The sequence below is a fragment of the Myxocyprinus asiaticus genome, chromosome 36 (genome assembly GCF_019703515.2).
Source record: "Myxocyprinus asiaticus isolate MX2 ecotype Aquarium Trade chromosome 36, UBuf_Myxa_2, whole genome shotgun sequence".
Classification (NCBI taxonomy): domain Eukaryota; kingdom Metazoa; phylum Chordata; class Actinopteri; order Cypriniformes; family Catostomidae; genus Myxocyprinus; species Myxocyprinus asiaticus.
In genome coordinates this window covers 37,065,988-37,209,635 of record NC_059379.1, presented here as the reverse complement: position 1 = coordinate 37,209,635, position 143,648 = coordinate 37,065,988, and the positions used below count along the sequence as shown (strand labels likewise).

Genomic DNA, 143,648 nt, shown 5'->3' with positions numbered 1-143,648 from the left:
TCTTGGTATCATGTCTGGTATAGGCTGCGGGAAGAAAAGAAATTTTATTGCATTGCACAATGATTTGATGATACTTTCATTCTAGTTTTGCAGCAATCTGCTCAGAATCTACAGGATCTGGTTACCATGACAACGACTCATGTGCTTTGCACTCTCTGCTGCTCTGTCATCTTCCATCATCTGTCTGGGACTTCAATTATGACATTTTAACCTTTATTGAAGTGACTGTTCGTTGTGTTGCCAGTGTATGATGTTAAAACAAATAAAACAGAAACAATATAAAATCCAGTAATTTATTCCCTCTCTCTCTCTCTCTCTCTCACACACACACACACACACACACACACAGTATTTTCACTCATTCTGTCTTACACCATCAATCAGTGATTTGTTTTATATTTGGAATTGGTACAGACTCTATACAAGTTTTGTTTGATGTTCAGTTTTCAGAGTTGCAACAAGACTTTCTCATGTCAAATGCACTAAAGAATCAGAATCAGCTTTATTGCCAAGTATGCTTACACATACAAGGAATTTGTCTTGGTGACAGGAGCTTCCAGTGTACAATACAAAAAATAAAAAATAAACAAAATACAAAAACAGCAGCAAGACATAGATAATAATAAAAAATAAATTATACACATACGTACATACACACATACGCAGTGCAAATCTAATACAAATCTGTTATCTACAGTGCAAATACAATCTGTTAGTACATTGCAATTTTTTTATTCTTCTTCAGAGGAATGAAATGGCAGAAGAGGTTGAATGTGTTGGATAAATATAAAAAAGACTAAACTGTGTATTGCACATAGTTATTGCTCAATGGGGCAATTTAACTGTTCATGAGATGGATAGCATGAGGGAAAAAAACTGTTCCTGTGCTTGACGGTTCTGGTGCTCAGAGCTCTGAAGCGTCGGCCACAAGGCAACAGTTCAAAAAGGTAATGGGCAAGGTGAGTGCGGTCCAGAGTGATTTTACCAGCCTTTTTCCTCACTCTGGAAGTGTATGGTTCTTGAAGGGTGGGCAGGGGGCAACCAATAATCCTCTCAGCAGTCCGAACTGTCCTTTGTATTCTTCTGATGTCTGATTTCATAGCTGAACCAAACCAGACAGTTATTGAAGTGCAGAGGACAGATTCAATGACTGCTGAGTAGAACTGTATCAGCAGCGCCTGTGGCAGGTTGAACTTCCTCAGCTGGCGAAGGAAGTACAACCTCTGCTGGGCCTTTTTCACAATGGAGTCAATGTGTGTCTCCCACTTCAAGTCCTGTGAGATGGTAGTGCCCAGGAACCTGAATGACTCCACTGCTGCCACAGTGCAGTTTAGAATAGTGAGGGGGGTCAGTGTTGGGGTGTTTCTCCTAAAGTCCACAATCATCTCCACCATTGAGCGTGTTCAGCTCAAGGTTGTTTTGACTGCACCAGACAGCCAGCTGTTCAACCTCCCTTCTGTATGCAGACTCATCGTCATCTCGGATGAGGCCGATGACAGTGGTGTCATCTGCAAACTTCAGGAGCTTGACAGAAGGGTCCTTGGCAATGCAGTCATTGGTGTAGAGGGAGAAGAGTAGTGGGGAGAGCACACATCCCTGGGGGGCACCAGTGCTGACTGTACAGGTGCTGGAAGTGAATTTCCCCTATCTCACAAGCTGCTGCCTGTCCGTCAGAAAGCTGGTAATCCACTGACAGATAGACATGGGAACAGAGAGTTGGTGTAAATTATTCTGGAGTATAGCTGGGATGATGGTGTTGAAAGCCGAACTGAAGTCCACAAAAAGGATCTTTGCATATGTCCCTGGTCTGTCCAGATGTTGCAGGATATGATGCAATCCCATGTTGACTGCATCATCCACAGACCTGTTTGATCGATAAGCAAATTGAAGGGGATCTAGAAAGGGTCCAGTGATGTTCTTCAGATGGGCCAACACCAGTCTCTCAAATGATTTCATGACCACAGACATCAGGGTGACAGGTCTGTAGTCATTAAGTCCTGTGATTTTTGGTTTCTTTGGGACAGGAATAATGATTGAGCATTTGAAGTAGCATGGGACTTCATACTGCTCCAGTGATCTGTTGAAGATCTGTGTGATGATGGGGACCAGCTGGATAGCACAGGATCGAAGACACGCTGGTGAGATGCCATCTGGGCCTGAAGCTTTCCTCGTCTTTTGTTTCCGAAAGACCCGGCTCATATCATCTTCACATATCTTAAGTGCAGGTTTGAGTAGTAGGAGGGGGGGAGGAGGGGGGTTGCAGGAGGTGTTGGTGTTTGTGTGAAGTAAAGGTCAGAGAAGGTGTGGGGTGTGAGAGTGGGCCTTTCAAATCTAGAGTAGATCACATTCAGGTCATCAGCCAGTTTTTGGTCCACCACAGGGTTGGGGGTAGGAGTCCTGTAATTTGTGAGTTGTTTCATGCCACTCCACACTGATGCAGGGTTGTTAGCTGAAAACTTATTTTTCAGCTTCTCAGAGTATCTTCTTTCAGCCACTCTGATTTCCTTGTTCAGTGTGTTCCTGGCCTGATTGTACAAGACTTTATCCCCACCCCTGTAAGCATCCTCTTTGGCCTGATGAAGCTGCCTGAGCTCTGCTGTAAACCATGGTATGTCATTGTTGAACTTTAAATAAGTCCTAGTAGGAATGCAAATATCCTCACAGAAACTTATATATGATGTAACAGTATCTGTGAGCTCGTCCAGATTGGTGTCTGCAGCCTCAAAAACACTCCAATCCATGCAATTAAAGCAGGCTTGTAGTTCCACTCTGCTTCATTGGTCCATCTCTTTACAGTCCTTACTACTGGCTTGGTTGATTTTAATTTCAGCCTGTAGATTGGATGATGATGAACCAGACAGTGATCAGAGAGTCCCAAAGCTGCTCTAGGGACAGAGCGATATGCATCCTTTATTGTTGTGATGCAATGATCCAGTATGTTCCTGTCTCTGGTGGGGCATGTAATGTGCTGTTTGTATTTGGGCAGTTCACGTGTGAGATTTGCTTTGTTAAAATCCCCAAGAATAATAATAACTGAGTCTGGGTATTTTTGTTCTGTGTCTGTGATTTGATCAGTCAGCTGTTGCAGTGCTGTGTTCACACACACATTTGGCGCGATATACACACTCACCAGAATAAACGAGGAAAACTCCTGCGGCGAGTAGAACGGCTTACAGTTAATAAAGAGCACTTCCAAATTAGGACAGCACATCCTCTTTACCGTTGTTACATCTGTACACCAACTTTCATTGATGTAAAAGCATGTTCTACAAGCCTCTCGTTTTCCCCGTTAACTCTGCGATGCAATCTGCTCTGAACAGTTGAAAGCCCGGCAGATGTAACACGCTGTCCAGAATGGCTTCACTCAGCCAGGTTTCTGTGAAGCACGAGGCAGCAGAGTTTGAAAAGTCCTTGTTTGTGCGGCTGAGATGTAGTTCATCCGTTTTGTTAGGAAGAGAACGGATATTCGCTAGATGAATACTCGGCAGTGCTGTTCGAAAGCCACGCCGGAGCTTGACTAGCGCGCCTACTCGTCTCCCTCACTTGCGTCTCCTAGCGTGTTTAAACAACACAGCCGCGCCTCTGACTAAAATGTCCAGTAAAACGTCAGAATATTCAAAAACCGGGAAAAGGTTGTCTGGTATATGCTGCCGAATGTTCAGTAATTTGTCCCTGATAAAACTGACTGGAAAAATATTACTAAACACAGGACAAACAAACAAAAACAACAAAAGAACGGAAGAGCTACACACCGAGGCGGCCATCCACGCCGCCATCTTATTGTGTCAAAAAAACACTTTGTGGTTAAAGTTCAGTAAAAATGAAGCATTCTTTGTGTTTTCTTCTACTGTAATAGCAGTAATGAAATTCAGCTGGTCTTATAATAATTCAAACTAAGATTTTTAAAAGTATTTTTTTTACAAACTGTACATTTGGATGTCCAGTTTTTTTTTATAATGGCATCCAATCTTTTCTGTTTTTATTTTATGCTGTATTTTATTTTATGGCCATTATTAACTATTAATGTTACTATTCATTAAATGTATTAAATACATTTAGTGTATTTAAAAACATTAAATGAATTTAATTAATAAATGTTATTAGTGTAAATTTTGTTATTAATATTATTGGTTTGATAGTAACATTGTAAAAAAAATATTGCCTCATTAAGTAGCTTCAATGTAGCTAGTTACTTTTTGATGGTAACTTATGTAGCTAACTACTTTTTCAAAAGTGTAGCTTGTAAAACTACAGTTTCAAAGTAGCTTTCCCAACACTGATAAAAACTTGCTCTTTATACAAACAACATTACCATTAATACCACAATGAATGCCTGGTGGAAGACACGACTTATTACATTAAAAACTGGAAACACCAAACAACACACACCTTAAATGGCAAACCCCAATGTTCTTAATTAACAAGAAAACTATTAATTTTTCAACATTGAGTCAAAGAGGAGTAACCAGCCTGGGTCACCTACACCGTACTGGTTCATGTTCATGACCTTTGACCTTATTCAGTCAAAATACAACACACCCAATCATGCTCATTTTCAATACAATCAATTAAAAGAAGTTATAAAAAAATCTGTTGGCTCCAGTTCCTTGGAAAATTACAACACTACTCTTGTATTGTTGAAACTAAAGAAATATATAAAATTACAATATTCACAGATAAATACATAGCAGCTCCATCCTAACAACTGATAACTTACATTGGTACAGACCACAATATTAACTGGCAAACATTTTGTAATAACATATACTCTATGGCATGCAATACCAAAATTCAACTGATCCAATACAAAATTATCCATAGAATACATATCACAGTTTACCAACTTTACCAAATTGGTTACACACAAAGTAACACCAGTCCTCGCTGTCCAACTTCCACTGAAGACTATTTCCATGCACTCAGGCTTTGTCCACAAATACAGTACTTTTGGTCGAAGGTCATGGACAGGCTTTCCTAGGTTATTGGCCTTGGCGTCCCAGTGTGTCCCACAATAGCTCTACTTGGAGATCTGTCTGCAATGAACATTTTTAAGCATCTCGAACCATTCCTTTTAATTTCTTTTAGTGTAGCAAAAAAAAAAAAAAAAAAAAAAAACTATCGTTTAAACAAACCTGGATCCCACTTTCTCAACTCTATTACTCAACTATACATTCTATAATTATTACTGCACTGTGTTCCCTTATTTTAATTTAATAACAGTGTATTAAGTTTTTCCTTACATGATGTTTTCCTTGATTTCCTTTTATTTATTTATTGTTAAATTGTTTTTTCTTCTCTTACTCTCTCTTTCAGCTTTCGCTCATCTGACTGTCATCTTCATTTCATTAAGTTGATATGTATTATGCTTGCACTATAAAATAAAGGTAAAACATTTAAAAGTTTTAACATTTAAAACACCCGACTTGACTATGTAAAAAATGCCCTTGTTCTGAGAACAGTTCAAACTTTTAGTTAAATCTACCTTCATTTATTGTCATCACTTGCCTAAATGCATGCCAGTGTGGTATTATTGTGTTCGCTTGTTTAGTTATAGCAAAAGATATTGAAATTTCAGTTTGGATGACAGTACTTATAGTTTAAGAGTTGAACTAACCAAAATGGACATCCATTGAGCTCTGTTAAACAACCGTGTACAGCTACTTTGGTATAGGATAGCACTTATGACCACTAGCTGCACTCATTGCATAAAATCTTTTTCTTTTAACACTCTGCACCAGATGCTCTCTCACTGCTGTCAGGAATTTCACAGCAGAGTTCCAGATTTAAACCCAGAGCAGGAAATACACAATCTCAGTCTTCTGCATACAAGTGCACATACATGCATGTACAGTAAACTTATCCATTTTCTGGTATATATGCAGTGCACATCCAGTGAATAATTAATTACACTTTTCATAATTGCAATTCTCAGTGCATGTCTTAGCAATTCTTACATTAGCTTCTTTGTAAAAAGAAACCATCCACCATTGAGCTATCAAATTTATTTTTGTTGCTTTGGTATGAAGAAATCATGTTACTTCTGCTATTTGTAATTATTATTAGTCATTCCTCTGTGGCCAACATCACAAAGCAGGATTAAGCGGCTATCCAGGTAAGTTGAAAGTTAGTTTGAGAGAACTCTGAATTCGTGGTACCAATAAGGTGGAAAGTGTAATGAGTAATGATAGTAGTCATCTAGTCCAGTAGAGTGCAGTTTTGCATTGCATGAAAGGAAGTGTCTGCCCAGTGGAATGGTGAGAGTTTGTAGTTGAAAGTTCAACATGGAATAAAGAGACGTGAGCAACAACAACTGGAATCACTTGATTTAGTGTGCACAACTTAACATGGGACCAGGAATGGGGTATAAACAATAGATGCAATAAAATCACCAGGGCCATTGAAGTTGTCTGGAAATTTGACAAACTGGAAGAGTTTCAAACAGCAGTTTGAACTGTATGTTGCAGCTATTGGACAGGTGGATGCCACTGATGAAAGAAAGATTGCCATGCTACTTACCATTGCTGGAGCAGATGTGTTGGAGGTATACAACACTTACTTTTGCAGAGAAGGCAGATAAGAACAAACTGGACAAGGTATTAGAACAATTTGATGCACACTGCCTGTCAAAGAAGAATGAGACATATAAAAAGTTTGTTTTTCAGACACAAATGCAGCATGCCAGAGAAGCTTTTGATAGTTTTCTCACAGACTTAGATAAAAGCTTAGACTTGTAATTTCAACACACTGAGAGATTTAATGATTTGGGACCAGATTGTGTTTGTACTGTACATGTGATAAGAGAACCAGAACTTACATTATACAATGCTTTATACAATGCTGTTAAATCATGCCAATCCAGCAAATTAGCGAGGCATCAAGTGCTGAAGTTTGATGTTGCCAGCACTCCTGGGGTGGTGTCTAAGAGCACAGAAGTAGACGCCATCTCATTTATAGAAGAGGCACAGTGATCAAAGTAGTACAAGAGGCAAAGATAATGAAGCATTTTACTGCAGACACTGTGGAGACAAACATACACCCAGACAGTGCCCTGCCTTTAGTAAAAAAAAATTCCAAGTGTAAAGGCCAGAATCATTATGTGAAAATGTGCTTTTCAAAGGACTAAAGGATAGGGAAAAAAAGAGTGCATGTAGTGGATGACACAGACGACAGTGATTCATTTTATGTTCAGTTGGTTTCAAAGGCTGATTCAAAATGTGCATATGTTGATGATACTGTGGGGTTCAAAAAGTGGATTGCACCTCTAATAGTTAATGGGAGAATAGTGCCCATCAGTATGGACACTAGAGCAAAACTATTAGTATAAATTAATATCACTTCGAGAGAGACCCCAAATTCAAAGACGTGCAGTCCCGTTCAAATCTACAATGAACAACCTATTGAGACAAGGATTATGTTGGCTACGAGTAAAAGGAAAGAAAAAAAACATGATGTTATAGTTCCTAATGGTCGTGAGTCTCTGTTAGAAGACATGTGCATGTGAAGAACTTAAGCTGGTCAAGCGGGTCTAACAAATACCCAGTGACAAAGTAATTGACATTGTGAGTTAAGATATTTTCACAGTTCAAGGAACATTGCCATTCACATACAAAATACAGTTAAAAAGTGATGCTAAGCCAGTTGTGCATGCCCCTGGTGAATTCCAGCACCCCTGCGAGACAGCTTAAAGAAAGAACTGGACTAACTGACACAGCTGGGAGTGATCCAACAGATCGGGTGAACTCAATAACGTGTGTGAAAAACCTAATGGTGAATAAAGAGTGTGACTAGTCCCCAAAGATCTTAATGAGAACAACAAAAGAGAGCATTACCAGATCCTGACAATTGAGGAGATCACTAATGAAATGCCAAGTGCTAAGTTTTTTTTAGTAAATAAGATGCCTTTCATGGTTTCAAGATCAGTTTCTGGGAACAGTAAGTTCTGCGCATTTAATACACCAGGATTGGAAGATCCTGTATTCTTAGGCTTCCATTTGGTATTAAGTCAGCACCATAGATTTTTCCTCGAGCAATGGAAAATATTATTGAAGGTCTAGAGGGAGTCTGTGTATACACTGATGATCTTTAAGTGTGGGGTTCTACACTTCAACAACACAAACGGAGACTGTTGAAACTCATGGAAAGAATTTGATCGAATGGGTTGAAGCTGAACAAGAAAGTGTCAGTTTGGGCAGCAGAGATTACCTTCTTAGGTGACAAGATTTCCACTGAGGAAGTGGAACCAGATTGCTCCAAAGTACAGGCCCTCCTTGATATGCCTCTACCTACAGACAAGAAGGGAGTATTGCATGCCCTTGGCATGGTACATTTCCTTTGGTAAATGTATCCCCGATCTTTCTATCAAAACGGCACATACTGTGTAACAGAGTTATTTCAAAATGACAAAGCATTTGTGTGGACGGTCATAAATGACCAAGAATGGAAAATGCTAAAGGAGATACTTATTGCAGAAACTTTCCTTACTTTTTTTGATCCTGCACATAGAACAAAAATTTCCACGGGCACCTTTAAGGATGGATTAGGGGCTATGCTTCTCCAGGCCATTAGGGATGACTGGAAACCAGTGGTGTATGTTTCTCGATCCATGACAGAGACTATATTTGGTTGTCCGGCGATGTGAAGCTGTCGACCGGGGGTTGGAGGGGTGTCGAGGGTGTTGTGAGAATGTGTTTCACTGTCCCCTTCTGCATATCGCGACCCCCTTTGACATGTTGTGTTTACAGCAGAGACTGTTTACAGCACAGACTGATCACAAACCATTAAAATCAATTATTCATAAGAACCTGAATGACATGAAACCTCAAATCCAGAGCATTAAGATGAAGCTGCAAAGATATAACATGAATTTAGTTTATACACCTGGAAAATATACTGTATAATTGTGGCTGGCACGCTGTCTACAGCCCCAGTACCCTCAAAGGTCAGTTACATAGAAGAGGAAGTGGAAAGACATGAGTATGGTTACTGCATCTTTGCCATTCTCAAATGAGATGTTAAGATGGACAGCAGCAGAAACTGCTAAAGATGCTCTACTGCAGAAAGTTATGGCCAACCTTCATTAAGGGTGGACAAAAGGAAAGTGTCCACAGTATTTTCCCATTCAGTCAGAGTTGAGTGGTTTATGGCTTGATGTTGAGACAAAATAGAATTATAATTCCAGGGTCAATGCGCGAAGACATGCTTCACTGAATACATGAGGGGGCACCTAGGAATTGAAAAATGAATGAATGAATGAATGAATATCATTACTTCTGTAACACTTTTCTGACACTACACTACAAGCACTTTACATGGTGAACAGGGGACTCTCCTGAACCACCACCAGTGTACAACATCCACCTGGATAATGCGACGGCAGCCATAGTGCACAGAACACTCACCACACACACACACACCAGTTATTGGTGGAGAGGAGAGAGTGGAGTGATAGAGCCAATTCATTAGGGATTATTAGGAGGCCATGATCGATAAGAGCCATGGGTGGAATTTGGCCAGGACACCTGGGTTACACCCCTACACTTTACGAGAAGTGTCCTGGGAATTTTAGTAAACTCAGAGAGTCAGGACCTCGGTTTAACGTCTCATCCGAAAGACGGTACCTTTTTACAGTATAGTGTCCCCGTCACTATACTGGAGTGTTACGACCCACACAGACTGCAGGGTGAGTACCCACTGCTGGCCTCACTAACACCTCTTCCAGCAGCAAACTTAGTTTTCCCCGGGAGGTCTCTCATCCAGGTACTGACCAGGCTCAACCATGATTAGCTTCAGTGGGCAACTGGTCTAGAGCTATAGGGTAATATGACTGCTGAAAATGCAAGAGAAGAGCAAGGCAAGCTGTTTACTGACCAGGAATCAAAAGGGACATTGAGGAACTAGTCAGTAAGTGTGACGCCTGATTAAGACATCATTACAAGAAAACCAAAGAACCTATGTTGGTGTATTTGATGTACCTGCTCAACCATGGCAAAAAGTAGGAACCAATCTCTTTCATTTGAATGGTAAGGACTTTTTTATATTATTCAAATTATCCTTAAACTGCACAGCTGCATCATATGACAGCAAAGTATGTGATTAATCACATGAAAATGATCTAAATTATGTGAGGCATGGAATACCTCAAATTGTGCAAAGTGATATCAGCCCACAGTTTAGTTGTCAAAAGTTTCATCTGTTTACAGAACAGTATGGATTTAAACAAACCACTGATAGCCCTCTCTATGCAAAAGGCAAATGGGAAGCCAGAAAATGGGGTTTAAATTGTAAAAAGTAGTGGTGCACCGATCAGGAAATTTGAGGCCAATACCTATCTCCAATTTTTTTAACACTAAGATCGGCCGATACCGATGCCATTTTTATTTATTTATTTATTAAAGTGCCCTTTGCCCCACTTTTGAAAGTTATATGCTGCAGTTATATGTTTATGCCCCACACAGTAAAATCACAGTAACACTTTACAAAAAATTTCCATTTGTTAACATTATTTAACAACATTACTGTTGTTAACATGAACCAATAAACTTAATGTTAGTTACAACATATTCTATTACATTTTTAAAATCAAAAGTTGTATTAGTTAACATTAATGCACTATGAACTAACATGAACGAACAATGAACAATTTTATTTTTATTAACTAACATGATTAATAAATGCTGCAAACATTTATTTGTATTGAAAACAGTTATTAATAGTTCTGTTGCCAATATCAAAAGGCCATTGTGACATACTGGCAACCAAAAACCATGAGAGCATCACACACATAAGAGATATTTTCAAAAATAATTAAAATATCCATTACAAGCTCTAAAACTGCTCCAGTAAGAAATCATTAATATCTATGATTTGTTTACTGTCTTTGGCATCTTGCTTTAACACAAATCACTAATTATTAAGCAAATGCATGAAGACGCTGTGCTGTTATTGAAGGTTAAACATTTATATCTGTTATTAGTGGTATTGTGACCAACATTAATCTGATTTAAATTGGGATCCTCACAGAATAGCGCTAGGATGAGTGATTAATGGGATATTGAGAGAACCTGGAGAGCGCACATGTTTGATTGACACTGAGCGAGAGTGCTCATGTTAGAGAAAAAAGCTAAAAATGCTCATGAAGGCTCAAACAGTCTCTATCGCTCCACACAACGTCACGACTCACATTACATCAGGGATACTCAGATTTGTATTGGCATGTTTATTTGTTGTTTAATTCGTTTTTATACCCGTTAGCAGCCTCTTTATCCTCTTCCTGCTCACTGTGCTAGAAGTCAGAATAACTACCGTAATGCCTCTAGAAAATGGGCAACTTAATATACAAACATGTAATTCTTACACATTTTTAAAAACAAAACGGCATATTCATTTGAATTACATCATGTCTGAAAGTTTAAATTCATGACTGCTTAGAATTGCCAACAACTCACCCTCCAAAGGTCACACTGTCATGCTTCAAGGGCTGAGCAAGGGCTCATTTATTACAGGAGCAGTGTGTATGTGTGATTCCCTGCGTGCTGCAAAAAAGATTGGCCCTTATTCTAGGTGCGATCGGCGATGGATTTAAGATGAATATCGGCCAATTTCGATCGGTGGCTAATTGATTGGTGCACCCCTAGTAAAAAGACTCTTTAAACCTTTTTTATCTGAGAGTAATTCAGATCAGTACCTGACCCTGAGTTAACGTTTCTCTCCTCTTTTTGTGAATTATCTGCTGCCGAACTTATGAATTGAAACTTGTGTGACTTACTGCCAAAAAAATACCCCTTCAATGAAAACAAAAACAAAAGGCTGACATGGAAGTACATTAAGCATCAGAATTGGAAGCAGAAAGAATACCATGACATGGCAGCCCAGAGCCTGAAACTTCTTTCAGAATTGGATGTGGTTAGAATTAAAGAGCCTAATGCATGGAAGAATAAAGCAACAGTCCTAAAAGAGGTAAACCCTAGGTCTTACAATTTTTAGGCTGAGAATGGACAGATATTACTGTCCCCTGAACCAGAGTCACCTGCGCAATCCCCATGTTCTTCTTATCCATCTCCTTTAAATAATGAAATTCCAGTTTCATGCAGATATACTAGGGTTAGAAAAGTGTTATGTATAATATTTGGCAAGTTTTTTTTTTTTTTCTCTTTTCCAAACCTGTAAGGAAAGGGGATATAATGAGTAGTCATCTAGTCCAGTAGAGGGCAGTATTGCCAGAGGATGACCTACGGGACAGGCAAGCCAGGCAATTGCCTGGGGCCCCATGCTGGGATGGTAGGGTTGCCAACCATCCCATATAATCATCAAATCAAATTACTTTTGTCACACAACCATATACACAAGTGCAATAGTGTGTGAAATTCTTGGGTGCAGTTCCAAGCAACATAGCAGTCATGACAGTAATGAGACATATACCAAATCTACAATAAACATCAGATTTACACAACACAATTTAAAGTCTAATATACACAATTACACACAACACAATATACAAATAATAACATACAATGTACATTATACAATACACACAATATAGAATTCACATTATACAATAAAAAAAAATAGTATATATACACTATGTATAAAATGTACAGTAGGTTGTATTGTACTGTATTGACATTCAGGCTGTCGGTTGATAGCCAGTTGCCAGTGTGTTGTTAAGAGAATATAGTTTATGACAGTCCAGTGTGAGATAATTTACATTTATTAATTTGGCAGACGCTTTTATCCAAAGCGACTTACAAAAGAGGAAAACATAAGCGAATCATCTTAAGGAGACAGTGGTATGAAAAGTGCTGTATTACAAAGTTTCACTAGCATCATAATAGTATTCAAAACAGAATAAAGTGCAACAGGAAGTTTTTTTTTTTTAATGACTGGTTAAGTGCTCATAATAAGAATAAGATTAATAAAGTGCAGTGCTGATGTATATTGATCGTGAGAGATCAAGAGTTCAAAAGTCTGATTGCTTGGGGAAGAAGCTGTCATGAAGTCGGCTGGTGTGGGTCCTGATGCTGCGATCCCTGCCTGATGGTAGCAGTGAGAGCAGCCCATGGCTCGGGTGGCTGGAGTCTCTGATGATCCTCCGAGCTTTTTTCACACACCGCCTGGTGTATATGTCCTGGAGGGAGGAAAGCTCATCTCCGATGATGTGTCTGGCAAGTCGCACCACCCTTTGCAGGGCTTTGCGGTTGTGGGCGGTGCTATTGCCGTACCAGGCGGAGGTGCAGCCAGTCAGGATGCTCTCTACAGTGCAGGTGTAGAACCGTGTGAGGATGTGGCGGTTCATTCCAAACTTCCTCAGCCGTCTCAGGAAGAGGAGGCGCTGATGAGCCTTCTTCACAAAGGCCTCAGTGTGGACGGACCATGTGAGTTCCTCAGTGATGTGGACACCCAGGAACTTGAAGCTGCTGACTCTCTCCACTGGTGCTCCATTGATGGTGATGGGGCTTTGTTCTCTTTCTGTTCTCCTGAAGTCCACCACAAGCTCCTTTGTCTTACTGATGTTGAGGGAGAGGTTGTGCTCCTGCCACCAGCATGTCAGAGTGTGCACCTCCTCTCTGTAGGCTGTTTCATCATTGTCAGTGATCAGACCTACCACTGTCGTATCATCAGCAAACTTAATAATGGCATTGGAGCTATGTGTTGCCACACAGTCATGTGTGTACAGGGAATACAGGAGTGGGCTGAGAACACAGCCCTGCAGGGCTCCAGTGTTGAGGGTCAGTGATGAGATGTTACTGCCCATTCTAACCACCTGCCGTCTGCTTGACAGGAAGTCCAGGATCCAGCTGCACAGTGAGCTGTTTAAGCCCAGAGCCCGGAGTTTCTCATCAAGCTTGGAGGGCACTATGGTGTTGAATGCTGAGCTGTAGTCTACAAACAGCATTCTCACATAAGTGTTCCTTTTTTCCAGGTGGGAGAGAGCAGTGTGTATTGTAGATGCAATGGCATCATCAGTGGAGTGGTTGTTGCAGTAAGCAAACTGCAGTGGGTCCAGTGATGGAGGCAGCACAGAGCAGATGTAATCTCTGATTAGTCTCTCAAAGCATTTGCTGATAATGGGGGTCAGAGCAACAGGACACCAGTCATTTAAGCAAGTGATTTTGGATTGCTTTGGTACAGGCACAATGGTGGACGTTTTAAAGCATGTGGGGACTACAGAAAAAGACAGGGAAAGGTTGAAAATGTCCATAAAAACACCAGCCAGTTGGTTCGCGCACGCTCTGATGATGTGGCCCGGAATGCCATCTGGACCCGTGGCTTTACGGATATCGGAATACAGAATCGTCCCATATATTAGGGATCAGAATTGCGTTCCGTATCAAATCCATACAGAATGCGATTTGTCCCGTATTTTTTGCCTCTCGCACTCACAGCTAAGAACTCTAAAATTATTCGTTGTATTTGAATCAGCTTCACATATAAGTGATAAAAATTGCAGATTAGTCAAAACAATCGCAAAAGGCGGATGTGAAATGGAGCGCTCGCATGCGTGTGTGTACGTGACAGTGAAAGAGTTCTGTCATTGGGTGTTGCTAGTTACCTGGATGCTACACTTGACAGAAAGGGGAGGGTCAAGGCAAGGAACTATTACTGTTTGATTATACCTTGTAAATGAAGACGATAGCACAGATATAAAAATGAATGGGAGACAGAGAACCCATGGCTTAGCAAAGTCCAGGAAAATGATTACATGGCAAACTGTAAACTTTGCAAAATATATTTTTCTGTCAGCCATGGCAGAGTATGTGAGTTTTTTTTTTTTTTTTTACTTTTTTAAAAAAAAAATTTTGTCTTTGTTTGCATTGTAATCTGTTTGCACTCTAATCTGATGCACTTTTGTTTGTACTGTTCATATGAATTTGTGAAATATGAAGAACAGTATTTTCAATCAATTGCTGTGCATATCAAAGATAAGTTAAGCTTATCTACACTTGTGCATTTCACTGATGCACATTCACTGAATTTTTCCTGTTCATTAAAGTTAAAAAGTACTTTAAAATTGTAATTAATAAATCACCTAAAAGAAATGTAAGTCTGTTCCTCATTATGTGTGTACAGTCACAATGATTTAGTGTTAGAACTTGTCTAGGTAAAGCTATAGAAATTTGTCATGGTGTGTCACACTTTAGTATGACATTCAAATTATTTTTTAAAACAGATCAATTAAATTGTGCCTGTAAGCTAAAAGCAAAGTGATTGTCTTAAACTCATTTTAGCATTTAATTCAGTCAAGCAGAGACTTTTTTATATACACATATAGCTGCATATATACACATCAACATGACATGTGGTACAAAGAAATTGCCAGTGTCCCTTATACTGTCCCTTATATTCCCCATAAAGAACCCGAGAGTGTCACTTATTTTCCTCTGCTGAAGTTGGCCACCCTATGGGATGGGGCCCCCTGTGGGCAGCAATAACAGTAGTTCACTGCAGCAACACTTGAAACCACTGACTGGCAATGCTGGCATCATGAAGAGGATATCCAACGTACCAATCTGGGAGTCAGAAGAGGAAAAAAGAAAGAGGAGAAGGATGACAGTGCTGACTGGTACAGAATCTGCAATGTTTAGGCTACTGAATTATCCCTTCCCATGAAAAGACTGCAAACGGCCGCATGATTCACGATTTGTATTGTTTACATTCACTGCCATTATTTTCTATACAATTCTTATTTAATCGCAACAAACATTAGAAAGGCGTAATCTCCAGATTTGGTATTTCACCACTGATTTATGACATACAGTGGCGGCCAAAAGTTTGGAATAATGTACAAATTGGTACCTTAAAGGAAATAAAGGAAACTGGTACTTTATTTCACCAAAGTGGCATTCAACTGATCACAAAGTATAGTCAGGACATTACTGATGTAAAAAACAGCACCATCACTATTTGAAAAAAGTCATTTTTGATCAAATCTAGACAGGCCCCATTTCCAGCAGCCATCACTCAAACACCTTGAGTAATCATGCTAAATTGCTAATTTGGTAATAGAAAAATCACTTATTTCATTATATCAAACACTGCTGACAGCTATTTGGTTCGTTAAATGAAGCTTAACATTGGCAACTCAAAAACAAACACAAAGACGCAGTATGCAATTGACTGGCATGTCTTAAGGTCAATATTGGGTTAAAAATGGCAAAAAAGAAACAGCTTTCTCTAGAAAGTCATCAGTCAATCATTGTTTTGAGGAATGAAGGCTATACGATGCTTGAAATTGCCAAAAAACTGAAGATTTCATACAAAGGTGTTCACTACAGTCTTCAAAGACAAAGGACAACTGGCTCTAACAAGGACAGAAAGAGATGTGGAAGGCCAGATGTACAACTAAACAAGAGGATAAGTACATCAGAGACTCTAGTTTGAGAAACAGATGCCTCACATGTCCTCAGCTGACAGCTTCACTGAATTCTACACGCTCAACACCAGTTTCATGTACAACAGTAAAGAGAAGACTCAGGGGAGCAGGCCTTATGGGAAGAATTGCAAAGAAAAAGCCACTTTTGAAACAGAAAATCAAAAAGAAAAGATTAGAGTGGGCAAAGAAACACAGACATTGGACAACAGATAATTGGAAAAGAGTGTTATGGATCTTAACCCCATTGAGCTTTTGTGGGATCAGCTAGACTGTAAGGTGTGTGAGAAGTGCCCGACAAGACAGCCACATCTATAGCAAGTGTTACAGGAAGTGTGGGGTGAAATGTCACCTGAGTATCTGGACAAACTGACAGCTAGAATGCCAAGGATCTGAAAAGCTGTCATTGCTGCACATGGAGGATTTTTTGATGAGAACTCTTTGAAGTAGTTTAAGAAGTTCTGAACATTTTATTTATTTATTTTTTTAATTGTAATAGTAATTTTTCACGTTATTAATGTCCTGACTATACATTGTGATCAGATGAATGCCACTTTGGTGAATAAAAGTACTGATTTATTTCCATAAGAGCAAAATCTGTACATTATTCCAAACTTTTGGCAGCCAGTGTAAATGTTACAGTTAGAGTAATTCCTTAAGTTATAACAGGAGTACAAATCTGATATGCAAAATCAAAATGAACTACAGACATAAACATGTAATAAGACACATGTCCATTAAAGCAAGTAAGCTCTCGTCTTTTTGTCATTGCGAGGTTTCAGGAAACCATTAGATGCTGTAGTCCAAATATGCATGCATTTTATCGATTTTCAAATATTTACTTCACATTTCTTTAGATTTGAAAGATTTGATTGTCATTCAGTTTTCCCCTAAATTATGCGATCTGAGTTGCAAGAGCACTTGCAGTCACTTTAGTTTTTTCCCCAATCATTTTCCCTCACTGGCCATAAACTAAATATGAAAAAAATAAACCTAAAATAATTACAAGTAAGATGCATTAATGCAAGGCATATCAATACAGATCGATTTTAAAATATAAAAAAACGTAATTACTCTCCAATATACATATAACAGAAAAGTGTGAATGCCGTCCCTTCTTTAATGGATTTGCTGGTAGAGATGCCATGAACATAGAATATTCCACTTGAAGTTAAATAAAAGCATGCTGGCACAGCAAACATGTCTTTGTGTCATATTGCTAGACAGAAAGAAAAAATCCAAGTCTTATTGTTGCATACCATCTACTCATTTCCTAATTGCTCAGGTTATTATTATTTATAATGTACTAGTTTATAATAATATTAATTGATATTAAGCTTATAATTTTAATTAATACTAAAGCTATGAAGCCCGATTGGATTTGGTGAGTTGTCAAATTAAAACCAATCCTAGAATCCTGAATTTGTTCAGCTGTCTTTGTGATACATGGCACTTGTTTCAATGTAATGTAAATAACCATATAATATATAACCAATAATAGGCCTTTATCACAGTCCAGTCATCACATCCAGCTCCTAATATTAGCGTAACCAAACATCCGCCCATTGATCGGTCTATGGACAATTGCAGTTTTTCTAAATGTAGCCTACTTGGATGCACTTGGCAGTAAACATCAGATGTTTAATCGTTTCTTTGGATAAACAGCACTTCACCATGTGTTATCTGCCACTTTAATGTGTAAAAGTATCTGAGCGAGGCGATTATCAGCACAACGTTTTCCCAGTTCATGAGGATCTGCACGTGCTGTTCAGCTCACTCCCAGAGGATTTTAAGTGTTTAAGTGTTTTAATGTTGTTGTTTTACTTTTGTAAATATAATACACTGGGACAGTTTCATCTTTATGTTTTATTTACATTGCATTCGGTCACAACTCGCAAGTGTACGCTTCCCCAATCATCGTACTCAAACCACAAGGATATAACTCCACGTTTACAATGATTAAACCAGTTATTTTCTGTAATCGGACTCTGGGATGGAAATGTTTCTTTATTTGAACATTTTTAAATGGATCTTATGTCATACATGGAGATAAAAAAGTACATGAAAACAATGTGATCATCATTGCAAATACTGTATAATCTTTACTCAGAATGCACTTTTTTTGTGACATACTATATACCCTTGTCTTGTACTAATGCTCTTTAATGTGTAAAGGTACTCTTGTTTGCATAAATTCTTGCATTAATCTAATAAAAACTTATAAATTAAAATACTCTGTAAAGTATTCCCTGCTCACATACTGTACATCCTGTTTAAAGTCATAAAACATGACACTTTTTCACTTTATCCCTGAGTAATGATTGTATGGTGAGGCAGGTCTGTTTAGATTAAGTATTTGAGATAAACTGTACATAAAATAGTCCATAATAATTCCGTGCTGTGGGCACTGTGGTTGAAACAGACTGCAGCAGAAGTTGCTTTATGCTGTATTATTGTGTAGTTCTTAACACGCATTGAGGTTCTAAAGCAAAAGAAATCACAGAGGATTTGACACAGTAAGAGGCAAGAGCCAAGTTATGGCTGCTAGCGGAAGATTGCTGGATTCAAAGACCCCTTTGCCATCATCAATGTCAAAGATTTACAGCTGATGACATTGAATGTTTTTCACCTTATTCATTCTTAATATGAAAGTTTTTTATGCTGGATGTACATAATTTGACAAATGTACAAGGGCAGCTACCATTTCCAATATTTTGTTTTATACTTGGATGCTGCTATACGCATTTTATTTGTCCCGAAAGAAGGGGTTTAATGAAAAGGGGGGCACTAATAAATGGTACACTTACGTGCTACAGTTCTAATTGTAAAAGGGTATTGTTAAATGTTGAAATTTTGCATTTAACATCTCTCTCATTTAAAAGTTAGATATGTTAATTGTAATGACACACCAACACTGGAACTGGAGATGAACCCATGTGCGGGAGTTTATTAAACAGAGGAAACAGGCAAGTAGCGTGAGGCGAGTATTCAGGTAAGTATAAGGTCTTATCAATGGTCTTTTGTCAAACCGGAGAACCTAAGCAGAAGGCGATCAACGATCGCCACTAGGATCGATAGGTCTGTATTTAAAGTACAATCTTTGCCAAAACAGAAAACATTAACTTCAAAACCAGGTTTCAGACTCATAACATCAATAAACTGAGGAGCAGGTCAGTATTTAGAGGTATAATGCAAACTCAGAGTTCTCAAAGTCACTTATCTTGCACATCCAGAGCAGATCGTTGTTAAACAGTAAGTTAACACACGGGTAAGTTATTTTCTTCTGAAGCAGAGCAAAAGGTAGATCCTAGGAACCTTCAACAAGGCCAGACACTGACTGAGTGTGAGTGTGAGGTTTAAGTGCAAGTCCAAACAGGGTGATGATGAGCTGTAGGTGTGAGCGCTGTGTGGAGTGAGGGAGAGGGAGCAGAGTGTGGCATGAGAGAGGGAGTTCGGTGGATCCGTGACATTAATGTTCTCACTTACTTGTTTTTCAGTCAATGTACGGGTATTCATGACATTACTAAGAGAAAAGCCTTATTTTTATTTTGTCATTCTCAAAAAAAGGGATATTTACTTTCATCAAGAAACGCACTCATGTTAAAGGGATGAAATGTTTTTGCAAAATCATTGTAATAATCACTCTGGTGGCATGGCACTTACACTGGATAAACAGATTTTGCTCTTATGAAAAAAAAAACTGTACTTTTATTCACCAAAGTGGCATTCAATGGATCACAATGTATAGTCAGGACATTAATAATGTGAAAAATTACTATTACAATTTAAAAAAAAAAAGAAAATAATAATATTTCAGAACTTAATAAACTACTTCAAAGAGTTCTCATCAAAAAATCCTCCACATGCAGCAATGACAGCTTTGCAGATCCTTGGCATTCTAGCTGTCAGTTTGTCCAGATACTCAGGTGACATTTCACCCCACGCTTCCTGTAGCACTTGCCATAGATGTGACTGTCTTGTCGGGCACTTCTCATGCACCTTACAGTCTAGCTGATCCCACAAAAGCTCAATGGGGTTAAGATCCATAACACTCTTTTCCAATTATCTGTTGTCCAATGTCTGTGTTTCTTTTCCCACTCTAACCTTTTCTTTTTGTTTTTCTGTTTCAAATGTGGCTTTTTCTTTGCAATTCTGCCCATAAGGCCTGCACCCCTGAGTCTTCTCTTTACTATTGTACATGAAACTGGTGTTGAGCGGGTAGAATTCAATGAAGCTGTCAGCTGAGGACATGTGAGGCGTCTATTTCTCAAACTAGAGTCTCTGATGTATTTATCCTCTTGTTTAGTTGTACATCTGGCCTTCCACATCTCTTTCTGTTCTTGTTAGAGCCAGTTGTCCTTTGTCTTTGAAGACTGTAGTGTACACCTTTGTATGAAATCTTCAGTTTTTTGGCAGTTTCAAGCATTGTATAGCCTTCATTCCTCAAAACAATGATTGACTGACGAGTTTCTAGAGAAAGCTGTTTCTTTTTTGCCATTTTGGATCTAATATTGACTTTAAGACATGCCAGCCTATTGCATACTGTGGCAACTCAAAAACAAACACAAAGACAATGTTAAGCTTCACCAAATACCAAATACCTTTCAACTGTGTTTGATATAATGGCAAGTGATTTTCTAGTACCAAAAAAAAAAAAAAAAACATGGTTTGAACTATATACAAAGGTATAAATAGCAGTGTTGCCCTTGCAGGAGGAACTTCAAAACGTTTTGTACTTAGTAGGGGTATACGACAAGGTTGCCTGATTTCCCCTTTCTTATTTTTGATTGCGGCAGAATTAATGAATCTTTATACAGTGAACTGTATTAGTGCTAAGTGTATAAGGATTGGTGAAAATATTGTCTTAATCAGTCAGCTGCAGATGACACTTAAAGATGAAAACCAGGTTCTGAGTGTTATGGATGGATTGGAAATTTTTCAAAAGCTTCTGGCCTTCTAATTAATAGGGATAAGTATGAGATACTAACTGTTCATGAATCTAACAAATCTTCTATTTATGGAGTGAAAGTCAAACAATCAGTAAAATATTTTGGAATCACAATCAACAAATCCGCTCGTAAAAGACTGGATGACAACTTTTCTCCTAAGATGCAGAAAACAAAGACTATTCTCAGTGGATGGCTTCAGAGGGACCTAACCATACAGGGACGGATAAAGCTCTCGAAAGCTGAAGGTGTTTCAAGAATGGTTTATCCTACCTTATCTTTATATGTTGACTCTAAAACAGCTGCTTCATTTGAATGTCTTTTATTCAAATTAATTTGGAAAAATAAGACTGAATACATTAAGAGGAAAACAAAGATTAGAAACTACGCTGATGGGGGCTTTAACGCTATAGATTTCACAACCCTTAACCAGGTGTTTAAAGTCAACTGGGTTAAACAATGCCTGTTAGGTGGTAATGCTCCCTGGTTCTTTAATCCAAATATAATATTTGATGGTTGTGGTGGCTTAAAATTTTTGTTGGGTTGTAATTTTAATTGTAACAAATTGCCCATCAAACTAGCTAATTTATACAAGCAAGCATTGGATTCATGGAAGTTAGCTTCCAAGCATACCTTTTCACCTCATAGATGTATTGTATGGAACAATCAGTATGTTTTGCATAGAAACAGGACCATATTTAACAAAAGTTGTGCTGAGAAGAATATTATTTTTTATCTCAAACTTAATTGAGAATAGCGGGAATCCAATTAGTTACAAAAAATGTATCAAATATAACAATGTTAATGTCACTCATATTGAGTTTTCAAGGGTGATTAATGGCATATCAATTAAGCTTCTTCATCTTATTAAATCTCGCAACAATACTCAACGCTAAAAGAAGATCCACCTTGTTTGATGGTAGGAGGAGTAGATTTTTAGGGGTTCAAGCGCTTAGCGCTGAAACCCTATTGTAATTTTTAAAATTTTTAGGGGTTCAAGCCCAAAGGGCTGAAACCCTATTGTATTTGTTATGATTTTTAGGGGTTCATGCACTTAGCGCTGAAACCCTATTGTAATTGTTATGATTTTTAGGGGTTCAAGCGCTTAGCGCTGAAACCCTATTGTAATTGTTACGATTTTTTGTATTATTATTATTAGGGGTTCAAGCACTTAGCGCCGAAACCCTATTGTATTTGTTAAGATTTTTATTATTATTAGGGGTTCAAGCACTTAGCGCTGAAACCCTATTGTAATTGTTAAGATTTTTATTATTATTATTATTATTAGGGGTTCAACTGTTTAGCGCTGAAACCCTATTGTAATTGTTAAGATTTTTAATATTATTATTAGGGGTTCAAACGCTTAGCGCTGAAACCCTATTGTAATTGTTAAGATTTTTAGGGGTTCAAGCGCTTAGCGCTGAAACCCTATTGTAATTGTTAAGATTATTATTATTATTATTATTATTATTATTAATCCACCATAAAACTGATCGGGCAGAGCAAACCGTAAGGCCCAGAGACTTGAAACTTGGTCAGATGGTAGTAGTATTGCTCGCTAGTGATCAAAAACGCGAAACTGCTCATAACTCCTAGACCGTTTTTCGTAGACTCAGGTGCTTTATACCATTGGAATCCTGAAACCCTATTGTAATTGTTAAGATTTTTATTATTATTATTAGGGGTTCAAGCACTTAGCGCTGAAACCCTATTGTAATTGTTAAGATTTTTAGGGGTTCAAGCGCTTAGCGCTGAAACCCAGTTGTAATTGTTAAGATTATTATTATTATTATTATTATTATTATTATTAATCCGCCATATAACTGATCGGGCAGAGCAAACTGTAAGGCCTAGAGACTTGAAACTTGGTCAGATGGTAGTAGTATTGCTCGCTAGCGATCAAAAACACGAAACTGCTCATAACTCCTAGACCGTTTGTCATAGTCAAACCAGTGCCAAACGATTCTATGGAGTCTCAATATCAAAAATTATCAAAAAAAGTTTGAACTTTCGACTCGAGCTAGCTACGGTATGCGAAAATATAGGAGTGGCCAATTTTACGTAATTGGCTATAACTCTTGAAGGAAATGAGATATCTTCACCAAACTTGGCATGCTTCTGTAAGAGGTCAATCTTTGGTCGCCCAGAATAGTTGGCGCGGTTTTGCTACATGACATCAGCCTTCAACATGCTCCAAGTGATCAAGGTTTAAGGATGTTCCAGTTAAACCCATTCCACGTCTTCCGCCAGTAGTGGACACTCACGCAATGTAAGCAATGACGTACATCCGAGTCCATGAGACGGAGTGAAGTTTGCAAGGGAAGGGGATACAAATTTGAAATGGAATGCAGCCCTTACTCACACTTCGGGTTTTGGAACGTGGAAGTAAAAGTTTGAAGGGTAAACTCTGACAGCAGTGAATGGGAGATCACAGCAGATGTTATTTTCACTTACCCATTTGCTCCAAGACCAAAAGAAAAAAATCCACTTCTACGTTTGAATGACTTTCCAGAAGAGGAATAAAATAGAGAGCAGTGGATTACGACACTAAAATGGGAGAAGATGCCAAATTTACGGTCACTCTCTTAACAGCTGTATTAGAAACCCCCTCGTAGCTGTGGTTATTCTTTTTTTTTTAAACTAATTCCAGGGTAATATAACACAAAGAATAATGTTATAAATTTACTCTCAATACTTTAAAAATGTATAATATAAAAAAAATTGCAAGATTTACGCTGCTAAATAAGGCGGAAACGCGTCATCACAGTCTGTGAATAAAGGTCTATTGCCCTTCTGTTTTGCAGAAACATAGGCTGTGTCTCGTTTGGAAGGCTGCATCCTCCGGAGGTCACATTTGTCGGCCGCATACGTCACGAGGCTGTCTCATTTCAGAAAAGCGAATAGGACACTTCGAATGCAGCCTTCAAATGCGACCTTCTTTCACGGGAATTCGGAGGATGCATGAGGTGTATCCTTCGTGGGCACTCACTACCCACAATTCTTTGCTTCAACAGAAATGTCTAAAAAAATTACACCAATTTGCCCGTAAATATGATGTTCAAACGCAAGGAATGTTAATTCCCAAGCTGAAGTACCTCAGTAGATGGATACAGAGTATAATATGTATAATTATATTCAAATATAATTACAATAAAGTATTAGACTAAAATTACACCTGTAAAATCTATTTTCTTTTCTCTTTACATCATATATAACTCTCCTAAAATGTACCTCATACATTCCCTTCCGGAGGGACTTTATTCCCTTCTCACTCAAAACACTGGCGCTTGTTAAAGTGTGGCGTGCTGTCATAGCAACCATGTTACGTTCTGTTTCCGTTTGTCCTAATGAAGGCCGTCTCGTTTAAACAATGCTTGTTTAAAGGAGGACACTCGGTATACTGCAGCCTTCAAAGGACGCGTCCTACCTAGCACGCAGTCTTCCAAACGAGACACAGCCATAGGGAAAGTTGGTGTGAACTGTGAAAAGTGAAACTTACACTCCCTCTAGTGGCTGAGCGGAATAATTGCGTCACAGCAGTCTTCCTCCAGGGGGCGTCAATGCTCCACTAACCAAGTCAACAAAAGTATCAGTGAAACATGAGACAAGTGATGTTTGAAGAAAACAAAGAAAATTCAAGGTAAATATCACATGTCTCGAGACATTTGCACTTGAAAAAGTAGTTTAAATGACTAATTCAAGACATCTAGACATTTTAATTACATGATGCCTTAGGCCTTAAATGGACAGTTCACCCAAAAATGAAAATTCTCTCATCATTTACTGACCCTTATGATAACCTAGGTGCGTATGACTTTCTTTCTTTACCAGGACACATTTGAAGAAAATATAAAAATATTCCAGCTTAAAATGCAAATGGATGGTGATCTGCCTTTTGAAGCTCCAAAAATCACAGATAGTCAGCATAAATGTCATCACTACAACTCCAGTGGTTAATTAATTCTTGTAAAGTGATACAAACGCTTTTAGTGTGGAAAAAAGATTAATATTTAAGTATTTTTTTAAAAAAAAATAATAATCTGCATGTGAAATTATGTTCTGTAGCAGTTATACCTGTGCTAAAAAACAGGTATAATTATCAATAAATTGATAATTTAGCATTTTTAAGGTTTATATTATTGAATAAATGTATTTTTTTATTTGTACAAGCTTTGTTGATGTTGGGTGTGTTTGGTTAGGTGTACTTGAAGGTGTGTGTGTGTGTGTGGGGTGGGGGGGGGGTGGACTTGGAATATGATGAATGAGTGGCATGGATTACTGTTTGACACTTCTGAGTCCTTTTTTAAGCTTTGAGGAGAAGCACTATTCACTCGGGACATATGGGTGGAACTACATAAGGGTGAGTAAATAATGAATTTTAATTTTTGGGTGAAATATTCCTTTAAGAATACACTCCCTCTAGTGGCCGACTTCGCTAGCAGCGGTGGAGAGGTCTGTGCGTCCTTGATGCGCATTCATGCATACATACCATTCACTTGGAATAACATTCTTATTTAGCCAGATTGGTGCCCTAAATTTAAAAATTTAACTAAACTAAAGCTTAGTCCGACAACTGAAAGAAATGTGAATTATCATAAAAATCGTTTTACTGATTTGGTGAATGCTGATACCATGACGAGGTCAGAATAGAAGAGGGGTGCAGACGATCTTGCCATCAGTATCTCCATACCATTCCATACTTAATGAAACAAACATCTGTTCATCGGCACTTTAATAAGTGGACATTGGCGTTTTCAGAGCGTCTGTCTTTCATGCCTCATCTCTGAATGCGGTTGTGTGTATATTTATGGCGTAAAGGGAGGGGTCCAGTGGGATGGAGCAGAGTTTCATGCAGTCCGCGATGGCTATGGGTGCACAGTACAAGAAAGGCTTTTCTAGGAGCATTGCCGTGGAAAGAAAAAACCTCATCACGGTTTGTAGGTAAGTTTTTATAACAATTTTCAATTCTTTATTTATTCCATTTAAGAGATGTTACATGAATCAAAACCTCTATTTATAGAGAGAGGACTGCTGAAAACAAAACAGTGAACGTTTCACATATTTAAGATGCGACATGACATCAAGTTTTGGGTGTTAAGGTACACAGTACACAGTATGGAGGTCTACAAGGTCCGTAATTAAGTTGTTTAGGCCCTATATTTGTTGTATTTTTATTTATTTATTTATTTTTATTATTATTATGGAGATATTATTAAGATATATTATCAAATGAAACAAGGAGATTGAAGCCGGACATAACACGCGATATGTGGTTCCGTAACCCGGATGATGTCGTTGCTATGAGGACGCCCTTCCTCCAGCAAGGGCAGCAGGGGTGGTGGGTACCGCTGGGAATCCGCTGAACGTGAGGGAGGAAACGGCTCATAGAAATATGCCACTTTATAAGCGTTAATCATCAAAATTCTGACGAAAGCCCATATTAATTTAAAGGAATATTCTGGGTTCAGTATAAGTTAAGCTCAATCGACAGCATTTCTGGCATAATGTTGCTTACCACAAAAAATAATTTCGACTCGTCCCTCCTTTTCTTAAAAAAATAAAATAAAATAAAATAAATAAAAGCAAAAATCGAGGTTACAGTGAGGCACTTACAATAGAAGTGAATGTGGCCAATGAAAGTAAATATGGCCAATTTTTGTAGGGTTTGAAGGCAGAAATCTCAAGCTTATCATTTTATAAAAGCACTTACATGAACTCTTCTGTTAAAACTCGTGTATTATTTGAGCTGTAAAGTTGTTTAAATTGTAATTTGTACAGTAATTTTAGGGCTTGTTGACATTACATTGTCATGGCAACAAAGTTGTAAAATTGGTATAACTTTACACAGAAAAGGTTAGTAAGTGATTTTATCACTCAAAGTCATGGTTACACGCATATTGTTGATGTCTTGTGGCTATACATTTGAAAAAGTGAATATTTTAATGTTCAAAAATTGGCCCCCATTGTAACATATTTTTGCTTTTTTTAAAGAAAAGGAGGGGCAAACAAAATAAGTCTCTATGGTAATCAATATTATGCCACAAATGCTGTCAACTGAGCTTGACTTGTATTGGACCTGGAACATTCCTTTAACTTGTGTTGAACATGACATTTTCCTTTAAGGTTTATTATTCTTAGTCACTGGCTGTCAGGCCTTACTTGTCTGCCTATTGTAGCTACTGTTTTGGAGGACATTACTGAAAGAGTTATTGTTGTGGACAGAACAACTGGTTTCTTTGGCATAGACAGGAATATCTATCTATCTATCTATCTATCTATCTATCTATCTATCTATCTACAGTATCTATCTATCTATCTATCTATCTATCTATCTATCTACAGTTGAAGTCAGAAGTATACATACACTTAGGTTGAAGTCATTTAAACTCATTTATTAACCACTCACAGATTTCATATTAGCAAACTATAGTTTTGACAAGTCATTTAGGACATCTACTTTGTGCATGACACAAGCAATTTTTCCAACAATTGTTTACAGACAGATTGTTTAACTTTTAATTGACTATATCACAATTCCAGAGGGTTGGAAGTTTACATACACTAAGTTAACTGTGCCTTTAAGCAGCTAGGAAAATTCCATAAAATGATGTCAAGCCTTTAGGCAATTAGCCAATTTGCTTCTAGGCTGATTGGCTAATTGGAGTCAATTGGAGGTGTACCTGTGGATGTATTTTAAGGCCTACTTTCAAACTCAGTGCCCCTTTGCTTGACATCATAGGAAAATCAAAAGAAATCAGCCAAGACCTTAGACAAAAAATTGTGGACCTCCAAGAGTCTGGTTCATTCTTGGGAGCAATTTCCAAATGCCTGAAGGTACCATGCTCATCTGTACAAACAATAGTACGCAAGTATAAACACCATGGGACCACGCAGCCATCATACCACTCAGGAAGGAGACGCATTCTGTCTCCTAGAGATGAACGTAGTTTGGTGCGAAAAGTGGAAATCAATCCCAGAACAACAGCAAAGGATCTTGTGACGATGCTGGAGGAAACAGGTAGACAAGTATCTATATCCACAGTAAAACGAGTCCCATATCGACATAACCTGAAAGGCTGCTTGGCAAGGAAAAAGCCACTGCTCCAAAACTGCTATTAAAAAGTCAGACTACAGTTTGCAAGTGCACATGGGGATAAAGATCTTACTTTTTGGAGAAATGTCCTCTGGTCTGATTAAACAAAAATTGAACTGTTTAGCCATAATGACAATTGTTACGTTTGGAGGAAAAAGGGTGAGGCTTGCAACCCGAAGAACACCATACCAACCGAAGCATGGGGGTGGCAGCATCATGTTATGGGGGTGCTTTGCTGCAGGAGGGACTGGTGCACTTAACAAAATAGATGACATCATGAGGAAGGAAAATTATGTTGATATATTGAAGCAACATCTCAATACATCAGCCAGGAAGTTAAAGCTCGGTCGCAAATGGGTCTTCCAAATGGACAATGACCCCAAGCATACCTCCAAAGTTGTGGCAAAATGGCTTAAGGACAACAAAGTCAAAGTATTGGAGTGGCCATCACAAAGCCCTGACCTCAATCCGATAGAAAATTTGTGGACAGAACTGAAAAAGCGTTTATGAGCAAGGAGGCCTGAAAACCTGACTCAGTTTGACCAAATCTGTCTGGAGGAATGGGCCAAAATTCCAGCAACTTATTGTGAGAAGCTTGTGGAAAGCTACCCAAAACATTTGACCCAAGTTAAACAATCTATCTATGAAATCAGGCATTGCTAACAACATGACAAATAATACAACACAGTAATACATTATGTACACTGATGAGTGATTCTCACTAGGCCTTATGAAACCTGTCAAGAAATATTTAACCCCAAATCAATAATAATAATAATAATAATAATAAAACAAATCAAATAAATAACCTAGATTTTGCATAAAGAAAATTATTCTCATTACCCTAACCATAACAGTAATTTTTTACTGTATGCGGTAAAAAGAATAAAAACAATTGCTGTTTTACAGTGATTTTCTTTATTAAAATTAGAGAAAATGAATGGCATTAAAAATGGAGTACACATATATAAATAATTTACAGTTCGTTTTTTCTTTTTTTTCCACATTGCAGTACTCAGAATATCATAATGACCATCTTCTTTCGCATTGTGGTAACGAGAATTGGGGAGTAAAATGTGCATAACTCTCATGAAAATAATGTCACCATATAAAAAATCTTAATTACCCCCCCCCCCCCCAAAAAGGCTTAATTTTGTGTATGTAAAATATTATTTCTTATTCGTTTCTTTTTATTATGGAGTAAAAAAGGACCAGGACATTTTCTTGACAGGTTTCGTAAGAATCACCCTAATGCATTGTCATTACATCTGAGCCTCTGTTCATTTATACATTCAATACATAGCAGTTGTATTCATGACCTACGTATCTTTGGATTACCATAAGGAAGTAGTCATGTAGCAAAATGTTTTAGTGATTTTGCAGAAAGAGTCATTAAGTGGATTGATACATACAGTTCAAGGGCACTATGCAAAGGAACACACACACACACACACACACTTCCTCACTTTACCATCATTGACTATTACTATATCATTGCCGCAAACAGTCAGTTTTTGTAGTAATGACTCGACCTGAATTTTAAGAGGGTGTTGAAGATTTATAAGATGCTTGAGTGGTGACAAGTATCAAGATGTGTTTGTACCTCCAATAGATTAGATATAGATTTGCTTGTGAATGAAATAGATGATGTACCATGATTGTATGGCAGGTTTTCTGTGAAGACACTACTAGAGAAGTACACAGCAGAGCCTATTGATGACTCGTCTGAAGAGTTCATTAACTTTGCTGCTATTCTGGAACACATCCTTAGCCACCGCTTTAAAGGTAATGAAAGTGGACACAAAAGACATTTAGTATTTTATAATTATAGATAGAACTTCTTGGACATACTATTGTGACGCCAGTGAATTTCATGGATTCTTTCACCATGTCTTTTGCAGGCTCTGGCAGCTGGTTCGATGGTCAGCAGAGTTTTTGGGACTTCATCCGTCTGGCATGCAGTAAAGTGCCCAATAACTGCATTAGCAGCATTGAGAACATGGAGAACATCAACTCCTCTCGAGCAAAGGTTGGTTCAACTCAAGTTAAAGTCAAGGTTACCATAGTTTTGAATAATTTAATGTAGTTTATATTTCTATTTTACTTTTAGTTTGTCATTCCAATTTAGCTTAGTTTTCACACTTTGACTGTTAGTTTAGTTCAGTGTTTTCTAGTTTCTGTATATTTAGTTTTTATTTTAGTTTTAGTGTTTTATAACTAACTGCCAGAGCTAATGGATTAACTGATGTCATTTAAATATGTTTAACGATGTAAAATTTGTTAGGGCTGACCAGTGTTATCGCTATCTAGTGGCATTTTAATGTTTACTAAAGGCTATAAAGTTAGAACAGTGACGTTTAAACCGCTAAGTTCGATTATTATGATAACCTTTACTTTTCCCTGTGGAACATGGATACTTGTTCATTTGTTTATGATCTGAATTTCTGAGATATTAATTTGAGAGATTTGTAAGCCTTACAAATTTGTAAAAATTTGAATCTGTAATTTTATAATCTGAATATTTACAGCATTCTCCTCCTCTTAAAAAATGTAAACAGGAAAATCAACTGTTAAAAAATACAAATGTATAAAACACAGCAACATTTCTTTGTTAAATGTCATGTCTAGAATTTAAAAGAACAAATTTCAGATTCCAGTAATTTAGTCATTATTGTAGGAAGGTGGGTTGTAAAGGCTCCAAATGTAATCATAAAGGTCTACTGTCTATCAAAAACTAAATTAAATCGGCCTGGGTAGCTCAGCGAGTAAAGATGCTAACTACCACCCCTATAGTCCGCAAGTTCGAATCCAGGGTGTCCTGAGTGACTCCAGCCAGGTCTCCTAAGCAACCAAATTGGCCCGGTTGCTAGGGAGGGTAGAGTCACATGGGGTAACCTCCTCATGGTCGCTATAATGTGGTTCGCTCTCGGTGGAGCGCATGGTGAGTTGCGCGTGGATGCCGCGGTTGATGGCGTGAAGCCTCCACATGCGCTATGTCTCCACGGTAACATGCTCAACAAGCCACGTGATAAGCTGCGTGGGTTGACGGTCTCAGACGCAGAGGCAACTGAGATTCATCCTCTGACTTAGAGCGCATTGGGAATTGGGCATTCCAAATTGGGGAGAAAGAAAAAAAAAACTAAATTAAATTAAATACAATTTTATTTTAGTTTCATTCATGAATTTGGTAATCATTTAGTACCATGATAAACAGCAAAGTATTATGATCACCATCTGATACCATCACTGTGCTATTGTACCATCACAGTACTGTTTTGTAAGGGTGCTGTTTAATAAGTTACTGTTTTTCTCCCATGTTGGGCATAAGCTCACTATAAAAATCATCCAAAAAGTAAGACCACAAGTAAATCATAGAAATGAACATGTCACAGAATTGCAGAAATTCAGGAACACTCAAAACATGTTTTATGAATATTGCATTAATATGTGATTCTACTATGGCTGTAGGGCAGAGCGTGGCTGCGAGTTGCACTAATGGAGAAACGGTTGTCTGAATACATCTCCACAGCTTTGCGAGATTGCCGCACCACCAGGTCAGTTTTAAAGAGAAAAACGTAAAAAACTTTAACCTTGAACATATGTGCTTGAACATAAACTATGCAGTCCATATACAACAGAAAATGGTATATCTATAAATTGATTGTGTGTTTTTTTATGTGTGTGCTTGTCGATAGGAGGTTCTATGATGAGGGTGCCATCATGTTGAGAGAGGAAGCAACTGTTTTGACTGGAATGCTTATTGGACTTGGAGCGATCGACTTCAGGTTAGAGGAGAGATAAGGCAAGGAGTAGTAAAATGAGGAATACACAAAGACAGAAGCTTTGTTCCAAAACCTAGTGTGCTGCCTTGATGTCTACTGTTTAAATAGACAACAGCCTAGTAAGGCAGCTTCCTAACTGAAATGGAACCAAAAAAGTGACTGCTTTTTAACACTTTATGTAGGCAACAACTCAAGAGTGCTACACAAATAGCACTCCTCATGTGAAAGGTATAGAAAACTCGACTTTCAATTGATTCCAATAAAGTTTTATGTTAGCATGCTGCTAAGCTAATAACATAATCCTGTATAAGCTGAAAATTCATAGCACACACATCTATTAGGTGTTCAAAACCCCCTTACAAGTGGTAAAATCACTGTAATGCACAGACTCGTGTTGCGAGCATATGCGGCAAAGGCAATATGACATTTCTCTTGAATTTGCCCACCCGAGTTATCTTATAAAGCAGCATAATTTTGTTGCATACTTTGTGGAACTGCCTTTGCTGTCTAAATAGGTAGCTCACTAGTTTCTTTCATTTGTTCTTTTCTTTTTTCTTACAGAGCTAGAATGATATGCAGTGTAATCAATGTGATGACTGTTGAATAATTGTGTTGTGTACTTGTTGTCAGTTTCTGTCTGAAAGGGGAGGCTCTGGATGGGAAGTCTGAGGCGGTTATTGACTACACACCTTACCTGAAATTTACACAAAGGTGAAAATCATTTATTTCCTATATGCCAATTTCATTTAGGACAGGAAATTTCTTGGCCCAGGACCAAAATATGACATTTTGTGTTTACCTGGGACCCACACTTGCTATATTTGCTTTATCCGTTAATTTATTCGCCTTTTTATGACTAATATTTCTGATATAGAAAGACACTTACAGAAATCATTAATATTCACAAAAAACATGAAAAAACTGAAATTTGTGAACAAGCACACAAACATGAACATTCTCGAATTGCAGAAATAAAAACAAAGAAACAGATGGCAACTTATTAGTCAGCAAAAGATAGAAAGGTTCTGTAAGCTTTTTATACTGGTGAAGTAATATGAATTTTAAGTTTTATAGTAGGCCTGGTAACAATAATTGCTGTAATTATGGTATTTTATCACAAACTATCGTTACCATAGTGAAATGTTCATACTTTTGTGAATAATAGTTTCACAAGAACAAAGATTGTAAGCTCAAAAAATTTGTGTCAAGCAGACCATTATTTGTCATACTGATGTCTTTAATTTATTTAGGATTGAACTGTGAAAAATTAACTGCATGACACAACAGTACAGAGTGATTTTGTTGTTGTTGTTGTAAGCAACTCGCTTATCTCACTTTGATAATCAGTACTTGTATATTTCTACTTATCTTCACCGTTCATCAGGGTTCCCACCCGTACTAGAAAATCTGGAATTTTGCAATGAAGTTGAAAATTAGAAAAAAATATCTAAATGTACTCAAAAATAATTCGTTGATCTGGAAAAAATTTTTGTATAATAAAAATGTTTGACTGTAATAAACAAGGTTTTCATTACATGTACAAAAACATGTGCATATAAGGGACTCGGATTGGTATCAAATACAAAATTCTTATAGTTTTGTCACTGCTGGTGGCCACACATTGTGAAACAACATCAACGGTTGACTGTCATGAACAAAGCCCTGTCACGTACATATTCTGCTCATCTGCTGTAGTCTTCGCTTTGCTCAGCTAAATATTTTTAGTATTGATATATTTTAAAATGCTGTACAATTTTTCCAACATTGCTGTTGTGTTAACTACAAAAACATTTAAGTAGTAAACTTTAAACGGTGATGATGGTCGGGCCGCTGATTTTTTTATTTTTATGAATTCATTACCCAAGGTGGTAGCCTGGTGATGTGGCCTTTAAACCTTGGGATGTGAATACATTTTCTATAATTCAAAGATCAAAGTCCGCTTATCCCATTGTTATGCGATGCGGAAAACACAGACAGAATCATTGAATCCAGTCATAAAAATTGCATTAGCTATAAAAAATTAAATGTCATGGAATTTGTCATATTTTGTAAGGTTTTGTTAAGAGAAAGGACAAGGACTTAACTGCAGAGTTCAAAATATTTAATAAATAAAAGGAAAAACAAACACAAAGTTCCCCAAAGGGCAAAAACTCAGTCCCAGAACAGGAGGGTAGTTGACTGGCTGGGCTGGAGAGGGAAGCCTCAAAGGCCATGTGGCTGGTTTGGTGCCAAACCAAAACTTGAATCAGCAGTGAACAGAAATGAGGCTTCTAACAGGAATCGACAGGACACCTAGGCACGGAAACATTCCACAACAAACTGGTGGAGAACAGGGTTAGCACTTAAGACAGAACTGACAAGAGACAAATTTCAAATTCTGTTTGAAAAACAAATAGAAGCCTTGTGCTCATATCAAACAAAGGAACAGGAACAAGACCAAGAAAAGGACAAAAAGCACATAGCAAAGAACACAAACAGAACCATGTGCTCACAGACTACATGAGACAAATCATGGGTGTCAGGATCCAGCCACAAAAAAATTATAAACAAGACCAAAATAAGTGTCAGGATCCTGACACTACCCCCCTCTCAAACCTGGCATTCCAAAAAAGGAACCAGGACAGGCCAGACCAGACCAACAGAAAGATAACAAACACAGACAGGGACAGAACAGGAAATAGAGAACAGGAGCAAGGGAACACTAGGGGAGGGGAGGGAGGGAGGGAAACCATGGGTTGTGTATACTTGTTTCCTTTCCTTGCTATCTTGCCTCATTTCCATGCTCCACTTTCTTAGAAAATGAGGAAAGGCTAGAAGGAAAGAAAACAAGGATGGAGGAATCAAAGCAAAATATATTGTGAAATGGAATGTCCTGCTCACTTAAGCGTGACTTCAAAGCGCCGCCTCTGTAGAGCTGCATTACATTTGAGCATTTGACATTATGTTGTTGAAACTTGATTTTTTTATATGTTCATAAGAAAACCTTATAATTCAATATGCTCAGTTAAAGTATGTGTCAGTTATTGTTTTTTTAACCGCAGAGGTGAAACATGAATTAAAACTGTTGTGTCAGATGTGAAGGGGGAGGAGAATTCATGTGTGCGTCAGGTGCTTTGACCAAAAAGTATTACGCATAGGAAGCTCCTGTGTTTCCTCTTTCAAGCATCCTCTGTCCCCGATCCTTGCAGTGCATTTAGAGAATTGATACGTCCTTTATGATAGCGGACTTTGATTGGTTTCTGGGTCACGGGCACGAGGACAGAGGAGCGAGGAAATGAGGAAGCACAATTTAGGAAATGAGAAGCACCCCAGAGTGGGGCTGGAGGCACTGACCAAGGTGGGACTGGAGGCAGAGACCAGGAAGATACTGATGGATCCTGGGGTCGGACACCAGACAGAAGGATCACCGGTGGGGCAGAGAGGCTGGAGGTGACACATGGAGGCAATGGAGGACCAGAACCAGGGAGCACAGGCAAGACAGACCAGTGGTCAGGACAAGACAGGGTCAGGTTATGGGAAACCGCCTGACTGGACAAGGCAGAAGTGGGAAAAGGGTGTGACTGGGCAGGATGGGACCAGACAGACAGTGAGCTCAAAGTGGAGAGCACAGGGAACAGGGTAACGCCCAGCAGGACATGGCCAACCAATTGGGTGTGCAAATGTCAGTACTTGAGCATTCAGACAGGGTCAGGAAGGACAAAGGAGGGGGTCAGATTAGAAGAGGATGACTTGAGTGTAGGACCAGGACCAACATACTGGGAAACGTGAACAGCCCAGACACAAATGAGTGCGATGGCCATATAGAGATAAGTTCAACAGAAATGATGGCCTCCGTGTCTGGAAGGGCTGGCGGCAGGGAAATTACATCCATGTCCAAGAGTGGTGGGAACAGGATTGAGTTGGTGGCTGCTGGGGAGATGGATAGACCGTTGAGGGCTGTTGGGCAGATGGGTAGGTCGACGGTGGCCACATGGGAAAGGAATGGGTCGGCAATGGTCACAGAGAACTGGGAAAGGTCAGCGACGGTCACGGGGAACTGGGAAAGGTCAGTGATGGTCACAGGGAACTGGAAAAGGTGGGCAGTGGTCACAGGAAACTGGGAAAAGTCCGTGGTGGCCACAGGACAGATGGAATGGTCGTCGGTGGCCACAGGAGAGAGGGATGGATCTACGGCAGTCACAGGGAACTGGGAAAGGTTGGTGGCCTCGAAAGAGAGATGGGTCGAAGGCGGCTGCAGGGGAGAGGAATGGGTAGGCGGTGGCAGCAGGAGAGAGGGAATGGTCTGCTTCTGCCGTAGGAGAGAGGAACTGGTTGGTGGTGGCCACTGGGGAAGGGACTGACTAGACAGCTGCTGGGGTCTTGTACACCTCCAGGGGAGCTATGGTGGACTTAAGTGCCAGGACCCCTATCTTTCCACTTCAAGGTGGTGGGAAAAGCTTGGGCTGACTCAGATGCCTCCTGTCCGTCAATGGCAGCCTCGGGTGACTCCTGGCGGTCAGCAGCAGTCCAGTGGAGCTGCAGAGCACTCAGTCTCCTCCAGTGGAGCTGCAAACCACTTGGTCACCTCTAGAGGAGCTGCAGAGTACTCAGTCGCCTCCAGTGGAGCTGCAGAGCACTTGGTCGCCTCCAGAGGAGCTGTAGCGCACATGATTGCCTCCGGGGGAGCTGCATAGAGGAATGTGGCAGGACTGTTCTTCCTCGTAATTTTCCACTTAGGGGTCATTGGATGACTGGGGATTTGGCTAACTAAGGTTGGGATGGAGGGACAATCAACATGGGAGGGCAGCCTATGGAGTGAGGTCTCCCCCTTCCTGCAATGAAATATATAACCAATACATTCACAAAAGGATAGAATCCCCAGCTTTCCCATCTACCAGGGGCTGAGGGGCTCATTAAGGCAGATGTTGAAGAAGTCCTTTAGAGCAGCATCAATTAACTCCAACTCCACCACAATGAGCAAATCACAGGCAAAGTCCCTTATGTGAGCCTCCCCTTGTCAGAGGGAGTGAAGCCGATCAAGCTGGACGATGCAGCGCTCTGGTGTACAATTTATGACAAACTGCTGTATTAGTGTAGCTTCAGTGGCATGGGGTGTAATGACAGTGTGACTGTGCTTTTTCGTGCCAGCGACCCGGGTTCAAATCCAACTTTTGTCCTTATTATTTCCAATACTGCTTATAATTATACGTAAAAATGAATAAAAAGGTTGATTTCCTCACAGTGATTTGGTCACTGTGAAGATCGGGGTGTTGAGAGAAAGATATCCAGGTAAGAGTCTGTTGATCACACACGTTCATGTCCTCGTCCGGGGTGAGAGGGGTTGATGGTTTCTCCCGCGGATCGGCATTGGTGGTGTGTAGATTGTATTTCTCCTTTTGTGAAATTCTCGGAAGACTAACCCGTACAGGAAATTAACCATGGTTTTACTATAGTACTATTGTATCAATATTGTATTAATAATATGACCATACATCTTTTTTTGGACCTAAAAAAAGTGTCTGGGTGGGATTTCAAAATTGGCCAACAATGTCTAGGATTTGGCTTTGTCTTCATATTGACGTACTCTCTACATTTAGGACTATCATACATTCTGTGTATTTGATACTGCACATCAGTACTGTGCATGCCCCTATGCTGAATGTAATTATTTTAATAGGGGTGCAAATAATATCTTCCTCTATCAGAATCAGAATCAGCTTTATTGCCAAGTATGCTTACGCATACAAGGAATTTGTCTTGGTGACAGGAGCTTCCAGTGTACAACAATACAAAAACAATACAAAAACAGCAGCAAGACATAGATAATAATAAAAAATAAAAAATAGTTATATACATACGTACATACACACAGACACATACATACATACATACACACATACACATATGTAGTGCAATCTAATACAAATCTGTTATCTGTTATGCACAGTGCAAATACAAATCTGTTGTGTACAGTGCAAATGTTTTTGTTTTGTTTTTCCCAGAGGAATGAAATGGCAGAAGAGTTTGGATGTGTTGGATAAATATAAAAAAGACTAAGCTGTGTATTGCACATAGTTATTGCTCAATGGGGTAATTTAACCTGTTGATGCTCATTGGGGTCCAGAGTGATTTTTCCAGCCTTTTTTCTCACTCTGGAAGTGTATAGTTCTTGAAGGGGGGGCAGGGGGCAACCAATAATCCTCTCAGCAGTCCGAACTGTCCTTTGTAGTCTTCTGATGTCTGATTTCATAGCTGAACCAAACCAGACAGTTATTGAAGTGCAGAGGACAGACTCAATGACTGCTGAGTAGAACTGTGTCAGCAGCACCTGTGGCAGGTTGACTTCTCAACTGGCGAAGGAAGTACAACCTCTGCAGGGGCCTTTTTCACAATGGAAAATTTTCACTCTATTTGCAGTAGGGTGCAAATAGCATCTAAACTATTTGCACTAAGAGCAAAACAATATGCCTTTTGCAAATAGCATCTATCGTTATTTGCACTAAAATAGTATAAATAGCTTCTGCCTATATTTTTAAAGTTAAATCACAGCTTTTTGGAGTTTAATTATCACACTGGGCCAAGAAGTGCACTGCTTATCCAGAGGTGAGAAACTAGCAACAAACACACACATAAACGCCAAAATAAAAGCTCAATTTAAATGGACGCGTGGAATGGGGGAAAAAAGACAACCATATATTGCAACTGTATACATTTGTAATGTTTACTGTAATTAAATGATCATTATAATTATAATGTATTAAAGCAATATAACACAATTGTAATGTTCTGTTGTGCAGCACTTCATTTGACAAAAATATCTTTCAGATTGTGCTGTGAGGATTTTGTATAAAAGCACTTCGTGTAGCACAAAATAATGCAGTGTTATGTTGAAAAATTTAATTAATTAAATATTATATTCTTATTTGATTCAAGTTTTAATAAATATATTTGATTAGACAACATTTTGATAATAAGATTCAGTTAAACTGTCAAATTTCAGAAAAAAAAAATAACCATCCAATAATCACAATATACTTAATGACCTCTCGTGTGTTTTTGCCTAAATATTTCACCAGTTGAGCACATTAAATATCCTGGAAAACTGTGCCAAGAAAAGACTAAGAACCCTGTTTTTTTACTAACTTGAAGTACTTAACTGCTTTTAATCTTGTTCTGAATATTTGTGGCATTCTCTCTCAAGCTGCATGAGGAGATGTTGTCTTAATTTGTTATCAAAAGAGACTCATTAGTTGGAACTTGCCTACATAACGCATTTTAGATGCTCCTCACTCTTTCTGTCACATTTGTGTAAAGACTCAAATGCACAGTTCTTTATTGAAGAAAAGTCAATAAACAGGGAAGCAATCCAAATGTACACATCCAAAGGGTGCTAGACTAATGGCAAAATCGAGAAAACCAGGCTGTAACAGGTTCTACGTGTGTGGACAAGGAGGAAGCGGAGGATGAGAAACTTCAACTCAAATGGTATGTTTATTTCACACTCAGAACATAAATAGCTTTTCAGCATGGGGTAAACAACATAACCTCAGCGTGGGCATGTCTGGGTCTCTCTCCCAGTCTCTGCTGTGGTTCCTCCTTATATCGCTCTCCCCATTGCTCATTGCAATCAGAAACAGGTGTTAGACATATAGCGCTCAGGTGTGTGCACCCTTACCACTTTCTCTCTCTCTGAACCATGCACCCACCCCCACATACCCCCACCACCCGACTCAGGCCGGGGAGTCATCCGGTCTGCCCACCACTCCCCCCTTCACCAGTTGTGGAAAGGAAGTCAACAACAGCCATCTGCACCCCCAGCCTGTGGACTACCTCGAAACTAAACGGCTGAAGAGCCAGATACCACCAGGTGATCTGCGCGTTGGTATCTTTCATGCGGAGAGCCACTGGAGTGTGTGTGATCTGAACAGAGGGTGAAGGCCCGCCCCAACAGGTAGTTCCGGAGAGTGAGGACGGCCCATTTGATGGCAAGACACTCTTTTTCAATGGTGCTGTATTTAGTCTCCCTCAAAGAGAGTTTGTGACTAATGTACAGCACCAGCCGTTCCTCCCCCTCCACCACCTGCGAGAGCACCGCCCTGTCTGAAGCGACCGTCTGCAAAATGAAATGGAGAGAGAAATCAGATGAATGTAAAAGGGGTCCGCCACAAAGTGCAGATTTCACCTGCGTAAACGCCTGTTGATACCACTCCATCCACTGGGTCTGGAGCTCCCTTTCTAGTGAGATCAGTCAGCGGGCTGGTGATGTCCGACTAATTAGGCGCAAACCTTCTGTAGTAGCCAGCCAGCCCCAGGAACTGTCTCACCTCCTATTTGGTCTTGGGTCTTGAGCAGGTTGCAATCGCTGCATTCTTATCAATTTGGGGATGCACCTGCCCATGACCCAAGTGGAACCCCCAGATACCGTACCTCCACCCACCCAATTGCGCATTTCTTGGGGTTTGAAATGAGTCCTGCTCGTCGCAGCGACCTCAGAACAACCCTCAAATGCCGCATGTGCCACCACCAATCGTTACTGTATATAATTATGTCATCCAGATAGGCAGCGGCATAAGCAGAGTGCAGTCTGAGGACTCAGGCCATAAGGCGCTGAAACGTAGCCAGGGCCCCGAACAAACCGAATGGAAGTGTCACAAATTGGTGTAATCTAAGCGGTGTGGAGAAGGCCGTTTTTTCACGGGACATCGTGTTATGGTGATCTGCCAATAACCCTTTGTCAAATCCAGTGTCAAGTAAAAGCGAGCGATGCCCAACCGATTGAGCAACTCATCAATACGAGGCATTGGGTATGCGTCAAATTTAGACACCGCACTGACTTTTCTATAATCCACACAGAACCAAACTGACCCGTCACTCTTAGGGACTAGAACGACCGGGCTGGAACGATCACTGTGGGATTCTTCTATTACTTCCATTTCGAGCATTGCATCTAATTCTTCCCAAACTATTTTCTTCTTATGCTCGGGAAGTCGTTAGGGACGAGTACATACCACTACCCCAGGAGGAGTCTCGATGTGGTGTTCGATGAGGTTTGTCTGACCAGGCAGAGGCAACAACAAGTCTGCAAATTTTTTCTGCAACTTAGCAAACTCTGTAAGCTGACACGGTGAGAGGTGATCTCCACAAGTGATTAGATTGGCTTTTAGATTCACCTCCGGTCCTAGCTTCTCCCTCTCTGGCACCACCATCGCCAACGTTATAGGGACTGCCTCCCTCCTTAATTTCAGGAGGTTGAGATGGTATATCTGACGTGCATCGCCTCTATCTGAGCGTTTAACCTCATAATCGAGATCTTCCACTCATCGTGTGACCTCAAAGGGCCCTTGCCACTTGGCGAGTAGTTTGGAGCTTGATGTTGGGAGTAATACAAGCACTTTATCTCCTGGTGCAAATTCCCATAGCCGAGTGCCTCTGTCATACAGTCGGCTTTGATATTTTTGAGCTTGGAGCAAATTCTCCTGTGTTAGTTGACACAAAGTGTGGAGTTTTTCTCTAAGATCACGAACATACTGAATTTCATTTTTACTGTTTGAAGGCCCTCTTCCCAAGCTTCCCGCATGACATCGAGCACGCCGTTGATGCCCATACAGTATCTCGAACATGAAAAACCCTGATGAGGCTTGGGGAACCTCTCAAACTGCAAATAATAGGGGTTCGAGCCACTTATCCCAATTATTAACGTCGTTATGTATGAATTTACGAATCATATTTTTAAGGGTTTTATTAAATCGTTCCACCAGCCCATCTGTTTGTGGGTGGTAAACACTGGTGTATATCGATTTAATACCCAATAATTTGTATAGCTCGTGTAGTGTATGTGAAAATAGTGCCCTGATCCATGAGGATTTCTTTCAGAATCCCCAGTCGGGAGATTATTCTGCTGGCGGAGATGAAACTCATCGATGAGAGAGTGGTCCAGAATGTCCTGGGCCAGGACCCAGCATCTCTCCTCCAGACCATACCCCTCCCAGTACACCAGGTACTGGAACCCTCAACACCAGCGTCTGGCATCAAGCAGACACTTTGCGGTGTAGACTGGAGAACAACTACAAGAGGAGAGGGAGGAGAAGCAAGAGGAACAAGAGGACTACAACTGACAGGCTTTATATGGGAGACATGAAATTTGGGTGAACCCAACAGAGAAAAAGTGGTAGCCAGAGCCGCACCGCCGCTGGACTAAGGACCTTGACAACAGGGTATGGCCCAATGAACCTTAAGAGGCAGGTCCCTGGTGGAAAACCATACCCTTTGCCCACAAACATACTTAGGAGCCTGAGTCCGATGATGATCTGCCACTTTCTTAGTACGCCCCTCTGCCCGGAGCAGTGCCTCGCTGGCCCTCTTCCAGGTACGGTGACAGTGTTGAATAAAAGCCTGGGATGAGGTGAAAGCAACCTTGGGAAGGATCACAGTATTGCCACTGGACGGGGGAAGACCCATAACAAAGTCCAGGGCAATATGTGACCAGGGGCGGGAGGGAATGGGAAGGGGTTGAAGGAGACCAACATAAGGAGAATTACTGGATTTATTTTGAGCACAGATCGAGCAGGCTGCCATGAACCGAGCGACATCCTCCACCATGGACTGCGACCAAAAGCTGTCAGCATCCTCCTCAACCCCAGATTACAGAACAGCCTTGACGATTGACCCCACTGAGTGATGGCCACCCGGACTGACTCAGGAATGAACAACAGACCCTCCGGGCAAGCTCTGGGCACTTTGACTAAGGCAAAAGCCTTTCTGACCCATCTCTCAATGCCCCAGGTGACAGCCCCCACCATGCAGCCAGTAGGCAAGATGGTATCAGGGGGAGGACTGTCACCTGGAGATGTGAATTGAAGGGACAGGGTGTCCGGCTTAATATTTTTGGACCCCAGACAGTATGACAGAGTAAAGTTGAAGTGCCCAATGAACAAGCCCATTAAGCCTGTCAGGAGTTCAGTCTTTAGCAGACCAGATGTACTCCAGCTTCCTGTGGACAGTCCAGACCAGAAAAGGAACCCTACCAACCAGTGGCACTACTCATCAAGGGCCAACTTAATGGCCAGCAACTCCCTATTGCCAATGTTGTAGATTTGTACGGCCAGGACAGACAGTGGGAAAAGAAGGCACAAGGGTGTACCTTCTCATCTTTGGGGGATCATTGGGAGAGGACTGCCCCGACCCCCACCTCAGAAGCATCCACCTCCACGATGAACTGCCTCCCAGGGTCAACCATGACCAAAACAGGGGCAGAAGTAATACGCACCTTCAGGTTGTTAAAGGCAGCTTGTGCCACGGGGGACCACCAAAAGGGAGTCCTCGTGCAGGTGATTGATGTGAGTGAGGTAGCTACTTGACTGTAATTATGCATATATCTGCAGTAGAAATTAGAACATCCCAGAAATTGCTGTAGTGCTTTGCGGGAGTCAGGCACCGGCCAGTCAGATACAGTTCTCAACTTAGCAAGGTCCATACGGATCCCCCCACTGAAATGATGAACCCCAGGAATGGAAATGAACTGGTATGCAATGAGTGTTTCTCCACCTGGACAAACAGCTGATTCTCCAGCAGCCATCGCAGCACTTGCCGGACGTGCACCTGGAGAGAATTGGAAAAAATTTAAATGTTATCCAGGTACACAAAGACAAAGTTGTTGATCATGTCCCTGAAGATGTCATTGACCAGTGCCTGGAAGACGGCCAGAGCATTGGTCAACCCAAAGTGCATGACCAAGTACTCAAAGTGCCCAGTGGGCATGTTAAAAGCAGTCTTCCACTCATTCTCCACTTCTCCCTCACCTGCACAAGGTGATAAGCATTGCAGAGGTTCAACTTCATGAAGTACCTTTCCAACTGCAGGATCTCAAAGTCTGAAGAAATCAGAGGCAGGGGATAACTGTTCTTAATGGTGATGTCGTACAGCCCCCAATAAGTAATGCAGGGACACAAGGAGCATCTTTCTTCCTTATGAAGGGAGAACCCGCCTGGGATGAGGAGGGATGGATGAGGCCAGCTGCTAACAGAATCAGAGAGGTACTTATTCATAGCAGACAAGGCGTTCAGACGACCTCGAGGTAGAGAAGTGTCTGTGAGGACTTATTCAGATTTTCTCTTCGGAGCCAAGTGGTTGCATTCAGTGCACTGAATTCAATTCTCCCTACTGATCACCTCAAACTGCTGGATTTTACAGTGCATTTCAGCAGCTTCTCCCCCTCCGCACCCATGGAGTGCAGAGAACGCCCCCGGGTGCTTCGGCAGAACAAAAAAAGAGAGTATATTCTAAAAGAGTATATTTTCAATTCTAAAAGAGCGGCACACACGGAACGTCTTTTTAAAGATGCCTTTCTGCTTGTGTGTTATTCCTGGTCATTATCTCTCCGCTTCTGACAGCCACGATCGCTGTCTTACGTGTCTGGGCGCTGCCCACGTGGAGACTTCGTTCATGGATGGGTCTTGTCCTCATTGCGAGAACATGACCATGGCAACGTTGCGGTTGCGGCTTGCCTATGTAAGAAAACAAGCCACCCCAGTGGCTCCCCGCCTCGGTCCTTCTACCTACGGGTATGAGGCCGCATCGGTTAGCACTGGGGGCGATTTGGGGACTCCAATGGGACCACCGCCGCCGGGTAACCCCCCATGGACCTCCCATTCCTCAGCATGCTCGCTTTCCCTGGTCGGGCTCTCAGATGAGACCGCCGGCTCGTTTCAGGGCAAGTTCGACCTCTTATTCGGGGCCCAGGAAGATGATGAGCTATCGAGCGCAGCATCGGAGAGGGTGTGGTCACCCAGTCTCAGGCTGATGCGGAGATGACGGACATGCTTTCCCAGGCAGCCGCGACCATCGGGCTAGAGTGGAACCCTCCACTCTCCCCTGAACCCTCATGGCTCATTGATTGGTTCCTGGGCCCAGAGCGCTGCTCACGGCCGTGCCCTGCCCTGGTTCCTTTCTTCCCGGAAGTGCATGAGGAGTTGACAATATCGTGGGGGGCACCTTTTACTTCCTGGTCCCGATCTTTCAGCTCCCCCGCTCTCACTACCCTCGATGGTGGGGCAGCCAAGGGGTATTCGGTGATCCCCCAGGTGGATAATGCGCTCGCGGTGCACTTGTGCCCGCAGAGCGCCACCACCTGGCACGGGTGCCTGAAGCTCCCATCCAGGGCCTCTGGGTTTACATCGTCTCTGACGGCTAAGGCCTACAGTGCCGCTGGACAAGCCGCCTCCACCCTGCACGACATGGCTCTCCTGCAGGTACACCCAGCCAAGGTGCTAAAAGAGCTGCACGAGGGTAGTTCTGACCCAGGATTGATGCAGGAACTGCGCTCGGCGACCGACCTCACTCTCTGGGCAACGAAGGTCACGGCGCGGTCTCTCGGGCAGGCGATGTCCACCCTGGTGGTCCAGGAAAGCCACCTTTGGCTCAACATGGTCGACATGAGAGAGGCTGACCAGGCACGGTTCCTTGATGACCCCATCTCCTAGGTTGGCCTGTTCAGTGACACCGTTGAGGACCAGCAGTTCTCAGCAGTGAAGCAGCAGACGGAGGCCGTTCAACACATCCTTCCCCGGCGCGGCTCAAGACCCCGCACCCCATCTGCTCGTCGCCAAGGGTGTCCTCCTGCAGCAACAGCACCGGCTCTGCCGCAGCCCACCCCCGCGGCCCGGCCCCGGCGTGGAGCCCACCGCAGGAAGCAGACGCCACCCGTCTCACGGCCGGCTGCCAAGAATTCCATCCCCCGGTTGAGGGCCGGGAGGAGAATCTTTTGTTTCATTTTTCTCCGCATGCCCAAGAGGCTGCGGTACCCAAAACTTCAACAAAAGAGTGGTTTCCTTGTTCTCTGGGTCACATGACAGGTGCGCACGGCCATCATCACGACTGCCATCCACATCCCATTTTGGCAGGTTTGGCGCTCCAGCGGTGGACCACCCGCCCCTGCGCGCCCAGCTGTGGCACAAACATGTCCACACCGGGTTGGTTCCAACGGACTGCGGGGACGATGTTCCTCCTCCCCCTCCTCAACCAAACTTATGGTGGGCGTCAGGAGCCAGGTAAGTGCCTCGATGTCTCTGGACTCAGCACGGCCATGGGGTTCGAGCCCCCTCGATGTGGCGCCTCGGGCTCCGCCCCGCCGCAAGGCCCCACCCGCCGGTACATCCGACGTGATTATCCCCTTGGTCCCACTTGCCTGAAGTTTGGACGCGTGGCTCGCGCTTTCCAACCCGTCCCGATGGCTGATCTGGACTGTCCGACTCGGCTACGCGATTCAGTTCGCCAGGCGCCCGCCCAGGTTCAGTGGCGTCCGCTTCACCTCGGTGAAGGGCAAGAACGCCGCTACCATGCGTGCGGAGATCACTACCCTTCTATGGAAGGTAGACCTGAAGGAAGTGTACTTCCACGTCTCTGTCTTACCTCGACACGGACCCTTCCTGTGGCTTGCTTTTGAGGGCCGGGCGTACTAGTACAAGGTCCTCCCCTTTGGCCTGTCCTTGTTCCCTCGAGTCTTCACGAAGGTCACAGAGGCAGCCCTCAATTATCTGCATCCTCAATTATCTCGATGACTGGCTAATCCTAGCTCACTCTCAGGATGTGATGTGTGCACACAGGGACCTTGTGCTCATGCACCTCAGCCGACTGGGGCTTCGGGTCAACTGGGAAAAGAGCAAGCTCTCCCCGTTTCAGAGCATCTCGGCTTGGAGTTGGACTCAGTCTCGATGACGGCGCGCCTCACGAACGAGTGCGCACAGTCGGTTCTGAACTGTCTGAACATATGGCATCCTCAGTGGTTGCCTTACCGCTCAGGTTGATGCATATGGGACCACTTCAGCACTGGCTTCAGACTCGAGTCTCGAGATGAGCATGATGCCGCGGGACACATTGTGTGGTCATCACTGCGATCTGTCACCGCCTCTTCAGCCCTTGGACCGACCTTGCATTTCTACGGGCAGGGGTTCCCCTAGAGCAGGTCTCCAGGCGCGTCGTGGTTTACGACGGACGCCTCCAAGATGAGCTGGGGCACCGTATGCAATGGGCACACAGCCGCTGGCTCCTGGACTGGCCTGTGGCTGCGTTGGCACATCAACTGCTTCGAGTTGTTGGCAGTACTGCTCGCCCTGTGGAGGTTCTGGCCATTGATCCAGGGAAGCACGTGTTGGTCTGGACAGACAACACGGCGACAGTAGCGTACATCAACCGTCAAGGCGGTCTACACTCCCGTTGCATGTCACAACTCTCCTCCTCTGGAGTCACCAGCGCCTCAAGTCGCTACGAGCCACTCACATCCCGGGCGACCTCAACACCGCAATGTATGCGCTGTCATGACAGGTTACGCTCAGGAGAGAGTGGAGACTCCACCCCCAGGTGGTCCATCTGATTTGGAGTCGATTCGGTCGAGCACGGGTAGACCTGTTTGCTTATCGTGAATCCTCCCACTGCCCGCTTTGGTACACCTTGACCGAGGCACCCCTCGGTACAAAGGCACTGGCACACACCTGGACTACGCAAATACACTTTCCACCAGTGAGCCTACTTGCACAAACCCTGTGCAAGGTCAGGGAGGACGAGGAGCAAATCATCCTAGTAGCACCCTACTAGCCCACCCAAACGTGGTTCTCGGACCTCACGCTCCTTGCTCCTTGTTGGTAAACTGCGTCTTCCTTGGGCAGAGGCCCCTCTGCCCCGGTCACCATGTTTGTAGAAACTCCTCCCCCCTCGGGTAGGACCTACCATGGGACTTCTCCACATGACATACTTCCGACAAGATTCGGTAAGATCATGTGACGTATTTCCACTAAAAATACCCCCCCCGGGTGGGGTGTGGTCTCCGTGGTGTCTTCCCCTTGTGAGTGACACCCCCCCGACGTAGACATTTATGGCCCCCAGTCGGTTAAAAATGTCCACTCTTTTTGGGGAGGAAAAAGATGAAAAGAGGCCATGGCTGGGCTAGCCTGTCCCTATTTTTTGGGCAGTTGACTTGTTCCCAAAGGACCATTTGACGCTCATAAGAGTGTTGGGGGAGGTTACGTGACGGCCAGGTGTGCTGGCCACGTGGCACACAGCAGTCTTCCCGTCTCGCACCGCCAGTCCACGTAACACAGTTCAGCTAGTTGTGGTGTTTTGTATAGGGACCCCTAGTGTCACTACATCAACACAATGTCGAGTGAGTGACAGATAGGAATCATCCTGGTTACTTTCGTAACCTCCGTTCCCTGATGGAGGGAACGAGACGTTGTGTCCCTCTTGCCACAACACTGAACTACCCACTGAAATGGCAAAGCATGGTGGGGAGTTAACTCAGGGCTCTGTTTGTGAAGCAGAGGAGGCAGTGGTGACAGCAACAGCGGCAGGCAGAGATGCTTCTTGGTCAACTCAGAGCTGAAGTCTCTTAAGGTCTGTGACTTGAGCCATTAAAGCATCGACTGCTTGCTTAGCAATGACAAGCTCCTCTTGGTGTCTATGTCCCAACCAGGCACCCTGTTGTTCATAGGTAAATCTTTGGGGTCTCATCTGCTGAGTCCATCTTGGCCAGATTGTAATGTCATGTTTCTGTAAAGACTCAAATGCAGATGAGAGTAATGACAGTTTTTTATTGAAGAAAAGTCAATAAACAGAGAAGAAATATAAATATACACATCCAAAGGGGACTAAGCAAATGGCAAATTCGAGAAAACCAGGTGAAGGTCAAAACCAGGCAGGCAGGATAATAGAGCCGATCGGAACCAAGAAGGGCTGAGGCAGAAGACGTGGTCAGGGTGAATCAGGCAGAGAACTGGCACATTAGACTAGACTGACAAAAATATAAAGACAGAAAAACAAGAGCCATTAAAGCCATTATATATATGTGTATATATATATATATATATATATATATATATATATATATATATATATATATATATATATATAAAATAATAGATGCTTGCTTATAAATGTAATGACTCCTTTGCTCTTACTTGAGCCAGCACTAAAGAAAACATGTCCACCTCATATCTTCCCAAATTTTTCAGCTTCCTGCGGGAAAAGATGGGTTTCTTGAAAAAATACTATATCATATTTCTTACGTTTAAGAAAATAAATAATCTTCCTTCTTTTTATGGTGTGCCCCAACCCATTCACATTCCACTCTGGAGAGAAACAATCCACTCCTATTAACATTTGACATTTTGACATATTATAAAAAATAGATTGTGTGTCAAAACTAAAATTATAAAGACCACATTCCAACATTAGTGCAAGAGTGCGAAACTCCAAAAATGCAAGAGTGCGAAACTCCAAAAAGTCCACCACAGACTGCTTACCCTGGTGCAAAGCAGGTAACTGCCGAGATGCCTTCCAGCCATGCACAAAGCAAAAAATGAAGAACTTGCGCATTAACCCTGCGCACGACAGTGCCAACTGGCGTCCATCCCTCTAAACTCAAACCGTCCATGCAAGCCTACAAGAGTCCCTGCGACAATTTTGCCATCGGGTTGCTCAAGTCTGGTGTTTCTATACAAATGTTGTGAGACAGAAATACATAACAGAAAATAATCTAAAAAACAAACTCCAGCCAATAGGCGAAAAAGAAAACAAAAACCCCTTAATTGTCTTGAAGTTTTCCTCCACAAAACTAATTCCAGCCACTAGCGGAACCAGCACAAAAACAACAAAAACAAAAAACAGGCCGTTCAGTCCTTCAGGCAGTCAAACTCACTCCAATGTCCTGCAAGAAATATTAAACAAAACCAACTCCAGCCAACAGGAGGCATAAGCACCCAAAACGAGCAGATGTATCCACAAGCTGTCCCGAAGAAATTATTCTACACAAAACAAACTCCAGCCAAAAAGAAACGAAAAAGGCACCCAGTTTCTTTGAACAGTCGAGTGTATGTTTAATGAGACAGGTCCACTAGACGGCCACATGAAAATCACCAAATGGCTTACTCACTCCAATGTTTTTATGAAGGACATTGCTTGCTGTGGGCATGTAAATTCTCTACGTCCATCCTTAGTATCTATTCTCAATTTGGATACATCAGAGCAAATGCGACCTTCTGTTGATGTAAGAGTTTCTTGCGTTCCTTGAATCGTTCACGTTTCTTTCTTGTCGAATTGGCAAAGTCTGGGAACAAGAAAATGCTGTGATTCTTCCAAGAAACTTTCCTTTGATCCTCGCCTCGTGTAGCACGAGATCTTTATCAGATGATCTCAGAAATTTGGCCAGAATTGATCGGGGCCTGTCTCCCTGAGCGGATCTGCGAGCCGGGACTCTGTGACCTCGCTCGATTTCCAGCTTATGGCCTGTTATGTTGAGCAGACTCGGAAAGAGCACGTCTAGGAGTTTCACCATATCTCGGCCTTCCTCATGCTCGGGAATTCCAACAATTCGGACGTTGTTTCGCCAATTACAATTCTCCAAATCCTCCAGTTTTTCCCAATCGCGTTGCAAATCTGTCTTGGTCGCTAGCAGATTAGCAGCTAATTCCCTCTCCGATGACTCCAGATAATCGATCCATTGTTTGACGTCCGACAATCTTATAACCAACTCAGAGAATTTCGTCTCCATGGAAGTAATAGTTCGACATATTACAGCCAAATCCTCCAAGTCTGCAACAACCTTCGTCAGTATTGCTGACACGTTCATCAACTCACGCCGGATTTCTTTCAGTTCACCGTCCGAATTGAGTCCCGGTCTTCCGGCCTGCTGCTGCGGGGAATCAGCATGAGCGCGTAAGTGTCTTTTAATGTCTCCAGAGCCTGAGGATTTTGAATTTTTTGACATATTGTCTTCCTAGTACAGTTAAGAATCTGAGTCAAATCTCACCAGTTTATGACACAAATAGCATTAAAACTTGCAAAGTGCGCAGAGCTCGCCGCTCACACGTCCGCTCCTCACACGGCGCCACGCGACTGACAGATGATGTTTTCAATTTCTGAGTTTAAATTAATTTTTATATTTCTTATGGGGCTACTGTTCAGAGACAATTAACAATAAATATAAAAATAAAGATAAGTCTCATCAAAAGCTGAAATTCTTAAAAAATGTTGGCATGAGTAGATTGGAATAATCTTTTAGTATTGTTTGAAAAACGCTTGTCCACCAGATCAAAGTCAGGTGGTGTTACCAACGTGCAGGTAGCCATTTTGTTGTCATGTGACAAGAAAACAAAACAAAACAGAGAGGACCCTTTTAGACCATCATGACTGTGTGTGAACTTTTTTTTTTAAATGTTCGATATTTTGACATTTTTATGTAAAGGAACATTTTGTTTGTCAAGTGGAGTAACCCTAAAAAAAAACTTCTTAATATTCATGACTAAATAATTCATGATTTTATATTATACAGAGCTCAACCATAAGGATTTATCTGATGGCCTGATCAAAAATTATATTTTTTGACAGATATTTTCTTATGTTTCAGAAATAAATATATTTTATCTCCATATTTTTCATTAAAGCTGCACTACGTATGATTTTTTTGGTTAAAAATGAACAAATTGCCATTATTGATTAAGTACATAAACAGTCAGTGTTCAAAACAATGTTCTTACCTTACCCCTTACCTTTCACTTTGGTAAGCCTATAAAAATTATTTGTATTTTGAGTAGTCGGGTCAGATTTGGCGTGAAATCGCTGGCTTATGTCCTTCCTCTTTGCGTCATTACGTCATGTCCGTAAACACAGGAAAGAAGTACCGGCAGTCACAGGGGAAATTACTGTGCATGTTTACTAATATGTATGACTTCTGAAATTGATTTCTTGTCATTATTATATTGCACATTTAATCATAATATTTTCATGTTTAATAAAGTATATTTTATCCCCATCATTATTGCTCGTTTTTAGTTAGTGTTATTACTGTTTAATTTGCTTTATCAACTGAGGCTGTACAAGTGTAATTTTTTTTTTTTCATTTTAGTCAATTTGTCTTTTAACAAAAATGTCCTTTAAAAATAGTTAATCTTTGTCATATTCCTTCATTTTAGTCAGTTTTAATCTGACAAAAATGACAATTTTAGTCAACGAAAATAAAAGATTTTACTTGATGATGACTTGCAAAATGGACAAAATTGTGCATATTCTGACTAGCGCATCAATTTTTAAGTTTCATTCGTTTACTGTGCAGATTTAAGTTTTTCCATAAATGTTGTGGATATATTGATGAATCTCATATATAAATAGGATGTGTTTGAATGAAGTATTTGCCCTATTTTAAAGAGGTTCATTTTGCCGGTGTTAGCGCGTTCAACTCGTGCAGCTCTAGTGGGCAAATCCACAATATATTGGATTAATGGATTAGATGAATCCATATCTAATATCTTATTTATTCAGATTCTTTATATGTTTCTTCTTCTGTTTACATCTTGCAATGTTAATATCTTGCAGCATCATTTTTATCATCATATTTTTGTTAACAGTATGCTTTAATAAAATAATGTAATTATAGTCATAATGTGCCTTTTTCATCTCGTCTTCATTATTGTTGACAAAATCAAAAAACCCTTCATCAATGAATGTTTCCTCAGTGATTTCATTGTACACTGAGATGTACATAATGTAAAAACAATAAAGTCTTACATTGAACTCCTATCAACCATATCACAATAATTGATAAGTGTAGTAGGCTTCAATACAAACATTTATAGTAGATAAAACACTGTGTCATCAAACAGTAATTATATTAAAATATACTGGTAACTGGTGGTGGTTGAAGAGAGTCCCATGTTCTCTATGTAAAAGCGCTTTGAGTGTAGTGTCAGAAAAGAGCTATATATGTAAAATCCATTCATTCAAAATATGTAAATAAGAGAGTTGTTTATCTTCATCAAAGCAAGTAATATTTAATTTTTCAACTCATTGGATGAACTTAATTAAGGGCAGGATTTCCATCAAATACATATGTAGAGCCCCAACTCATACAAAGTACATGCATGCAATGAAATGTAACTGAGTTGGTCCAACTTAATTTGGTCAAATAAAGCTTAAATAAAATGGTTACATTAACAAACTGAAATTGAGTTATGCTTGTCCAACTCAAAACTAATACATTTAATTATAAACTAAATTATAAGGTAGAAATCCTTCTAATTTTGTCCCCCATACACACACAAAAAAAAAGTTCACTGAACTTAATTGAGGAAAACTTTTCCACGCAACTAAATTAATTGTATTAACCATTTGAATATGCCATGTGAGCAAGTGTAATGACAGTGAAACTGATGCACTCTCAGTTTGATAGCAAATGCTTATGGAGTTAAGCAGTACTTGAATCAAGACTCACTTGAAAGTGAAAGTCCATCCTCAACCTAAGCAAAAAATCTTCACCACAATGGTAACCCCCTAAATTCCAGCCTAACAGAAACTCTTTTTAAATATAATATAATAGAACATTAAACTAGGGATGCACCCGATACTGAAGCTTTTAGACGGATCGGGTATCGGTCCGACGAGCCTGATCCAAATCCGATACTGTGTGTTAGTCATGTTCGTTACTGTCAAGCTCCAAAAATGACATAAAAGAACCATTAAAACCATTAAAGCAGTTCATATGACTCGTGCATTTTATTCAAAGCCACTTGAAGACGTGCGATAGCTCTATGAATCACAAAAGGCTGTGTTTAATAAGTAAATATATAGTATGTGCAGCGCCAGCGCGTTAGTGAATGGTGCTGCTCTGTTGACACAAACTCACGCACAGGCTGGTGATGCACTCGGCTATTTTTAGCCTTCACAGCAGTGTGCAATATTTGAGCGCTACTCAGGAACAGTATCTCAGAAGTAGATGCTCAATAGTTCGGTTCACTTATAATATGCATTTAGAATGGCACTTTACCAGAATTTGAATAAGAAGATTAAACTACTGTGATCTTGCCTACAAACTGACACATACAGGACTTCCTGGAGAGTTCAGAATATCAAAATAAAAGTGTGAGGGTTTAAAAAGTGCACGATTTAAATATATTACATTTGTATTTAAAATTAAAAGTCAATAATAATAATATTAATAACAATTTATTATTATTATTATTATTGTCATCATTAGTATTTGTTTACAATTTATAACTATATTTAAGTTGAATGGGTTCCAAAAAATAACTGTATGAATGAAAAGTGGACTGATGTCCTACAACTAAATTGAACAAAAAAGAGATCTGAATCCTTTAATAAGCTATACATTTATATTGAAATAATGTGTAGTTAGAGGTTTGTGTTTCTTCACATATTAAAGAGTACTCCCAATTAGTTCCACACAATAATGTAAAGATATATATATATCAAAAAAACAACATTGGCATCGGCTTGGGATCGGTATCAGCCGATACTGAGATTTCCGTGGTACTGAGATTTTTATCCCTACATTAAACATGAACAAATCTCCTCCTTTTCTCATCTTGCTCAAATCATGCATAAAATAACACTTAATTTCAATATTTGTTCACCCCATCCATTCCCATGCAAAGTATGCTGGGAAATGGAAATCCCTTGCTCAGTTTCATTAATGCTACAAAAAGTATTCATGTAGTCCCAACTCAAATGGATTAAGTAAACTTAAATTTTTACAAATTTAATTGGATGTAATTCAGTGAATTCAAGTTGAGACAAAATGTTCTAGAATTGTGTTACTTTAGTTTATTTTAATAAAGTAAACTGAACAACCTGCAAAAATAAATGTTTTGAGTGTGTTTAATCATATAACTTAATAATATCAACATGAAAATATCATGTTATGACTCCGGCTCTGAATATCTTCCAGTCATGATCACACACAGGCGATGTCCAGGTAAAACTCTAATTATGAGATTCATCCGTCTGATGAGCAGTGTCGAAACACAACTGACTTAAAGTGTTCCCTATCTGTCACTCACTCGACATTGTGTCGATGTAGTGACACTAGGGGTCACTCTTGGGAGCCCGAGACACCTCTGGTCTTTGATAAAAGGCCAATGAAAATTGGCAAGTGGTATTTGCATACCACTCCCCCGGACATACGGGTATAAAAGGAGCTGGTATGCAACCATTCATTCAGATTTTCTCTTCGGAGCCGAACGGTCGATGTTTACTGAGCTGACTGTTCATTCACCTCTGCTGGATCTGACGGCGCATTTCAGCAGCTTCTCCCTCCTCTGCACTGGTGCACTGCAGGGAATGCCTGGGCGCTTCGACAGAAATAAGAGAGTATATTTTTCTAAAAGAGTATATTTCTCTAAAAAAGCGGCACACACGGAACGTCTTTTTAAAGACACGTCTTTTTAAAGATGACTTTCCATTTGTGTGTTATTCCTGTTTGCAGTCGTTATCTCTCAACTTCTGATGGTTACGATCGCTGTCTTTCGTGTCTGGGCACGACCCACACAGAGACAGCATTCATGAATGGATCATGTACTCATTGCGAGAACATGATCATGGCAACGTTGCCACCCCAGCGGCTCCCCGCCTCGGTCCTTCTACCTACGGGTATGAGGCCAGCACGGCTAGCACTGGGGCAATTTGGGGACCCCAATGGGACCACCTCTGCCGGGTATCCCCCCACGGACCACCCATTCCACAGCACGCTCGTCTGCCCCGATCGGGCTTCCGGATGAGTCCGCCGGCTCGTCTCACGCCGAGTTCAACCTCTTGTTCGGAGCCTGCGAAGCTGATGAGCTCTCGAGCACAGCATCGGAGAGCAGGCTCGTCCAGTCAGACGCAGAAGCCTCAGCTGGGCTCCCCCCCTCGGGTACGGTCTCCCAGTCACAGGCTGACATGGAAATGACGGACATGCTTTCCCAGGCAGCCAAATGGTTGGTTCCTGGGCTCGCGGCTCCGCTCACAGCCATGCCCCGCTCCAGTTCCTTTCTTCTCGGAAGTGCACGAATAGCTGACAAGGTCGTGGGAGGCACTTTTTACTGCCCGGTCCCAGTCTTTCAGCTCCCCCGCCCTCACTACCCTCGATGGTGGGGCGGCCAGGGGCTATTCGGCGATTCCCCCGGTGGATAAGGCACTCACGGTGCACCTATGCCACCTGGCGCAAGCGCCCAAAGCTCCCGTCCAAGGCCTGTAGGTTTACGTCGTCCCTGATGGCCAAAGCCTACAGTGCCGCTGGACAAGCAGCCTCTGCCCTGCACGCCATGGCTCTCCTGCAAGTCCACCAAGCCAAGGCGGTAAAGGAACTGCACGAGGGTAGTTCCGCCCCAGATTTGATGCAGGAGCTGCGCTCCGCGACCAACCTCGCTCTCCAGGTGGCAAAGGTCATGGCGCGGTCTCTCGGGCGGGCAGTGTCCACCTTGGTGGTCCAGGAGCGCCACCTTTGGCTCAACCTGGTCTAGATGGGAGAGGCACGGTTCCTTGCTGCCCCCATTTCCCAGATTGGCCTATTTGGCGACACTGTCGAGGACTTTACCCAGCAGTTCTCGACGGTGAAGCAGCAGACGGAGCTTTGGCCCGGCCCCGGCGTGGAGCTCACCGCAGGAAGCAGAAGCCACCCGTCTCACGGCCGGCCACCAAGAACCCACGAAAGTCCTCAAAGCGCCCCTGAGACGGGCGACCCAGGGACGACAAAACCCACTGCCTTGGAGCTGGTAAGCTCATACCCGGTGTGCACGGCCGTCATCATGACCACTGTCCATCATTCCATTTTGGGAGGTTTGGCGCTCCAGCGGCGGTCTCCCCGCCCCTGCGCGCCCAGCTGTGGCAAAAATCCGCCCCCGATGTGACAGTCTCCATGATTCATGAGGACAGGCCTCTTCCTCCCCTGTCCCAGGCTGTTCCGGGGGTGGTCACAAGGAGTCAGGTAAGTGCTTTGATGTCCCTGAACTCAGCACGGCCACAACATGGCATGGCACCTCAGGCTCCACACCGGACATAGCTGCACACCACGACACAGTGGACGGTAAGTCCTTAGGGAAGCATGACCTGATCATCAGGTTCCTGAGAGGCGCCAGGAGGTTGAATCCCTCCAGACCGCGCCTCGTTCCCTCATGGGACCTCTCTGTAGTTCTTCAGGGTCTACGGAGAGCCCCCTTTGAGCCCTTGCAGTCAGCTGAACTTAAGGCACTCTCTTTGAAGACTGCTCTCCTGACTGCGCTCACTTCCATCAAGAGGGTAGGAGACCTGCAAGCGTTCTCTGTCAACGAAACGTGCCTGGAGTTCGGTCCAAGCTACTCTCATGTGATCCTGAGACCCCGACCGGGCTATGTGCCCAAGGTTCCCACGACCCCTTTTAGAGATCAGGTGGTAAATCTGCAAGCACTGCCCCAGGAGGAGGCAGACCCAGCCCTGACGTTGCTGTGTCCGGTGCACGCTTTACGCATCTATTTGGATCGCACGCAGAGCTTTAGAGTCTCTGAGCAGCTCTTTGTCTGCTTTGGTGGACAGCGGAAAGGAAGCACTGTCTCGAAGCAGAGGATCGCCCACTGGCTCATTGACGCCATAACAGTGGCATATCACGCCCAGGACGTGCCGCCCCCAGTAGGGCTATGAGCCCATTCTACCAGGGGTTTAGCGGCCTCTTGGGCCTTGACCAGTGGCACCTCGCTAACAGACATTTGCAGAGTAGCGGGCTGGGCAACATCCAACAACTTTGCGAGGTTCTACAGTCTCCGGGTGGAACCGGTTTCATCCCATGTATTGGCATGCACAAGCAGGTAAGTCCGGGACAGCTGGCCAGGTGTATCACTTGTGCATAGCGCCTTTCACCTCCCCTGAGCTGAAGACGTGTGCTGTTTACTCCCAGTAGTGTTCACAAACTGTGTTCCCTGGATGATTTCCTCCGAGCCCTGGGGCAGACGAGTTTGTGGAGAAACTCACTGCCAGCTCAGTATACGTGCTAACTAAACCCTGTACAGGGATAGGTGCTCCGCATGTAGTGGTTCCCCGTAGGTAATCCTATGCGACGTATATCTTCCGCTAATTCGTTTCCCTGTTGGTAAACTGTGTCTTCCTTGGGCAGAGGCCCCTCTGCCCCAGTCACCATGCTTGTAGAAACTCCTCCCCCGCAGGGTAGGACCTACTATGGGACTTCTCCACATGACATACTTCCGACAAAGCTCGGCAAGATCATATTTCCACTCAAAATACCCGCCCCCTTTGGGCAGGGTGTGGTTTCCACGATGTCTTCCCCTTGGGAGTGACACCCCCCGACTAGACCTGGTGGCCCCAGTCGGTTAATTCCTTTTTTTGGGGGGAGAGAGAAAAAAAGAGGAAAAGAGGCCACGACTGGGCTAGTCTGTCTCTATCTTTTGGGCAGTCGACTTGTCCCCAAAGGTCCGTTCGACACTCATAACAGTGTTGGGAGAGGTTACGTGTCGGCCTGATGCGCTGGCTATGAGGCACACAGTGGTCTGCCCGTCACACACCACCAGTTCACGTAACACAGTTCAGCCAGTTGCGGCGTTTCATATAGGGACCCCTAGTGTCACTACATCGACACAACGTTGAGTGAGTGACAGATAGGGAATGTCCTGGTTACTTGCGTAACCTCCGTTCCCTGATGGAGGGAACAAGACGTTGTGTCCCTCCTGCCACAACGCTGAACTACCCGCTGAAATGGCCGGGACCTTGTCTCGGCTCCTCAGCACAAAACCTGAATGAGTGGTTGCATACCAGCTCCTTTTATACCCGTATGTCCGGGGGAGTGATATGCAAATACCACTCGCCAATTTTCATTGGCCTTTTATCAAAGACCAGAGGTGTCTCGGGCTCCCAAGAGTGACCCCTAGTGTCACTACATTGACACAACGTCTCGTTCCCTCCATCAGGGAACGGAGGTTACGCAAGTAACCAGGACGTTCTCCCGCAAATTGCTTGCAGTTTTACATTTCAACCACAGATGTCACTAGAGAGCACAAAGTTACATAGTGCAGCTTTAAAAAAAATTATTAGGTTTTTAACTCAAAATATTACCTGGAAAACAAACATCTTTATTAGAACATGATTTCTTCATCAATTTCAATCCCTTTTACAGTAACTGATGCTTCCAAGACTATCACAAATCATTCTTGCAATTTTATACCTCATCTAGGCATATATATGCTAGATAGACAACTTTATTGTGATTTATGAAGACATTGTGCTGTGTTGTGTGTATTTCAGTTATGATTATCTCAGTGATGATGAGGATGCTCAGAGTGTGGACAGCAGTAACAGTGATGACAGCGTTGAGCATCCATACATTCCTCTTGTCACAGATGAGGAAAGCTGGAGGAACAAATGCCGCAAGATGGAGCAGAGATTCAAGATCATCAATGCACAAAAGGTTGGTGTACAACAATACACAATACAATAAGACTTACCATCATAGGCAAGTAAGGTCCTGTTTACACCTGGTATTAAGATCCATCTAGAGTAATCCGATCACAAGTGTCAGGCGAGACACATTGCCATTTACACCTGTTCGCTCAGATGTGTAACCTGTGTTCAGATTCAAGGGGAGGGTATCTGATTTCACAACTGTATACATCAATCACTACATTACTGTGCTACCTCATGATGATTAGGGCTGGGTAAAAATATAAATTTTCCAATTAATCACAGTCATCATTTGATTGATCCTGATATCAACATGTAAGCCAATGCTTTATAAGTCTGCTCACAATCTATCACATTGCTGTTTCAGTGTGCTAACACAGCAACATCATTCTATAGCACTGTCTGACGTCGAGTCCATTTCGCTCTCCGACTAGCCAACATCCAGCTATGGGCACGGACTCATTCACTGCTCCTTACCTTTTATCCAGAATCAGCAGTCCTCGTGCAACACACGTCTGCAGATTTCCGGACTCTCAGTGGGATCACTCCCTCTTGGAATCATGATAGACATGTTCTGACCTCTCCAGGCCACAGGCGAACCAGTGCACAGAACATCTCTGGAAACCCGCCTGCCCTTCCCAATGATGCCGTCTCTTCATCTCAACTTCTGCCCGCATCAAACAATCAGCAAACCCGGATCTTCATCCATATCTCATTCACTTAGGAGATCTCCCTCACTCGAGCCACCTCATCCTCAATCGGAATGCACGACCCGGCGCGGAAGGAGTGCGCTCTTCGCCAAGTCTGTCACACTAATCGGCTCTGGCAGCAGCTGATTTCCATCAGAAATAAGCTAAGTTCTTATCATATCCATCAAATGCATTCAGATTTATTCATGGGTCTAGGCCTTCTGTTGCCTATGCTGTCTTTTCATCATAATTTCATGTCAACAGTGCATTCACTCTCATAGTAACGGCAGGCAACCACGCGTTCACAGCGTGATCACAAGAGGGTAACTCGGTCAGGTTCACTTGCATGTCATTCACCGTGTTGCATGCCCGAGTGTTCTCCATCGGGGAATTAAGATCATTATTAAGGCAGAGCTCCTGATGTGGGCAATCTGAGAGAGCATGGCATCACAGTTTAATAGCCATCACTAAAGTCTTGTGAAAGGGTCCTTAGTGAAATAATTAACTCATTTCGTTCAGTTCAACATCTCGAGCAGTGTTCCCTAATGCCGCTTCGGAAAATGCAGTGTTTTCTTACTCTATACATACTTCCACGTTCTCATCGGAAGCACCACTGTTGTGGCGCGCCCCTGACGCCTAGCGGAAGGCTCCGCACTGCATTCCTTATCAGATAATTTCATTACCAACGTAAAGCATTTCATGCCTTATATGATCAGGCCATCAGGGGGTAATTCCTATTTCACGGCATATTTTCATTTTTTTACTCATTCAGGCATCATTAAAGTGCAGAAACTTGTACCATATGTCTTCATAAATCATTCACTCTCATCTCTGTTCGGACCATGTTTCAATCTCTGGGGATCTTCAAGCATTGGTGCTTTATCGATGTTCCAAATTTCAAGCTCATGAGTTTAACAGTCATATCAGCCTAACTGCATTACTTTTAATTTAAGTATCAATGCATTTCAGTATGATGCTGTTCACTTTTAATGCGCAAGGTCGGGGACGTTACATTTAGTAGCAGGTAAGTAGGTTTGGCAATCATTGGATAAAACCTGTGCCGAATCAAGCTCATTAATTTCATCTTGCTGCTGTTAATTTCTGTTCCAGCTGGTAAGTCATAGCTCCCTCCTAATGCTTTTGTTATTTCTTCAACTATGTTGCCAAATGCCTTATTGATTTTAAAGTTATCAATGTTTTCATTTTTGCTCCACTCAATGTATGTTATATATAAAAAATTGCATTCAGGGCAGCTCTCGTCAGCAGCAGGCAGTAGGATTTATTCCTCTGGACATCACAGTGCTGGATAGGTGTTCCTGCAGCAGATACCGAAATTCAGTCCACTGGAGCTGCATGTCATGGACCATGCATGGTCTGCTGGTTTTACAGGCTAAAATATATAAAAACAAATAGAAGAAAGAAAGAAAAAAAAAAGGCAGATATCAAAGACCCACTCCGGTGTCACACAGCAGTCAAAATGTTACTTTGCTGTCCGACTCGCTTTCGGGTGCAGAAGTAGCCCTCATGTTTTAATTCTCTATCGGAAGGCCTATGCTGGATCCTTCTCAATCACTTTAAGCTTCCCATCGTACTACACCTGCTCGACGATTCCTGCTCATCGATCACCCCGCTGCCCACACCCCTATTTTTGGAGGTTCATTCGAGCTTTTCACAAGTCGGGTGTTCCCTTCTCAAGTGAAAAAACCACGGGCCCCGCCACGTCTCTTGAATTTCTCGGCATCGATTCTCTAAACATGCAAGCTTCCCTGCCAAAAGCAACTAGACAGGATCAGGTCTATTTGCACGTCATTCTCTGGTCAATTTGGGTCTCGTAACGCAATCTCCTGTCCCTATTAGACCACCTCAATTTTGCCATGTGCATCATCCCTCAAGGCCGCTCCTTCGTTTCCCGCCTCACACTAGCTCATTCCGTAGACAACCTCTCCGACATCATATCAATCGATGATGGCTGCCGCTCGGACCCCCTCTTCTGGTCACAGCTATTAAATCACTGGAATGGCATTTCACAAAAAAAACCAGAATCTCCAGACGACATGTCCCTTTTCATGGATGCGGCTCCCTCCGTAGGATTCGGGGGATATCTTCTAGGATCATGGTTCACAGGGAAATGGCCAGACGAATTTTTCAATATAGCTTCCTACGCTCCCTCATCTGCTGTCTTTGAAATTTATCCCATCGTCATGGCCAGCGTTATATGGGCTTCCCTTTGGACACGCAAACGCTTCGTAGTTTTGCGACAATTCCGCAGTCATCACTATAATCAATAAAGGCTGGTCCTCCTCTAGCCTCATGTCCCTTATGAGACGTCTGACATGGCAGAGCTTTTCCTGCAACTTTATTATCTCAGCCAGACTCCCTCACTTATTTTGCTTCCAGGAGTTCCATAGACTATGCCCCCCACCTCCCTGCCTATCCCTCTCAGACCTCCTGCTTGATTAAGCCCCTCCGTACTACCCCATTTAAATTCTGCTCCAACTCTCATGCAGAAAGGACTTGCCCAGTCAACACTCACTTCCTACAACTCCACCTGGGCCCACTATTCCTCCTCCTGCCAATCACACAGTACTCCTCTATTTTCTGTTCTGATCTCCCAGTGTGCGTGTTCATTTCTTTTTGCTTTCACACTAGACATCTCAAATTTCCTCCCCCTTTTCATCACTCCATCCCTAGCCCCCATGTCATGCTACTGGTTCAGAAACCACCTCACCTCTACCCTAAAACATTGTGGTCTCTCCCCTCATGTCTTCTCTGGGCACTCTTTTCGCATTGGAGCAGCTACTTCTGCCGCTCTTCAAGGTATACCGGAGTCCACTGTCAAATGCTCAGCCGCTGGTCTTCCTCATCCCACCTGAAATATAGTCGACCTAACCCAAATCATCAAACAAGATCAACTCGCCATTAGTTTTCATACCTATCTGGTGGTGGTTGGTGGCTCTCTCTCATCACATCTTTCCCTACAAAATGATTCAATTCAAGCACATCCATCGTTTCACAAGGATAATGCATAACTATGTCTACCCCCCTCGCCAGGGCTTCCATAATCTCAAGCATGGTTTCCTTTGCATAGGTATTGCACAAGCCAGCTCGCCCTCACTCACACTATCATGGGATATCTTTCAACAGGGTATTACGCAACAACATTGCCATTATCGTATGGCTTTATGTATGCTGTTCACCTTGGAAGATAACCATTAAACAACGGCCGCCCTCGTTGAAGGGTTTGAGCCTCCTGGGATATCTTTCAACGAAGGGTATTGCATGAAACATCACCATTATCGTGTGGCTTTACGCATGCTGTTCACCTTTCGGCAAAGATAACCATCAAACAATGTCCGCTCTCGTCAGAGGGTTCATAATCAACCTCCACCACCACCAGTTGAGTCCCGTCCTGCACGGTGGTAGGCTCCTCGCCCCTGCCTCCTATCTCCGGCAGGATATGATGGTTCCGAGTACAACTTCTTCGGACCGCCAGACGGGGCTTATGCCAAAGAGAGACATTACATTTCTGTTTTATATTCATCAAATAAATGTCATCTTAAATTTCACTCAAGTCTGCGAGTCTTCCTGATTTAACTAAAATATACCCAAGTGAATCGAAATTGGAATCGAATTGAAATCGGAATACAATCAAATTGAATCAAAGCTTGTGAATCAGAATCTAATTGAATTTGGAAATCTGTATCAGTACTCGACCCTAAGAATGATAAAGTGCAACATTTTTTCTCCCAGTCAGAATCAGAATCAGCTTTATTGCCAAGTATGCTTACACATACAAGGAATTTGTCTTGGTGACAGGAGCTTCCAGTGCACAACAATACAAAACAGCAACAATACATATTAAAAAAATAATAATAATTACAAATTGAATAAAAAATTAAATACAAATTGAATAGAAAATAAAGTATATATAGAATACACAATAAGACTATATATATATATATATATATATATATACATACACATACATAGTGCAAATCTAAATACAAATCTGTTATATACAGTGCAAGGGAATGTAATGGCAGAAGAGTTTGGATGTGTTGGATAAATATAAAAAGAATAGACTGTGAATTGCACATAATTGCAGTGGGGCAGTTTTAACTGTTCATGACATGGATAGTCTGAGGGAAAAAACTGTTCCTGTGCCTGACGTTTCTGGTGCTCAGTGCTCTGTAGCGGCCAGAAGGCAACAGTTTAAAAAGGTAGTGGGCAGGGTGAGTGGGGTCCACAGTGATTTTTCCAGCTTTTTTCCTCACTCTGGAAGTGTATAGTCCTCTCAGCAGCCCGAACTATCCTTTGTAGTCTTCTGATATCCGATTTCATAGCTGAACCAAACCAGACAGTTATTGAAGTGCAGAGGACAGACTCAATGACTGCTGAGTAGAACTGTATCAGCAGCACCTGTGGCAGGTTGAACTTACACAACTGGCGAAGGAAGTACAACCTCTGCAGGGCCTTTTTCACAATGGAGTCAGTGTGGGTCTCCCACTTCAGGTCCTGTGAGATGGTAGTGCCCAGGAACCTGAATGAATCCACTGCTGCCACAGTGCTGTTTAGAATGGTGAGGGGGGTCAGTGTTGGAGTGTTCCTCCTAAAGTCCAAGATCATCTCCACAGTTTTGAGCATGTTCACCTCCTGGTTGTTTGGACTGCACCAGACAGCCAGCTGTTTAACCTCCCTTCTGTATGCAGACCCATCGTCATCTCGGATGAGGCCGATGACAGTGGTGTCGTCTGCAAACGTCAGGAGCTTGACAGAGGGGCCCTTGGTGATGCAGTCATTGGTGTAGAGGGAGAAGAGTAGTGGGGAGAGTACACATCCTTGGGGGGCACCAGTGCAGATTGTACAGGTGCTGGAAGTGAATTTTTCTCACAAGCTGTTGCATGTCCATCTGAAAGCTGGTAATCCACTGACAGATAGACATGGGAACAGAGAGCTGGTGTAGTTTAGTCAGGAGAATAGCTGGGATGATGGTGTTGAAAGCCGAACTGAAGTCCACAAAAAGGATCCTTGCATATGTCCCTGGTCTGTCCAGATGTTGCAGGATATGATGTAATCCCACATTGACTGCATCCTCCATGGACCTGTTTGCTCGATAAGCAAATTGAAGGGGATCTAGCAAGGGTCCAGTGATGTCCTTCAGGTGGGCCAACACCAGTCTCTCAAATGATTTCATGACCACAGACGTCAGGGCAACAGGTCTGTAGTCATTAAGTCCTGTGATTTTTGGTTTCTTTGGGACAGGAATGAAGATTGAGCGTTTGAACCAGCATGGAACTTCACACTGCTCCAGTGATCTATTGAAAATCAGTGTGAAGTTGGGAGCCAGCTGGTTAGCACAGGATCTAAGACACGCGGGTGAAACACCATCTGGGCCCTGTGCTTTCCTTGTCTTTTGTTTTCGGAAGACATGGCACACCACCTCTTCACAGATCTTAAGTGCAGGTTGAGTAGCAGGAGGGGTGAGGAGGGGGGTTGCGTGAGGTGTTGGTGTTTGTGTGAATTGAAGGTCAGAGCATGTGTGGGGTGTGAGATTGGGCCTTTCAGATCTAGAGTAGAACACATTCAGGTCGTCAGCCAGTTGTTGGTCCACCACAGGGTTGGGGGAAGGTGTCCTGTAATTCGTAAGTTGTTTCATGCCACTCCACACTGATGCAGTTCTCAGAGTATCTTCTTTTAACCACTCTGATTTCCTTATTCAGTGTGTTCCTGGACTGATTGTACAAGACTTTATCCCCACCTCTGTAAGCATCCTCTTTGGCCTGACGAAGCTGCCTGAGCTCTGCTGTAAACCATGGTTTGTCATTGTTGAACATGAAATAAGTCCTAGTAGGAATGCATATACCCTCACAGAAACTGATATATGATGTCACAGTATTTGTGAGCTCATCCAGGTCGGTGGCTGCAGCCTCAAAAACACTCCAATCAGTGCAGTCAGAACAGGCTTGTAGTTCCAGCTCTGCTTCATTGGTTCATCTCTTTACAGTTCTTACTACAGGCTTAGCTTATTTTAGTTTCTGTCTGTAGGTTGGAAGAAGATGAACCAGACAGTGATCAGAGAGTCCCAAAGCTGCTCTAGGGACAGAGCGATATAGATAATTTATTGTTGTGTAGAAATTATTCAGTATATTTCTGTCTCTGGTGGGGCATGTAATGTGCTGTGTGTATTTGGGCAGTTCACGTGTGAGGTTTGCTTTGTTAAAATCACCAAGAATAATAATAACTGAGTCCAGGTATTGTTGGTCTGTGTCTGTGATTTGATCAGCCAGCTGTTGCAGCGCTGCATTCACACACGCGTTTGGGGCGATATAAACACTCACCAAAATAAATGAGGAAAACTCCCGCAGCGAGTAGAAAGGCTTACAGCGCTTCCAATTTAGGACAGCACATCTTCTTTAATGTTGTTACATTTGTACACCAACTTTCATTGATGTAAAAGCGTGTTCCACCGCCTCTCATTTTCCCCGTTAAATCCGCGATGCGATCTACTCTGAACAGCTGAAAGCCTGGCAGATGTAACGCGCTGTCTGGAATGGCTTCACTCAGCCAGGTTTCTGTGAAGCACAAGGCAGCAGAGGTTGAAAAGTCCTTGTTTGTATGGGTGAGGAGATGAAGTTCGTCTGTTTTGTTAGGAAGAGAGTGGAGATTCGCTAGATGAATGCTCGGCAGCGCTGTTTGAAAGCCGCGCCGACGGAGCTTGACCAGCACGCCTGCTCGTCTCCCTCGCCTGCGTCTCTTGAACAGCAAAGCTGCGCCTCCAACTAAAATGTCCAGCAAAGCATCCGAATATTCAAAACCGGGAAAAGATCGTCTGGTATATGCTGCCGAATGTTCAGCAGTTCATCCCTGGTAAAACTGATTGGAAAAAGATTACTAAACGCAGGACAAACAAACAAAAACAACAAAAGAATAGGAGTGCTCCACACCGAGGCGGCCATCTGCGGCGCCATCATGATGCATGATCATGATGGCGCCGCCATCAAATTATACTTGAATTTTATCAGTTTTATGACATGTTGAGGGAAATTCTCAATTTTCTGATCAGGACGCATCAGATTGGATGCATCAGTTTAAAATTAAACTACCTCAGAATGTGGTTTGAGTCATCTGATCACAAAACATTTTAGACTCCATATTTGGACATGCATTTAGCGTTGTCCACTTGTAATTCCACATAATGTTTCAAGTGGATGTATTTGTTTTGTGTGTGTGATTAGGGCTATCTTGAGGAACTGGTGAGGTTAAGGGAATCTCAGCTGAAGAGCATGGAGACAGAGAATAAGAGACTAACAGCAGGTCTACAAGAACTACAGCTACAAAGTCAGAAAGAAAAGAGAGAACTGGAGAACATTATACTGGAGTTGCAGGAACAACTGTGAGAGCAACACACACACATCACATGATTGACTTTTACTTCATATAATTTCAAAATGTAATTCATTATTTCATGTTTCTATAGTCATAATTTCATTTTGCAATTGTACCGTCTGTGTAAATGCATTGATGCCGCCTTCTGTGCAGCATTAACAGTCTGTGTAATTGCACCTTTTTGTGGTGTATAGGCAGCTTCTATGTCATCTTTACAGTGTAAGGATTCCATAAGTCCAAAATATGTGTGTTTAACTGTATTGCAGGACAAGTCTAATTCCAGGTGATTCACATCCGCTGTCTAAGGATTTGTCAATCTCTCTTGTTAACCAATGGCCATCACTCCAAAACTACAACAACCAGGAGGAGGGAAAACTCTTCTGCAGGTTATGACAGCATCTCTTTCATCTGAGCCAACAGCTTACGCAAAAAAGCCAAGCACACATTACAAGAATGAAGCTCATCATCCTTTGATGTTTTTAACTCTACGACTAGTCTGCTACAATATCCCCAGATCGTAGCTTCACAGCCAGGGGCTGTTCAAGGGTCAGTGGATATTCAGGGCTTAGCCCAGACCTCTGTGGTCATATGGGGCCATTCTTTGATGAAATATCACAATATAATACACTTTGTAATAAAAGTTTAAATGTTACATCTGTGAGATGTCATTGATATAGTAATATTACTGAAACTAAATCTAAAATGTTCCACTAACTTTTGTCTCAGCTTCAGATATGCTCAAAGATCAGAAATTAAGTGCTTTTAACACCAGTACTTTAAAATGTGATAAAAAGACACTACATTGTCCCTTTCAGCTTTCTGTTGTTTGACACACACTATGTGCAATTGACAGTCTTGTATCATTGATTTTATAATGTGAATAGCGGGGGCAGGGGGAAGGAAACAAACCAAACCGAACCTGGGTTCGAACCAAGCAATCGAATCAAGTGTGAAAGCACCCTAAGATTACAATGCTGACAAAGAATAATGGCAGATGCTGCATGTTACCCCTATGCTGTTCCGCTTATGCTGTGGTTCTGTTGTCTTTGTCTTTTAGGGGCAGTTTCCCAAGCCCTGAGTCAAATATCAGCCTAACCTCAGATTCTCTGAGGACAGAAAGGAAACAGAATGGACAAGCCTGGTGCACAGCAGGTACACGTTCACAAATCTAAGTTTATTCAAATGAACTCTCCCAAAGAATGTTATCTTTAAAGGGATAGTTTTCCCAAAAATGCTAATTTTCACATCATGCGGAACACAAAGATATTTTAAAGAAAGTATGATGTGTCTTTTATCTCTCCTTACAATGTAAGTCAATGGGGTCCAGACCTTTCAAGCTCCAATAAGGACATAAAGGCAGCATAAAAGTAATTCATATAACTCGAGTGGTTTAATTAATGTCTTTAAAGGAATTTTCCGGGTTCAGTATGCCTTTGCAGTGAGGCACTTACAATGGAAGTGAATGGGGCCAATTTTTGGAGGGTTTAAACACAGAAATGTGAAGCTTATAATTTTATAAAAGCACTTGAATTAATTCTTCCCTTAAAACTTGAGCTGGAAAGTTGTTTAAATTGAAGAAAGAAAAAAAAAATCAGTCTTTTTATGTTTTGTTGACATTACATTGTCATGGTAACAAAGTTGTACACAAAACTTTACACAAAATAGGTTTGTAAGTGATTTTATCACACTAAAATCATGTTTACACACATATCCTTTATGTTTTGTGGTTATACTTTTGAAACAGTGATTATTTTAATGTTCAAAAATTGGCCCCATTCACTTCCATTGTAAGTGCCTAACCCAGATTTTTGCTTTTTTTTTTAAGAAAAGGATGAACGAGTCTAAATTAATTTTTGTGGTAATCAACATCATGACACAAATGCTGACGAATGCGCTTAACTTGTACTGAACCCGGAACATTCCTTAAACGCTATCGGTTTGGGTGACAAACAGACCAAAATGTAAGCCTTAAGTCACTATAAATCTTGACATCCTCCGTATTCTTGGCATGTTTATTTACACATACACATTTTCAAATGTAAAAATTTATCACACCAGGTGTTCATCGGGCAAATGTGTTTATGCTGTGTATTTCATACAACAAATTTGTACATGTGTAAATGCAGATGTAATGTACTTTTTTTTTTTTTTTTTACAATAAGCTCATCTAAATCTCACAGAGGACAACTTTCCTCAATTCTTACATCTAGTTTTATTCAAATGGAATTAATTTTTTAGTATACAACCTTAATTATAGCCCTTCGTTTCCAGCAAGACATGCAGTCATGTGCTGACTTACATTTATTTTGTTGTTCTTGGTAAAAAAACCTTTAAAAGTACTTTAACAGGTAGTTAAAATGATAGTTCACCCCAAAAATGAAAATTCTGTCATGATTACTCGACTAAATGTTGAGCCATAGGAATTTCTCTTTTCTGTGGAACACAAAAGATGTTAGGCTGAATGTTAGTCCCAGTCACCATTCACTTTCACTCATCTTTTCATTTAATCTTTTTTCCATACAATGAAAGTAAATGGTGACTGAGACTAACATTTTACATAACATCTTTTCTCAATTCCACGGAGTTCCATGGATAAAAAAGTCATATGGGTTTGCAAAAACACTGAGGTGAGTAAGTGATGACAGAACTTTCATTTTGGGGTCAACTATCTCAATCTGAGTTCAATGGTATCCCTTTACTAAGTCAATGCTCTCTAGTTTAAAGTTGACTAAATGCACTGAAAATTGTCCTGCTGTAAAATTAGTTATGATAATTTATTAGAGGTGTAACGGTTCAAATTTCTCACGGTTCAGTTTGTATCAAGGTTTTAGGGTCACGGTTTCAATACGGTTCGGTATTTGGTATGTTTAGAAAAAGAAATATTACTGCCAAATCCAAAATAAATATATTCTATTTGGTAACAGACACTTCAAGAGATTTGCCCTCACTACAAATAACTATGGTTTTAGAACAGTAACCATAGTTTAAGCAATTAATTTGTAGTAAAATCATAGTAACCACAAAATTAACATGGTTACTGTCATGTTACAATACTATAGTAAAATCAAGGTTACTGTATGGAAACTACGGTATTACTATTGTAAAACAATGGTTAATTGTATCAAAACACTGATTTCTGCCAAGAAACAATGGTGACAGCAGTCATTGTTACTTCAGTCATTGCTACTACAATATTAATACAGTAAAACCATGGTTACTATATGGCTACTACAGTATTACTGAATAAAACCATGGTTAATTTTCTTTAGTATCCTTAACTAACAAATAAAAAAATTATCTAATTACTAACTCAACATTTATACTACCTGCATTTATGCTACATGCATCAACATAAAGTGCATTTCATACTCAGATCAACATATATTCAACATTCAGAAGTTGTACATCACTATAGAAGGAGTAACCTTGCTGTTAAAATGTATGATAGAAGGGATGTCGTAACGTAACATGAGTGTTTTAATCATACACGGAAATCCCACATCTTCATCAACGGAGTAAGGGCAACATAACTTTGGCAATGAACACCCCGAGCGCTTTAGTTCTTGTTTCATGTATGTCCAAACTAGCAGCGAGTGCCTGTTTAAAGATGGAAGGGATTGTGTCTGTGTGCAGTTTCGGGCTCATCTGCATCCCAGGTGATGTCAGCATAAATAAATAATCAAACATTGATGTATTACCAGTATACAACACTCGTGTCAAGCAATGTCTGCAAACAGTGCCTGTTTTGTAAATGTTTTTTGACCATTGCTGTTTTGATTGACCACAAAAAGAAAAAGTTCCCAGACAGGGGACTTGAATGACGCAGGGGCTTCTATCTTGCGGCTTGTTTTCTCAGCTTGCCGTTTTCAACTTAACACTAATTCATGCAGAACTGTGATGTCATCAACTGATTTAACATACTTACAGTTAATAGGACAACTTCTCCTTGTAAAGTGTTGACCCACATGAAACACAGGTGGAGTGTGTCCATCTACAGAGCCATACAGGTGCATTAGCGGAGGTTACAGCTGTGCATGTCTATTTGGTGCTTTATTTTCTTTGCCAATGTGTATGATCCAGATGCGTTATTAAACTAGTGATGAACCGCGGAGCAAATGCTTACCGAACCGTGGGTGGTGAACCGTGCGGTTTGGTTTTTTACCGAGAACCGTTACACCCCTAATGTTTATTGAAAATAGATAATAATATGTATAATGAAAATAGATAATAAGATGAAATTTCAAATACTATGCATGTATGTTATTAGTAATATATTATTTGCAAGAGAGAGAGAGAGAGACAGTATTGTTATTATTACTTTTAACTATTGAGAACTGTTTTATATTCCTTTTTTTATTTGTATTTTTTTATAAGCATTTTTGGATTTTAGAAATGTTTGAAGGATTTTTCACACAGCACCCCTGAACTCGCCAGACGTCACCTCGTTGGGAAATGCTGCATTAATACTAATTCTTTACTATTACAGTTTGACTGAGAAGTTCTGTAAAAATTAGCCGTATAGTTTATGTATTAATGCTCAGTTTGACCTTATAAGTTATCCAGCCAAGAGTGAAATCTTTTTGTTGTCAATAGCCTATTCTGCCTCACAAAGGCAAAAATGCAATAACTAGGCCAACACCAACACTGAAACTGAGAAAAATGGCTTTTTTTGATTGTCCAGCCAAATGTGGACTTCACACTCCGCTTTCTTTTAATCTGAGCATAGTTGAGTCAAATCCACCTGTCACAGGAAAGACATAGACTAATAGACACAATTTCGGTCATAACTCAGTTTTGACAAAATGTTTATTAACTGTAGATTGCCTTTGAAGGGCAGTATTGTTGTTTGATAAATATTCCATACTTACCAAATCTGTACATATTATACAGAACTGTGCAAATGACTTAGGCACATAAGATGTTTCACAAAAACATTTGTCTTAAGATGGTTATTTACAGTATAACTTCAGCTTTAATGTGTCAATAGGAAATATAAATTTTAGACTTCCAAACATTCCTTTTGCAAACATTATAGAATAGAAGAGCAGGGAGCCCTGGAACAGATGGTATGGCCCCCAAAGAACTCCCCAGTCTGGGAATACATGAAGAGACAGAAGCAATTGAGACAGCCTAAATAAATAGAAGAACTGTGGCAAGTTCTCCAAGAAGCTTGGAACATCCTATCTGCCAACAACCAAGAATAACTGTGTGCAGGTGTCCTTAGGAGAATTGGTGCTGTTTTAAAGGCAAAGGTGGTCACACCAGATATTGATGTAGCTTTTAGTATGTCTACTGGATTTTGTATTACTTTAACTGATAAATGGAAACTATTTATGGCATTATTTTTGAAGACACATTATTTTTTTCACAAGTGCCTAAAACTTTTGCACAGTACTGTATGTACAGTTTTTTAGTCTGCTTACTTGTGTTAGGTAAAAGATTAAATTATCATTATGTGATAAAATCTAAATTAAATGTTTTTTTCCCAACAAAAAAAAAAAAGGAAAAGAAAAGAAAGAAAAAAAACATTAATATGACTGAATCAACCTGATTACATTAGATCACACAAATGAACCAACAAAGTTTGTAAGGTTAAAACAGGTAAAAATACAATGAAAAGGTTACCTGACAAAACATTGTGTACAGTGTAGATCCTCAATGTAAAACACAATACCCTTTTTTACATAAGCTAGCCTATATGCAATCATTATGGCTATACAGTTGTGCTCAAAAGTTTACATACCCTGGCAGAAATTGTGAAATGTTGGCATTGATTTTGAAAATATGACTGATCATGCAAAAAAACTTTTATTTAAGGATAGTGATCATATGAAGCCATTTATCACATAGTTGTTTGACTCCTTTTTAAATCATAATGATAACAGAAATCACCCAAATGGCCCTGATCAAAAGTTTACATACCCTTGAATGTTTGGCCTTGTTACAGACACACAAGGTGACACACACAGGTTTAAATGGCAATTCAAGTTTAATTTCCCACACCTGTGGCTTTTTAAATTGCAATTAGTGTCTGTGTATAAATAGCCAATGACTTTGTTAGCTCTCACGTGGATGCACTGAGCAGGCTAGATACTGAGCCATGGTGAGCAGAAAAGAACTGTCAAAAGACCTGCGTAACAAGGTAATGGATCTTTATAAAGATGGAAAAGGATATAAAAAGATATCCAAAGCCTTGAAAATGCCAGTCAGTACTGTTCAATCACTTATTAAGAAGTGGAAAATTCGGGGATCTCTTGATACCAAGCAAAGGTCAGGTAGACCAAGAAAGATTTCAGCCGCAAAAAAGCAACACCTTGACACGCCTCACAGCTTCTGGCACACTGTAATTTGGAGTGACGAGACCAAAATAGAGCTTTATGGTCACAACCATAAGCGCTATGTTTGGAGAGGGCCATCAAACTGGCCATCGAACTAAAAAAAATGCATACAATAATGTTTTTTTGCTGGTTCAAGATTATCTACCAGCTTAGCCAGTTCCCTGACCACCTAAACCAGCTTGGACCAGCTCGAAACCAGCTATCATGTTCTTTAAGCTGGATTTTTCACACTGTAAAAAGAAAAAAAAAAGAAGGTAAAAAACAGTAAATTACTGCCAGTTGAAAAATATGGTGCATTACTGTTGTTTAAATTAACAGTTAGATAGTGTTTTTCAGTTACAGTATACAGCTGTAATTTAGCAGCATATAGCTCTTAAATTACATACTAGTCCATCCTCCCTCCATCCATCCAATCTAAATTTTAAATGCATACCCTGCAATTTCTATTGGTCTTTGTGAGTTACAAAAGTGAAACAAAGTCAAGTTATGAATGCTTTTTATGATTATAAAACAAAAATTAAGTATTAAATATTTGTGCACATAATAAATCCAAAAAAATGCACACAAAAAAATTCAATTAAAAAAAATTGTCATAGTTTTAATAAAAAACATATAGCAACAAGTGGTATTTATAGGGGTCCAAGCATATGTGAAGAGAAGATGACCAAAATAAGCCAAATTCGACAGATCCTGTGGATGTCATGGACACTGTTGTTTTGGTGTCAAATTTTGACTGCTTTGGTCACAGTAGCACAATTAATGTTTTCTTAAGTCATAGCAACTTTGGCCACAGTCATAGTGCCCCCTATCATCGGAAATTGTTGAAATTTGGCATTTGACCTCAGAATGTTCTGTTGTTCATGTGTACTAAGTTTTGTTGTATATTGTGGTCACAAGATAGCCTACAGGCCAATTAGTATTTTATAGGTTGCACCCAAAAATATATTGGCTTATATCTTTCAAACTACTAAACAAATCAAAATTCTCTTGATAAATTTTTGTCATGAGGGTTCGTAGATGAAACATTTCCTGAAATTTCCTGTGGATGTATGATTGTGATTTACGGTCTCTGGTCATATTTTGAATAAAGCCAAGATACATAGTACTTTGACGGTGCTGTTTTATCCTTTTTGGTGCTTGTCAGTAAATGACCCTATTATTTTTTATTACATGGAAAAAGCAGTGTGAATGTTCTTTAAAAAGTCTTCTTATGTGTTCCATGGAAGACAGAAAGTAATACAGGCTTTAAATTCTTTTAATCATGAGTGACATTTTTGTGTGAACATTTGTTTTTTTTTTTTGTTTTTTTTGTTTTTTTGTGAACATTTAACAAATTAATAAATGATAAGTGCAAGCTTATTACCTTTGTATGAATTCTAGTGTGCATGCTGCGTCCTCTTAATAGCAGATTGGCAGATTGAAGATGCCATATGTTGAAAACAATGCAGCAAGCCCTGTAACAAAATTTGGCTGCACACCTTTACAGATGATACCCCCATCAAGGCGGGCCATCCATCTTTTTATGCAGATAGATTAATCGTTTAAACAATTTTCTCAGGACAGCTAGATATACAAAAGGCAGTGGGAAAAATTATGCCAGCTCTGACACTGTCTCCTGTCTCCCAAGATAACAGAACCTAAAAGTAAGCTCTCCAAAAGGAACAAGAAGGACCAACATCTCCCCTAGTGCAAACACATCATGTGATTTCACACTCGAAGTGATAGTTAATCAAAAACTGAAAATTCTTATCATTTACTCACTCTTGTGTTGCTTCAAACTTGTATGACTTTATTTCTTAAATGGAACACAAAAAGAGATGTAGGCAGAATGTTAGAGATTGACAGCCTTAGTCACCATTTACTTTCATTGCATCAGTTTCTTTCTTTTTAAATGATGACAGAATTTTCACTTTTATTGTGGACCATCCCTTGAAGAACACGGAACTTTGTTTTAGTAGTGAGATAAAATGCTGTTAGATTATCTAAAATGATGTACTTCCCAAGCAGGATCAACCGAGGAGTCACTGTCAGGTTACCCATTCTCTCAAGGTCAGCAGGAGTGGCAGACATCTAATGGTAAAAATAAAAATTTGAGATTACTGACAGTATCTGTAAATAAAAATACAAATAAAAAGCTGAATGTGCCACTTGTAGATATTTTACAGAGGTAAAAGGCCTATTCTAATAGGTTTTCATAGAAACAAATAAATTCAGTGAATATGAAGAAAAAAATTACATTTTGTGGAAGGAGTCCTTGTTGGCTTTCTGTGAAGTGAGCCATCAGGTGTTGAACCACAAACTGTAATGACTCAGTACCCTCATCAAGCAAAAGGATTGACAAGGAAACAGAATGTAAAGAGTAGCTAACTTTTCTAGTTACCTAGCTAGCGATGCATTCAAGTCTTGAGAAGTACTTTCAGAGAATGAGCAAGACAGAAGCGATGCATTTTCCTCTGTCATGCCTCTAATAGTGCTGCTGTCAAACCAGCCACAGATTGAATATGCATGTTAAAAGTGTAACCACAATATATATTCGTTGACTTTGTTGTTGCTCACCACCCACTCATTTTTTTACTCACTTTTACTCCAAAAACATTTAGCGAAATGTGCATGCTACATAAAACTAGGTTGCTTAATTTTCCTACAATTTTATTCTCTCTTGGCCCCTTAAAGAGGCTGTGTTCTACTGTAGATATAGCAAGGCCATTGTAGTCTTGGCTTGAGAGACTTGGTGTCTAATGCCTACTATAAAAACTGGTGCCTGTCATACCATGCTCATTCAATAATATTATAGAGGCTTCATTGGATGTTTAAAATGTAATATGTAGTAATCGATAATAACTTACAAATAATGTAATCATTGGCAGAGTTGCAAATAAACTGCAGAAAATTCCAAATTTACAGGAATATTTTTACAGTGCAGCTTTATTTTTCAATATTAATTTCTACTTTTAATTATCTTCATTCCTTCTCTTCTCCTTTCAGATAAAGACTACACTCCCCCTATGTTAGGTCTGTGTGGATCTCTGGCCTCTTTACCCAGCTGTAAGTCTCTACCCAGCCTGAGGTCTACGGAGTGCCTGGTGAACATCAGCGCAGAGCCCAGTCCTGCTCTAACCCCTAGTTAGGGGCAATCGAATAAGTCCAATGCCAAAGGCAGAGAGAAACCGCTCTGTCAGCTAAGGTGTCCAGAGATATCGGGCCCTACTTTAAGAGTGCTAGCGCTAAGCGCATCACTATGCTTGAAGTCATATGTGCAAAGTCAATAGAAATGGCCATGAAGTTTTGGTATTTTGGTTGAATCGGCATGCACTTCATTTCTACCGGTTGATTTTGAAAATATAAATACATTTACTGAAACATGTACAAATTAAAGCAAAAATATTTCCAAATTCAAATTACACTTCAAACTAAATGAAAATATAATCAAAATAAGACAGTGGTAAAAAAAAAATTTTTTTTTTAAAAATCATACAAAATCCAAACATTTTACCCTTTTCATCTTCTTCCGCTGGCCCCTTTTGCATTGACTTAAAAAATACAAATATAAATGTATGATCTGTAAATACAATTGTAAATATAAACGTAATGATAATAACTGAAAAATAAACCATGACCTTTAGTTTAACATAAATCTCATAAATGTTTGTTTCATAAAACGGCTATGACAGTGATTGTAAGGGATAAATTAGATTTTCCACTATATTTTCAGAGTTTTGACATGAAATTTATTACCACCTGCTAGTGGAATCTCCAATCTTCAAATGCAGGAACTGAATTTAAACTTTGCGCTGGGATAATACATGGCTTTGAAACGTCTTTCTATTTCTCAGGAAAACAGCAAATTGTGCTTTGCGCCACTAAATTACCATACAATACACCCACAGTTTGCACGTGTACACCCAGAGTTTGCGCAAACACTCCCACCCATGCTCACTTTTGCTTTGTAATGGCACGTAAAAAAAATTGCACTTATAATTAGCGCTTTCACAAAAATTGGATAAGACGTTTGGCACAGTCATAGCGCACAGTGCTACGCTTTGCGCATTCACAAAAATAGAGCCCATCATGGCTTAACTATGACCTGTGTAACTTATGATACCTTCATTTTCCTAATATTTTATTTTCTCTTGGCCCCTTAAAGAGGATGTGGTCCTACAGTAGATATAGCAAGGCCATTGAAATCTTGGCTAGGGAGCTAAAACCTATGAGCTGCCTTGCTGTCTACTGCCTACTGTACATAGGCAGCTGTGTTCTAAGATGAAAAAAAAAAAAAAAAGTTCTGTGAGAACGGCTCCTAAAGCAGTGTCCTTATGGAAATTCAACTCTGTGCATCATTTAAGTAGTGCTTCTCACACAACCACCATGTTAGACTTGACTCACAGTTGATTTCAGTAGAGTTTGGCATTAACATGTTGCTATGCTAACAATGCGATACTCTAATAAAAATAAAATACATAGCATACACAAATATAGAATAAATAAGTCAATTTTAATAAAAGTGCAATGATTTTAAGTTCAGTCATAAAACTATACATGGCACAATCTGATTGGCTCACACATTCCATGGCCCAAGCTGATTTGACATGTAATCGGGTAAACAATTTGGCTTGCATACTCCATGACCCAAGCTGAAAGGTCCTTTGACATCATCATCTGTTAACTGATCAGCTTGCATACTCTCTCTTTGTCTAACATTTAAATTGCTCAGTTGTTTGCAGACACGCCGGTTTCACTGCAGTGCACTACAAGAGTTTTCTCTTCTGAAACCCTCCTTCTCCCCTGCACCATGCATCTAGTTCTGCTTTAAGGGGATTGTATGCATGTCAAAAAGTAGTGTAGCAGATCTAGTCTACCAACACCAAACCTACCAACTTTTTCATTATAACACTTTACATTTATTTAGAGAGTTGTCATGACTGAACTATATATATATATATATATATATATATATATATATATATATATATATATATATATATATAATTGTATTATTTATTTATTATTTTGGTATTGCATGAAATTATAAGTAATCAGCATTTCTTTCGCTTCTTCCAGCCTCTTGGATAGATTTTTTTTTTCACTGAACTTGTTGCAATTGCCTTTTCCACAAAGGATATATGTGATGCTGCCTTAGATTTTGTCCAAAAGAAGGTATTTTAGAAGACAGCATAAATAAGGTACCAACCTTTTGGAACAGGCTTTGCATCAAGAGCGCTCCTATGATGCCATGTACAGCTCACAGTGTATTAAAATAGCGCCTAGATGTTGATGTTTTCAAACAGTCCAAGCTATAGATTAGTACTTCTCTTTCTAATTTGGCCTAACATCAGAATTTTTCAAATGTCCATGCATCTCTGCATGCCTTTGCTGTACTGTAATTTCTCCAACCTTGTTGTGGTAATTCTGTCAGTGAATGCAAACTGTGGACTGTGCACTGGCCAACCTGAGACCTACCTGAATTAAAGGGATAGTTCACCCCAAAATGAAAATTCTCCCATCATTTACTAACCTTCATGCCATCTCTGATGTGTCTGACTTTCTTTCTTCTGCAGAACACAAATTAAGATTTTTAAAATAATATTTCAGCTCTGTAGGTCCATTCAATGCAAGCGAATGGTGGCCAGAACTCTGAAGATCCAAATATTACATAAAGTCATCATAAAAGTAATCCATACGACTCCAGTGGATTAATCAATGTCTTCTGAAGTGATCCAGTCAGTTTTGGGTAAGAACAGACAAAAATTTAAATTCTTTTTTCACTATAAATCTTGACAGCAGTCTCATTAGCGATCGTGATTTCAAGCTATCTAGTGCTCTGCGGATGCATCAAGTACTAGGAAGTGCAATCGAGCTTGAAATCATGATCATGCCTAGAGACTGCAATGGCTAAATGTACAGTGAAAAAAATAGTTATATTTTGGTTTGTTTTCACCTAAAACCGATTGGATCGCTTCAGAAGACATTGATTAAGGAGTTGTATGGATTACTTTTATGATGCCTTTATGTGATATTTGGACTTTCAGATTTCTGGCCACCATTCACTTGCATTACGAGGACCTGCAGAGCTTAGATGTTCTTCTAAAAATCTTAATTTGTGTTCTGCAGAAGAAATAGACAGCCCATTTACACTACCAAATTTTTATGAATGGGCTGTCTTCATTTATATCAACTTTGCTTGACAGGAAATGGAATGTACCGTATAATTGGACTCAGATGGTGCAATAATCAGAGAAAGGCCTCAGAATTAAATTGCTCTTGTCCCAGCCAATTAGGGCTTTGTGCGTGCGATTTCTCCAACCCACTTGCGCTTAGACTTAACGCATTCTTGCACAAAAATATCGAAACTTCATGGCCATGCCCACTGACTTTGCGCATTTAGTGCTGCGCTTAAGGCATAGCACAATTAAAATAGCCCAACATTTTGTTGCCCTTTAAAATCTCCTATGGAAATGCACACGCCATACATACAAACAGAATCATACAGACACTTAAATAGACATTAACTATTAACAGTGTGTGAAGCAAAGCAAACTACATACCAGTTACAAATTAGTATTTTTACATTATCATCATCATGTAATTATTCTTTACGCACCTGATTTTTTTGTATTCTTACAATTCAATTGTCAGTATACCCCTCTGCCAAAAACAAGCGAAAACTGATAACAAGATGCTTGTCTATTTGTTTGACCTTCCAGTTTACTGTGCAAAGAGGTAATAAAAAGAAGATATTTCTGGAACAGCTGCCTTATTCCTCTTTTCTTGCCTCTTAAAATATATTGATTATGAGATTGCTCTGCACATCATCGTAGTATACTACTGCTGAAAGAATATCTGTGGCTTGTGTTGCCAACTCGACACTAAATAAACAGGCTATGCTCTAATGGATCAGTGTATTATAACCTCTTCCATACTGTTGTATTGTACTGTATGTTCGCCATCTGTTTGTCATCTATTACATCATTACAATATGTCTGCAGTAGGTTGACCACTGTCATCATCCTGTTAGCCGCAGATTTGAAACTCTGAATCAGTTTTATTCTCATAAAAATTACTGTATATACAACTGATGAGCTAGATGTTGCCCTTCACAGTCTGTGCAACTGAAAGTCTATTTATGTGTGTGTGTGTGTGTGTGTGTTGTGTTAGACAGATGTTCATGCTGGTCTCAATTAGCATTTATTAAATTCGCTTTATATATATATATAATTTTTATTTTATTTTTTATAGCACATCACTTTCATTGTTAAAAAGCCATGGGGAACTATACTGTTAGTCACTTAAAACTGCAATAAAACTGCCTTTTTTGTCCTAATTTTTACCTTGAGTCATTGTCATTTGTTTGCTTTGCTTGTCTTAATTTTTTCTTATGCCTTTGGACAGACACTCTCCAAATTTTAGGAGCTGTAACTTGAATGCTTTGTTAAAAAGCTTTGGGGAATACGCCTGATAAAAAAAAGTGCCCGAACTTTGTTTTTAAAGTGAAAAGAGGTTTGTGTTCTTAAAGGGAGAGTTCACCCAAAAATGAAAATGCTCTCATCATTTACTCACCCTCATGCCATCCTAGCTGTATATGACTTTTTTTTTCTTCTGTAGAACACAATAAAGTAATGCAATCCCACCCATTAGTGTTCAACAATTATGGGTTTTTCGATAGCTAATAGTTAAGCAATATGGTTTAAAAGGTCATACAATACACACAGAACCACTAGCAGTTATATGCTGACATTAATTATTTATTATTTAAGTTATTAAAGGTGGTAAATAAAGTTTTTGTAGATTTTTGCTTTTGTCATATTGCAGAATCTGCATCTGATTTGTTCAGTACTGATAGCTCAGAACTTCTCAGCACATAACATTTTAAATAATGTGTTGTTCTTTGTCACAAAGTCACTTTTGAATGCACCTTCATAATGTACCTTCTATGTTTGTGCCTTTAGGTTGTGATTTTCCTAAATCTATGCAGCTTATCACACTGAAATAACAAGATGCCTACCTGAACACATTAATCACTTCAGACAACATTTCTTGTTTTTATTGTAAAGAATAGGGCTGCACTAAATTTTCAGCCACCGAAAGAGTAGGTAAGCCAAAAATGTGTGAAAAGTTCCTGGGTTTATAATTACATTTAATGTAAATGGTGGCTGAGGATTGATATATTGACTAGGGCTGAAACGATTAGTCGACGTCATCGACAACGTCGACAATAAAACATTTTGACAAAAATTTTTGTTGTCGAATAGTCCTTTGATGTCATTTAACATAACATGAGATCATATGAAACTCTAATGATGACGCGTGAGAGCAGCACTGCAGTTCACGCCTGATTGAGGAGAGAAAGAATTACACCGCTCACAGTCAAGATGCACTCTAAACCTTCCAAACAGCTTCTGGTGATGTAGATCGCCAAGTATGAAGGAATTATAAAAAATACCAAAAAAGTAAATACTGAAGGACTCTAGTTGTGAAATAAACAGTGAAATACACGTATATTTGTCTCTTAAAACAAGTACACATATGTATACAGTATTTTAACAACACACATCTGTAAATTTCAACATATAAAATTATTTAAAAACGTCTTGGCTTACAGGCAAGGTAATAATTAAATTAAATTAAAACATTTCTAATTTTAAGAAGTCATATATTAAAAGTACATAAACAGTACTAAAAACAATTAATTTAAATCCAGATAAATACACGGGGGGGCCTGTAGTCGGAGACACATTTTTAATTTTAAACACTTCAATAACTTCAATAATAAATTATATATATATATACACTGCCATTCAAAGGTTTGGTGTCACTTACTCATTCTTTATTATTATAATAGTGAAGTCATCAAAACTATGGAATAACAGAAATGGAATAATAGGAATTATGTTGTGACTAAAAAATAAAAAAAATAAAATAAAAAAAATATGCTATAATTTAACATCTTCAAAGTAGCTACCCTTTGCTTAGAATTTTCAGAAATGTACTCTTGGCATTTTCTCAACCAACTTCTTGAGGTATCACCCTGAGATGCTTTTTAAACAGTATTGAAGGAGTTCCCATCTATGTTGGGCACTTATTGGCTGCTGTTCTTTATTATTCGGTCCAAGTCATCCATTTCAAAAACTTCTTTTTTTTAATAAAAGTTTAGTTTTGTAATTAAATAAATTAATATGTTGGCACAATTATATGTTTGTCTACAAAACTAATTTCAAACATTTAAGCATATGCCTTCATATCAAAAGGTTTTTAAGATCATGAGAAACATTTCAGTCAAGTGACCCCAAACTTTTGACCGGCAGTGTATATATATTGCAAAGAATACTCTTGCCTCTTTAAAAGGGGAAATAGTGCCCAGGGGATGATAGTTTAACTCAGCGGTTCTCAACCAGGAGGTCTCAGCACACTTCCAAGGGGGCTGTAAGATGACTTAAAAGTTATTTAAAATAAGACATATTGAAAATAATCTAACGGAAAGACAATGCTAAAAAAGCTTTAAATTAAGATGTAGGGCTACAACACAGACTTTTGCTGAATTTTTTTAAATAAAAAATTATTCATAATTAATTATTTTAATCTACTGACATGTCCAGTTTTGGAAGGGAGGAATGTTTTGGGAGTCCAAGAGGGATTGGACAGTGGGGGGCCTTGGAGTCAAAAAGGTTGAGAACCACTCGTCTTACTGAAGTAGGAGAGCTAACCTGATGGTGCTGAGGGTAAACAAAGGTCTGTGAAGTGCAAAGAGGCTGGTCCAGGAAGCAGAGCTGGCATTGTTGGTTCACGACACATGCATTTAAATCCAAGCCTCAGGTCTGGTGACTCATCTTAGTAGCAGCTCCATCTCCCTCCTCACTCCTTTCCTAGTCTTGCAAAGACACCACTGGACATGCACATGGAATAGATCAGTCTTCTGAACAGATACCCTCTCTGCATTAACAACAGCAGTGACAGATGTGCCTTTTTACACAGGGCCAGCAGTGTTCCCTTACGACCCATGTCCTTTCATGTCCGCTCCATTCAGCAGTAATGACCCCTTGCCATCATTGCCGGAACATTTAGAACACACCTTTCCTAAGATGACTGGTCTCCTTCTCTGTGTTTGCACGATAGCATCCTTGTATGTCCAGGAAGGGAGTGGGTTGGAAGGACAAGCTGCTTCAAGGATGAGCAGCCAAATCCATGCTTCTGTAGTGGGAAAAACATATTGTGTCCATCAGGCCGATAATGTTGGATCATCACATCCCTTGTTCTCCAGTGGCCCTTGGGAAGCTGAGTCGCAAGATGAAGCCACCGCACACTCATGGCATGGATCAGGAGGGAAAATAATTGTGGAACTGTCGGACCTGACCCTTACCTGGAAAAATCTACACTGCTCTCCATAGACCTTAACTGTGCTCCAATACAGCAAGAACACGACATCTTATTTCAGTTTTTAGTCATATCCTCTTGGACACCCTATTTTTATTGCCCCTCTGATACCTGACAATACACCAACCTACTACAGTATTGAAACAATTTAATTGTATTAATTTTGTTACTAATTTTATTTTATTGTAAATAATGCCCATGTTTTGGATTGTGAGTCATTTGTCTTAATAACAGGATTACTGGAAGTTATATTTGCACACAGAGAAATATGTATCTATATCTATAAATACATTTATAAATTTATGAGTGCTAAACAGGAAATAATTTTATAAATTCAGAATATTTATTGAAATTCTTAATATAGTGGTAAATCGACTATATAATTACAACCCCAATTCTGAAAAAGTTGGGACAGTATGAAAAATGCTAATAAAAACAAAAAGGAGTGATTTGTAAATTATATTCACCCTTTGCTATATTGAAAGCACTACAACTACACATTATATTATGTTTTTCCTTGTGAATTTCCTTGTTTTTTTTAAATGTATAGTCATTTCAAATCAGATGATTGCAACACACTCCAAAAAAGTTGGGACAGTCGATGGTTTACCACTGTGAAACATCACCATTTCTTTTAATAACACTTATTAAGCATTTAGGCACTGAAGACACAAGTTTGTTAAGTTTAGAATGTGGAATTTTCCACCAATCATCCATTATGTAGGTCTTTAGCTGCACAATTGTATGGGGTCTTCATTGCCGTATGGTGTACTTCATAATGCTCCACACATTCTCAGCTGGAGATGGTCAGGACTGCAGGCAGGCCAGTCTAGCACCCACACTCTCTGCTTACACACCCATGCACTTGAAATCCGGGCAGTATGTGGTTTGAAGTTGTCCTGCTGGAAAATGCAGGGATGTCCCTGGAAAAGACAGTGCTGGATGGCAGTATATGTTGCTCCAAAATTTTTACATAACTGTCTGCATTCATGGTGTTCTCACAGATGTTTGAGTTTCCCATGCCATGGGCACTGACACACCCCTGGCCCATACAGACACTGACTTTTGGACCTGACGCTAATAACAGCTTGGATGGTCCTATTCCTCTTTGGCCCGGATAACACGACGGCTTTGTTTTTCAAAAACATTTTGAAATGTGGACTCTGTTGACCAAAACACACAGTTCACTGTTCTACTTTCCATCTAAGATGAGACTGAGCCCAGAGAAGTCAGCAGCGCTTCTGGACAGTGTTGATGTAGGGCTTCTGCTTTGCATAGTAAAATCTTAACTTGCATCTGTGGATGCAGTGGCGAATGGTGTTGACTAACAAAGGTTTACTAAAGTTATCCCAAGCCCATGTTCATGATATCCATTACAGATGAATGCCGTTTTTTAAGACAGTGACGTCTGAGGGATCAGAGATCAGGCGCATTCAGAAATGGTTTTCGTCTTGCCCTTTATGCACCGAGATTTGACCCCTTGAATCTTTTAACTATATTGTGCACTGTAGAGGGCAAAATGCCCCAAATCCTTCCAATTTGTCTTTGGGGAACATTGTTCTCAAAGTGCTGGATTATTTGCTGAAGCACCTGTTGGCAAATTGACAAGTCTCGAATGATTGCTCTTGAAGGACTAGGCTATTTTTGAAGGCTCCTTATATACTATGACACAATTGCCTCACCTGTTTATCTCCTGTTTCACATGGCCTTGTTATTTCAACTCATCAAATTGTTATTAGTCTTGAATTGCCCCAGTCTCAACTTTTTTGGAGTGTGTTGCAATCATCTGATTTGAAATTATTATACATTTTCAAAAAACAATGAAATTCACAAGGAAAAACATCATATAATGTGTAGTTGTAGTGCTTTCAATATAGCAAAGGGTGAATATAATTTACAAATCACTCCTTTTTGTTTTTATTTGCATTTTTCATACTGTCCCAACTTTTTGGGAATTGGGGTAGTATAATTCCTCAATATAATTATAAATCTCTAAATATAGTTGTAAATCAGAATCTATAGTTATAAATCTGGATATAATTCAGCAGTTGCACAAGTTCCCCACTTGGTCCATGGCACACAAGTGCAGTGGCTTCCTCATGCAACTAAGCTTCTCAAGGGCCACTGAGGAACAAGGGACGTGATGATCCAAGATTCTCAGCCTGATGGACACAACACGTGTTTCCCACCACAGAAGCATGGATTTGACTTCTTATCCTAGAAGCAGCTTGTCTTCCCAACTCGCTCCCATCCAAGACATACAAGGACGCTATCATGTGTGCACAGAGGAAGAGACCACTCATCTGAGGATAGTTGTGGTCTACATGTACCGGCAATGATGACAGGGGGTTACTACTGCTGACTGCTGTAAGGGAACATTGCTGGCACTGTGTGAAAATGGACATCTGTCACTGTTGTCATTAAATGCAGGGTGCATATCTGTAAAGGAGATCAATCTATTCCATGTGCATGTGCAATGATGTCTTTGCAAGACCAGGAAAGGAGTGGACAGGGAGACGGAGCTGCTACTAAGATGAGTCACCAGACTTGAGGCTTGGATTTAAATGCATGTGTCATGAATTAACAATGTCAAATGTTTAAACAGCCCGAAATTCTGAACAGCACTGATGAGGGTAAGGGGACAAATAGTGGTTCTGTGGATGGAAGGAAGACTATGAGGAAAAATAGTGGGTAAGGGGGACACAGGAAGTGATTTTGTGGACAACAGGATGACCGTTTAGAAGAATAGTGGGTAAGGAAGACACGGAAGTGAGTTTGTGGACACAGGAAGACAAGTGGGTTTGTGGACAAATAGGGGCTTTGTGGATGCTGTTTACATTACTAAATGCCCCGTGTGTAGTATGTGGCTTGTGGGCACGCCCCGAAGTGACCATGACAAATCGAGAGTTCCCCTAGAGATGTCCATATGGTGAGGTAAGGAGGAAAATGAAACTTACCCCGAAGTAATGGCAAAGTGACAGATGGCTACCAAGTTAGTGGGCAAGTGGGAGTCCACAGAAGGGGTATGATCCGTCGCCCCTAATATGGGTCCAATGGCAATTTAAATGAATAGAGCTTTCTCCCGCGAACCACCTAGGTTCCCTTACCCACTAAATACCACTTTGGCATGCCTTTACCCCCAGTGTGTCCCCCGATGCCATACATCGCCCTAATTTGTGCCGGGCAGTGCCCAGGCGTCCCACATGCCCCCTATAAGTGTGTTTTTAGGCGTTCCTGACACAATTTATTTTTAAATTTTTTCAATCCATTTCCTCATGGGGCAGACGGTGGGTGCCTGCTGTGCCTGCACAGAGTCCTTTAATGGTGTTATCTAACGTTCAACCAAAACTTCACCGAAATCGTTAGCCCTCTCGGTATGTCTTCGAGAGTTCCCTCGAATGTCCCCTTACCCTCCAATCATTGGACCCAAGATGGCGCCAAGTATGGCTGCTGCGTTGCGAGCTCCGACACAACATAGCAATGTTTTGTTTGTTTTGTTCACAATTCTTATGTTTTTTGTCTTGGATGTTGTCTGCCTTATTGTCTATGACAGACAAACACTTTTGGACATTGGTTCAGCGATCTCACACCGAAAACCGGACTTCACATTCCTCAATGCCGATCCGCTGTTTACAAACACGCAAGCAGAGCCCTTTGTCTGGGCAGCACGGCCGCGGAAACGCAGGAGGAAATGGGGAAACAGAGCCGGTGTTCTCATCAGAGTAAGACGCCGCGCAAATCGACCCCCGCTACCCACTATTCTACTGGCAAATGTTCAGTCTCTGGATAACAAGCTCTGTGAGCTGAAAGCGCGGATCTCTTTCCAACAAGAGACAAGGGACTGCTGCATTATCTGCCTAACAGAAACTTGGATGTCTGCGGAGATTCCAGACTCAGCCATTGAACCCGCAGGGCACCGAGCGGACAGAGCGAAAGACCTCTCAGGTAAAACTAGAGGAGGTGGTGTATGTTTTATGATCAACAAATCCTGGTGTGATCAGAGGAATGTACATTCCATCAAGTCTTTCTGTTCTCCTTATCTAGAATTTCTTATGCTTCTGTGTCGACCATTCTGGCTACCGAGGGAATTCACAGCGGTCATTATCACTGCTGTGTACATCCCCCCACAAGCCGACACAGACCGGGCACTCAAGGAACTGTATGGGATTATAAGTGAGCAGGAAACCGTGCACCCTGAGGCCGCGTTCATTGTGACCGGGGACTTTAATAAAGCCAGTTTAAAATCAGTCGCACCAAAATATCACCAGCACATTAGTTTTAACACACGAGGGGACCGGGTTTTGGACCATTGCTACTCTCTGTTCCGGGATGGCTACAAATCCCTCCCCTGCCCACCATTTGGCAAATCGGACCACTCTTCCATTCTGCTTCTGCCCGCTTACAGGCAGAAATTGAAACAGGAAACACCCACCCTCAGAACGATCCAGTGCTGGTCGGACCAATCAGACTCTATGCTACAAGACTGTTTTGATCACACGGACTGGGAGATGTTCCGGTCCGCCTCTGATGACGACATCGAGCTTTACGCTGATAGCGTAATGTGTTTCATCAGAAAGTGCGTAGAGGAAGTGATTCCGACCAGAACTGTATGAATCTATCTGAATCAGAAGCCATGGATCAATAGCGATGTTTGCGCGGCACTTAATGTGCGGACCTCCGCTTTTAATTCCGGGAACGTGGAGGAGCATAAACAAGCCAGTTATGCCCTCTGAAAAACTATCAAAACAGCAAAACGCCAGTACAGGAGCAAGATTGAAGGACAGTTTAACACCACCAACTCTAGAAGCATGTGGCAGGGAATTAACATCATCACGGACTTTAAAGGGAATAAAAACTCTGCCATGAACACCGCTGCCTCTCTACCGGATGAGCTAAATACTTTTTATGCTCGTTTAGAGGGAAATAACACCACCCTCGCAGAGACAGCTCTCGCGGCTGAAGCTACAGAGGTTAGTTCACTTTCCGTCTCTGTAGCGGATGTAACCCGATCCTTCCGATGGGTGAATATCCGCAAAGCCGCGGGCCCAGATGGCATTCCGGGCCGCGTCATCAGAGCGTGCGCGAACCAGCTGGCTGGTGTTTTTACGGACATTTTCAAACTTTCCCTCTCTTTGTCTGTAGTCCCCACATGCTTTAAAACATCCACCATTGTGCCTGTACCAAAACAATCAAAAATAACTTGTTTAAATGACTGGTGTCCTGTTGCTCTGACCCCCATCATCAGCAAATGTTTTGAGAAACTAATCAGAGATTACATCTGCTCTGTATTGCCACTCAATCTTGACCCGCTGCAGTTTGCTTACCGCAACAACCGCTCCACTGATGATGCCATTGCATCTACAATACACACTGCTCTCTCCCACCTGGAAAAAAAGAACACTTATGTGAGAATGCTGTTTGTAGACTACAGCTCAGCATTCAACACCATAGTGCCCTCCAAGCTAGATGAGAAACTCCGGGCTCTGGGCTTAAACAGCTCGCTGTGCAGCTGGATCCTGGACTTCCTGTCAAGCAGACGCCAGGTGGTTAGAATAGGCAGCAACATCTTCTCATCACTAACCCTCAACACTGGAGCCCCGCAGGGCTGTGTTCTCAGCCCACTACTGTATTCTTTGTACACACATGACTGTGTGGCAACACATAGCTCCAATGCCATCATTAAGTTTGCTGATGACACGACGGTGGTAGGTCTGATCACTGACAATGATGAAACAGCCTACAGAGAGGAGGTGCACACTCTGACACACTGGTGTCAGGAGCACAACCTCTCCCTCAACATCAATAAGACAAAGGAGCTTGTGGTGGACTTCAGAAGAAAAGACATAGAACACAGTCCCATCACCATCAATGGAGCACCAGTGGAGAGAGTCAGCAGCTTCAAGTTCCTGGGTGTCCACATCACTGAGGAACTCACATGGTCCGTCCACACTGAAGTCGTTGTGAAGAAGGCTCATCAGCGCCTCTTCTTCCTGAGATGGCTGAGGAAGTTTGGAATGAACCGCCACATCCTCACACGGTTCTACACCTGCACTGTGGAGAGCATCCTGACTGGCTGTATCTCCGCCTGGTACGGCAATAGCACCGCCCACAACTGCAAAGCACTGCAAAGGGTGGTGCGAACTGCCAGACACATCATCGGAGGTGAGCTTCCCTCCCTCCAGGAAATATATACAAGGCGGTGTGTGAAAAAAGCTCGGAGGATCATCAGAGACTCCAGCCACCCGAGCCATGGGCTGTTCTCACTGCTACCATCAGGTAGGCGGTATCGCAGCATCAGGACCCACACCAGCCGACTCCATGATAGCTTCTTACCCCAAGCAATCAGACTTCTGAACTCTTGATCTCCCACGATCAAAATACATCAGCACTGCACTTTGTTACCCTTACTCTTATATCTCACACTTGACTGTCATAAATTATATTATTATTATTATATTATGTTCTCTCTTAACAACTGACTATTAACCGACAGCCTGAATGTCAATACAGTACAATACTGTACATTCTATATATATATATATATATATATATATATATATATATATATATATATATATACTTTTTTTATATATATATTTATTTTTAATCTTTATTGAATAATGTGTATCTATATAGTAAAAAAAAAACAGCGTATTGTATACTGTACAGTGTATGTTATTATTTGTATATTGTTGAGTGTAATTATGTGTATAACAGATGTTTAAATTGATGTTATTGTAAATTGGTATATGTCTCATCACTGTCACGACTGCTATGTTGATCGGAACTGCACCCAAGAATTTCACACACCATTGCACTTGTGTATATGGCTGTGTGACAATAAAGTGATTTGATTTGATTTGATTTGATTTGAGGGACCCACAAGGGGTAACTCTGTGAAATGTGTGGTCTCTGGGACCTCTGGGCACGCAACCAGCACGCATTCCATGAGCAATTTATTTGATTAATTTCTATAGGTGTTTCATGGACACCCCTCAGAAAGCTCCAAATGACTCCAATTTGAAATCTATAGCTTCTCAGGAGGCCCTTAGACAGTGTGAAAATGTTAAAGTCTGAATTAATTCGTTAAGAGCTTAATTAGCTGACTTGTGAACCTAAAATGACAGTTATTTTTCCAGAATATTTTCTTGATTTTTTTTAAGTATTTCCCAATTGGTGAGAGACACCAATTTTTAATATGTTGTTTATGAGGGCCCAGCGATGACGTTTTTGAAGACCCAGGTCTTAGCATCAAATTTAAGGTACAGGCACAATGGTGGGTGTTTTAAAGCATGTGGGGACTACAGACAAAGAGAGGGAAAGGTTGAAAATGTCCGTAAAAACACCAGCCAGCTGGTTCGCGCACGCTCTGATGACGCGGCCCGGAATGCCGTCTGGACCCGCAGCTTTATGGATATTCAACCATCGGAAGGATCGGGTTACATCCGCTACAGAGACGGAGAGTGAACTAACCTCTGTAGGTTCGGCCGCGAGAGCTCTCTCTGCGAGGGCTGTGTTATTTCCCTCGAACCGTGCATAAAAAGTATTTAGCTCATCCAGGAGAGAGGCAGCAGTGTTCACGGCAGAGTTTTTATTCCCTTTAAAGTCTGTGATGATATTAATTCCCTGCCACATGCTTCTAGAGTTGGTGGTGTTAAACTGTCCTTCAATCTTGTTCCTGTACTGCCGTTTTGCTGCTCTGATAGTTTTTCGCAGGGCATAACTGGCTTGTTTATGCTCCTCCGCATTCCCGGAATTAAAAGCGGAGGTCCGCGCATTAAGTGCCACGCAAACATCGCTATTAATCCAAGGTTTCTGGTTTGGGTAGATCCGTATTGTTTTGGATGGAACAACATCCTCTACGCACTTTCTGATGAAACATGTTACGCTATCAGCATACCCCTTGATGTCGTCATCAGAGGCAGACCGGAACATCTCCCAGTCTGTGTGATCAAAACAGTCTTGTAGCATAGAGTCTGATTGGTCCGACCAACACTGGATCGTTCTGAGGGTGGGTGCTTCCTGTTTCAGTTTCTGCCTGTAAGCGGGCAGAAGCAGAATGGAAGAGTGGTCAGATTTTCCAAATGGTGGGCGGGGGAGGGATTTGTAGCCATCCCAGAAGGGAGAGTAGCAATGGTCCAAAACCCAGTCCCCTTGTGTGTTAAAACTGATGTGTTGGAGGTATTTTGGTGCAATTGATTTAAAGTTGGCTTTGTTAAAGTCCCCGGTCAGAATGAATGTGGCCTCAGTTCTATTAAGGAATATAACACAAGACACCATTATGAGACAAAACACCACAACAAATACAAGCATGAGGACAGACAGCAGAAACAGAGGAGTTAGAAAGGACTCTGGTGTCACAGCAGACTATGTTCACAAAAGCAAAATCACAAAGTGAGGCTGCCGTGAAAGCTAGTTTTGCTGTGGCCAAAGAAATAGCTAAGTCAGCCCAGCCTTTTACCGAGGTAAAGTTTGTAAAGCGGTGCATGATTAAAGTGTGTCATGTGTCCAGACAAAAAGCAAGCGTTTTCAAATATAAGCTTAAGCAGAAATACTGTTGCTGATCGTGTATGTGAGCTTGCCATCGAATTACAAGAACAGTTGATGGAAAAGGGAAAAGACTTCATTGCATATTCCCTTGCTGTGGATGAGAGCGCTGATGTGACTGATACTGCACAGCTGTCAATCTTCATCCGTGGAGTGGACTCCAGTTTATGCTTTACAGAGGAACTTTTGGGAATTACATCAATGCATGGCCCAACCATGGGAAAAGACATATTTGAGGAAGTATGTAAATATGTTAATGAAATGAAACTGCCCTGGGACAAACTGACGGGATTGACGACAGATGGAGCGCCTACGATGTGCGGTAACAAGAACGGATTAGTGGGGAGGATGCGGGAGAAGATGCAGCAGGAGAAATGTGCAGGTGAGCTGACAGTTTATCACTGCATCATACACCAGGAAATGCTGTGTGGTAAAGCTCTCAAAATGGAACATGTAATAAGCACCGTAACACTTACGGTTAACTTTATAAGAGCTAAAGGTTTAAATCAACGCCAATTTCAGTCTTTCCTTGAGGAGGTAGATTCTGAACATGGCACTGTGCCCTATTACACAGAGGTGTGATGGCTAAGTCGAGGGAAAGTGCTTAATAGATTTTTTGAGTTGCAAGAGGAAATCTGCCAGTTTTTGGAAAGCAAAGGGAAAGACACCACAGAGCTCCGGGACGAAAAGTGGCGAAGTGAGCTGGCCTTTTTGTGTGACATAACGAAACATCTCACTGCACTAAACCTCCAGCTTCAGGGATGGGGATGTGTGATCACAGACATGTATGATGCAGTGAGAGCTTTCCAAGCCAAGCTGTGCCTGTGGGAGACTCAGATGCAGCAAGGAAACTTTGGTCACTTTCCATGTTGCCAGACACTGACAAACCATGTCTCTACCGCTGTGTTTCTGACTGCGCAATTTGCTGATAAACTGGGTGCACTTGGCACAGAGTTCACTTGCCGATTTGCTGACTTTGCAGTTCAGAAATTTAAATTTGAACTGCTCAGCAATCCGTTTGCAGTTGACATGGAAAGAGCACCTGTGAACCTCCAAATGGAGCTGATAGACCTCCAGTGTAGTGACACACTCAAGGCAAAGTTTGACACTGTGGGCACTGCACAGTTTCCAGGCTTCATCCCTGAAACGATGCCTCAACTCCGCCTACATGCTGCTCAAATGCTCTACATGTTTGGAAGCACATACCTGTGTGAGCAGCTTTTCTCTGTGATGAAGATGAACAAAGCCCCACAAAGGAGTTGTCTCACTAATGCACACTTTCACTCCATCTTGAGGGTTTCCACAGCACAGAACCTAACCCCAAACATTGATGAACTGGCAGCCAAGAAAAGGTGCCAAACATCTGGCTTTAGCACATATTCATAAAAGAAGAATGTAGCCTACCTAAATATGTTTTCCTTTTGCACTTTATCCATGTGGCAGCGGGGGCGTGGTCAAGCATCTCTCCGAAGAGAGAAAGCGGTAAGGGCGCTTACACCTGAGCTAAATTATGTCTAAAACCTGTCTCTAATTTCAGTGAGCACGGGGAGAGCGGCATAAAGAGAGCGACACAACACTCAGTCGAGAGAGAGACTGGATATGACAGAGCCGAGCCAGAGCAACGATTCCCTAATAGTGAGAGTTTATTTGTAGAAACAGTGTGTGTTAGGGTTTAGACAGCGTATAAGGGTAAACTGTAAAGTGGTGTCGAGGACCGAATCCTCAGGCCGCATTCAGCTTACGCCGCTGCCTATTTAGATGACATCATCATTTATAGCAATGATTGGCAGTGGCATATGCAACATCTGAGGGCGGTTCTGAGATCACTGTGCCGAGTGGGACTCACAGCGAACCCGAAGAAGTGCGCGATTGGACGGGTGGAGGTACGGTATCTGGGGTTCCACTTGGGCCACGGGCAGGTGCGTCCCCAAATTGACAAGACAGCGGCGATTGCAACCTGCCCGAGACCCAAGACCAAAAAGGGGGTGAGACAGTTCCTGGGGCTGGCTGGCTATTATAGAAGGTTTGTGCCTAATTATTCGGACGTCACCAGCCCGCTGACTGATCTCACTAAAAAGGGAGCTCCAGATCCGGTCCAGTGGACGGAGCAGTGTCAACGGGCGTTCATGCAAGTTAAAGCCGCACTTTGCGGGGGGCCGCTGTTACATTCACCTGACTTCTCTCTCCCTTTTGTTTTACAGACAGATGCTTCAGACAGGGGGCTGGGGGCCGTACTCTCACAGGTGGTGGAGGGGGAGGAGCACCCGGTGCTGTACATTAGCCGTAAGCTCTCGTTAAGGGAAACTAAGTACAGCACCGTGGAAAAGGAGTGTCTCGCCATCAAGTGGGCGGTCCTCACTCTCCGATACTACCTGCTGGGGTGGGCCTTCACCCTCTGCTCGGATCACGCCCCACTCCAGTGGCTCCACCGCATGAAAGATACTAACGCCCGGATCACCCGTTGGTATCTGGCTCTTCAGCCGTTTAAGTTCAAGGTGGTCCACAGACCGGGGGCGCAGATGGCTGTCGCCGACTTCCTTTCCAGGAATGGGGGGGAGTGGTAGGCAGGCCGGATGTCGCCCCAGCCTGAGTCGGGCGGTGGGGATATGTGGCAGCGGGGGCGTGGTCAAGCATCTCTCCGAAGAAAGCGGTAAGGGCGCTTACACCTGAGCTAATTTATGTCTAACACCTGTCTCTAATTTCAGTGAGCATGGGGAGAGCGGCATAAAGAGAGCTACACAACACTCAGTCGAGAGAGAGACTGGATATGACAGAGCCGAGCCAGAGCAACGATTCCCTAATAGTGAGAGTTTATTTGTAGAAACAGTGTGTGTTAGGGTTTAGACAGCGTATAAGGGTAAACTGTAAAGTGGTATCGAGGAAGGGGGAAACAAAGCCTCACCTAAAGAAGGAAAACTGCTTCTTGCGTCATCTTTTACAATCCAATATCCTGTTTATCCTGTTTAATAAATGTTGACCCTGTTTGGCCCTCGACATAGTCCCAGTTTTTAATTTTGGCCCTCTCTGTGATTGAGTTTGACACCCCTGCTGTAGTAGAACCATTATTAAGTGCAATATATGTAATCCCCCAAATTGGGTGAAGGAAACGCCAAATCGAGGCTGACAGAAGTGCTAGATCATGGTAAACTGCATTGGAACAACTTTCAGAAGCAGCCTCGCTCGAGGGCCTGCTCTGAGTGGAAAGTTTGGATGAAGGACCTTGATGCGGCTATAGGGGGCTGTACTATTTATATTTGCATCTAATCAGCCAGTTTATGGGGGCAGACTTATGTAAGGGCCCGATCTGGGTGGAAGGTTTAGAATAAAGGACCTGTCTTCAGCCGTAGGGAGTTGTACCATAGGTATATGGTAGACGGGGAAATACAGTGCTTTGAGAAGAACAGGAGGAGATGGTGACCGACTGCTAGCTGCAGCTGCTGAGAAGCAATGACAAAGGGCTTCAGCGGAAGCATGGTTAAACACTGCTGCGGCTGTAGAGTAAGTTCTGCAGGAGCAGAGTTTAGAGTACTGTTGCCGCATTGGATTGAGTATTTGGGGGCATGGTAAAGGGGCTCCTGTGGGAGCACTGTGGTTTTTCCATTGCTGTAGATGCACATCTATAAATTTATGGAACTTAAGAATTGAAAGTGCCTGTGGAGAAAATATTAATAATTGTGTACACACATTTGGCATGGGTGGGGCACTGTTGCGGCAGTGTCAGGAGGGGCACTGTTGCTGTGGTATCGAGTAGGGCATAGATGACTTTATTAGATTTATCAACACCTGTAAGGGAAGCAAAGATTAGTTTGTACTTACCTGTAGGGGGAGCAAATGGTTAGTTAGGAATACGTAAATGTATTACCTTTATATACGTCTGTAAGGGAAGCAAAAGGTTAGTTATGGAAAACGTCAATTACATTTATATGCCGCTTTGAGGGAAGCAAAAGGTTAGTTAAGAATACAACTTTATTACATTTGTCATGGCAGGGCACTGCTGCGGCAGTGTCAGGAGGGGCACTGTTGCTGTGGTATCAAGTAGGGCACAAATGACTTTATTAGATTTATCAACACCTGTAAGGGAAGCAAAGGTTAGTTTGTACTTACATGTGGGGGAGCAAATGGTTAGTTAGGAATACATAAATGTATTACCTTTATATACTTCTGTAAAGGAAGCCTCCCTGATGGAGGGAACGAGACATTGTTGGTTCGATCTTGAGAGCCCCAATCACCTTTGCTTAAAATAAAAAAGGCCAATGAAAATTGGCGAGTGGAATTTGCATGCCACTCTCTGCCCCGGACATACAGGTATAAAAGGAGATGGCATGCATCACTCATTCAGATTTATGCTGAGGAGCCGATAGAAAGTCCTGACCATGTCAGCGGCTGGTTCAGCGCCGCGGTAGGAGGGACACAATGTCTCGTTCCCTCCATCAGGGAAAGAGGTTACATCAGTAACCAAGATGTTCCCTGTCTGTCACTCACTCGAAGTTGTGTCGATGTAGTGACACTAGGGGTTCCTATAGGAAACTCTGCAGGCACTGAACCGTGTCACGAGGTTCGGAAGAGTGGACACGGTCAAGCTGTTGCGTGCCTTGCAGCATGCGCTCAACCACGTCGTGACCTTCCAGCGAGTTAGGTAAGGCGTCTCCCTAGTCCTGTTAAGGGGGGTGGAGGTACTTACCCAAGGAGGCTACAGGCGGTGTCTTAACTGATTGCTGTTAAGCAATGTCCCGCTGAGCACTTTTCTAGAATAGTGCTGGAAAGTGCTCTTCCCTCTCCAGGAAGGAGAGCACTACGGAGACCACATTCTGCCAAAGGGAGTTAGCATGTGGAGAATACCTCACATGGACTTGCCAACAGGGAAGTTCACATATGAAAGGATACCACAGGAGGATCCTATCTATAGAGAGGGTACGCATCACAGTGGCCGAGGCAGAGAAAGCTCTGACAAGGGGAAACACAGGATTCACCTAAGGGGAACCGAACAGTGGAAGCTCATCATATGGGATTACCAAGGGGGAATCACCACGCATAGAGCACTGAGCCCAAGCATACGGGCTCACCTGAAAAGGGGAATACCATGAGTACTGGGCCTGGTGAAGTCACTCCTCCACTGAGTTCATCATCTGAACAGTGCTAAAGAATTAAACCACCGGAACAGGGGACTGTTGTGGACAAAAAGTGCAAATTATCACCTTTGAAAAAGGGGAAAGGTGCAATGCAAGTGGTACACCCAACCGGCCGCCCAGTCTACCTGCTGTTTACCGCATAACGCTCAGGTCGAAACCGGGTCTATGCGTAGGTTAAAAAACCTTGCAAAGGTATTGGGTGTAGCTCAACCCACAGCTCTGCATATGTCTCCAAGAGAGGCCCCCCTTGCCAGTGCCCAGGAGGACGCAACACCTCTATTGGAGTGCGCCCAGACTCCCGAGGAAAATGGCATCCACAATCCAATGGGCTAATCTCGGCTTGGAGACAGCTTTCCCCTTCTGCTGTCCTCCAAAACAGACAAAGAGCTGCTCTGAGCATCTAAAGCTCTGCGTGCAGTCCAGATAGATGCGCAGAGCGTGAACTGGACACAGCAACGACAAGGCTGGGTCTTCCTCCTCTGAAGGGAGCACTTGCAGGTTCACCACCTGGTCCCGAAAAGGAGTGGTGGGAACTTTGGGCATGTAACCGGGCCGGGGTCTCAAGATCACGTGAGGGTGTGCCGGCCTGAACTCCAGGCATTCACTGGTAACAGAGAGCACCACCCTCTTGATGGAAGTGAGTGCCACCAGGAAGGCCATCTTCAGGGACAGAGTGCTGAGCTCAGCCTGCTCCAGGGGCACAAAGGGGGCTCTCTTTAGGACAGATAGGACCACAGAGAGATCCCAAGAGGGGATCAGGCGCGGACTAGGAGGATTCAACCTCATCATGCCTTTGAGAAACATGTTGATCAGGTCACACTGTCGTGAGGGTCTCCCATCCAGTGTGTTGTGGTGAGCTGCTATAGCAGCTACATACACTTTCAGGGTAGATAACTGAGAATGCGAATGACCTTCTCCCTCAGCGGGGCCAGGGCAGCCTCTGCGATGTTGGTAAAGACGTGAGGAGACAGGGACAGACTGAAGGGGAGGACCTTGTACTGGTATGCTCGTCCCTTGAAGGCAAACCGAAGAAAGGGTCTGTGTTGAGGAAGGATCGATATGTGAAAGTACGTGTCCTTCAGGTCGATGGCCACGAACCAATCCTGATGTCGTACTGATGCCAGGATGTGCTTCTGCATTAACATCTTGAACGGAAGCCTGTGTAAGGCCTTGTTCAGAGCACACAGGTCCAAGATTGGGTGCAACCCTCCCCCTTTCTTGGGCATGATAAAATAAGGGCTGTAGAAGCCCTTGCCAACTCGGCCTTGGAAGGGAGCCTTGGTCGGTCGCGCCAGGTGGCTGCACCCTGTGGGCAGAAATGCACAGCTACGGTGCGCTCTACCTGGGGGAGCTCGACATATCCCTTAGCCGTTCTGCCGTCAAGGGTAGTCAGAGTGGACGAGCCCGCGAAGCGTGTACGGGCAGTAAAACGTGCCTTCCACGACTTCGTTAGCTCCTCGTGCACTTCTGGGAAGAAAGGCAAGTGAGTCGCGTTCCAAGCCCAGGAACCAATCATCCAGCCACGAACGCTCAGGGCAGTGTGGAGGGTTCCACTTCAGCCCGATGTTCACAGCCACCTGGGCAAGCACGGCTGCCATCTCAGCGTCCGCCTCATCCTGTGCTCTACTACCCGTGGGCGGGAACTCAGAAGATTGATCCACTTCTAATAGCAGAAGCCCACCTTCCAATGCTGCGACCGAAAGCTCATCCTCATTGTGAGCCACGAACGACACATTAAATCTGCCCTGAGGCGGACTGCCTATAACGCTCCCATGTCCACATCCAGATCGCCCGCGGTGCTTGCCGACCCGGCCGGCTGAGTGTCAGCCAAGGGCGGACCAGTTTGGAGAGCAGCCGCGGTGGATCCTTGCTTCATAAAGAAGGAAGTGAGCCACGACCGCAACGTTCTGATGGGCATGTTCTCGCATTGAGAACATGTCCCTTCCACGAAAGTTACCGCTGCGTGCTGGGACCCCAATCACTCAAGGCAGATTTCATGGCTGTCCGGAGGGGAGAGATAATGGCCACATCCAGAAGCACAAACGCGGAAGGACATCTTTAAAAAGATGCCAAGCATTTGCACGAGCTCTTTTAGAAGGAAATATACTCTTTTGAATATACTCTTTTAGCACCCGGGGTCTCAGCCGCCGAAGCGCCCAGGGGAAACACAACACTCGACCGTGCGAGGGTGTTCGCTGATATGTGCCGTAAAATCCAGCAGCGTAACCAAAATGTGAGAGGACAAACACAAGCATGCATTCGGCTCCGAAGAAAAAATCTGAATGAGTGGTGCAAGCCATCTCCTTTTATACCCGTATGTCCAGGGCGGACAGTGGCATGCAAATTCCACTCTCCAGTTCTCAATGGCCTTTCTATTTTAAGCAAAGGTGATTGGGGCTCTCAAGATCGAACCCCTAGTGTCACTACATCAACACAACATCGAGTGAGTGACAGACAGGGAACAACTTTATTACGTTTGTCATGGCAGGACATTGCTGTGGCAGTATCAAAATGCAAACGGTGCTGCTGTGGCATAATCGAGAGCATGCGGGTAATGCTACAGCAGTATCGAGCGTGGGCGGGCGCTGTGGCACATTATCTGATGGGGCACTGCGGCTGCAGTATCAAATAGGGCACACATGGTTTTATTACATTTAGGCACACCTTATTGTGTGTCGGGCTCATTTCAACCATAAGCAAAGGAAATGCCAATGCGAAGGTTAACGGGAAAAGCTAAAAGTCTTTTAAGATTACTGCATTCTGCAATCGAACGGGAGAACCTGTGGCCCAAATTGCATAGGTTCACACTGTGTCCGAACGAAAGTGCCCACACTGCATTCGAATGGTAGGTGGCGCCGAGGACAGAAATTTTGCAGGGTTGTGTTTTGTGATGTGTATATATATATATATATATATATTTAGGAGCTACACCCCCAGACTTTGGAAAACAAGCCCATAAATGCAGTACTTGGACAGTAAATTTGCACCGTTTGCAGGAATGACGGCGCAGTTGTGGCACCTGTACCGCATGTTTTTGCGCTACTTTGCAGAGTCAGGGAGCTGGCGCATGGCCCAAAATACGCCACAGTTGGCACTTGGACAGCCCATTGTGCTGCTTAGGGATGTTTTGAGCCAATGGTAGGAGCACTGCTGTTGTGCTTTCTAGCAGCTTAAATGTTTGCCGTCTTTGGCTCCTTGGAAGTTAACGGTGAAGTCTTGGAGTGACACCTAGATAGCAAAAGCAAGAGAAAAACCTGTGAACAATCCTGCTGAAGGGATTTTAGATGGGCTCCCGTAGAGACATGCTGGAAGTAATATTGGTGAAATCCTTGCGGATGGCGCAATTTCAGGCGTTTCTGTAGAAACGACAAAATATTCATATTTAGGTGAAACTTATACACATTTCACAACCCTAAGAAATCTGAGAAAAGTTGGATCCATGGCCACTGGAGTGTGGGCTGCACTTGCACCAGCAGAGGGGTAACCTCAAGCTGCTAATGCTTATTTGAGGGGAAAAGATGTGGACTGCTAATGCTTATTAGAAAGCATGAAGTCGATGTTTCTGGGACATGAGGCTAGAGAGAGAGAGAGAGAGAAGAGAAAATAAATATTAGTAACATTTAGAAACAAATTTGACCAGCAGCATAAATTATCTATGAAAAGAGAGTTGCAGCTCTGCAATGCATATGGAAATGCAGGCGAAATGTGCTGGGAAATACAGTACATCATAATAAACAATGTGAAAAAACAACATAAAATGACCTGAGAAATAAAAGAGCTTTGGCTCTGTACTGCATACTGATATGCAGGAGAATGGACTTGCAATCATCATTGAAGGATTCACTTGAGGTCATTTGCTCCTTAGAAGTATGACTGCCACCTGCAGTACAATATACGTCTTGCATAGGAAATGCCTCTTAAGCAATAGGTGTGAACAGCATGAAATATCTGGAAATAAAGAGAGTTGCAGCTCTGCACTGCATACAGAAATGCAGGAGAAATGTGCTTGCAATCATTATTGAAGGATTCACTTGTGGTCATTCGCCCTTAGGAGTATGACTGTCACCTGCTGTACAATATACGTCTTGAATAGGAAATGTGTAGCATAGCAGTAGGTGTGAACAGCATGAAATTATCTAGGAACAGGGTTGGGAGGGTTACTTTTGAAATGTATTCCACTACAGATTACAGAATACATGCTGTAAAATGTAATTTGTAATGTATTCCGTTAGATTACTCAAGGTCAGTAACGTATTCTAAATACTTTGGATTACTTCTTCAGCACTGGTAGATTTTTTTTACTTGTTTTGACTATAAAAACTCTGCCAGTGCAGTAAGACAAAATACACATGTTAAAAATACATTCTCTGAAAAACCGAAATATCTTATGCAGTGTTGTTTCTAAAACAAGATCAATCAAATTGATCTTGTTTTAAGGATTTTTAGATATTTTTACAGGAAAACAATACAAAAATAATTATATTACAAGAATACGATTTTTGCCCTAATATCAAAGGTCTTACTAGAAAAAAGGAAATTATGATCCAACGTGAATTTCCTTGATAAAAAATATGATCGTGCCTGGTAACGTGCATGTAAAATGGCTAGAAATAGCATATTATCTTAGCGTAAAGCTGACAATTTACACAAGGTTTATTTCTATTTCTTCTGCTCCAAACTTACTTCAAACTTACTTCTCTGTCTGCTGATATGAATGTAACACATCATAAGAAAGTGTTTCACTGCTGTTCAAATGCACTTTGGATCGCATCATTTACAGCATATGTATAAATGTTTTCCATCTGAAAGGACTAAATATTAAATGAAACAAATGACAATAAAATGCAAAGTAATCTCTTCAGTAATGAAAATACTTTTTGAATGTAACTGTATTCTAATTACCAGTTATTTAAATTGTAAATGTAGTGGAATACAGTTACTTATATTTTGTATTTTAAATACATAATACCATTACATGTATTCCGTTACTCCCCAACCCTGTCTAGGAATAAATTGAGTTGCAGCTCTGCACTGCATACAGAAATGCAGGAGAAATGTGCTGGGAAATACAGTACATCTTAATAAAGAATGTGAAAAAACAGCATAAATTTATCTGAGAAATAAAAGAGCTTTGGCTCTGTACTGGATGGAAGAGATATGGATTTGTAATCATTATTGAAGGATTCACTTGTGGTCATTTGCTCCTTAGGAGTACGACTGTGACCTGCTGTACAATATACGTCTTGCATAGGAAATGCATCGCATAGCAATAGGTGTGAACAGCATGAAATTATCTAGGAATACATTGATTTGCAGCTCTGCACTGCATACCGAAATGCAGGAGAAATGGATTGATTTTACTCGTGTGAAGTGTTTGTCCTGACGTGAGGCGGGGAGGTCACATTATAGTGTAAAGATGAGTGGAAGTTTGTAGCAGCGCTTACTTCGTGTTATTGGGGCTATGCGGCGGGGTGAGCTCGAATGCTGAAAGGAGGCGAGACGTTGCAGGATGATTATGAATGAGTTGGGACGCAGCGCATGATCCACCTCTTGCGGAGCCGAATTCAGCTCGTGTCTGTTCGGACAGAAGCTGTGTATAACTGCAGTGTGCTGTGGAATGGTCAGAGTGAGTGCTGCATGGCAGCGAGCTCGCATTAAAATGTCTGCGTTGGTTTGAAAGAAGTTGACATTAGAGTATTGGGCGATTGGAAGGAGTTCTCCTTTGCATGATAGCCTCTGTGTTCAGAATGGAATAAATACACTCCGAAGGGCACTTTGGAGGGAGAAACAATCATGATATTCATGTTAGAAGATGACGAACTATCGCTGGATAGAGCACGCCCTAAATGAGCTGTGTGGCGAGGTAATGAGGCTGACAGATTTCACCTGTGTGGAAGAACCAGATTAAAAAAGCTGGGGGTTGAAATGGTGGTTGGATTGAATAGTTAATCTTTGTTTCTCTCGTTTTCAAATAAAAATATATTAATGGCATGAAGCCAAAAAGTAAAAAATAACACGTAACATGGTAGCCGTCAATACTGTAAAAAACAAATGAGCTGCTATGGCAGCTTTTGTTGAATAAACGAGATTGTTTGGATGAAAGAGCTGTTCTGGTGAAGGTGAAAGCTTTGCAGCGTAGTTGTATCCGAATATCCGACTGCCTGGGACTGTTCGTGGGCAATGGGCGGGGCCGAATGCCAAAAAGACTGTCATGTCAGGAGAGTTGTCACAGGAAGCAGATAAGCAGCGGTTTATATACTCCTGCTCACGGGCTGTGATTTGTCAGATTAAAATTAACATGCTCCTCTCAAACCTCTGTTAATTAATGCCATTACAACACAAGTCAACAGGGTCCAAAAAGAACATAAATGCAGCTAACAAGTAGTCCATAAGTGGTTTAATGAATGTTTTCTGAAGTAATCTAATCGGTTTTGGGTGAGAACAGACCAAAATGTAACTCCTTTTTCACTGTACATCTTGCAATTGCAGTCTATAGGAACAATCATGATTTCAAGCTCAGTTACACTTCCTAGTAGAGTTTGCAGAGCGCTAGATGGCGCTAGAAAGTGTAATTGAGATATCAAGATTTACAGTAAAAAAGGACTTAAATATTGATCTGTTTCTCACCCACAACTATCATATTGCTTCTAAAGACATGGATTTAACCACTGGAGTCATATGCATTACTTTTATTCTGCCTTTATGTGCTTTTTGGAGTGTCAAATTTCTGGCCACCATTTACTTGCATTGTATGGACCCACAGAGCTGAGAAATTCTTGTAAATATCATAATTTGTGTTCTGCAGAAGAAAGAAAGTCATACACATCTGGGATGGCATGAGAGTGAGTAAATGATGAGAGAATTTTCATTTTTGGGTGAACTATCCCTTTAATTGTTTATTTTCCAAAGATTAGTTTAGTAATGATTTATAATGATTTGAGGAAATTCATATGAATACAATGGCGATCAAGTTTAAATGTCCTTTGTCACTTTGCCCATATTCACCCTGTATTATAAAATGTGCAACATTTACAATCCAAATTAAACATGATAATACATCTAGATAGAGGTAATACAAGACTGCCCTTCAAAAGTCTAATGATATTAAACTTTTTAAATGATACCAGTAAACGTTTAGCTTTGGCAGTCATAAAAAACACAAACTAAAATAAAAACTAACTAAACTGAAACTGAGGAAACTAAAACCAACAGAAAACTGTGAAAACTAATGAAAACTAAAACTAATTTGTAATGACAATTGATTGTAAAATAGAAATAAAAACTAAATAAAAATCCAAAACTATAATAACACTGACACACACAACACACACACACACACACACACACACACACACACACACACACACACACACACACACACATTTGTTTGACAATATTTTGATTTCATATCAGGCTAATGATATTTTCTATTTCCAAACTCTACCCCTAAACCTAAACCTATAACCATCACACAAACCTGTGCACATCACTAGATTTGAAGATCAACATCATCTGACCCATTTAAGAGCAATTTATTTATTTATTTTTACTGATGAGGACATTTGGCCCTCACAAGTGTAGACAAACCTGTCCACACATACCAAACATACCACACAGGTCTAAGTCTAAGTTTATGCAAGAATTCTGATGTTTGATATAAATTACAAGTTACAAAATAATAACTCTGTCTTTTCTTTGTAGCACAGTCAGATTTGACTGTAGAAGCATGGTCAGGTTTAACAACATATTGGTTATTTAAGCAGTTTAAAAAATGCTACAGTTTGACAAATAATAGTTTATATATATTTAATTTAAAATTATATTTATTTATCACACATTTGCACATATACAGTGAAATTCTTTTTTTCACATATCCCAGCTAAGCTGGGGTAAGAGTGCAGGGTCAGCCATGATACAGCACCCCTGGAGCAGATAGGGTCAAGGGCCTTGCTCAAGTGCCCAACAGTGGCATCTTGGTGGTACTGGGGCTTGAACCCCCAACCTTCTGATCAGTAACCCAGAGCCTTAACCGCTGAGAGAGACACACACACAGGAGCAATAAAGTCATCTACTGGTCATGGTTTTCATTTCAAGTAATTGCTATTTTATCCCAGCAGATGTCACCAGAGACCCCCAATGGATGACATGTTTTGACACTATCAATTTGCTGAAATTAAGGTTTTTATTGAAGTGAAGATAACATAAAATGTTTATATATATATATATATATATATATATATATATATATATATATATATATATATATATATATAACAATGAATTGTGTAATTTCGTAATTTAGAGCCAAATAAGGTCTAAATACCATGACCATCTTTTTCTAAATTGACCCGAAGAGAACAAGTGTGATTCTAAAACGAAGAGTGTTTAAAGGTTAAACATTCTACCACATAGATAATGCGTTTCAGGGTAAATAAATTGCATTCGTCCATTTAAGATAAAGTAATACATTTTAATGCAGTTAGATGTCTTTTAATATATTATGTCAACTGGAATATGAATATAAACTCAAAAATAATTAAGATTTATGTATTTCAATTCAGTTTTAATTTAATTTGGTTAAAAATAATACAGTTCAATTTGATGGAATTTTGTTATGAAATTGAAATGCATAAAGCTTACAAATAAGCTCTTTTTTTTAAATACAGCATATATTTGTGTGTACAGTGAAATAATAAATTCAAAATCCAAGCATTAATTTCCATATATTTTGTTTTCATTACAATTTGCATATTTCCAAATATAAAAAGTTGGAAACAGGGAAACATACAATTTTCATTTATAAAACATAAAATAATATTACTGGCATGTGTTGATATAAAATGTCTGTTAACACGTGCTGATTGGCATTCAGCTACTCATTGTTAAAGTCATTTTACACATATGAACAGTTTATGAGGGACAAAAACTACACCTGTTCTATACAGTAGAATGACTCAGTAGGTATCATAGGTGGGTTACTGGGTGCCCAGTCTTATTGTTAGTCAGTCATGCTGTTTTACTGTTTCAGATTTAAAAGTAATGGATCATTTTCTCTTCCTCTGTGAAGTTGATCCCTCTGTTTATCTTAATTGGTGGTGGCACAAGCATGTCTATACTTTACCTGTGCCACCTCGCGCTGAAGAATCCTGACTGCTTGTGAGTATCCTTAAATACCTCATTGAACAGGTAACAAGTATTTAAATTCTATGGTACTTTTAGTGTATATTGGGTACTGACTGTGAAATCTCAGTCACAGATGGAATCGAAAGAACATCCCAGAGCCTGGAAACAAACTGGGGCCAAATGACCAGTACAAGGTGAAAGCAACAATTACAAATATCTCTTCCATTTACCAATTTTTGAGCATCCAGTTTTTAATCTATTTAATCAATATAGCCTACTATAGGCCTAATATAGCAGTATAGATAAAGAAAATACCACATAATTGGTTTATAACAGCTGACTAACTGATTAAACCAATTTTTCCCTCTCACAGCTTTCACTGTCAACATGGACTACTCTAACCTGAAGAAGGACAGGCCTGACTTTTAAACAGAGCTGTGACGAGGAGGGCATGGCCGGGCTGTAAGGATGGACGCCTGGTGCTGAATTACCCCAATCAGCCAGAAGAGGGATAAAGAGGATCTGGAGATGGCAGTTCGAGAGAGAGAGAGAGAGAGAGAAAGAAAGAGAGAGAGAGAGAGAGAGAGAGAGAGAGAGAGAGAGAGATGCGTGCAGCCGATGAACGTGTGCACTCTGTGTTGGGCCGGGAAGGCCAACAGTGTGAGTGACACACGGAGCTGTGTGTGTATGTGTGTGTGCTGGCGAGTGTGTGCTGTGTCAAGGTGTCTGCTGAAAGGCAAGGCCGTGGAATGTGTTTTAGTTGGTGTGCTGAAAAGCATGGTTATGTTTATGTTGATGTACACTGAAAGTGCTACAATTAAAGTTTGTTGGAGTGTTCACCTGGTCCCCGCCTCGTCCTTCCATAGAAAGGCAGAGGACCTGCCACAGTGATGCTAAAACCCGGGAGTTGGAGGAAGATGCACTGTCATAGAACCTTCGCCGCTGATGGAGGATCACGACGCCGGAGCAGTGCTCGACGAGGATGGCGTGGCTGGGCCATAAGGATGGACACCTGGCACTGAATTACCCCAGGAGAGGGATAAAGATGAGCCGGAGATGCCAGTTCGAGAGAGAGAGAGAGAGAGAAAGATGCATGCATCTGACGAACATGTGCATTCTGTGTTGGGCCAACAGTGTGAGCGACACATTGAGCTGTGTGTGTGTGTGCTGGCGAGTGTGAGCTGAAAAGCAGTTTTATGTTCTGTCCAAGTGAAAATGTGTCTAATTAAAGTCTTCCGTGAACTTTTCTACCCGGCTCCCACTTCCTGCTTCATAGGGAAGGCAGAGATCTGCCACAAGAGCCTTGAATTTGTTTTAAACAGTGCACTTTTTGTTCTGGAGGTCTATTAAACACATGACCAGAGACCAGAAATCTCCTAAACATTTGAGTCTCTGTTTTGAACATGAAATGGAGTCTTTAAAAACACACATACACACAAAGATATGTGATATAAATGTCTATCTCAAAAACAATATTTTTTAATGCATATATATATTCACACATTAAAGAAAATGTATGTCCATACTACTGCTTATTGTTATCAGTAATTATCTTCCTCTTATGCAAATAAACAAGACACACTGCAATAATATGTGGCAATAATATGTGTGTTGTGTGTTTGAAGCATTTACTACTGTGAACATTAGTTATTTTTCTATTTAATGAATATTTGTACATTTTTAACATTATTTCAAGCAATCTTAGACTAGAAAAAGTGCAATTGACACCTCAATGATTTATTTCTACTTGATCGAACCTATAAGAATGACTTTAATAACCCAATTTTCAGGTTTTTAGTCAGAACAAATACAATTTTTGACTTGAATAAAACCAGTTAATTTAGATAATACCACATGAAGCACATTTTTAGATTATGACAAAAAATGTTTTACAGTGTATTTTTTGTGTTTGTTTTTTTTTTGTTTTAGATTTCTGCAGATCTACATATTTTTAAGAAGTTTGAGGATGTTGAATATTATATTTTTATGTTATGACATTTCCAGTTTTAACACATTTTATAATATTGCAGTAATTTGGTGTCAGTGATGAATACCCTCTGTTTAAGGATGCAAGGACTTTTTTGATTATTTTTTTTACGATAATTGGTTTTGGAATAATGATTGGCCATCTAGAATATACTGTATGTCACATATTCCCTGTTTTTGTGTTGACTTTTATGTTGAAATTCTTTAGTTCCTGTTTCCTGTTAGTTTGTAGTCCTTTTGTAGTTTCATTTTATGATTGGTTTTCCCCTGATTGTTTCCACAGGTGTTCCTCATTCCCTTGTTTGCCCCCATGTATTTAAGCCCTTGTTTTCCCCTGGTTTCTTTGTCAATCTTTACATGTGTTGTCATGTTTTGTGACTGGTTTTGGTTTGCTTTATTCTGAGTTACTTTGTTCATCTTTTGTTTTTCATTAAAGCCGCATTTAGATCCTCATTCCTCATCTGCCTCGTCACAGAAAGACTGACCTAAAAATGGATCTAGCGGCCGTCAGAATTCTGCTCCTTCAGCAAGGGGACCGTCCAGTTGAGGATCATGTCCGTGAGTTTCTAGAGCTGGCAAATGCAGTGCACTATCCAGACTGCTCTCTGGTGGTCTTCTTCTGGGCCGGTCTGAATAGTGCACTGAGGGAACTGATGCCTCCGGCTGATCCTCACTGGATGCTCCGTGAATATGTGGAGAAGGCTCTGGAACTTTGCGGTTCCCTTTATACAGTGGATTATGGTAGGAACCCCGGGCCAAAACCTGCGTCTTCGCCCCCAGTCTCGAAGCCTTCCACGGCCCCAGTCTCAAAGCCGTATGATCTGCCACTGATGTCGGTGCGTAGGTCCATGAAGACCCTACCTCAAATTGTCTGTGCCCACGCCTGCCACGGTCAACGAGCCAGCGCACACGCCTGCCATGGCCAACAAGTTGCCAGCCTTGTCCGTCCCAGAGCCAGCGTTGCCAACTTCGGCCATCCAGAGGAGGAGGAAAAGTTTCTGTCCCCAAGTCTCCGCCCATGCCCGCGACCACGGTGGTCGCTCCCCCAGAGACTATTTCCTCCAGCGGCTCCGGCTGCTCCCCCAGAGGCTATTGTAGGGCTTTACTGGTTGTTTAGATCAGTGTTACTATCAGAAATAATTAATAATTATTTCTGTAGTTACTAATCAATATTTAAATTAATTAATTGGATCTAACTCATTAAAACCTCATATGGGACTCCAGTAAATGTAGTGTGCTACGTTTAGGAGCAAGTTTGGTTATTAGCAATAATTAATAATTATCTTTGATAATTATTAATTATTAAAATCAATAGAACATTGATGAAAATCAATGTTAGCTTTTTTTAATCCTTTAAATCAACAGTTATCAAAGATAATCGTTAATTGTTAACGTCGATGAAACATTAAAGTTAACACTAGCTTATTGATCATTCAAATTCAATCAAAGATAATTATCAGTTATCAAAAATCAATAGAATATTAATAAGGATTAACATTGACGGGGCACCACCCTGAAATCAGGGACTAATAACCGAATATTAAAACAGTCTCAATGTTAGATTGTTTTCTTAGGAAAATCGACATCCGAAGAATATCGATTTTCGGGAAAAAAAACAATGAATGAAGGTTTGAATCCGAGCACTGACATCCCGTCAGCATGACACAGGCGTATGCAAAACAAACCAAAACACTTCTCTTTGTAATATAAACAACATTTATTTATGCAGTAATATCAATTAATAATTAATACAATGCAGTCAATAAACTTCCGACTTACAACTACAAACTAAACAGTGATATGATTAGATATGGAAATAAAAATAATTCTATAACACATAAGGTGTGTGTGTGACAGTGTGTGTGTGTGTGTGTGTGTCAGTGTGGTTAGTGAGAGAGAGAGAGAGATGATTCAGTGACAGCCCGAAAGCTGATTTCGCGATAGCTGGAGATAAAACAGCCGTGTTCATCACTCAGAGACGCGGTTTTACGAGCGGGGCTCGTAAAAGTCCCTTGTTATTTGACTCTTTAATGGATGAACTCAGTTGCTGTCTCACCCGCGATGGCAAAAATGCACAACAGTCCAATTTGGTTGGACCACAATACAGCAAAACAAATTTGTGATAATTAATACCCTGAGTATTAATAATGAGCGGACATGGCAGTCCGTAAACTGTACAAGCAAAAAACCTTGGAACACAAGAATAACACACTATAATATTCTATCTCTGCCCAGACGTAACCTCTTACTTGAATCGCATGAGGACACAGGTAGAATGTGTTTTCATCCATCCCTTAACTTTGACCCGGTTCCTTGAGGCTCGGGTGATGACGGGGGCCGTTTCCGGCCGCGCTGTCGGCGGGCGGTACGGCTGTTGATTCTCGGCGGGCTGGTGGAGAACTCAGAAATGTCGACTTGATTGAAGATGGAAGAGAAATCTTTAATCTCTTCACTTCTGTAGGCAAACGGATGAAGATGCGAATTGCTCGGCGGTCTCCTTCGGATCCGTTAGAGTGTTTGGTTGAACACAGAGTAATCTCAACTCGTCCAGAGAGATGGAGACTGTATGGCTAAAGTTTCAAGTCGGACATTACTTCCTTAAGCCACGAGGCTGCACCGGAGAGCAGCAAAAAGCTACGTCCGTATTCGGTGAACTAAGTCGCTGGAAGCAACTTTGGAAGCATTTTCAGAATTATTTGAAGTCCTGATGATGTCATGTTTGAGGGACGTTCTGTTGTGTGCCTCATCCAATAGGAGTTGAGAGCTCGATCCTTTAGAGGGCAAGGCTTCATGGATCTGTAGTCTGTTTTGGACTCCCTTTGTTTGATTTTGGCGCGATTTTTGTCAGTACAATTTACGACTTAGGAGGGGGCTTGAGGAATGTTTTTGACTGTTAGGCCTGCCTTTGTCTTCTATCTGAATACATGAGGCCCAACACTATTTCCCCAGGACTCCTGACCCAGTCCCCACCTTGAGGTCTCCTGGCCGTCCGCCTGATCTGCCCTCGTCACTGTGGCTCTCCATCCCTCTGGCTCTCCCTTGGTTTCAAGCCTCCCTGACTTTGCCTTGTTCCTCTGCTCCCCTTGTGCCCCCTTGAACTGCCTGTTTTCTCCCACACTCCATGGACAATTTGTTTTTGTTTTTTGGAGCATCTGGAATCCGCTCCTTAAAAGGGTGGGGCTCTGTCACATCCCCTCTTCTTTTGTATTGACTTGTGTTGATTCTTGTTTAGTTTCTGTTTCCTGTTAGGGTTTTTTTTTATTTTTTATTCTGAGTTACTTTGTTCGTCTTTTGTTTTTCATTAAAGCCGCATTTAGATCCGCATTCCTCGTCTGCCTCATCAAACTGCAAGTATGTTCCAAAACTTCCTATGGACTTTAAAATATTTCATGCAAAAGGAAAGTACAACGCCTGAGACAACATTTTTACCCAGTATGAACATTAACCTAATTCAAACTTTTATCAAGTTCCATGGATGAAAATTGCACTGTTTAAAATTCTAAGTTTCAGAATTCAAAATAATTAAGGCTATAATTAAACTTTATCTTTCTTAATTTACCTATACTTTATCATTTGGATTATAATTAATTGTCATTGAAATGTTGAGTAAAGCTCTCAAATTTCAGAGTATAAAATTTTATCTTTAATCTAACAAAAACTCTTGTATATTTCACCCTACTGCTGAAACTTTTTTAGGTTTGTGAAACAGAAAAAAGGAGACACATGCAAATAAATGCTCTCCCAATCTGCCAAAATCCCCTTTAAGACCAGACTGGGAGACCAGCTACAACCAGCCAACCACCTTTTAGTAACCACAATAGATATTAAAAATAATGATAAACAAATTGTCAAATGTTTGTCTGAACTTTTTACTGGTAGTGTGCATATAGGCTATATAATCACCTGTAAATTTTACTTTGTATTATGAAGGCAGGTCTCTTGGGATTAATTCTGAGGGCAACAACAAATGTTTTTTAAGTTTAAAAAATGTGTAGTCATGCAGAACTTCCTAAGTCACAATAGAAGACTTTGAGTAAAATGTAATGTCAGGAGATATTTTTTGTAGCATTTTGGCTCACATGTTTAGCTTACATGCAAAGTAACAGACAAGAGAAATACATTTAAAAAAAAATAAATAAAATTAAATGCAAAGTAATGTAATCATCACGTACATGCATCTCTAACATGGGTGATTGCTTGAAAGAGTCTGGTGGTGTAAACTTTATCACATTTCTCTGCATTGTTAAAAGCATAGAGAAGACATAAAAGAGCTCCCCAAACATCCTTCTGTTTGAGCTGAGCAATAACCTCGTCTTTCCTATTAGAAGCAGCTAACATGACAAAAATGGTTTTGTCTTAATCTCAGTAATGAAAGCAGACATCACACTCCCATGATAGATCGATTACTCAAGCGTCCCTGTAGTTTAGGAAGTGGGTGTGGGAACTTTCTGTGAGGTTTGAATGTCTTTTCACAAATTGTATCAACCAGTTAATATTCCCAGCCATTACAAAGCTAAACAAATTCAGTCAAAATTAAACTATTACTCAGTATAAGGGCTTAGGGCTAGCTAGTTTGGGACAAAATGTTGGTTTATAATTATTACATTTATATTTTACATAAAATAACTTTGATATTTAAATTAATAATTAAAAATAATTTAATATATACTGTGTGTATATATATATATATATATATATATATATATATATATATATATATATATATATACATATTTACTACAATGAATTGAATGCCAATTCAACAGATTATATCAAAATTACGATATTGTTATATGATTTGAATTGTTGGATATAATCGAGAAGGTCAAGACCTCTGAGGTGGGTCAAAATCACCATAATATACCTACATTTCATGTTAGGTTAATTTTATTTAATCATTTATCAAACATATATGGTAATACATGTCATAAAACAAAAACATGGGATTTGTGCCTCTTTTGCTTTAAAAAATTGAGGACACCAATGTATAGCCTGTGTAACATGTAGGTGCTGGACAGAATGACCCAGGAGCAGAGGTAACAGTTCCAAAATCTTTATTCACAAAGTCAGTAATGCGCCACCGTGCAGAGTAGAGAGTAGTGTTCGTCAGTGTAGTGTGTGCATTGTGGAAGTCAGGAGAAACTTGAAACCTCCGTAGAAGCTAGGCAATGAGAGAGATTTCCAGTGGACAATGCAAGCAACAGCAGAAGTGTAGATTCCTGGCATGCGGGCATAATCCGGAATTCTTTCGTGGATTACCAGGCTGAACTCAGCCAAGACTAGAAGGCAAACCACAACCCGAACAATGTGGGAAACCAACAGAGTGACAAGACAGGACCAGCTAAACAAGGAAAGCGAGGTTAGTACTCAACTTAGTATAACAATCTGGCAAAGAAACAGAGAACCACGAGGGCATATGTTGGGAGTGAAATCAGGCTGGAACAGGTGTTGCTTGACAGGTTAATCAGTGGCATGATGATCGTGCCACCCTGAGAACAATGAACATTCCCATGAAAACACTGATCATGCCAGTTGAGCACGGCTTAGTGACGCCTCCTGGCATCCCTGGCAGAATTACCTTGCCGGAGGTGAAACTCATCAATGAGGGCGTGGTCCAGGACCCAACACCTCTCCTCAGGTCCATAGCTCTCTCAGTCGACCAGGTACTGGAACCCTCTGGCCCTCCACCTAACATTGATCAGTGTCCTGACCGTGTACGCCGGAGAGCAATCAATAAGATGTAACACTGAATGTAAAAAGGTTTTGATTCTTGAAATGTGAAAAACCAGATGGATACGCTTAAGGTGAGGAGGTATTTTGAGATGAACTGTCACCAGGCTGATGACCTTGGCGTTAGGAAACGGTATGATAAAACTGGGACCCAGCTTATGTGAGGGGAGTTGGAGAGGGATGTCCTTAGAGGACAACTAAACCTTCTGTCCACACATATAAGTTGGGGCCTTAACTCGGTGCTGGTCCGCAGACCTCTTAACATGAGCACCAGTCCTCATGAGGGCTTCCCTGGCAGCTTTCCAGGTGTATCGGCACCTCTGCAAAAAGGCGTGAACGGACGGAACCTGGACGTCGGGTTCTTATGCGGGGAACAGAGGGGGCTGGTAACCGAGGCTGCACTGAAAGGGTATTAACCCCATAGACGATGACTGCAAGGAGTTATGGGCGTACTTGACCCAGACTAAATGATCGCTCCAAGTAGATGGATTATGGGAGGCCACACAATGCAGATATTTCTCCAGCTCCTGATTCACCTGCTCAGCTTGCCCATTAGTCTGGGGATGGAACCCAGAGGACAAACTCACTGTAGCCCCCAGCTGTCAGCAGAACTCTGCCCAAAAACGTGACACAAATTGGGGGCCTCTGTCAGAAACTACATCGACCGGGAGGCTATGAATGCAGAAGATGTGTTTAATTACTGCTACCACTGTCTCCCTCAATGAAGGTAATTTGGGGAGGGGAATAAAGTGTGCCGCCTTCGAGAACCGGTCCACTACAGTCAAAACGACTGTGTTGCCATGGGAGGGGGGGGAGTACCAGTTACAAGATCCATGGCTATGTGCGACCAGGGTCTCGAAGGAACCGGTAGCGATTGGAGATGGCTGGAGATTCACAGGACATTTTGTTAGTCGTGCAAATGGGGCAAGCTGCAACGAAGCAACATATGTCCTGCACTAGTGATGGCCACCAGAATTGTTGTCTAATGAGTGTCTGGATACGAGCCACCCCAGGATGACATATGATGTTAGACAAGTGACCGCACTGTAGGACATGTGTCCGGACAGATCGCGGAACAAACAACCGACCTGCTGGGCAAGCGGCTGGAGACGTGGTGTTGCGTAGCGCCATGCAGACTTTAGCCTCCACCTCCCAGGATACCATGCCCACCATGTGAGTGGAAAGTAGAATGGTATCAGGTGGGATGGTGGATGTCTCAACTTCAAAACATCAAGAGATAGAGTTAGGCTTCATGTTTTTAGAGCCTGGATGATACGAAAGCATGAAACTGAAGCATGTGAAAAATAATGCCCAGCGGGCCTGCCTAGAGTTAAGATGTTTGGCGCTACAAATATATTCTAGGTTCTTATGATCTGTCCAGACCACTAAAAGTAGCCCCGAACCCAATCTCAGATGCATCCACCTCCACCACGAACTGATTTGCGGGATAGGGAGTAATTAGTATAGGTGCGGTAGAAAACCACTTCTTTAATTTGGAAAAAGTGTTCTCAGCTACCATGGACCAACAAAAATTTGTGCGAGTGGAGGTGAGATCCGTCAAAGGTGCGACAAGCAGACTGTAATTTATAAGAAATCTCAGATAAAAGTTAGAGAACCCCAGAAACCTCTGCAATGCCTTGCGAGAATCCGGGGTTGGCCAATCAGAAACAGCCTTTACCTTAGTCGGGTCTATGCACACTCCCTCGGACGAAATGATGAACCCCAGAAATGAAACCATCTGTACATGAAAAGCACACTTCTCTGCCTTGACAAAAAGCCGACTCTCTAACAGTCACTGGAGCACCCGTCTGACATGCTGCACATGGTCCTGTATATTCTGGGAGAAGATCAGAATATCATCCAAATAAACGAACATGAATCAATCGACCATGTCTCGAAGCATGTCATTCACGAGCCCCTGGAAGACGGCGGGGGGTGTTGACCAATCTGAAAAGCATAACCAAATATTCGAAGTGCCCCCTATGGATGTAAAATGCCGTCTTATACTCATCCCCCTCCCTAATTCGGACAAGGTGATAAGTGTTGTGTAGGCCCAACTTCGTAAAGACGGACACCCCCAGCAAGAGTTCGAAGGTTGAGGACATCAACGGCAAAGGATAACGATCCTTTACCGTGATGTCACTCAGCCCCTGATAATCTATACAGGTTCTAAGCGAGCCATTCTTCTCCACGAAGAAGATCCCCACCCCTGCCAGCGAGGAGAAAGGGCGAATAAGACCGGCTGCCAGAGAATCATTGAAGGTCATGGCATGGGACTAACCACCCTCAGATCAAGGTATGTCGTCGGCACTCCGGATATGTCTGCTGGTACATCCTGCAACGAAACACAAGACTGGACAGGGGAAACAGCACAGTTAAGACAGTGTGACAGACAATAAGGACTCCAAGCAAGAACAGTGTTGGTTGACCAATCGATGTGTGGGTTGTGCTTTATCAACCAAGGATGCCCCAACACTACCGGAGCTGATGGAGACTGAAGGAGGAATGACAACTGTTCCTTATGATTCCCAGAGATAAACGTGACCGGCTTAGAGGAATGAGGGATGACAGACAGTGGTGTTCCGCTCAAGGTATGGGCGTTGATAGGTTCATCCAGCTGAAACTTGGGAAGTCGCCATTTGGATACTAATTCAAGGTCCATAAAGTTACCCTCAGTGCCAGAGTCAGTCAAAGCAGAAACTGTATGACAGGCCGATCCAATTTACAGTCTAGCCGGAAGAAGTGTCCGAAGTCCAGGGGATTTATCCAAAGGTATCGCGCTCACCATTAACCCCTCTCCTACTGATGAGCGATGTCTTTTTAATGGACAGGTGGCAGTAAGGTGATCCAGGGCAGCAAAATACAGACACAGTCCATTAATAAGGCACCACTGTTTCTCCCTATGGGAGATTTGAGTCCTGGCGACTTGCAAGGGTTCATGATCGGATCAAGGTTCTAATGAGTTAGCTGGAGAGGCAGAGTGGTTAGGATGATCAACTGCCATAGCAGGTGGAATACGGCATTGATAGTGACGGTGATGTAGAGTGAGGTGTTGATCGACTTAAATAGCCAAATCCACCAAATTGTTGAATCGTGAAGGTAAATCCAATGAATAAATCTCATCCAGAATGTCATCAGAAAGCCCATGCAGAAAGCGATCTCTTTTAGTGTGATCATTCCATTCACAAGAATCAGCAAGAGTGCGAAACTCGATTGCGTAATCCGCAACCTGTCAATCTCTTTGAGATAGTCCAGACAAAATCCTCACCGCCTCCCGACCTTGAGCCGAGCGATCAAACATTCGGCGGAGCTCCGAAATAAATGTCTGATATGAAACGCAGCAGGGATGTCGGTTGTCCCACAGAGCAGTGACCCATTCACCTGCCCTACTGGTGAGGAGTGTAATGACACAAGCCACCTTTATGGTGTCCAAAGCGAACGTGGAGGGTTGCAAGGTAAAGAACAGAGAACACTGTGAGATGAATGCGCTGCAGGATTCAGCCTCACCTGAATATGGGGTAGAATAAGGAATGCGGGCTTCAAAACGTCCAGAAGACACAGGAGTTGTGGGGGCTGTTGAGGAAACCTCCCGCAGAGATTCAGGAGTCGGAGATGAGCACAGCTGTTGCACATATGAGGTGAGATCGGCAAGACATGAGGCCATTGCCTCCAAAGCCTGATTTGTGGTGGTGATCTGATCCTGCTGACGTTCCTGCAGAACTCCCTGCTGGGAGAGGGTGGAGCAAAGAGTGAAATCCTCCGCTGGGTCCATTTTGTTGCCAGATTGTTTTGTAACGTGTAGGTGCTGGACAGAATGACCCAGAAGCATAGGTAACAGTTCCAAAATCTTTATTCACAAAGTCAGTAATACGCCACCACAATACAGTAGAGAGTAGTGTGGTCGTCAGTGTAGTGTGTGCGTTGTGGATGTCAGGAGAAACTTGGTAGAATCCTCCATAGAAGCTAGGCGATGAGAGAGATGTCCAGCGGACAATGTGAGCAACAGCAGAAGTGTAGATTCCCGGCACACGGGCATAGACCGGAATTCCTTCGTGGATTACCAGGCTGAACTCAGCCAAGACTGGAAGGCAAACCACAACCCAAACAATGTGGGCAACCAACAGAGGGACAAGACAGGACCAGCTAAACAAGGAGAGCGAGGTTAGTACTCAACTTAGTATAACAATCTGGCAAAGAAACAGAGAAACATGAGGGCATAGTAGGGAGTGAAATCAAGCTGGAACAGGTGTTACTCGACAAGCTAATCAGTGGCATGATCAGTGTCGCCCTGAGAACAATGAAAGTTCCCAGGGAAACACCGATCATGCCAGTCGAGTGCGCCTGTGAAACACTAGGGAGAGAAAATGACAAAACAAACAAAACAAACCTGCGGGCTTACCAGAACCGTGACAGCCTGTTGTTACTGTCCCATTACTAATATAAATGAAGAGTTCTTTAAAAACATAAAATACTTTTTACTTTATGTCTTTGTTTTACTCCTAAAACACAGCAACTGTCATGAATCCCACCTTTATTGTTCCTCCCACTCACCACCAGAGGTCTCCATCACCTGGGGATTGACTTTAACTTTCTGGACTCCATTCCCCATAATCCCTGTACCTGGCAATGATTACCTGTTCACCTGTTTCCAATCTATTCAGCTATTTAATTCTCACACTCACTCTCTGTCATTGCGAAGTCTTGTTTTGCCCTGACTGACATTTCTGAGCATTCCCTGAGTTTATTGCATTTCCTGTGTTTGATCCTGGACTGTTTACCCTGTTTTGACCCGTTGCTGTCTGCCTACTATTACTGCCTTGATTTCCTGGATATAACCTGTGATTGTCTGCCGCCTGCCCTGACCTCTTGCCTGTTTACTGACCACCTCTCTGGATGATCTTGGATATTACTCTTGCTGGTGATTGAACCCATGCCTGTCTGTATTACTAAGTTTATTATTATTAAAGCTGCACATGGATCTCAACTCCGTTGACTCATCTTTACAGAAGACTTCACCACAAACTGATCCAGCAGCTTTTCTGCAGCTCACCACAGAGGTCTCAGCGCAAGCGGATGTATTGGCCATACACAACCAACAACTTGACCGGCTGACATCGTTAACAGAGGAGCTTGTTAAGACTTTGCAAAGGCTCTGTTTACCAACACCAAACTCTTCAGCCTCTTCATCTAATGCAGTAGTTTACCCGGCCTCACCTAGCACATTCACCACTAATCCACGCCTTGCCTTTCCTGAGAAATTCAATGGGTCACCAGCTAAATGTAAGAGATTTCTGCTCCAATGTTCTCGATTTGTTAATCAACAACCCACACTATACCCCACTGATGAGAGCCTCATTTCCTTTGTTTGTTCGCTGCTTACTGGTAAGGCGTTAGACTGGATTTCAGCAGTGTGGAATGGCGACAGAACAACATTCCCTTCCTTCAGTTACTTCCTCCAATGATTTCGTGCAGGATTTGAACATCCAGTAGGAGGAAAAGACACCAGGGATCAACTGCTTTCTTTTCATCAAGGTAATGCTCCACACCATGTCACAGCCAAGCCTGAGTCTGCTTCATGCCATGTCTCAGCAATGCCACAGCCTGCTCCAAGCCATGTCACAGCCAAGCCTGAGTCTGCTCCATGCCATGTCTCAGCAATGCCACAGCCTGCTCCAAGCCATGTCACAGCCAAGCCTGAGTCTGCTCCATGCCACATCACAGCCACGCTTCAGCCTGCTCCATGCCATGTCACAGCCACTCCTCAGCCTGCTCCAAGCCATGTCACAGCAACGCCTCAGCCTACTCCACTTCATGTCCCAGTCAAGTTTGAGTCTGCTCCACACTATGTTCCAGTCAAGTCTGAATTGGTTCCACGCCATGTCATAACCTTGCCTTGTGCGGACCCGGTCTTGAGGTCCTTCATGTCCCTTATCTACAAGTTGAATTATCCGCCACTGATATCGGTGCGTAGGGCCACAAAATCCATTTCCCACAAATTGTCAGTGCCCATGCCTGTCATGGCCAATAAGTCAACACCCACTCCTTACATGGCCAACGAGCTGGAAGCTTCATCCATCCTAGAGCCAGCGTTGCCAGCCTCGTTTGTCCCAGAGCCTGCGTTGCCAGCCTCGTCCGTCCCAGAGCCTGCGTTGCCAGCCTCGTCCATCCCAGAGCCTGCGTTGCCAGCCTCGTCCGTCCCAGAGCCTGCATTGCCAACTTCAGCCTCCCAGAAGAGGAGGAGGAGAAAGGCTTCCGTTTCCAAGTGTCTGCCCATGTTCACGACCACAGAGGTCATCTCCGAGTCTCAGCCAATGTTAACGACCACAGAGGATGTCTCCAAGTCTCTGCCCATGTTCACGACCACAGAGGTCGTCTCCGAGCCTCAGCCTATGTTCTCGACCACAGAGGTCATTTCCAAGTCTCTGCCCATGATCACAATCACAGAGGTCGTTCCTGAGTCTCTGTCCATGCCCATAACCATGGAGGTCGTTCCCGAGTCTCTGTCCATGCCCACGACCACAGAGGTCGTTCCCGAGTCTCTGTCCATGGCCACGACCACAGAGGTCGTTCTCAAGTCTCTGTCCATGCCCAGGACCACAGAGATCACTCCTGAGACTCTGTTCATGTTCATGACCACTGAGGTCATTTCCCAGTCATCCTGGACTAGTGTCGAGCTTACCACGGTTCTGGCTTCTATGGCTTCGCCCCTCGAGCCTGCCATGGCTCTGCCTTCTATGGCTTTGCCCCTCGAGCCTGCCACGGCTTCGCCTTCTATGGCTTCTCCTTCTATGGCTTCGCCCCTCGACCCTGCTACGGCTTCGCCTGCTACGGCTTCGCCTTCAATGGCTTCGCCTTCTATGGCTTCACCCCTCGAGCCTGCCACAGCTCCGCCTTCTACAACTTTGCCCCTCGAACCTGCCACGGCTCTGCCTTTCATGGCTTCACCCCTCGAGCCTCCTATGGCTCTGCCTTCCACTGCTCAGCCTTCCATGGCTTTGCCCCTCGAGCCTCCTACAGCTCTGCCTATCACGGCTCCAACCTCAGAGTCTTCCATGTCTCCAGTCTCTAGTCTGGGGTCACCACCCAGGCCTCCTGACCCTGTTTCAGCTCTGTGGTCATCAACCAGGCCTACCCTGAGATGGCCTCCTGTGTCTCCTGGCCAACCGTCTGATCTGCTCTGGTCCCCTTGGTCTCATGGCCATCCACCTGATCCGCTCTGGTCTTCTGGGTCTTCTGGTAGTCCACCTAATCTGCTCTGGTCTTCTGGGTCTTCTGGCCATCCACCTGATCTGTTCTGGTCTTCTGGATCTCCTGGCCATCTGCCTGATCTGCTATGGTCTCCTGGGACTCCTGGCCATCCACCTGACCTGCTCTGGTGTCCCTGGTCTCATGGCCGTCCGCCTGGTCTGCTCTGGCTCCCTTGGTCTCATGGCCGTCCACCTGATCCGCTCTGGTCTTCTGGGTCTTCTGGTAGTCCACCTAATCTGCTCTGGTCTTCTGGGTCTTCTGGCCATCCACCTGATCTGTTCTGGTCTTCTGGATCTCCTGGCCATCTGCCTGATCTGCTATGGTCTCCTGGGACTCCTGGCCATCCACCTGACCTGCTCTGGTGTCCCTGGTCTCATGGCCATCCGCCTGGTCTGCTCTGGCTCCCTTGGTCTCCTGGCCATCCACCTGACCTGCTCTGGTATTCCTGGTCTCATGGCTGTCCGCCTGGTCTGCTCTGGCTCCCTTGGTCTTCTGGATGTCTGCCTGATCTGCTCTGGTTTCCTTGGTTCCCTGGTCATCTACCTGATCTTCCCTGGTTTCTTAGGACCCTGGCGTCGCCTGCCTCCTCGCTTCAGGAGCCGCTCGCGCGTCTTTGTTATGTCTTTGTTTTACTCCTAAAACACAGTTACTGTCATGAATCCCGCCTTTGTTGTTCCTCCCACTCACCACCAGAGGTCTCCATCACCTGGTGATTGACTTTAACTCTCTGGACTCCATTCCCCATAATCCCCGTACCTGACAATGATTACCTGTTCACCTGTTTCCAATCTATTCAGCTATTTAAGTCTCACACTCACTCTCTGTCATTGAGAAGTCTTGTTTTGCCCTGACTGACATTTCTGAGCATTCCCTGAGTTTATTGCATTTCCTGTGTTTGATCCTGGACTGTTTACCCTGTTTTGACCCGTTGCTGCCTGCCTACTATTACTGCCTTGATTTCCTGGATATAACCTGTGATTGTCTGCCGCCTGCCCTGACCTCTTGCCTGTTTATTGACCACCTCTCTGGATGACCTTGGATATTACTGTTGCTGGTGATTGAACCCATGCCTGTCTGTATTACTACATTTATTATCATTAAAGCTGCACATGGATCTCAACTCTGCTGACTCATCATTACAGCTACTAAGCAGATACAAGTTTATATATATATATATATATATATATATATATATATATATATATACACTACTGTTCAAAAGTTTGGGGTCACTTGCCTGAAAAGTTTCTCATGATCTTAAAAACCTTTTGATCTAAAGGTGTATGCTTAAATGTTTGAAATTAGATTTGTAGACATAAATATAATTGTGCCAACATATTAATTTATTTAATTACAAAACTAAAATGTTATAAAAATAAATAAAAAAACGTTTTTGAAATGGATGACTTGGACCGAATAATTAAGAAAATCAGCCACTAAGTGCCCAGCATATAGATGGGAACTGCTTCAGTACTGTTTAAAAAGCATCCCAGGGTGATACCTCAAGAAGTTGGTTTAGAAAATGCCAAGAGTACATTTCTGCAAAATCTAGGCAAAGGGTGGCCACTTTGAAGATGCTAAAATAGTCACAACATAATATCCCATTTCTATTATTCCATAGTTGTGATGACTTTACTATTATTCTAAAAAGTGAAGAAAAAAAAAATTATAATAATAATAAAATAAAGAAAGAATGAGTAAGTGACCCTAAACTTTTTAATGGTAGTGTATATATATTCTATACAGAATGAAGAATTGACCCACAACATGTTTCATAGTACTTTCTTTTTGTCCTTGATTTTACAACCCAGACTGTGCTGACCCTAGTAATTTTCCTGGCTGATAGTTTTCCACTAGATTCTTCAGATATCACATACACTCGGCCATCTCACTTGTTTGAATAAAGAATCTATCAGTAGTAAAGCCCATGTGATTTTGCCATGCACCAGACTCTGCAGCATGTTCCTATAGGGAGCTGCTCAATGAGGTGATGATGAAAATGTGAAATCAATATTGGCCTCTCAAGAGCCAAGGTTAGGTGGTTAAAAGGTTTCAAATCTGATATCCTGAGCTCTTTGCTCAAGTATAAACACAGTCAGACTCAGAAATGAACTGTTTGTGTAGCGCATTCATGGAGCTACACTGCAGATTATGTAATCTTTGTCACAAATCTGTCCACAAATTTATGACAAATGTTGGTAACACTTTATAATAACTACACAATATAAAGTGTTTGTAAAGCATTAGTTTATAGTCAGTTGATCATTTATAAATTATTGTTCCTACATTAATAAGCTACATACAAATAGTTTGTTATTTGTTTATATTCACTGTAGCAAATGATTTATTATTTTTAATAAGTTAATTAATAGGCAGATTGATAATGATTTTATTTTTTTACATGAACAAGGCATGAATTTATAGTAAACAAATTATATATGTAATTAATTGGATTTACATTTAAATGTAATTCATGTATTTGTTACTGTTTTGCAATTATTACTTAATATATAGGTCGTAATAAAGCATTGACTAATTGCTAATGAAGCATTCTCCGTGTCCTAATCTAAAGTGAGAACTGTATATGACTAATTAAACATTTATTAATGATCCATTACTCTGAAATTACTCTTGGCCGTGAAATAACCATCTCCACATTATCTCAATCACAAAGGATCAAAACAGACACTAAACCTAAAAAAAAAAAAAAAAAAAAAACAGCCACAAAACAAAAGTACAGGAATAATATTGAGAGAGGAAAATCCACAGTTTATTAAAAGATCCTCTAATTGCTCAAACGCCACTTTAGCATGTTTCATCCCATAAAGCTTTATGAGCAGACTTGTTCTCATTATTGCAAATTAAAATTACTGTTTAATTCAGTTTCACCAGTGGAACTACTATAAATATTTCAATAAATTTAATCTGATTCCAGAAGGAAAGTCCAAAAATTCCGCTACACTCTGTGTGCATGCTCTGGAAACAGCCAGCATGTTACCACGGTCACATGACATTGATGAAAAAAAAAAAAAAACTGAAATAGGAAAGAACAGGTAACATTATATTATTGACTTCAAATTATATTTTGCCAATTCAGTGCCTATTAAACTTTATCAGTGAAAATTTCCTTACTATGCTGCTGAAGTGTACAAGCAACATTGTCACTACGTACATGTTACTTTTCTCAGCGCTGGGCCGGATAGAACAATATCAGTAGTTTGTGGTGTCTGAATACAGCATTTTATGTTATAATTTTCCAGAGATTGCAGGAGCGGATTTGTATCTCAGGTTCCAATCTGTGTAGTAAAAAGGTAAGCACAGAATTTAATGTACAAATGTCTGCAGTATGACAAAAACATCCTAAGATTTTGTGCAGGTAGAATCACTCTGGACCCCACACACCCTGCCCACTCCCTCTTTGAACTGTTGCCCTTTGGCAGGCACTACAGAGCACTGGGCGCCAGGACATCCAGGCACAAAACAGTTTTTACACTCAGGCCATTTTCCTTATGAACAGTTAAACTGCCTCAGGACACCCCCATAGTGCAATAATGTAAATACATATCTCATGTACATATGTAAATTCACATATTTAATTCAATAAATGTACATACACTTACCTTGCACATACATTACCACTTGCACATATTATTATATTAAATGTTTTACTATGCAGTAGCAATATATTTTTGTCGTTATTTCTTCAATTTCACGCGTCCATTTAAACTTCTGGATAAGCAGTTCGCTACATGGTCGTTTGATTGTTACACCTAGACTGCAGTTTCATTAAATAAGTAGTCTGGAATGTGCTGCACACTTTGTATTAAATTAGTGTTTCGCTTTCTGTAATCTAATACACAGATGTTTTTAGCAGGTCAATGCCTTCCCACATCACTTTGAAGCGTGCAACACAAGATAACTGGATATTTCTTTTTTATTTGTTTCATCCCCTTTTCTTCCCAATTTGGAATGCCCAATTCCCACTACTTAGTATGTCCTCGTGGTGGCGTGGTTACTCGCTCCGGGTGGCGGAGGACAAGTCTCAGTTGCCTCCACTTCTGAGACAGTCAATCCGCGCATTTTATCATGTGGCTCATTGTGCATAACACCACGGATACTCCCAGCATGTGGAGGATCATGCTACTCTTCGCGATCCACGCACAACTTTCCACGCGCCCCATTGAGAGTGAGAACCACTAATCGTGACCACGAGGAGGTTACCCCATGTGACTCTACCCTCCCTAGCAACCGGGTCAATTTAGTTGCTTAGGAGACCTGGCTGGAGTAACTCAGCACACCCTGGATTCGAACTCGCGATTCCAGGGGTGGTAGTCAGCGTCAATACTCGCTGAGCTACCCAGGCCCCGAGAACTGGATATTTCTGAAATGAAATTGCAGGCTGCTGTGGTTTAATATTCAGACAAGGACATATGTATAACACATTTACAAGATCAATGGAAGATTTAGTGACAATGCAGTACTGGCCCGAAAGGGCGAAACTCTCACAATGGCCCCAGGCCAGCTGGCCATACTTACTGTAGAACCATGTTAAGAAATGTTTAATTAGGCATATATTGTTCTCACTTTAGATAAGGTCACACAAAATGCTTAGCTGGCCATTAGTAAGTGCTTTATTATGACCTTTATTAAGCATTAATTGATTTAATAGTAAGTGTTACTAAAACATTAATAAACACATTAACTTGGGGCCTGGGTAGCTCAGCGAGTAAAGACCATAACTACCACCCCTGGAGTCGCGAGTTCGAATTCAGGGCGTGTTGAGTGACCCCAGCCAGGTCTCCTAAGTAACCAAATTGGTCTGGTTGCTAGGGAGGGTAGAGTCACATGGAGTAACCTCCTTGTGGCCGCTATAATGTGGTTCTCGCTCTCGCTGGGGCGCGTGGTGAGTTGTTCATGGATGCCGTGGAGAATAGTGTGAAGCCTCCACAAGCGCTATGTCTCCACGGTAACGTGCTCAACAAGCCACATGATAAGATGCGCGGATTGACTGTCTCAGATGCAGAGGTAACTGAGATTCATCCTCCGCCACCTGGATTGAGGCGAGTCACTATGCCACCACGAGGACCTAAAGCGCATTGGGAATTGAGCATTCCAAATTGGGGAGAAAAGAGGAGAAAAATAAAATTAAAAAATTAAAAAATAAATAAACGCATTAATTGAGCAGAAATGTATACCCAATTCATTACATATTTAATATCTTTATTAACTATGAATTTATGGTTTCTTAATGTTCTCATAAACACTTCTTTACCACTGGTTTGCATCAACTAAAATACATCAGTTAGGTATGATTAACAAGTTGTTTACTAAGGATAAAAAACATGAACAAACTGCCTATATATGAACTTAAAAAACAATCATAAATCATTTTCTACAGTGAATATAAACAAATAACAAAATATTTGTAAGTAGCTTATTAATGTAGGAACAATAATTTTAGGTTGACCAGATTCCTGCTTGTGGAAAACGGGACAGCCCCCTCCCAGCAAAAATGAAATTGACATATCCTTACCTAGGCGCAGATCAATGCAAAGTAGAGGGTGCATCCACATCTGTAACTGTTGTCACCTTGTACTTTTCGCTGGCAGCAATTTTTCTCAGTGTGCGCTTGTCATTCAAGAGTTTTTCGTAAAATGCAGATCAGTCCAGTCCAAAATTAAGATGTATGAAAAGCATTGCCTTCATGACTATTACACTGTTTTGAGATATATCCTGTGTCCATGCTTCGTTCATTAATGAGAACACACGCTCCACAGATGCAGATGTCCCAGGCAAGCATAAAACAAACTCCACGACCTTGGCTAAGACTCCGAAGTTGATGGTCTTGCTCTCCAGCTCACGAAAAACGTCTGTCCAGACAGTCTTTCAGACATGGCCTTCATGCTCAGTGATGCGATGAGTGACAATGTTTGTCACGCAAGCCCGCTCATCAAAGAGCGTGGTTTCGTCAATCAAACTGAGAGCTGGGATTCTGGAGTAGAAGTGTTCGAGGCTGTTCTGAATGTCTTTCCACTCTGGGATGTCTCTCAGTAGGGCCCACTCAAGTTTTTCTGTGTTCTCCAATGAGCAGCTCCAATTTTGCAGGTAATCCACTGATGCTAAATAATAGTTTCTCACTGCACAAAAGAAATCATCTGCTCACATGTCACCAGCTTCAACCAGGGCATCCAACTGCTTTTTAATGTCAGAGGGTATGAATGATTCCTCCAGCCTGGCATGCAAGACTTTTCTCAGGTCATGAATGTACAAAGCCACTTCTGTGGCTGATATGTGGTCTTGCTCTACTATCCCAGTGCACGGTTAGAAGTGGCTGTTTGCTTGAGTGTGAAGCCAATCCAAAGTTTAGTGCAAGGATCGCTGAAAATGTCTCTTAGAAACTTTGGGAATTTTTCTTGCGAAAGAATGCATGCACACAGACCATTGAAATTGTGTAGTATTCTTTCAAGAGCTGGACCAAGAGAGAGTAAACGTATGTTGCCATGCTGTTGTAATATCTGATAGTCTAGCTGCACAAAAGGGAGTACGTTGCATATGACAGCTTCAGATCATACAATTTCTAAATCAATTTCGCAGTGCAGTCAGCTGACTGAAAACTATGACCGTGCACAACAGAATGATAAGCAAAAAGTCTTTCACTTACATGCACCTTGTCAGATTCTGAGCTTTGCTTCACAAAAAAAATTGCTACACTTGGTGTGGCACACTTACTTTTAGCAGCATCCACATGCTTTTTTGTATTGCTGCGCAATGTCGGTGCGGCCTCCATGGGCGATGGGAAAGTGAACTCCACAAATTTCACACATCACTTTACTAGGCTCTGTCTGTGACTCCTTTTTTTTTTTTTAGAAATGTAAACTCTTTTTGAAGATCCTCATTAAATGTACATGCACACTCCAGCCACAATTTCATCTGTGTGCTCTTTCAAATGGACTCTTCAGTCAGTTCAGTAACTGGACGTTTATTGATAGGGGATTGTGATTGTATAGTTTAATCCAATCATGTACTTCAAATAACACGGTGTGGTTTTACAAGCCGTATCCTTGGCTATCTTTGATTAGAATATTCACGTGACTGAGAAAGCCGCTTAGGCGACAGAGAAATTTTAGGAGAGGGGAAATATGGGACAAAACACGATTTTTTCAGAATAAGCCGGGACACTAGAAAACGTGCTTAAATACGGGACTGTCCCAGGAAAAATGGGACGTCTGGCCACCCTAATAATTTATAAATGATAAATTAACTATAAACTAATGCTTTACAAATACTTTATACTGTGTAGTTATTATAAAGTGTTACCCAAATGTTTTGTAGCATATGTCAATCTTCAAGCATCACTAACCATTACTTAATGTGTTAAAAGGACAGTCCTAAAAGGGTTCTTATCAAAAAATACCACCATGAATAGTAGTTAGTAGTTTTGCACTTCTTTTGTTGTAAGACCCCATGTGGTGGCTTGTCGAGTGCTGTTTTCTTTCCTGTGTTGACCTATTTCCCTGTGAAGCAAGAAGTTGGGGCAGGACATATCAACAGGCTCAGCCCTTAAAAAGATAAATAAAGGGGCCTGGGTAGCTCAGTGGTAAAATATGCTGGGGCATGCTGAGTGACTCCAGCCAGATCTCCTAAGTAACCAAATTGACCCAGTTGCTAGGGAGGGTAGAGTCACATGGGGTAAACTCCTCGTGGTCACCATAATGTGGTACGTTCTCGGTGGGGCGCATGGTGAGTTGAGCGTTATTGCCGCGGTGGGTGGTGTGAAGCCTCCACACGCACTATGTCTCCATGGCAATGCACTCAACAAGCCACGTGATAAGATGCGTGGGTTGACAGTCTCAGATGCAGAGGCAACTAGGATTCATCCTCCACCACCCGGATTGAGGCGAGTCACTATGCGACCACAAGGACTAAATAAGCACATTGGGAATTGGGCATTCCAAATTGGTAGAAAAGGGGGGGGAAGATAAATAAAAATGAAAAATAAAATAAAAATAAAAACAGCCAAAAAGCTTTAGTTTATGTCAAGAACAGTGATTATTTTGCTAGTCTGTGGTAGATGGAATTAGGGAAATGGATATTCTCATTCCACAGAGAATCTGATTGATCTGTATTTTTCATCCAGTTTTTTCAAAAATGAATATATTCTTAAAGTTGATTTTGTTAATTAGGAATACAAATGCATATACTGTAGATGGCCTCAAAAACAGACATGTAATAAAATCCACAAAAGTGTTTACTTATAAGAAATAACACCTGTCTCTGTGACAGCACTATACACTGCAAACAACAAAAACAAATCTGGGAGTGGTCTGTGCTATTTAGCCAAACAGAAGTGCTCTTTTTCTATCAATAATGTTGTGCATTTGGGTTGCAAAATTGTTATTGGAATCCAAGTAACTTTTCAGTGATCATTTTTGGTAAAGTGTTTGTGCTTCCTCTTTGAATTACAGTATATGGTACAGCCTCCAGGCAGTTAGTTTTATTTAAAATATTACAGCTGGCGATGGAACTGATCAGCTCAAATGCCTGAAAAGTGCATAAATCACAATATCCGTCATGTTTGTGTTTCATGCCTATAGGTTTCCAAGATGAATGTTTGCCATTGCCCATGTTTGAAGACTATCTATAGTCCTCTCTCTTTCAGATGTTCTCTTTTCAGATACAGATTGCTGGCACATTTTATGTTGTATTGTGTGTGAAATGTACCCCAACTGTGTATGATATGTGATCAAAATTAAGCCAAAAATGTGTTTTGATCCCTCTCAAGTGTTCCATTGTCCATCCACTGCTGCAACACGGGACAAGAGGCGTCCCGTACGGGACGTCATAATTTCGGCCAAAATATGAGAATGTCTTGGGACAGCTGGCAACCCTAGAGGGGAGTAGACTTTCATAATATACTCCAAAATTGCATTCAGGTCTAGCTACCATTCTGGTATGGAACGCACACTTTTAAGTACCACCCTAAATTGTTTCTTGTTGAAAATTCTGTCACCTGGAAATATGTCACACTAAAAGTAAAGTAAAATGGGTTACAAATGCTGTTACATGTTGATTTAAAATCTTCACCATTCTTGAGATATGTGTGTCTACTATTGTGTATGTGTATATATCTTAAGAACAGGAGGCATATGGTTTCACTATGCCCCTTACTGTTGCTATCTCTGCAGTCCAACTAAAAAGTCCAACATTCAAAGGGAAGAGGAGGACATAAAGAGGTCACCTAATGAGTAAGGAGACACGAAGACAATAATGGACAGTACTCACACCCTTTAAACAGCACTAACTGTCTGACCTCTGATTTGTTCTGCCTTTCTAAAATAATAAATCATCACACTGTCTTCACTCTAAATATTTCTGCATTAACCACGAACACATGCACACCTACCCCATACAAAAGCAAATAGTTACAGCATTACCACTTTCAAGAGGTTCAAAAGCACCTCAGACTCCTAAGACACTTTATATCTCTTGGGGAAGAACCTTGTGTTCTGGCACTGAACGTTACTTAGGGAAGAAATGGACATGCAGTCTTTAAAGAATATCTTTGCCAAGAGAACATTTTGTTATTTTTGGATGAACTTTATACTGTACATTAGATATTTAGAAGGGTCAGTCACAGGCAAAATTGCCATTTGAGATACATTTTTTAAATTCTTTTTTTATCATTTAATTTGAGGTTACAGCTGAACTTTTAGGAAATAATTATTATGCCTTGTATTACTGTAACACACATATTCTAAAAATAATAATAAAAACAATGTTATAAAAAATAACATTTATCTTTCAAAACTTGTTTTGTTTTGAATTTCACATGTTCAAACATTCAAACATTTCAGCATTGAATGGAGCTGTGATGTTTCAGGGTAGAATGGGTTTGGAGTGTTTCTGGGTTGAATGGGGTTGAAATGTTTCTTGTTTGAATGGGGTTAAATATATCTGGGTTGAAATATTTCAGGTTTAAATGCATCAGGTTGAAAAGGATCAGAATGTTTCGGGGTTATAAGGGATAGAAATGTTTCGGTTTCTGAATGGGGCTGAAATGTTTCAGTGTTGAATGGGGCTGAAGTGTTTTGGGGTAGAATGGAGCTTAAATGTTCTGTGATTGAATGGGGTTTAAATGTTTCAGGGCTGAATGAGGTTGAAATGTTTCAAGGTTGAATTGGGTAAAAGCGTTTCAGGGTTGAACGGGGTTGAAATGTTTCTGGATTGAAAATTTCAGGTTGAATGGGATTAAATGTTTCAGGTTGAATGGAATTGAAATGTTTCAGGGTTGAATGGGGTGGAAATATTTCAGTGTTGAATGGGGTGGAAATGTTTCAGGGTTGAATGGAGTTTAAGTGTTTCTGGTTTGAAATGTTTTGGGGTTGAATGGGGCTGGTATGCTTCTGAGTTGAACGGGGTTGCAATGTTTCAGGTTTGAACAGGATTTTAATGTTTCAGGGTTGAAGATCATTGCAAAAATGATAATTGCACACCACATTATTAGCAGTCAGGATTGTTGTGCTTTGTGCAAAAAAAAAATAAATATAAAAAAGTTTACTTTTCTATTAAAAAATGCATTCAATATGATTTTATCCCCATTCCATAACTATTGGGTTTGATGAGGCTAAAAGTGAAATGTAAACAAAATGAAATACTGAAAGACTGTAAGAGAAACTTACCTCTGTTTGAACCATGTGGTCCAAAAAATGGACCACAAGGTTCCCTTAACCTCGTGTGACCATGTGTCCGTATGCGTGGACGTTGTATTTTGGCTTCGCTATACGCAACGCATATCTAAATGAATTAAAACCAACTGAATACTGTTCACAAGACTCATAAGACACAATCATTTAAGGGTTAAAATTCTGGTGCACTGCGTAATGTGACACAACAGTATGAGGTTGATTTCCTGGAAGCGCTCCTACGGGCACAGCGGCAATAAAAGTGCCTCTGGTAAGAAACCTCTTTAAGTTTTTTGGATTGAAACCTGTATGGTTGTAAAGAGTAGCATCTCTAGTTTCGTTTGATATGCCGCTTTAAAAAAAAGACATTCATTTTTCGCACGTCAGTAAGTTAAGTCCTGATAAGTCCACATATGTGGAAAATGGGACCATTTTTCCCTCAAAAGTTGAAAAAATATGTTAGTTATTTTGAATAACTATAACACATCTGTGGGCCATTTAGCTTCATTTTAATATAAACTGTGTTATATTTTATTTTGTTATCACTGTTAATACGGTTCTATTCATTAACATTACCAAATTACCTTGTCTGTGAACAAATGTTGTTTTTACACCAGTCGAACATGCGCAGCTTGGACACCCCATTTTTTATTTCAATGCATTGCAGAGTTATACTGGCCAATTTATTTGACCCTTCCATCTAAAATAAAGTTATATTTTATACAAATATAACATGTGTAAATGTTTTGCTCTGAATTTGATTAAATATGTAAGTAACTTCTATCTCAGTCCTTTATGAATGGTGCACAACCTTGGTTGTTGAGATTGTATTCCCTCTCTTGTAGCTTAAATTCGATGTTGATATAAAAACAAGACTGAAGTTACATGATATTAATTGATTTTTGTATTTTCTTTTCTAGGTCTAGACAGGCAAAGAATTGGAGAGTGTTTTTTCAGTCATCTGGACATCTGGTGAAGTTACTGTAATATTGAAGTTTTTGAAAGGCCTTTACCTTTATGAGCAACATTTATGTTATTTTGGGTTGTCATTGTGTAATAAATGTTATGCTTTCAAAAAAGCCTCAATTGCTTCATACTTTTTAAAACTTGGAATAGATATAAATTAAATACTCTAACTCTGTAATCTAAATCTGTACATACTGTGGTTAGTTCTACAGTATGGACACTGCAATTTAATATACAACATACAAACAATTACCGTAATAAATTTTACTGTACAGCTAATGTACTCTATTTTAATATACATCATACAAGCAACTACCTTAATTAATTTTACAGTATGCCACATACTGTAAATCATTATACATTATGCTGTAAACTACTGTAGATAGTTTTACAGTAATTTTACTGTGGTATGGAATACAGCAGCTTGCTGGCTATTTGTTGCCAGTAAGTTACTGTTGATTTTACATATTTAAAAAAAGATTTTTATTTTTATTTTATTTTTTACAGTGTAATAAATACATTCCTACATATTTATTATGCATTTTCACATTGAGAATAAATGTATTCATGCAAAAGCTGAAAAATGTTGCTTTCAGAGGCTTTTTATGGAGTTAGAATGAAAATAAGGTGCATTTCAAACTGTTCTGAGACCAGTGCAGACAGACAGCACATTGGAGGTTAAGTCATTCACTAAATAGGGAGCAAGGAAGCAAGGGTGAATCCTATAGCTTTCTATGCAGCTAAGTGCATTCTAAAATCTGACCAAAAGTTCTGTTTCAGGCTGCAGATGATTTTTTGACTACTCAACATGTTTGGCAGACATGGGATGATGATAATCAGTAAATAGATTCAAAATTGTATAATGCAAAATTTTATTTGAACATGGTTGGCAGTGATTTGATGACGCTGGCCAATACTTTTAATTAGAATTATTTATTCAGCTTTATAGAAAATCAGCTGTAATGTCTGTAACATCTCAAAAACATGAATAACCAACACTCCTGGACACATAATAAAATATCTGATGAAAAAAAATCTACTTTCTATAGATTTTTTTCTAAGACTTTCTATAGCTTGATATTACTTAAAAGTTAGTCCTGCTGTCCACATATGTGGACATCAAATTTTAGGAAAACTATTTGCTCTAGAAATGTTATGAGGTGCTACTAGTCACAAATTAAAAAGGGAAATGGAAAATGCACACAGCAGTCACGCAGGGGTCTCAGGAGGTTAAATATGATGTAAAAGATTAAACCATTATTTTTAAAGGTGGAAATGTCACAGTATAACAGGGTTTGAATAGAAAGTAAAGGAACAAAAACAAATGTAGCAATTTTAATAAGGTATTTTGGAAAAGTATACAAACTCCATATACAGTGAAATCATAATATTTTAATTTTGATAAAAGCAACATTTGGTAGTTGTAAATTAATTATTAATACATTTGATTTTTTTATTTTTTTATTTTTTTTATTAATCAGGGGTCTATAAGCAAGAGTGGATTGATGTGTGCTCACCCATTCTTACTATCCTATGGAAACACTATCTGCATTAGAGATCCCACCAAGCTTTCACTGAATAAGATATTCCATGGAGGGAGTCTTGCACCTTTGCTTTTTTTGATTAAATGAACCTTATATTCCTGAGAACAGTCTGATGGTTGACAACTAAAGCTATCTTTCTGATTAAACTTTAAATGAGAAAAAGGGATACCAAAAGTGTGAATACCATGTCACCAGAACAAAGGCTGTTTTGCGTTTAAACACAAATCATGTCTGCTTCTAAATGACCAAAGAATTAGAAACAGCTTCACTTGAATTGGTAAGGGAAACAGAAGTAGCATTCTCTTTTATTAGAAATGTCTTCTGTTATTTGATACCGGTCCACTGCAGTGAGTGTTTGTGCCTTATTTGATAAGGGTACAGAAAACAAATCTGTTCAGATCTCACAAATGACTTCAGTCTGTATCTATTTCCAGAGTGTCTGCACACTGTGCCAGTGGCCTTCATGAGTCTGAGATTAGCTAAGCTGAATGCTGTCTAAAACAGCCAAAAGATATACAGTATACAGGACAGTGCATGTATTTACTGTATAATAGAATATAGATTGTCAAGCCTTTTCTGAAAATAAACACAGTGAATATTACTTTGGTGATGTATTATGTCCTATTGTTACAGGGTCAAATTCAGATCTGTATAAGCGCTCTGGTCCCCACCCTCCTTGCTTGCTTTCTGAATAAGGACTGAAATTAGATCTGATTCACAGTGGTTTACAGAGGACAAGATTGGCCAGTCGTTACTAACCTTATTTTGTTTCTCAATCAAAAAAATAAATAAATAAATAAATAAAAAAATAAAAGGAAGAAAACTTGAAAGACTTACTTGGCTGAAAGACATTTCTGAGGCAATAATGTTGTTTTAACATTCATTTATGGTGCTTCAGTGATGTCTGTGTTAGTAGTTCACAACTGGTTTTGCTTCTGGACCCAAATTTTACACTGGACATCAGGTGGTGACTCAAAAAAGTAACAAAATTGTTTATCATACAAAAATAAACAATAATGTATGTAAAATCAAATATTGAAATTTATTAATATTACCATGAATTGCATAGGCCCAGCAATATGCAAAATTGTGAACATGACATTGGCTGAATAGGAAAGCTGACAATATAATGCATAAACAACAGCAGAAGACAACAAATTACAATAAATGTACATTTTGTTTAACAAATACATACTTTAGACCCCTCTAAAAGATAACACAAACTAACATAAACTAAAGTAAATACTGTATGAGACCCCATCAACTGAAGATTAAATTCCATACATGCTAAACCCTCTGGCTGATTGCAATCTGAGTGAGTGGAGTGGGAATGGATGGAGGCAGGTTCTTCTTTGTCAACTCTATAGTCCAGTGCTGTGTCTGTTAACAGTGAGGCTTTGATGTAGCTCCATCCCTGATAACTGATACTGCTGCTGAACCCGACACCACTGCAGCACTTCAGAATGATGAAGCCACAGAACAGCGAGAGGAGAGATATATAAATTGATTTAATTATTTTGATTTTATTAGTTAATTTTTATTTGATCATTAATATAAATATGTATTATTTGTCAAATAAATGTAAACAAATATATATACAGTGCATCCGGAAAGTATTCACAGCGCTTCACTTTTTCCACATATTTTTATGTTACAGCCTTATTCCAAAATGGATTAAATTCATTATTTTCCACAAAATTCTACAAAAAATACCCCATAATGACAATGTGAAAGAAGTTTGTTTGAAATCTTTGCAAATTTATTAAAAATAAAAAACGATGTACATCACATGTACATAAGTATTCACAGCCTTTGCTCAATACTTTGTTGAAGCACCTTTGGCACCAATTACAGCCTCAAGTCTTTTTGAGTATGATGCTACAAGCTTGGCACACCTATTTTTGGGCAGTTTCTCCCATTCTTCTTTGCAGGACCTCTCAAGCTCCATCAGGTTGGATGGGGAGCGTCGGTGCACAGCCATTTTCAGATCTCTCCAGAGATGTTCAATCGGGTTCAAGTCTGGGCTCTGGCTGGGCCACTCAAGGACATTCACAGAGTTGTCCAGGAGCCACTCCTTTGTTATCTTGGCTGTGTGTTTAGCGTCGTTGTTCTGTTGGAAGATGAACCTTCACCCCAGTCTGAGGTCCAGAGCGCTCTGGAGCAGGTTTTCATCAAGGATGTCTCTGTACATTGTTGCATTCATCTTTCCCTCGATCCTGACTAGTCTCCCAGTTCCTGCCGCTGAAAAACATCCCCACAGCATGATGCTGCCACCACACCATGCTTCACTCTAGGGATGGTATTTGCCAGGTGATGAGCGGTGCCTGGTTTCCTCCAGACATAACGATTGCCATTCAGGCCAAAGAGTTCAGTCTTTGTTTCTCATGGTCTGAGAGACCTTCAGGTGCCTTCTGGCAAACTCCAGGCGGGCTGTCATGTGCCTTTTACTGAGGAGTGGCTTCCATCTGGCCACTCTACCATACAGGCCTGATTGGTGGAGTGCTGCAGAGATGGTTGTTCTTCTGGAAGGTTCTCCTCTCTCCACAGAGAAATGCTGGAGCTCTGTCAGAGTGACCATCGGGTCTATGGTCACCTCCCTGACTAAGGCCCTTCTCCCCCGATCGCTCAGTTTGGCCAGATGGCCAGCTCTAGGAAGAGTCCTGGTGGTTCCAAACTTCTTCCATTTATGGATGATGGAGGCCACTGTGCTCATTGGGACCTTCAATGCTGCAGAATTTTTCTGTACCCTTCCCCAGATCTGTGCCTCGATACAATCCTGTCTCAGAGGTCTACAGACAATTCCTTGGACTTCATGGCTTGGTTTGTGCTCTGACATGCGCTGTTAACTGTGGGACCTTAAATAGACAGGTGTGTGCCTTTCCAAATCATGTCCGATCAACTGAATTTAACACAGGTGGACTCCAATCAAGTTGTAGAAACATCTCAAGGATGATCAGTGGAAACAGGATGCACCTGAGCTCAATTTTGAGTGTCATGGCAAAGGCTGTGAATACTTATGTACATGTGATTTTTTTCAGTTTTTATTTTTAATAAATTTGCAAAGATTTCAAACAAACTTCTTTCACGTTGTCATTATGTGGTATTGTTTGTAGAATTTTGAGGAAAATAATGAATTTAATCCATTTTGGAATAAGGCTGTAACATAACAAAATGTGGAAAAAGTGAAGTGCTGTGAATACTTTCCGGATGCACTGTATATATATATATATATATATATATATATATATATATATATATATATATATACACACACATACACAATAATAACAAGATATAGAAAGTCAGATTTGTTTAATCAAATTGTTTATTGTTTATTATGTTTCCAGGAGTGATAGTTATTCATATTTTTGAGACGTTAAAGACATTACAGCTGATTGTGTAAAACTGCTTTAAAACAATGTTGAAGCATTTTGCCAATCAAAAATGAGCATTATTAAATCTGACAGTAACAATTTCTGTGAAGCCCATATTTATAATGCACTGGAAAGGCATTATAAATGCATTATACTGCATTAATAATGTCTCATAATCCACCTTCTAATGTGTTATAACTTTTAATAAATAATATACTATAAGTTATAATACATTATACTGTAATACTTCTTCTATTCATAGTTATACCTTAAAAATATAATGCATTATAACACAATCAGCATCCAATTTTATCTGCAGGAGTTTTTAAAGTTAATCGTATAAGTGCTGCCATGCAAAAACAACATTGTGCCAACAGTCATTAAGCTTTATGACGTTATCATATACAATTAAAAGTGGACTTTGCCTGCTTTAGGTAAAGTTACAAAAGCAATGTCTTTTAATAAACATTGTAAGATACTATACATCACAAGTCAAGCTTAATAATGGTATTTATATAAAAATACATCTTAAAATAAGATGCACAAACATTACAGTTTATTGAATAGAGTCCATTATAGAATCAGTTTGATTTCTTTCGTTGTTAGGTGTATTTTGTGTAAGTAACAAAGATTTGGCTTCGTTTGTGCTCAACATGCATATTTTTATTTTCTCTCGAATGAAAGTTACTGATATTTTTTAACCTTGTAGCTTTACAAATGTTTGTTTTAATGTCCCAAAATGTACACTGAATGTGTGTTCCTTTTAATTTTGTGCATTTGTATATAACTTTCATTTTACAAGCTTGGCTTGTAATCAGTAATGTAGTCTAGGGCATACGCAGGCATACGCCATACGCCCACTTAACTTTCTTAAAATTTTGCGCATGCCAACCTAAAATAAGTGACGATACGTATGTCCGCCAGAACAACAAGTAGGCTTCAGACTTGAAACGTTTAATCTACTAACACGATGCAACAGCAACGGTAAGTGAATTGTGTTTTTTATTTTATTATAAACGTGTACAGAGCTTCTCTCTAAACGCGTACGGAGCAGCGGGAGCGCAACTGATGGCACTGGCAAGACAGACAGTCCGACTAAGCTGATCCACCAGTCAGAATCCCTTTGCAATGCATTCATATATGGGCTTCATAGAAAGTTTTAGCAATCTGATTCAAAGTAATGGACAGCATCATCCAATCACTGCCAACCATGTTAAAATAAAAATACACGTTATAAATTAAAATGCTAATCTTTTGACTCAAACAGGTTTCAAAATAAAAACTTAATTAGGTTTCTTACCAGATGTAGTGTTGCTGCCGTTTCTCCTAAAGACAAACTCTGCTGTGTTCGGTGCCATGTTGTTTTGTCACATTACACCTTACATCGAAAGTTTGACTCTTTACTGACAGCCCAGAGTCTTCTGAACTAAGATCAGTCAGTTTAAATGAATTCAAATTATACGTTGCTTATTTCGGAGCCAAAATACAATGTCCAAGTAAAAAGAAGCGGGGTCGCACGATGATATACATTTACTCTGTATATTCACGAGTTCACCTGCCCATATAATCTTAAAATAATAGGTAAACATATGTTGCTTGCTGTCCGCAAAGGAGGAACTCGAGGATGAGGCTACACTCAAGCACTTATTTACCCCCCCTTGGGACGATGAAAGGATTAGGATAGCTATAAGACAGGAAGTCTTAGAATAGGTGAGGATATGGGAGGTTGAGGGATGCCGGAAGGTTTGTTGCCAGGTAAAGGTAAGCAGTGGCTTATATATTCTACAGTTAATTGGTTGATTAGATGGGCAGGTTCCTCCCAAATCTTCATTTATGAACTCCATTTCACAAGTTTGCCTGCCCATGTAATCTTTAGATAATAGGTAAACTTATGTTGCTTGCAGTTTGCAAAGGAGGGGCCCGAGGATGAGGCTCGACTTGACCACTAATTTACCCCCCCAAAAGTGCTTAAAGTAAAATAAGGACAGTGAGCATGTAAATAAATCTTTAGAGTATATTCTGAGACGTATATGCAAATATGTTGTATTATGCTACAGCTGAGCCGAGTATTAAGCGCAATGTTTAGGCCCCAAAAAAATGTGACAACAGAGGGAACATCAACATTTATGAGAGAAGTACTAATGAGAGCTAGGGCTGTAGAGGTATCACGCCCCCAGATGTAGATAAGTAAAACTGGCAGGAGCAGGAGCTGCGAAAAGACTGAGAGACTTGGCTTTTGTAGCTTGAGTAACCCCCATCACTGAGCTCACAACAATCAAGTGCGGGGGTTTCCAAATATTGTTTTTACAATGGTCTGATAGACCTTTCCTGTCAACAGTTCTCTGATCTGACAAAAAGCTCAATAATTATAAATCCATTTTGGGAAAGCTGTTGTGCAGTCATAGCTCAAGCTCCTGTGAGGAATAAGAAGTTGGAAAAAGTTACCTGAACAAAACTGATGAGATAAAGATGAAGGATTAAGGATGCTTAAATGAGAAATTAATTTGTATTCCTGTTTATGCTAAAGGGAGTGAAGAAAAAGGTGACTGTGCCACCTGTGAAGGTGGCAGTGGGGACATCCGCAGACACACTTGTACAGGAAACGTCCTGGTTACTTTCATAACCACCGTTCCCTGATGAAGGGAACGAGACATTGTGTCGATGTAGTGACACTAGGGATCACCCTTGGGAGCCCCAAACACCTCTGATCTTTGAGAAACTAACTGATGCATGCCACTACCCCAGACATATGGGTATAAAAGGAGCTGGCTCGTTTTTGTCCCTATCTGTCACTCACTCGATGTTGTGTCGATGTAGTGACACTAGGGTTCCCTATATGAAACACCATAACTAGCTGAACTGTGTTACGTGGACTGGCGGTGCGAGACAGGCAGACCATTGCGTGCCTCGTAGCCAGCGCATCTGGCCATCACGTAGCCTTCCCCAACGCTCCTGCGAGCATCGTACGGTCCCCTGCACCTCGGGGACAAGTCGACTGCCCAAAAAAGTGGACAGGCTACCCCAGCCATGGCCTCTTCTCTTCTTTCTTCTCCCCCAAAAAGAGTGGAAATCGATCGACTGGGGGCCATAAGTGTCTGCGTCAGGGGGGTGTCACTCCCAAGGGGAAGACACTGCGGAGACCACACCCTGTCCAAAGGGGAGGTAATGTGTGGAAATACGTCACATGGTCTTACTGAGTTTTGTCGGCAGTGTCGCATGTGGAGAAGTCCCCGTGGTAGGTCGTACCCAGAGGGGACGGAGCTCTACAAACACGGCGAAGATGCGGGTTTAACAACGGGGAAACCGTCTTGTGGAAGATACATCACACAGGGTTACAGACAGGCAACCAGCGCATGTGGAGCACCTACCCAGGTACAGGGCCTACTAGCACACGTACTGGGCTGGCATCGAGTTTCTGCCTGCCACAGGCCTAAGGAGGAAGGACATCCAGGTTCCACGGTCTTGTGAACATGGCTGGGGGGTAAAGGTGCACGTCTCCCCCTCCAGGAGGGGAAAGGCACTGTACGCAAGCAGTACACCCAGCCAGTTGTCCCGCACACTTACCTGGTCGTACCTGACAATACATGGGATGAAACTGGCTCAATCCGGAGATTGTAGAATCTTGCGAATGTATTGGGTGTTGCCCAGTCCACTGCTCTACAGATGTCTGCTAAAGAGGCGCCACTGATCAGGGCCCAGGAGGCTGCCACACTCCTGGTAGAGTGTGCTTGTAGCCCCAAGGGGGCGGCACGTCCTGGGCATGATATGCCAAGGCGATGGCGTCAATGACCCAGTGGGCGATCCTCTGTTTGAAGACAGCGCTTCCTTTCCGCTGTCCTCCAAAGCAGACAAAGAGCTGCTCAGAGCGTCTAAAGCTCTGCGTGCGATCCAAATAGATGCGCAAAGCACACACCGGACACAGCAACAACAAGGCTGGGTCTGCCTCCTCCTTGCAGGTTCGCCACCTGATCCTGAAACAGGGTCGTGGGAACTTTGGGCACATATCCCGGTCGGGGTCTCAGGACCATGTGAGAATATTCCGGACCAAACTCCAGGCACGTGTCGCTGACAGAGAACACCTGAAGGTCCCCTACCCTCTTGATGGACGTGAGCGCAGTCAGGAGGGCAGTCTTCAAAGAGAGTGCCTTTAGCTCAACTGACTCCAGAGGCTCAAACGGGGCTCCCCGCAGGTCCCGTAGGACCACGGAGAGATCCCATGAAGGAATGAGGTGCGGTCTGGGAGGTTCAGCCTCCTCGCACCTCTAAGGAACCTGATAATCAGTTTGTGCTTCCTGAGAGACTTACCGTCAACTGTGTCATGGTGTGCCGCTATAGTGGCCACGTACACCTTCAAGGTGGAGGGGGACAGCCGCCCCTCCAGCCTCTCCTGCAGGAAGGAAAGCACCGACTCGACTGCATGTCTCTGGGGGTCTTCGCGTCGGGAGGAGTGTGAGGTCCAAGAACCAAGTCTGGGTGGGCCAGTAAGACCTGCTCCTCGTTCTCCCTGACCTTGCACAGGGTCTGTGCAAGTAGGCTCACTGGGGGAACGCGTACTTGCGTAACCCCTGGGGCCAGCTGTGTGCCAGCGCGTCTGTGCCTAGGGGAGCCTCGGTCAGGTCGTACCAGAGCAGGCAGTGGGAGGATTCCCGGGAAGTGAACAGGTCTACCTGCGCTCGACCGAATCGACTCCAAATCAGCTGGACCACCTGGGACCTCCACCGAGGATGCCATATGCCCCAAGAGCCTCTGAAATTGCTTCAGTGGGACTGCCGTTCTCAGCCTGAACGATTTCAGGCAATTCAGCACCAACTGCGCACGCTCGCTCGTGAGGCACGCCATCACCCAGACTGAGTCTAACTCCAACCCGAGAAAAGAGATGCTCTGAACCGAGGAGAGCCTGCTCTTTTCCCAGTTGACCCGAAGCCCCAGTTGGCTTTGGTGCCTGAGCACCAGGTCCCTGTGCGTACACAACAAATCCCGAGAGTGAGCTAGGATTAGTCAGTCGTCGAGATAGTTGAGGATGTGGATGCCCACTTCCCTTAGCGGGGCAAGGGCTGCCTCTGCAACTTTCGTGAAGACACGTGGCGACAGGGACAGACCGAAGGGGAGGACCTTGTACTGGTACGCCCGGCCCTCGAAAGCAAACCGAAGGAAGGGCCTGTGTCGAGGTAAAACTG

At 41.5% G+C, this 143,648-nt stretch overlaps 1 protein-coding gene and 1 pseudogene across 3 annotated transcripts; both read left to right on the top strand.

Annotated features, from left to right (window-relative positions):
- The first annotated feature begins 25,770 nt into the window (after nt 1-25,770).
- On the top strand, nt 25,771-78,739 carry rundc3ab (RUN domain containing 3Ab). 3 transcript variants are annotated; one of them, XM_051674509.1, is made up of 12 exons: nt 25,771-26,253; nt 30,075-30,190; nt 30,307-30,434; nt 31,874-31,959; nt 32,101-32,190; nt 32,818-32,898; nt 59,209-59,371; nt 67,289-67,446; nt 67,706-67,825; nt 68,497-68,591; nt 75,785-75,853; nt 76,763-78,739. In XM_051674509.1, the coding sequence occupies exons 1-12, from the start codon at nt 26,147-26,149 to the stop codon at nt 76,903-76,905; spliced, it is 1,356 nt and encodes a 451-aa protein (XP_051530469.1). In that variant the 5' UTR covers nt 25,771-26,146; the 3' UTR covers nt 76,906-78,739. The 3 variants fall into 3 exon arrangements, with proteins under 3 accessions (XP_051530469.1, XP_051530468.1, XP_051530470.1); XM_051674508.1 differs by having other exon boundaries at nt 75,782-75,853; XM_051674510.1 differs by lacking the exon at nt 75,785-75,853.
- An 8,834-nt stretch (nt 78,740-87,573) lies between these two features.
- LOC127427219 (general transcription factor II-I repeat domain-containing protein 2-like) lies at nt 87,574-94,075 on the top strand (annotated as a pseudogene).
- The last annotated feature ends 49,573 nt before the right edge of the window (nt 94,076-143,648 follow it).

What these genes read in the sequence shown, in the direction of transcription:
- rundc3ab (XM_051674508.1), top strand. Translation starts at nt 26,147, where the DNA reads ATGGAGCAGAGTTTCATGCAGTCCGCGATGGCTATGGGTGCACAGTAC. An exon ending in CGAGATTGCCGCACCACCAG is followed by an intron (nt 31,960 to 32,100) that starts GTCAGTTTTAAA and finishes GCTTGTCGATAG; the next exon opens with GAGGTTCTATGATGAGGGTG. An exon ending in CTGGAGTTGCAGGAACAACT is followed by an intron (nt 67,447 to 67,705) that starts GTGAGAGCAACA and finishes ACTGTATTGCAG; the next exon opens with GACAAGTCTAATTCCAGGTG.